At 41.7% G+C, this 144179-nt stretch overlaps 3 protein-coding genes and 1 long non-coding RNA gene across 5 annotated transcripts; 2 read left to right on the forward strand and 2 right to left on the reverse strand.

The window, feature by feature from the left end:
* The first annotated feature begins 41493 nt into the window (after positions 1-41493).
* LOC142107945 (uncharacterized) lies at positions 41494-52979 on the forward strand. Of its 2 annotated transcripts, none has more exons than XR_012680051.1 (3): positions 41494-41745; positions 46407-46479; positions 47304-47348. It is a non-coding gene; the product is annotated as an uncharacterized LOC142107945 (long non-coding RNA). The 2 variants fall into 2 exon arrangements; XR_012680050.1 differs by lacking the exon at positions 47304-47348 and adding an exon at positions 52749-52979 and having other exon boundaries at positions 41497-41745.
* Positions 52980-57368: 4389 nt separating this feature from the next.
* On the reverse strand, positions 57369-64606 carry TOPORS (TOP1 binding arginine/serine rich protein, E3 ubiquitin ligase). Its single transcript, XM_075210885.1, has 2 exons — positions 64407-64606; positions 57369-60500 (listed from the first exon to the last, which is right to left on the reverse strand). The coding sequence occupies exons 1-2, from the start codon at positions 64509-64511 to the stop codon at positions 57501-57503; spliced, it is 3105 nt and encodes a 1034-aa protein (XP_075066986.1). The 5' UTR covers positions 64512-64606; the 3' UTR covers positions 57369-57500.
* Positions 64607-64641: 35 nt separating this feature from the next.
* On the forward strand, positions 64642-67362 carry SMIM27 (small integral membrane protein 27). Its single transcript, XM_075210886.1, has 2 exons — positions 64642-65011; positions 66474-67362. The coding sequence occupies exons 1-2, from the start codon at positions 64967-64969 to the stop codon at positions 66579-66581; spliced, it is 153 nt and encodes a 50-aa protein (XP_075066987.1). The 5' UTR covers positions 64642-64966; the 3' UTR covers positions 66582-67362.
* Positions 67363-85478: 18116 nt separating this feature from the next.
* Positions 85479-89257, reverse strand: NDUFB6 (NADH:ubiquinone oxidoreductase subunit B6). Its single transcript, XM_075210887.1, has 4 exons — positions 88961-89257; positions 88469-88561; positions 85903-85947; positions 85479-85587 (listed from the first exon to the last, which is right to left on the reverse strand). The coding sequence occupies exons 1-4, from the start codon at positions 89138-89140 to the stop codon at positions 85516-85518; spliced, it is 390 nt and encodes a 129-aa protein (XP_075066988.1). The 5' UTR covers positions 89141-89257; the 3' UTR covers positions 85479-85515.
* Between the last annotated feature and the right edge of the window lie 54922 nt (positions 89258-144179).

Here is a 144179-nt window from a genome sequence, read left to right on the forward strand (position 1 = left end):
TTGGAGTTGTAAACTGGAAACTGGAGATAATGTAGACACGAGGAGTGGACGTGGATCGGTGATGATAGATAGAGGAGGAGTCAGTGGTCTGCGTACAGCAAGTTGTACCACTGCTCTGATGGGAAGAATAGGATTGGTGCAGGTAGGTAGCAGGGTAGTCTGTGGTCTGCGTGCAGCAAGTTGTACCACCGCTATGGTGAGGAAACGGGTCCAGGTGTAGGTAGGGAATAGGAAAGTCAGTGGTCTGCGAGTAGCAAGTTGTACCACCGCTGTGATAGGAGGACTTGTCCAGGTGCAGGTATGTAGCAGGGAAGTCAGTGGTCTGTGTGCAGCAAGTTGTACCACTGCTGTGGAGGGAGTGAGGACTTGTCCAGGTGCAGGAGAGTGAAGTTGAAAGGCAAACTGTGGCTGTATGGGAACAGCGCGAGTAGAGCAATGTCTTAGAAGGCACAATAAATAGTCTGTATATATAGTTGGTGCCTTGCAGTGGAGAGAAGCTGATCACAGCAGATTATGCACAATGACGCCAAGTAGTAGCGTGAGTAGATAACGAGCTTGAGTGACAGCTAGTCCTAACTGGAGCAATGCGGAAACACAGTCTATATGGGTACCTGTACCCTGCGCAACAAACAACAATGGATGCAACTGGTATGTGAGTAGAATAGATAATAGTCAATAGTTAGTAACGCATACCCAGTTGTGTAGATCCGGAATCAGCTGGGAGGTGAAGCGTTGTAGCGGTATGGGAACCACCGCTGAGTTGAGCAGGGAAGCAGCGTGGAAGCTGTAACATGATCAGCAGGGTGTCAGCGTTGGAACGGTCAGAGGACCGCTGCTGAGTGGAGCCAGGAGCAGCGTGGAAGCTGTGACACGATCAGCGGGATGATAGTGTTGTAGCGGTATGGGAACCGCCGCTAAGTTGAACAAGGGAGCAGCGTGGAAGCTGTAGTAAGAACAATCTGCACACAGTTTGGAAACTGTACAACAAGTAAAGCTGGAAGCAGTTTGGGATCTGCACACACCTATAGAAGTTCACTGGGAATGAGACTTCAAGATCAGGCCCCTACCTAGGGTTGCAGGTGCCTCAAATAGGGTGAGGTGATTGATCTGTCAATCACCTCCATGGACAGATGAAGCTACTAGCGAGACCTGCGCATGCGCAGATGGCAGGATAGCGAGCGGCCACGATTCCACACAGGTGTAGGTAGAAAAGCTGGAGGACCTCGCACCAGAGTAGAGGCACTGACGGTCTGGTGAGTGACAGTACCCCCCCCCCTTTTTAAAGGTGGGCACAGAACACTTGGAACCGGGTTTGCCCGGAAATTTTAGATAGAATTTTTTAAGCATGGCTGGAGCGTTGAGGTCATCAGCACGAATCCATGAGCGTTCTTCAGGACCAAAGCCCTTCCAATGAACGAGGAATCGGAGAGTTCCTCGCAAAATTTTAGCATCCAGGATCTGAGAGATCTCGAACTCCTCTTCTTGGTGAATCTGTACTGGTTTAGGTACAGAAGGAGGAGCAGAAAAGAGATTGATCACAAGAGGTTTGAGTAGGGAGACATGGAAGGCATTGGAGATCCGGAGGTTCTTTGGTAAAAGTAGCTTGAAGCATACTGGATTTATGACTTGAGTGATCTTGTATGGCCCGATGAAGCGTGGCGCAAACTTCATGGACGGAACCTTCAAACGGATATTTTTAGTAGAAAGCTATACACGGTCTCCAAGCTTGAGTGGTGGAATGGCTCGCCTCTTTTTATCTGCGAAGAATTTGTATCTGGCTGATGCTTCCTTCAGGGATGATCTCACCTAAGTCCAGATGGTTTTAAAGTTTTGACAGAGTCTCTCCACCGCAGGGACTTGGGTGGGTGGGAGGGCAGGAAATTCTGGGAGAGACGGATGGTGACCGTAAACCACGAAAAAAGGAGTTTTTGTTGAAGACTCATGGTACATGTTATTGTGGGCAAACTCAGCCCACGGGAGTAATTCTACCCAATTATCTTGATTGGCTGAGGAAGAGATTCTTATGAAGGTTTCGAGATCTTGATTGACCCTTTCGTTCTGGCCGTTTGATTGGGGATGGTAAGACGATGATAGAGACAGTCGAATACCCAAGGTCTTGCAAAGGGCTCGCCAGAATCTGGAGACGAACTGTACCCCTCTATCGGACACAATCTCGGACGGACAGCCGTGAATCCGAAAGATCTCCTTAATAAAATGGTCAGCCAAGGTAGAAGATGGTAATCCGGTTAGCGGGACGAAGTGAACCATCTTGGAGAATCTATCCACCACTACACAGATGGTATTACATCTCTTGCTAAGAGGTAGTTCGGTGACAAAGTCCATGCTTATATGGGTCCAAGGTTTAGTAGGAATAGGTAGTGGTTGGAGCAATCCCGCTGGTGTTCTGCGGGAAGACTTAAATTGAGAGCAGATCTCGCAAGCGGCCACGAACTCTGACATCCTTTCTGATAGAAGGCCACCAATAACTCCGGGAAAGGATCTCAAAAGTCTTTCGTTCACCAGAATGTCCAGAGAACCGTGAAGAATGATACCATGATAATATTTTCTTGCGTAGAGATGGAGGAACAAGAGTTCTCCCAAACGGTAGCATATTGGTGGATGAAGTGGCCAAAGTCACACATTTGGGATCCAGTATAGGGTGATCGGAAGAATCCAAGGTGTCAGAAGGAGGGGCAAATGCTCGGGATAAAGCATCTGCTTTCCTGTTCTTTGCAGCAGGTTTGAACGTTATAATGAGTTCGAAGCGAGAAAAGAAAAGTTACCACCTCGCCTGTCGAGGGTTTAGACATTGGGCTGACTGTAAATAGAGGAGATTTTTGTGGTCGGTGAAGATGGTTACAGGAAAATGAGCCCCCTCCAGTAAATATCTCCACTCCTCCAATGCGACTTTTATTGCCAACAGTTCTTTGTCACCGATGGTGTAGTTCTTCTCCGCGGGTAGCAGGCCCCGGGAGTAGAAGGCACAGGGATGGAACTTCTGTTGCTCAGATCTTTGGGAGAGAATAGCTCCTAGACCGACATTGGAGGCGTCCACCTCGAGAAAGAAAAGAAGGTTTACATCAGGCTGCCGAAGAACAGGAGCGGTAGAAAATGCTTCATTAAGGCTTTGGAAAGCTTGAAGGGCCTCAGAGGACCAGTGTTTAGTATTGGCGCCCTTCTTGGTCAGGGCCACAATAGGAGAAGCAATAGCTGAGAAATTTAAAAGCAAACGTCTATAATAATTGGCAAAGCCTAGGAAGCGTTGTATAGCCCTGAGAGTAGTTGGCTGGGGCCAAAGTAGAATGGCATTAACTTTATCCGGATCCATCTCCAGTCCTACTCCGGATACGATGTATCCCAAGAATGGAATTTGGGATAAGTCAAAGGAGCATTTCTCTAATTTACAGAATAGTAGGTTCTACCGTAGCCTGGAGAGAACCTCTGCCACATGTTGATGGTGGGAGGACAGATCTTGAGAGAAGATTAAAATGTCGTCCAGATAGACTACAACGCATACGTATAATAGGTCCCGGAAGATCTCGTTCACGAATCCTTGAAAGACAGCAGGGGCATTACACAGTCCAAAAGGCATCACCAGATATTCGTAATGTCCATCCCTGGTATTAAACGCTGTCTTCCATTCATCACCTGACTTGATCCGGATTAGATTGTAAGCGCCACAGAGATCAAGTTTGGTGAATATCCGGGCACCCTTGATACGGTTGAAGAGTTCAGTGATAAGTGGAATCGGGTATCGGTTTTTAACGGTAAGGGCATTGAGTCCCCGATAGTCAATGCAAGGTCTTAATGTACCATCTTTCTTTTTAACGAAAAAGAACCCCGCTCCAGCGGGAGAGCTGGAAGGACGGATGAATCCGCGATGTAGATTGTCCTTGATGTATTCAGACATAGCCTGAGTCTCTGGCAAAGAGAGAGGATATACACGTCCCCTAGGAGGGTTTTTGCCAGGTAGCAGGTCTATGGGACAATCCCATGCCCGATGAGGTGGCAGACGTTCAGACCGAGCCTTATCGAACACGTCAGTGAACGGGGCGTACTGTGGAGGAAGGCCTGGAGGGCCAGGTGTTAAGGAAGATTTGTTGATCTTAAGTGGAACCACTCAGGTTAGACATCTGTGATGACAATCCGCACCCCAGGATGTGACTTGGGGAGTATTCCAATAAATTTGTGGTGAGTGAAGCTGAAGCCATGGAAGGCCAAGGACGATGGGACTGGTAGTAACAGGAAGAATCAGAAAAGAGATTTTCTCTTGGTGTAGCACTCCAACTTGGAGGATCAACGGAGACGTACAGTGAGTGATAAGTCCATTGACAATGTGAGAACCGTCTATAGCGGTGACAGCTATGGCGGTTTTTAAGGGGACCACTGGTAAGGACCACTGGTTGACTAGAGCACTGGAGATGAAGTTGCCGGCAGCGCCGGAGTCCAGGAGTGCTTGGGAACTAAAGGATTTGGAGGAAAACAGAATGGTCACATCAAATGCACACACCTTGACATCCATAGAAGATAGAGAGGAATCCAGGGCCCCTAACCTTACCTCTCCAGAACAGGTTAGGGCCTGGCATTTCCCGACTTCTTGGGGCATGAGTTCAAGCTGTGAGACGGTTCAGCACAATAGATGCAGAGTCCATGGGTTCCACTGGAGGCGGAGGCTGACGAATTGGAGGTGATTGAGTAGAGGACCCTTTGGAGGTGCTGGTTCTTTCAGACTCTCTCACGGAATCTCATATCTACCCTATGACATAGCGAAATTAGGTCGTCCAAGGATGATGGTAACTCTTGTGTGGTCAGAGCGTCCTTGATCTTGTCTGCTAGACCCTGCCAGAAGGCAGCTATAAGGGCCTCGGTGTTCCACTGCAGTTCAGAGGCAAGTATTCAAAACTGAATAACGTACTGGGCCACAGAGCGAGATCCTTGGCGAAGTCGGAGGATGCTAGAAGCCGCTGAAACAACGCGGCCAGGTTCGTCGAAGATTTTTCGAAAAGTAGAGATGAAGAGTTAACTATCCTCCAATAAGGGGTCATTTCTCTCCCACAGGGGAGAAGCCCACGCCAGAGCCTGTCCGGAAAACAGGGAAATGAGGTAGGCCACTTTGGCACGATGAGTGGAAAAATGATGAGGTTGAAGTTCGAAATGGAGAGAGCATTGATTAAGGAAACCTCTACAAGTTTTTGGGTCTCCGTCATATTTTGAGGGAGTAGGCAGGTGTAGCATGGAAGCTGTAGACACCTGGGATGGCACTGGGGGAGAAGATGGTGCTGGAGGTTCAACAGTCGCTGAAACATTTTGTGGAGGGACTGCTCGGGTGGCCAGCGTTTGGAAACACTGAAACAGATGTTGCTGCCGGGTATCCTGTTGTTCTACCCGAGTAATCAAATGCTGCAGCATCTCCTTAGTTGTTGGTTCCAATCCTGGGTCTGTCATGGCCTGATCTTACTGTCACGGGCACTAGGAGTTGCTACCCGAGTTTCACTAGATGGTACTCTTCTGGAGAGGCGGGGATATGGCACGCACCTCAAAGCAGGCAGGTGAATGATTGAAGCGAGACAACAGCAGGAGAGTAGAGATAGTCTGAGGCAATCAATGACTTGGAGTTGTAAACTGAAAACTGGAGATAATGTAGACACGAGGAGTGGACGTGGATCGGTGATGATAGATAGAGGAGGAGTCAGTGGTCTGCGTACAGCAAGTTGTACCGCTGCTCTGATGGGAAGAATAGGATTGGTGCAGGTAGGTAGCAGGGTAGTCGGTGGTCTGCGTGCAGCAAGTTGTACCACCGCTATGGTGAGGAAACGGGTCCAGGTGTAGGTAGGGAATAGGAAAGTCAGTGGTCTGCGAGTAGCAAGTTGTACCACCGCTGTATTAAAGTAATTCTATCGTTTTAAAATAAGCATTGCCCAATCAATTGTATGTGTGTCCAAAGCACATGGTGGTTTATTTTAGCAGATGTAAATAGTCAACAATTCAATACATTATTATATTATGATACAGTACAGTACAGCACAGCCAATACCAAAAGTTACATACATACATACCGCTGCAATCGCTGCGCTTCCATGGGTCCCAATGGAACAGTGTATCTGTTAGATAACTGGTCAGAGTAGACTGAGACCCTGGTGGGGGATGCAGCTAATATATACAGTCAATGTTTCATTGTGAACAATAGAGATGACGTAGATTGTTTCTATAGGTCCAGACGTTGGGTGGGTCCAGGCCAGACAGGTAATAGGTTGATTCAATCTAAGGAATCCAAAGGTGGGGGTCTTCTGTCCAGGGGGTCTGCTCCTTTTCATAGCCAGTATCATACAAAGGTTTACTCTATAATATCAATAACTAAAGTATGCAATGTGCGATCTCTTCGCCGACTGCACCGCCGGACAGCTGCTGATGATTAGGGCTTCAATATGATATCAGGCATGACACCTTTCCTATTACCTAAACCTTTAATAACACTACAATGTACATATAATCACTATATATATATATATATATATATATATATATATATATATATATATACATAAATATATATATATATAGACTAATAATAAACCGAATACTATCTGCTCCTGAATTACAGTGTAACAGAACCAATATGAAATTATATAAATAACTAACTGTTGTAATGCGAGTGTGTGCGTGCGTATTTTACCGTGCGAACGCACCACGCCACGTAACACATGGCGTACGCTTCGCAATACGCACGGCAAACCAATATTAAACCAATATACTTTCGTTCATCCAATTATACGACTTCAACAGTCCACCCTTTGATAGTACAATAAACTATCACCTTAAAGATGTTATAAGCAGGATCTCAGTACCACGTTTCATTGTTATGTAATACAAATCCCCTTTGGTGTATGTCCACACTGTTTGTAGATCTAAACAAGTTATCATAAGAGAGAGTCTTAATCCTCTAAACGACTTCTTCTTTTAATATAAACCGTACACTTCTGGAGCTTGGAGATAACTTTTTGTATGCCCTTCAAGGGTGCAATAAAACACTTAATACATTATTTGGAAAGGTACATGGTACAGTAGAACGTGTATCAGCTATACAGAATTCTCTACTACAGTTCTTCAAGTTTAACAGGTTCTTCTGTCCAACGCATGTCTTTAAGCTCAGAATACATTTAAACACTTCATGTTCATCAATAGCATCATCCTATGTCTATCAATAATGTCATATGCAATCTCCTTCAGCTTGCGTTAATATACACACATCTAATAATGTCACCAGTTCTTTTCATCAACACTTGTGGGCGGGCTATTGTCTGTTTGTTCTTCCCAGTCTCCCAATACTCAGATTTAACAGTGATCGGCTTGTAAAGCATTGGGAGACTTCAGACTGAGGGACCTAGGTGTCCTACTTTTTCCCCTAGTGACCTCCCACCCATAGTTCGGGTACCTCAAGAATATTTAGTGAAAAGAGAACTAATCCTACTTGATATAATCACTGAGGCACGCGTGAGCACGCCCAGCACTTTGTTTGGTCTAAAACCTTACCCTCCCAAGAATGATAATCATTCTCAAGGATGCCTGCTCGAGTCCGGATATTACTGGACTGGCATCGCTGGGTGTATCTCTTTTTTTAACTATGGGGTCGCCGTACTTACGGACGTAATGCTACTCAGACAATAGCCCCTCGCACTTTCTCCAAGCTCCAAGGTTTCTAAATTTTCCTTTACCCCTGAATTGAATAGAGTAATTGACTGGACTGATTATGCTACTAACTTCTTCCTCCCCAATACCTCCTTATCACTACCTGAACCAGTCTCTGTCACCTGCTAATAATCGAAAGAATTAACCGCCCTGAGAAGAAAATGAAATGAGAGAACACGAAACAGGAAAAACTACAACTTCATGCTGGACAACAGTCTTAGCCTTTGGCTCAGGTGCTACTAACTGCATTCGAGGCCTTCCAGTACAGACTCATGAGTGCCCTTGGACCCTTCTCTGAGTGTTGGCCCCTCTGCAGTGGGTGGTATGGGCACCAGTGTGTCTCTGCTACCCTTAAAGCCGTGAGGCTGGTAGCCTACACCTGGTACCTGTCTGGCAAATAACCTAAGCTTAAGAAATTTCTGCTCCACAACTTACTCTCCCGATCCAACATCCTGACAGTTAGTGTGACCTTTCAGGAAACAGTGTTTTGGACGTTCTTGGTTACTGTCTCGCTATTTACCTTCTCTCAAGGTCTTACCTAGCCTCCCAGTTACAATCTCATCTCACGAGGGGTCAAGAACATTTCAAAAACTGACAGGTTAGGAGTCTGCCCAGGGGTGATCTCTTGGTAGCGGGAAAGGACTAGTGGCACTTCAATCAAGTTCCAACTCTTATTCTATTCAATTCATTCTACCGAGTACCACTACTTTATGTTCACACTGGTTTATGGCTAATTGAAAGTATGTGATTTGTTACCACTACTCATACATTATACATCTATTATCAATAACATGAATACCCTATCATCTATTATAACTCTAGGACTATCGCATTGAATAACAAAAGCTTTGAGTATGATACAGTAATACATTAGACACATTTCAATACACCTCTACCCAGACATTTTTCATTGGTACACCTGTGTATACTTGAGGATCCTGCATGGTGGTAATTGGATGACGTGTATTTGTTTTACCTGGAGGAAAACCCATCAGCAGGAGGGATATGGGATGGCTCTATTGGTCTACCTTGTCCATCTCTCCAGAGTCCACCAGACTCCTCACCACATCTCTTCACCTTCCAGACAGTTTATCCCTCGGGTAACACAAATCTTCCTATATTAACCAATATGTGTATGCGTGCATGTGTGTGTGTGTTCACCTTTTTAAAACTAAATCAATACAACGAAAAACAAAACAAAACATAGATTTGTTAGCTGTCACATAAAACCCTGCTGTCTATTTGACAGCTATGTTCTCCCTGGTGTGACAGCCATGTATGGTTGTGCGTGTAAGTGTGGACCTTACTAGCAGCTACTTCCATTGGTAACTGTGTCCCTGTATAAAGTCCTCTATGTAGTGTCCTAATCATGTGCTGGTATTGCTATAAAACGATTTCTCAGTCACCTCAACATCGCCCTCTAGACTAGAAAAATGCTAAAGACCAATGTATATCAATCGATTTTCCCTCTGCCAACTCACATGTCATTCTCAGTACCTCATATTCAGCTACTTGACTAAGTGGGAAAAGGCAAAGGGGTCTCTTTCTATAACACTTTCTTCAAATATAACAGTATCCAGTACATGCCTGTCTAACAGTGAAAATTATAAAACCTGAAAATTCTACATTTTCTAGGGTTTCACATTGTCGTATCTTGTGGTAAAAATCCTACTCCAATGTTCTACACAGAGATGCATATCTGTATGCCTATCCTCTAGCAATCTCCTGTCTCCACCCTTTGTGCATCCATAAAAAGGCACATTTTTGTACAGGAGGCACGAGCCAAAACAAAAAACAAAACAGATATGCAATCTATAACACATGAATCGTATTTCCACAACAGAACCTTTCTGCTTAAAATCAGCAGTTTCTATACACATGAAAACAAAACCCCTGACTGTTTCTGTAACTTATGTCAATCTAGTGTGTGTATCTCTAAATTTGTCTTATGTAAAAACATAAAAATATGTTTTAGCCCCATTGTTGAGACTGTGTCTGATTTTATCTCTACCAGAGCAGAGAGAGCGAGAGAGAGAGAGAGAGGTAGAGAGAGAGAGAGGTAGAGAGAGAGAGGGGGAGAGAGGGAGAGAGAGAGGGAGCGGGAGAGAGAGAGGTAGAGAGAGAGAGAGAGGGGGAGAGGGAGAGAGAGAGAGAGAGAGAGAGAGACTAGCGTTTGTGTAAAGAATGAGAAATAGGAAAGCAATTAATGATGGGAATACAAAGGTTTGAATACAAACATACATGTAGAAAGGGAGATTTTTACAACAAAATGACAGCTGGATTGGACTCTGACTCTATGGGGAAATGGCTGTATTCATTCCACTGTTCCCCTTAGCTATTTGCTAACTATGACCTCTCCCCATACTTGACTAGGGGTTCTTAACAGTGCAATCCAGTGTCGTCCGTCATTTGTTCATTAAGAACTCGGTATCTCATTGACTACATACCTTTTCAACGGACTTTTCTAACTTATAATAGAGAAATGTAAAAATGTACTCTTAGTGACTCATATTTTCTCTGAAATACATAAAACGATATTTTGGAGCAAAGTATGTACATACTTCATTGTTGGATAATGATTCTCAGCCAAACAAATTATCATGAGTCACTGCAGCCTAAAACAAAAGAGTGTTCCAATTGTCTATTGTTAATTAGTCTTTCAAGAGTAATTCTTCTATTTCTCTATCTCACCCCTTTTAAACACTTGGCTATACTTCTTTTGTGTCCCCTTTATCTGTGAAAAGAAAAACAAGATAGTTATCTTAAAACAGCAAACAAAACAAACATTTCTATTCTTTGCCGTCGGCTAGTGATTTAGGAAAACAAACATGTGACAACATAAAACGAACAAACAAAATCAACAAAGATTACTTTAAAAAAAAATAAGTTTCTTTCTACATTTTGCACCTTAATGCTCACCACAGATTAACTCTAGAGTCGGCTATATTTCTCCCCCAGAATATTAGTTGTTACAGAGTGTGCAATCAATTAAAGGGGAACCTCTGAGAGAAGTGTACGCCTCCTTTGTGGATGTCTATGTGATTTCCAACCCAGGTATTCATTCTTCTCTCTACACAGTTCCTACTCATGTGTCCCTTCTTATGGCAGTAGAAGCACGTCCCTGTCATGTCTGCACAATGTTTTGCTAGGTGTCCTATTTTATTGCCTTGAAAACACTTCCTCAACTCGTGTTGTTTCTCTTCCTTTTTACAATCTTTCCTAATGTGTCCTTCTTCTCTGCAATTGTAACATCTCACTATTCTGGGTTTCCTGTTATGTGGGTTGTATTCTGGTGGTCGTGTGTGCAGTCCCTCTAGTGCTGGGATACTTATCATCATTAACCTATCACTTAGTGTCTCTTTCTGTTTGTTTATACTTTTATCATGTTCTATAGCTGACTCCCTGAGAGCACTTACAGTGGTTCCTTTCCAGTATGGTAATGAAGTTTGCACCCTTCTTTTCAAGTTTTCCCTGAGGCCATCCATTAGAACTTTAACAGCAACCTCTCTGTAATATAGATTATCTTTTTATGTCTGGTACCCCAGTATATTTGCCCATTGCTATCAAGGCTCTGCAAAAATAGTCTGCTGCATTTTCACTATCTTTTTGCTGGATACTAAAAATTTTACTCCAGTCCACTATCACTGGGAAATATGTGGCCAACTGTGTGATTATATGTCTAATATTGTCCTGATTATCATCCTCGGTTAAGGATTCATCCTCCTTCAACATACAATCCTTAATGAACTTTTGTATGTCAGTATTGAGAGGAAGACAGGTCTTCAATAATACTCGCCAATCGTTATTAGTTGGCTCATACACATTACCATAATATCTAATAAACTGCTGACATTTGGTCAAATCTTTCCTAGGATCAGGGAAATCAGACAAAATTGAAAATGTTTCAGACCTAGTGCATGGATCATGCTTTGCTACATGTTTTAAGGGAACATCACTATTCTTGTCTGCTTTCCCATTGGGAACTGCTGCTATGCAGACAGGATGTAAGTCTACCAAATCACTGAAACTAGTTGCTGAAATTGCTGCTGCAGTACAATGGATGTCTCCCCCTGTGTTAACCATTTCATTATTCTCACCACTTTCAGCAGCTGCCCCTGCTGGTGGGACCGTTCCTCTTCTTTGTCCTGAAACATTACTTTTAACGTTACTTAAAACAACATACAACTTACTAGTTACAGTTTTTACATTTTTGGTATTGGCTGTACTTCCCGCCCCGACCGAATTTATCGGGGGCGTGTTTGCGCTCAGTTTGCCACGCTTTGCAACGCACACTTCCGGAATGCTTGTTTCCGGTACGCTTACTTCCGCTGAACACGTGTTTTTCCTTACACTCACTTCCGCTGTGCGTTCGCTGCTCTGCCACGTGTTACCTTCCATTTGCCACGATTTTAAACAATGATTATGTGCATTTCTCACTTTCGTTGACTTAATCAACCGTACTTTATCTTTTACGGTATTTAGCACCTCTGCATTAAAACTCCCTGTTGTTAGGAAAGGCCTATCACAATCTTTGGTCATTTCGACCCACGTGTCACAATACACAGTTGCGTATGCACCATATTTTGCACACATGAGAAATCTCGCTGACTCAATAAGACCTTCCTTAGGCAGTAAATTGGCAATCTCTAGCATATGCCTAGCACCCATGTTGCACAATATACTTTCTACCCGGAACACAGACACACCGCAATGCTCTGTTCCTTCCGGCCAAATGTGAAACACAGACACACCGCAATGCTCTGTTCTTTCCACTAAATAATTTCAACTCTGTTGCTATACTCACCGCTAGAGATCTATTATGCTCGGTGAACGTATTTCCTTTAGCCGCGCTCACTCGCTTTTCTCGCCCCTGGCGAGGTTCCCTAATACAGAAATATCACTGTGGGCCCCGAGGGCTATCAGCTCCTCGATACCCTGGCTCAACCACAAAAATCTGCTGAGTTTATTATCGCTGGGAGTGCAAGTTAATACAATCAACCTGCCTTTCCAGTATAATTCCTTCTAGCTGCTTCACCAATTCGCACTAACGGTGCGATCGGATCGCACTGCCTACCAATACTAATTATTAGCAAACCTTGCGATCTATTGGTAGCGCTTTGCGAAAACCCGGTTTTCGCATTCGGTATACCTGCCCTGTATACCGTCCTTCAGTTGGGCAATCCGCCTCGTCAGACAGCAACTGAGCACCTCAACAATAAACAGTGTATCTACGTTACAAAATCGCACACTATACACCTTTTCTGCGCAGAAAATTGAAAGTTCCCAACAACCGTAATAATGTCTCAGAGGCTTTCACAAGTAATTATACTATGCATATAATAACTATCAAAACAATTGTTCAACCACGTGGCAAATCTACTGGAAGTTTGCGTACGCACAGCAGGAAGTACACATACGCACAGCAATGCAATACACTTTAAACCATTAAAACGACAATAAAAAGAAACATTTTTTTCTTTCTTGTCCCTAGATTCTAATTAGCGTTCCTTCAGTCTATGCAACAACGGACATTCGGATTCGCAACACACAGTGAACCACAGGTATTAGACGCATAACGTTCTTTCCTGCTTTATGCGACGCGTCCGTCAATCCACCCTTTGTTGAGGAACCGAATATCGTAAGCGTTGCATACCTGCCGGTAACGTAACTCCTAACTCAAGAGCCCCCAAATTATTAAAGTAATTCTATCGTTTTAAAATAAGCATTGCCCAATCAATTGTATGTGTGTCCAAAGCACATGGTGGTTTATTTTAGCAGATGTAAATAGTCAACAATTCAATACATTATTATATTATGATACAGTACAGTACAGCACAGCCAATACCAAAAGTTACATACATACATACCGCTGCAATCGCTGCGCTTCCATGGGTCCCAATGGAACAGTGTATCTGTTAGATAACTGGTCAGAGTAGACTGAGACCCTGGTGGGGGATGCAGCTAATATATACAGTCAATGTTTCATTGTGAACAATAGAGATGACGTAGATTGTTTCTATAGGTCCAGACGTTGGGTGGCTCCAGGCCAGACAGGTAATAGGTTGATTCAATCTAAGGAATCCAAAGGTGGGGGTCTTCTGTCCAGGGGGTCTGCTCCTTTTCATAGCCAGTATCATACAAAGGTTTACTCTATAATATCAATAACTAAAGTATGCAATGTGCGATCTCTTCGCCGACTGCACCGCCGGACAGCTGCTGATGATTAGGGCTTCAATATGATATCAGGCATGACACCTTTCCTACTACCTAAACCTTTAATAACACTACAATGTACATATAATCACTATATATATATATATATATATATATATATATATATATACATATATATATATATAGACTAATAATAAACCGAATACTATCTGCTCCTGAATTACAGTGTAACAGAACCAATATGAAATTATATAAATAACTAACTGTTGTAATGCGAGTGTGTGCGTGCGTATTTTACCGTGCGAACGCACCACGCCACGTAACACATGGCGTACGCTTCGCAATACGCACGGCAAACCAATATTAAACCAATATACTTTCGTTCATCCAATTATACGACTTCAACAGCTGTGATAGGAGGACTTGTCCAGGTGCGGGTATGTAGCAGGGAAGTCAGTGGTCTGCGTGCAGCAAGTTGTACCACTGCTGTGGAGGGAGTGAGGACTTGTCCAGGTGCAGGAGAGTGAAGTTGAAAGGCAAACTGTGGCTGTATGGGAACAGCGCGAGTAGAGCAATGTCTTGGAAGGCACAATGAATAGTCTGTATATATAGTTGGTGCCTTGCAGTGGAGAGAAGCTGATCACAGCAGATTATGCACAATGACGCCAAGTAGTAGCGTGAGTAGATAACGAGCTTGAGTGACAGCTAGTCCTAACTGGAGCAATGCGGAAACACAGTCTATATGGGTACCTGTACCCTGCGCAACAAACAACAATGGATGCAACTGGTATGTGAGTAGAATAGATAATAGTCAATAGTTAGTAACGCATACCCAGTTGTGTAGATCCGGAATCAGCTGGAAGGTGAAGCGTTGTAGCGGTATGGGAACCGCCGCTGAGTTGAGCAGGGAAGCAGCGTGGAAGCTGTAACACGATCAGCAGGGTGTCAGCGTTGGAACGGTCAGAGAACCACTGCTGAGTGGAGCCAGGAGCAGCGTGGAAGCTGTGACACGATCAGTGGGATGATAGTGTTGTAGCGGTATGGGAACCGCCGCTGAGTTGAACAAGGGAGCAGCGTGGAAGCTGTGACACGATCAGTGGGATGATAGTGTTGTAGCGGTATGGGAACCGCCGCTGAGTTGAACAAGGGAGCAGCGTGGAAGCTGTAGTAAGAACAATCTGCACACAGTTTGGAAACTGTACAACAAGTAAAGCTGGAAGCAGTTTGGGATCTGCACACACCTATAGAAGTTCACTGGGAATGAGACTTCAAGATCAGGCCCCTACCTAGGGTTGCAGGTGCCTCAAATAGGGTGAGGTGATTGATCTGTCAATCACCTCCATGGACAGGTGAAGCTACTAGCAAGACCTGCGCATGCGCAGATGGCAGGATAGCGAGCGGCCACGATTCCACACAGGTGTAGGTAGAAAAGCTGGAGGACCTTGCACCAGAGTAGAGGCACTCACAGTCCGGTGAGTGACAGTGTCCATATGTGCCTATTTGGCAGACTAGAGGAGGGAGAGAAGAAACCAGGTGGGATATGCTGATGAGGACATTGTCAGCATATAGGCAGGGCCGGATTAAGGGAATGGAGGCCCCTGGGCTAAGGAGCCCTCCATTCCCCGCGAGGCCCCCAATGTGAGCCGTCCGCCGCCCCCCACCCCCCGCGAGGACCCCCCCAAGCACTTACCTGTCAGTGCAGTCCCGGCGCGCTGTAAGCTCCTTACTGAGGAGATCTCGCGAGAGTTCATGAACTCTCGCGAGATATCCTCAGTAAGCAGACTACAGCGCGCCGGGACGGAGGACTGCACTGACAGTACTCAGCAGCATCGATCGGGCCGGGGGCGCCCCCGCCCCCGACCGATCAATAATGCGGCTGAGGAGTTTGAAGGGCCCCCTGGATGCCCGAGGCCCCTGGGCTATAGCCCAGTTAGACCTCGGGTTAATCCGGCCCTGCATATAGGGCGATCTTTTTCTCAGTGGATGCAACCCGAATGCCTGATATGTCGTGATTGGCCAGTGTTCTGGCAGCTAGCGGTTCAAATATGAGGGCAAAGATTAGTGGGGAGAGGGGGCATCCCTGACAAGTTCCGTTGGTAATTGTAAATGGTGTAGAGGTAAGGCCATTGGCCAAGACAGTTGCGGAGGGAGACCGGTAAAGGGCCAGAACCCCTGTCAAAAATCTGCCTGAGAAGCCCATCAATCCTAGTATACCACACATGAATGGCCAAGAGATGCGGTCCTACGTCTTTTCAGCGTCCAGCACTGTTATTAATTTGAATAGTTTGCCGCCATGAATGGAGTAGATCAGATTGATGGTCCTCCTTGTATTGTCCGGAGCCTGTCTCCCTGGCATAAATCCGACTTGGTCAGGGTGGATCAGGGTAGGAAGGAGCGGGTTGAGTCTGGTGGCTAGAATCTTAGCGTAGAGTTTAAGGTCCACATTGAGAAGGGAAATTGGTCTGTAGCCCGAACAATGTAGGTGATCTTTGCCAGGCTTCAGGAGAACAGCAATACTAGCGAGAGTGGTGGCAGGATTAAAGGATGCGCCCTTGAGGATTTGATTATAAAAGGGCGGTAAGATGTGGGGTGAGGACTGCTGCAAATTTCTTATAGTATTGGGTCGAAAAGCCATCCGGACCAGGGGACGAGGAGGGCTTGAGGGCTTTTATTGTTGCAATTGCTTCGTATTGAGGTGATGTCCACATTTAGGCAGGAAAATTTAGACGGGATGAGGTGAGGAAGAGGAGAGCTAGCTAGACACGACTTCAAGAAGGTTGACAGTAGATTCCCCTGGGGATGGGAATCCGGGAAATTATAGAGAGAGAGGCATAAAAATGCCTAAATTCATTAACAATGGCTAGGGGATCGTATGGCGCAGAATCAGAGGATTGTTTGTAAATTTTGTCTATGAGCACTCAGGTACGCTTCTGACGAAGCTTTCGTGCAAGTAGAGTGTCCACCTTATCATAAAACACTGTTGAAGTTCTTGTAGAAGGGAGTTGTCGAAGTCAGTAAATTGGATAGAGTCATTTCAATTAAAGTCTAGCAAACTTGGTTGTCTTTGTTTGAAAAGATGCGTACGGTACGCATCGACGTACAAGGGCACGCAACGGCGTGAAAGGACGTACGCATCCACTACACGTGGCAGCAACAGTAATTGGTCTTTTACCATACATTCGCACAAACACGCATACTTATAAAATAGTACACATTAATGGTAGTTGCAACACATAGTCAGTTATGTCGAAATATAGTAGTATTTATATGTCATATCAGAGTTACATGCATATTAGTGAAATACACGGAACAGGTTAAAGGAATAACATCATGAGTGGTATCATAATGAACCTTGTTACATATCCTACTGTTTGGTTCACTCTGCGAGGGAATCGCAGAGTGCATACGCAAGTTATGAATGATAGGGAATTATGAACTACTTAAGACTAAGGAATCCTGGCGGGAAGAGCAGAGCATACCCCCTGCAGAGATGACCCCCTCCTTTGGATTCCTTAGGATGAACCAGCCAATGATTGACGACCCCTTGGACATTCCTGAGACCCGGACCAATAGATACAAGCCATACCATCTTCATTGTATTACTGTATTTGATTGTGTATATAAGCAGCAGCTTGTGATCCAGAGTGCAGACATCTTGTCCCCAGACTTCAGGATTGAATGACTGCACTGGATCCAGAGCGCCTGCGATAAGTAACGGCTGTATTTACTATTACTTCGCTTGAGCATATTATTCCTCTTATTGCGAATAAATCTTTGTGCTTTGGAAACACAAATCGAGGTTCGACAATCGTTATTGGTTAGCGACAATACGCACATAACAATTTGGGGGCTCGTGAGCTTTGGAGGTTTCGTTGCCGATGATACGCAAGACCAACGGATTTCGGTTCCTCAACAAAGGGTGGAGACGCGTCATAAACGGGTAAGAACGCATGGTGTTCAAAACCTGAATTTTACTCTGTGTTGCGAAACCGAATGTCCGTTTTGCATTATCTAGGGCACGCTAACTAGAACCTAGGGACAAAAGAGAAAACTGTTTCTTTTTTCTGTCATTGTGCATTTTAACTGTATTGCATTGTTTAGCGTATGTGTACTTCCTGCTGTGCGTACGCGAACTTCCGGTAAACTTGCCACGTGGTTAAACAATCGTTTTGATAGTTATTATACATGCATAGTATAATTACTTGTGAAAGCCTCTGAGACATTATTACTATTGTTGGGAACTTTTGATTTTCTGCGCAGAAAAGGTGTATAGTGTGTGATGTTGTAACGTAGATACACTGTTTTATTGTTGAGGTGCTCAGTTGCTGTCTGACGAGGCGGATTGCCCAACTGAAGGACGGTATACAGGGCAGGTATACCGAATGCGAAAACCGGGTTTTCGCAAAGCGCTACCAATAGATCGCAAGGTTTGCTAATAATTAGTATTGGTAGGCAGTGCGATCCGATTGCACCGTTAGTGCGAATTGGTGAAGCAGCTAGGAGGAATTATACTGGAAAGGCAGGTTGATTGTATTAACTTGCGCTCCCAGCGATAATAAACTCAGCAGATTTTTGTGGTTGAGCCAGAGTATCGAGGAGCTGATAGCCCTTGGGGCCCACAGTGATATTTCTGTATTAGGGATCCTCGCCAGGGGCGAGAAAAGCGAGTGAACGCGGCTAAAGGAAATACATTCACCGAGCATTATAGATCTCTAGCGGTGAGTATAGCAACAGAGTTGAAATTATTAGGTGGAAAGAACAGAGCATTGCGGTGTGTCTGTATTTCACATTTGGCCGGAAGGAACAGAGCATTGCGGTGTGTCTGTGTTCCGGGTAGAAGGTATATTGTTCAACATGGGTGCTAAGCATACGCTAGAGATGGTCAGTGTACTGCCTAAGGAAGGCCCTATTGGTTCAGCGAGGTTTCTCATGTGTAAGAAATATGGTGCATACGCAACTGTGTATTGTGACACGTGGGTCGAGATGACCAAAGCTTGTGATAGGCCTTTCCCAACAATAGGAAGTTTTAATGCAGAGGTACTAAATACTGTAAAAAATAAAGTATGGTTGATCAAGTCAACGAAAAAGAGAAATAGACATAATGATTGTTTAAAATTGTGGCAAATGGAAGGTAACACGTGGCAGAGCAGCGAATGCAAACCGGAAGTAGGCGTGGCGAAAAGCGCGCGCAAGGCGGATGTAACAGTTGAGAAGCGTGGCGAACTCAGCGCAAGCGCGCCCCCGCCACCTTATGTGGCGGGAGGGGTAAGTACAGCCGTTGTTAAAACTGAAAATAGAAAAATTACTAAGTTGTATCCTGTTTTAAATCAGTTTCAATCAAGTGTATCTGAAAATGAAGATGAACCCACTGTGATTTCGGCCATTGCCCATGCTGTTAATGTACTAGAGGCTCAGCGCAAGTATGAGAAAATGGCTGAGATAGGTGAGAGTAGCGTGATCACTAGGAGTGAAAGTGTTCTAAATCTAGGGCCTGTAAATCCTGTAGCGTCCCGTGAAGTTAGTGTACCAGAGGGTGTGTTCCCGGTCCGCACAATATCGGTTCCCAATGGGAAACCAGATAAGGATGGTGTAGTTCCTTTAAGAAATGTTACAATGCATTGTCCCTGGACTAGATCAGAATTACGTTCCATTATGACTGAATTCCCGGACCCTAGAAAAGAGTTAGCTAAATGTCAGAAATTTGTTAAAGACTTAGGGAATGCTCACGAACCAACCAGTAAGGATTGGCGGGTAGTGTTGAGGGCGTGTCTTCCTCCCAATACTAACATACAAAAATTTATTGGAGATTGTTTGTTGGAGGAAGATGACACCTTGACTGATGAGATTAACCAACGGAATATAGAACAAATTGTCAAACACTTAGCCATCTGTTTTCCAGTAGTAGTAAATTGGAGTAAGATTTTCACCATTAAACAAAAGGATAGTGAAACTGCCTCAGATTAGTTTGCTAGAGCTATAACAGCGGTCGCACGATTTACTGGGATATCCAACATAAGTGAGGACCCACATCACAGAGAGGTAGCTGTAGGGGTACTGATGGATGGCCTTAGAGAAAATTTAAAGACGAGAGTACAAACCACATTACCTAATTGGAGGGGCGTCACGGTAGACTCTCTTAGGGAGTCTGCTGTGGAGCATGACAAGAACCTTTTTAGAAAAAGGGAAGAGAAAAGTGATAAGTTAATGACGGTAAGTATACAGGCTCTAGAAGGGGTGCACACACGACCACCAGCATATAACCCATATAACAGGAAACCTAAAGTGATCAGGTGTTTCAACTGTAACGAGGAAGGACATTACGCTAGAGAGTGTAAAAAGGAAAGACTCAATACACAGAAAGGTGGGTCACATAGATAACCTCCAAGGAGGGATTCACATAGACTAGAAGACTCACATCTACCCGCGCATATTACGGCAGCAAATGCTGCGCGGGAAATCAATAGTCAGCGGTAGCGGTCAGGTCATACCTGTAGTCTACAGCCAGTGAGGTTAACTGAGGGTCAGAGTGAAGAACCAACAATGATAGTTGACATAGCTGGTAGGAAACAAACTTTTCTTGTAGATACAGGGGCGGCCCGATCTGTGATAACCTCTCCTTTCAATCTACAGGTGACCAGTAAAACTATTCCAGCTATGGGGGTAACGGGAAAAGTGTTACATTATCCTCTAACTAAACCCGCCGAAGTTACTATCGGGCCTCTGCATACTAAGCATTCGTTTCTCTTGGCTGCAGCGGCTCCTACTAACTTGCTAGGGAGAGACTTGTTATGTAAAATGGGATGTGTCATATACTGTACTTCAGATGGTGTGTTCCTAGATATACCCGAGAAGGTTGCACATGAGGTACAGGACATATTGGACACCCCTTTAAAGGTTAATGTTACACTCTCCTGTTATAGAACAAAGTCCATCTCAAGTAAAGGGGATGTTGCTGGAAATACCAGGTTCCCTATGGACCAGAGATGGACAGGACACTGGACTGATGGCAAACGTAGCCCCTGTCATGGTCAATCTAAAAAGTGGTAGGATAGCTCCAAAAATCCCACAGTATCCATTAAAACCGGAGGTGGAACTAGGGGTATATCCTGTTATTGAGAGGATGTTACAACAAGGGATTTTAATTCGTACAGCCAGTACAGCAAATAGTCCCATTTTCCCTGTGAAGAAGAGTGGGGGGAGGGGCTATAGATTAGTCCAGGACTTAAGGGGAATTAACAAAGTTGTTGAGAGCCAATTCCCCGTAGTGCCGAATCCAGCTGTCATCCTCATGCAGATTCCACCGTCTGCCAGTCATTTTACTGTCATTAATCTATGTTCTGCTTTCTTTTCAGTCCCTCTTCACCCTGACTGCCAATACCTTTTTGCATTCTCCTACAGGGGAGTGCAATACACATGGACCAGACTACCCCAGGGGTTCATTGACAGCCCCAGTATTTTCTCCCAAGCCTTACATGACTGTTTGCAATCCTTTCAACCCCACAATGGGTCTGTTCTAATTCAATATGTGGACGATTTGTTGTTGTGCTCTGATTCTTTTATGTCATGTTTACATGATACTAAATTGTTGTTGCTTCATCTTTCACAAACAGGGCACAAGGTGGCAAAGGATAAATTACAGCCATGTCAGACTAAGGTCAAATACTTAGGACACTGCCTCACTAAGGGGCTAAGACACCTGACAACCGACAGAATTGAGGCCATACAACACATGACCCTGCCGCAGAGCCAGAAGCAGATTCGTACTTTCTTGGGGATGTGTGGATACTGTAGGTCCTGGATCCCAGGTTTTTCTATTCTGGCATTACCATTGCAGGAGCTAGTCTCTTCCTCAAAACCAGAACGCACAGAAGAGTCAGAGCAAGCATTCTTTAATCTTAAAGATAGTCTGACAAGAGCACCTGCATTGGGAATACCTGATTATGAAAAGCCTTTTGAGCTATTTTGTACAGAAGCTGATGGCTGTGCAGCAGGTGTCCTCGCACAGAAACATGGTGACGCTAGCAGACCGGTAGCATACTACAGTGCACAATTAGACAATGTGGCAAGATCACTCCCAACATGTCTCAGAAGTGTAGCAGCAACGGCTCTTCTGGTGAGTAAGAGCGAGGACGTAGTATTAGGACATAATTCAACCATCTATACACCCCATGCTGTATCAGCTCTGTTAAATTCAGCCCAAACCAGACATGTTTCTTCAGCTAGATTCACAAAATGGGAACTAGCCCTGATGGCACCCTCAAACATCACCATCAAACGATGTAGCACCTTAAATCCAGCTACATACCTTCCGTATGTGTCTCAAGAGACACAAAGGGTGGGAGGTGAGGAGACCCTGGTTGATGATGAGTTAGGCAAGAATACTGACACGCATGACTGTATGGAACACCTGAATCAGACCTTTACTGCAAGGCCTGACATACGTGACACCCCCTTAGAAAATGTAGATTTTACGTTTTATACAGACGGAAGTTGCCATAGACAGACAGAGACAGGAGAGCTATGTACTGGTTACGCTGTTATAGACGATCAGGATGTGGTAGAAGCTGAACCCCTTGGCCCACCTCACTCAGCCCAGGTGGCGGAACTAGTAGCACTAAGGAGAGCGTGTGAACTGGCAGAGGGTAAATCAGCCAATATATATACTGACTCTAGGTACGCCTTCGGGGTAGTGCACGATTTTGGGGCCCTTTGGCGTCTTAGAAACTTTACGATAGCAGCAGGTACACCAGTAGCACATTCACAACACATAAAAGGACTTCTGACAGTGATACAGTTACCCAGAACAGTAGCCGTCATAAAGTGCAAAGCCCATACCTTTGAAGAAGACCCAGTGTCATTGGGCAACAACAGGGCAGACGAAGCTGCTAAATGGGCAGCAGGGCAACCTATGACTGTATCGACCGAGACTATGATGGTTTTTCAGATATTAGACACGCAGAAATTAATTGAAATGCAAGATTTGTGTTCCCTGCAGGAGAAGGCGGTCTGGAAGGCGAAGGGATGTGGTCAAGAGTCCTCAGGACTCTGGAGGGATGGACAAGGTAAGCCTGTAGCTCCCCGAACATACTATCCAAGCCTGGCTGAAGCAGCACACGGCCTGACTCACCTGGGTAAAGAAGGTATGTGCAAACTGGTGAGAGCATACTGGTGTGCTCCCGGATTTTCCTCTCAAGCTGGTAAGAAAGCAATGTCATGTCTTACTTGTTTGAGGAAAAATGTTGGGAAAACTATTCCAACTGAGCCATCCCACATCCCTCCTACAGACGGACCTTTTCAGGTAATACAAATTGACTATATCCAATTACCACCGTGCAGGAATCTAAAGTATGTGTTAGTGTGTATTGATGTGTTTTCCGGTTGGGTAGAAGCATATCCGGCAGCCACTAATACTGCTGTGTTCACTGCAAAGAAAATTGTACAAGACTTTGTGTGTAGGTTCGGTATCCCTAGAATCATTGAAAGTGATAGGGGTACCCATTTTACTGGTGATATCTTCCAAAATATGTGTAAACTCATGGGAATCAGTAGCAGACTTCACACCCCTTACCGACCACAAGCCAATGGTAAGGTGGAGAGAGTAAACGGTACTATCAAGAACAAACTAGGTAAGATAATGGCTGAAACTGGGTTGGCATGGCCTGAGGCTTTGCCGTTGGTCCTCCACAGTATTCGAACCACTCCTAGACCTCCTCTTAATCTGTCCCCCTTTGAGATACTGTTCGGACGACAACCTCATTTGATCGTGAGTCCACAAGACGACTTAAAGTGTAATAATGAAGTGACTGTACAATATCTTATAAGAATGAGTAGACAGCTGAAACAACAACAACAAAAACGAAAAATGCTGTCACCTGGTATGCCAGAGACGAACTGTCATGATGTTGAACCTGGAGACTATGTTATGATCCACAATTTCTTACGTTCAGGTTGTTTAACAGACCGTTGGGAAGGCCCGTACCAAGTGCTGCTGACCAGTACTACATCACTGAAGGTTGCAGAGAGAGACACTTGGGTCCATTCCACCCACTGCAGGAGAGTCCATAATCCGGAGAAAGTGCAAGACAAGACTCAGACCGACGACATAGAGCTGTCACTTGTGAGCCTGTTCCGGGAGACCTAAAGCCTGCATTTGAGACACCTGAACCAGAGACGTTGCCTCAGAACTATCTTTCCAGCGATGGAGTGGCAGTTTTTGTTTTTCTTTTGTTCCAGGATTTTCCTTGTTTTTACTTTTTCTAGGACATTCTATTTTTGTGAAGGAGGATGGAGGACGGAGGAGAGTTCTGGGAGTGATACGGATGAAATGGAGGCCGAAGAAAAGTTAATAGGATATCCTGAGCAGCCCATTATCAAACTTGGTCCAGGGGTTATGAAAAGGTCTGCTAGCTCAGGAACTCGGAGGCAGTGTGAGGGGCTATTGTCTGATGAGTATTGTATCTGCAAGTTCTGCAACTCCCTAGTTGAAGAGAGATGCATCCAACGATGCCAGTCCCCCAGTACTCTGAATATAGGCAGGCATCCTTTGGAGGATTATCACTCCCTGGTGGGTAAGGTGCTAAACCAAACGGAGTGTTGGGTGTGCTCTCACGTGCCTCAAGGGCAGCATAACATAGGACTAGTGCCATTCCCGCTAAACATATCCGAAGTACTCGAATTAAGGGGTGGGAGGCCCATAGAAGGGAGGTACAATAACACTAGGTCCCCTAGTCTGACGCTTCGACAATACTCCATAGGCAGATCTTTGCTGTGCCTAAACATATCTCATGCAAAGCACCTGGAGAATTGGGAGGCTGACCTATCAGATCAGACAATGGCTCGCCACACTCATTTTAGAGAGAGACTCACAAGGTCACTACTAGGCAGGAATGTTGATGGAAGTCACAAGTTAGGGCGTATAACCAAACATAAGAAGGTATCTATTGGAAAAGTCTCTACAGATAAATGTGAAAATATCATTAATGCCGACACGTGTCTAGAGCAGATGGAGACACTAGGCATGGGTAGTTTTATCAAAACTCTGTGTGATATAATTCATGGGCATACTGTTCCTTATGTTCTCCCTGATGATGTGTATTTTGTTTGTGGAAGGAAAGCTTATTCCTGGGTGACTCCGAGTTCCAAGGGCTTGTGTTTCCTAGCTAAACTGGTTCCTGAAATCATGACTATTACTCATGAAGAAATGGTAGATATTCACAAGACAACATCACCACCATACATACACACACAGTATGAACATCGTGGCAAGAGAAATATGATTCCTGGTGAGGAACCCATAGCTACAAAATTGATTAGTGAAACTGCTGGTTTCCAAGTTATGGTTGCTCTAGATCTCACCAGGACCGCTCGGGGAACATTAGACTTTAAATATATCCAAGACCTAGCTAAATTAATAGATAATATCACCGAGATGTATGATGACACTTTCAGGTATACTGGAAGGGAGCTACAAGCGTACAAAAAGGAGTTGGTGCAATATAGACTGGTACTAAATTATCTCACCTCTATTACTGGTGGGTACTGTGTGACACTGGCCACCCAGTTCGGTGTCAAATGTTGCACGTACATTACTAATAATACTGATGACCCTAAAGAGGTTACAGACCGGAAGATGAATGAAATTTTGCAGCTGAAATGGGAATTTCGAAAGAGCCATAATTCTTCGTTATATGAGGTCGGGGAAAAGGTGGCGGGTTGGTTCTCATGGTTGAACCCAGCAAAATGGTTCTCCGGTCTGGGGGAGTGGGTACAGGAAATGATTGCGAGTGTAGGTAAGCTCCTTCTCCTTATACTGGGTGTCATCTTAGCAATTGGTTCAGTTGTCAAATGTGTTCCTACTGTGTTGAAGTGTGGAAAACGGTCTCATGGGAGTAACACCGAGAGACTGAACGGGTGGTACCAGATACCGAGATAATGGTCTGTGGAGAAGTATTGTACAATCCTGAACTTGAAACGGTGATTGGGTGATAGTTTATTACACTATCAAAGGGTGGAACTGTCGAAGTCAGTAAATTGGATAGAGTCATTTCAATTAAAGTCTAGCAAACTTGGTTGTCTTTGTTTGAAAAGATGCGTACGGTACGCATCGACGTACAAGGGCACGCAACGGCGTGAAAGGACGTACGCATCCACTACACGTGGCAGCAACAGTAATTGGTCTTTTACCATACATTCGCACAAACACGCATACTTATAAAATAGTACACATTAATGGTAGTTGCAACACATAGTCAGTTATGTCGAAATATAGTAGTATTTATATGTCATATCAGAGTTACATGCATATTAGTGAAATACACGGAACAGGTTAAAGGAATAACATCATGAGTGGTATCATAATGAACCTTGTTACATATCCTACTGTTTGGTTCACTCTGCGAGGGAATCGCAGAGTGCATACGCAAGTTATGAATGATAGGGAATTATGAACTACTTAAGACTAAGGAATCCTGGCGGGAAGAGCAGAGCATACCCCCTGCAGAGATGACCCCCTCCTTTGGATTCCTTAGGATGAACCAGCCAATGATTGACGACCCCTTGGACATTCCTGAGACCCGGACCAATAGATACAAGCCATACCATCTTCATTGTATTACTGTATTTGATTGTGTATATAAGCAGCAGCTTGTGATCCAGAGTGCAGACATCTTGTCCCCAGACTTCAGGATTGAATGACTGCACTGGATCCAGAGCGCCTGCGATAAGTAACGGCTGTATTTACTATTACTTCGCTTGAGCATATTATTCCTCTTATTGCGAATAAATCTTTGTGCTTTGGAAACACAAATCGAGGTTCGACAATCGTTATTGGTTAGCGACAATACGCACATAACAGAGTCAGCTCTGCGGGAAAGAAGGGTGTTAAGCTGACCCTTTAAAGAGTCAATCTTTGGTAACGGAAGGGTCAGGGAATAGCTTGTGTTGTGTCAGGAGGGCAGAGATGCGTTGTTCTAGGGAGGAGGTCAGCCTTTCGCGTGACTTGAGCAGCTGCACTGATGAGCTGACCATGGATGGTGGCATTGTGAGCCTCCCAGAGGACACCCGGTGCGACCTCCTCTGAGGCATTTTTTTGAAAATAGTCAGAAATAGCTGTTTTGATTTCACAAAAAGTGGAGGAGTTCAGTAACAGGGAGTCATTCAAGCACCATCTGAAGGAACGGTACTGATGTAAGAGATCGAGATGCATGTAAACTCCCGCATGATCAGTCCAGGAAAACGGTGTGAGTGGTGTGATACTGTATGTGTAGTCATTAATGTCAGGGAGTGGGAGGCATGGATCATGTCAATGCGGGAGTATAGCTGGTGGAGTGTTGAGTAATGGGTGTAATCTTTTGCAGTGGAATTTTTGAGGCACCAGGTGTCATACCGGGAATGGTTTTAATAAGGCAGACAAGGCGGAGGAGTCCTTAGAAAGTGGGTTGGGTGGTTTGTGATGAGAGAGGGAGGATTTATCTAATGGAGGGTCTACGATGACATTGAAGTCACCTCCTAGATTTATATGACCCTGGGCAACTGGCTTAATGTCTCGGAACAGCTTAGAAAAGAACAGCCAGGTTAGGGGCATAAATTGAGGCTAGTGTGACCGGGATGGAACGCAGAATACTCAACACTAATATGAAGCGGCCCTCCAAGTCTGCATGGGGTAGGAGGCCTAAAAGGGTATTTTATTATGAATAAGAATTGCCACCCACTTTTCTTTACATTTTACTGAGGCAAAGAACATCTGGGAGAATTGCTTACATTGGAGTTGTGTGTGAGTACCTGTGAGATGCGTATCCTGGAGGAAGACTATGTCCGCTGCCTCCATCCTGTAGGCTCCCAGAACTATGGTGCATTTACGAGGGGAATTGAGGCCTTCTTCTGCAATGCTCTCCCCATAGGATTCCATGGCTAACGTCATCTCCAGATGGCTTTAGCCATCGGGCACAATACAGCAGTCCCCATAGAAACTTTTGGGGAAAACAGTGGGAAAGCAGCAGATATCGGAGCAATCTTTTAGTTATAGAGGGGATACTTAACATTGTGTTGGTCCGTTTTCATTAGATTAGAAGCTTGTTAAATAGGCCCCTTTAGCAACTGTAAAATACTTGCAAGAACTGGAACAATTCAGGGACGTATCTTATAGCGTCGCCTGCAGGTGACCAGTATAGACTGGTCTAAAAGAAGGCTTGTCTGCTCACTTGTTGCAGGAGTGGGGAGTGCTCTGTTGTCTGCCAGTACAGGGGGATAGAAAGTCTGCTTTCCTGTATAATGTATGCATTTTGTTGCACCCAATAATAAACTTCTGAATGGCAAATATGTAAAAATATGTAGTCTGGAGAGACCTGGGTGAATATATTGTTTGTGGCTGTGGAAGATCTGGAAAAGTAGGAGTATATTGGTTTATAGGAAACATACACAGCTCAGAATCCTTGTTAGTACTAATCCATGAATGCTCACTGTATATTGATTATTCTTTGTTGGAATTGTGCCTATTTAATCATCAGCATTCATCAACATTTATTTATATAGCCCCAGCAAATTCCATAGCGCTTTACAATTGGGGACAAACACAGTAATAAACAATACTGGGTAAAACAGATAATCTATAATGTCTTGCCTAACCCCAGTATGGTATTTTTCGTGTGGAAAAACCCCTATGACAGTTAATGTAGTTAAATGGCAGAGCGATTCCCTCACACATATAAACATCTCGATATCATGAATTCAATTCCTGACCATGGCCTTATCTGTGTGGAGTTTGTATGTTCTCCCAGTGTTTGCGTGGGTTTGCTCTGGGTGCTCCGGTTTCCTCCCACACTCCACTTAGCCACAGTGCTGTCATGTCCATGTTGACATGACAGCATCACACAGTTACTACACATTTATAGGCTGCACATTCATGCTGCAAATCTCCCGTTTCACCATATCCCAAAGATGCTCTATTGAATTGAGGTCTGGTGAGGCTTTTGGTGTGCTCCAAAGGCCTCCAATGAGCACACCAAAGTCATTGCTGTGTTTGTGCAACCAGCTTGAGATGATGTGTGCTTTGTTACATGGCGTGTTATCCTGCTGGAAGTAGCCATGAGAAGATGAGTAGACTCTGTTACGAAACTGTTCCACAAACCATGTCTTGCAATTATAGCCACGGAGCCAGGCATATGATGAAAAACATTGAATTGTTTATTGCAGAGAAAACAACTATCCAGGATGCCATGGACACAGACCAGATCAGAATATAATCAGAATTTCAGGAATAGCAGATAGCAGGAGTAATGCAATTGTCAGGTTACCTCCAGGAGAGATGCAGGTAATTGATTAATGCTGTAGAAGGAAACCGGAACTGGCTAAGCATGGATGTCCAGAGAAACAGAGAGAGCAGGCAGAGATCCAGAGAACAAACATAAACAGGCTCAGAAATATCAATGACCAGCAAAGGATACTGGGAAAGGCGGGCATATATAAGACACAGTGAGGTGTGGATGATTAACTAGCTGTGCTAGTTAACCCCTGGTAGTGGAAAAGGCAGAAGAGCAGCACCCCTGGAGGATCAAAGGTACTGAAGGGTAATAAACACTAGAGACACAAGACAGATTATAACAGACTGTGGTCAATAACAATAGTAGTAACTAAATAATTTGTCAGACCAGATGGGTAGACTGTGTTTAATAATACAGTATAGTATAACAATAATAACTAAATCATTTGTCAGACCAGGTGTTTTTTCGTATCTTCAACTGTCCAGTTTTGGTGTGCCTCTGCCCACTGTAGACTCGGTTTCCTGTTTTTAACTAACAGGAGTGGAACTTGATGTAGTCTGCTGCTGAGGTCAATCCAGTTCAAGGTTTAACGTGATGTTCCTTCCAAGATACTCTTCTACATACCATTGCAGTAATGCATGGTTATCTGAGTTACTGTCGCCTTCCTGTCAGCGTGAGCCAGTCTGGTCATTCTCCTCTGACCTCTCTCATTAACAAAGCATCTTCGCCCCCAGAACTACTACTCACTGGACGTTATTTGTTTTGCGCACCATTCACTGAAAATTTTACATATTGTTCTACGTGAAAATCACAGGAGATCTACAGTTTCTGAGATGCTCAACGCATTCCCTCTGGCACCAACAGTCATTCCATGGTCAAAATCACCTAGATTGTTTATCATTCTGGCGTTTGGTGTGAACAACAACCTCTGAACCTCTTGACAATGCATACTTGCTTTTATGCATTGACTGGCTGCCAATTGATTGACTGCAGAGATGTTTGCATTAATGAGCAGGCGTACATAATAAAGTGGCCACTGATTTTGTGTGTGTGTATATATATATATATTATATATTATATATATATATATTATATATATATATACACATATATATATATATATATATATATATATATATATATATTATATATATATATTATATATATATATACACATATATGTACATATATGTACATTTGTGTGTATTTCTGTATGCAGCTATCTGCTCCTGTGAAGCTTACTTGCCAACTTTCCAACCACACCCTCAAGTGCAGAGGGAGTGGTGTCGCAAATCGCATCATCTTGGCCCAGCGGTGAAATGCCACAATCATGTTAATGAGGTGGTGGTGCAAAAATTTACGTGATTCACTGTGAATCATGTCATCAAGTACCCCATCCTACCAACTTTACTAAGAATTGGACAGGATCAGAGAGAAAGACTTGCTCTCTCAGAGTCTGAAATTCGTGAGTCTCCGGCCATTCCAAGAGAATAGGCAAATATGCTGTAAAGGTGTGTCAAGTGCACCTGCTTATTTGTATTGATATCATCGTGTGTGTAAGCATAATTATGCCTATCATTGTACAAGTTTTTACCCAAGTGTGCATATTGTACCATAGATGGTAAGCTTGCGAGCCGGGCCCTCTTACCCCTCTGTCTGTATTACTCAGTTTTGTATTATTACAGTGTTTGTTCTCAAATGTGAAGCGCTATGGAATATGCTGCCGCTATATAAATGATGATGATGATTCATAACAGCATTGCTACATGCAATGCACAATGCACTATCCCCGCTACATAGAACCCATCGTCAGCCACATAGTCAGAACTTAATGCAGACACCCATCTTGCACTGATCTTATTGCCAACCACCCACTGTAGCATGGCTTAGCAGGCTGTCCAAAAGGCATAATAATTAGTGGACCATTTAGCAGTGTAAAGAAAGGGGTGGGGGGGGGGGGTAAAAGGTATGTTTAAATAATGTATATAAAGCACAATTAAATAGATAAGTTCAATATGAGCTATAGGATATGGAAGTTAACTAACTCTACAGGTGCTGTGCAAGAAACCAGCAGTGCACTTACTATTAATGTAATGCATATTGAGCTCATTGTGAACGATTAGCTACCGCATCTCATTAACGGTCTCCTTAGTAATACATTGTTTTTGGCTGTCCCCCAAGCAGTTTCACTAGCTCACACTGCTCTGTATAAAGTTTAGGATGGGAGAAAGATAAACACAATGACACATAAAATAGATATTATTTCTTCAGCGCAATTTACGACTTAAAACAATGTACAAAATGTGGCATGTAAAAAACACGAAGACATATAAAATAATCCAAGGCTGCGTCCACCTGCTCTCATTTCAATTTCACCTTTTCCCGTGTCCCTCCAATTATCCCTGATGTCTCATAGTGTCACTTCATCTCCCCAAGAGCTTGCATATTTCTTACGTATTTCCCTTGTCACTCTGACTTCTGGCCCTAACCCAGGAAAAGCCATAAGTGCTATTATGTTCTGGCAGCCACAGTTATATCAAGTATTGCAACTCCTTCCAATATACAACTTAAAATTATTTAAATTAAAAGCAAATATACATATGACCCATTTAGTCGGCAGATACAAGTGGTGTTTCTTTACCTTTGAAGTTTAAAGTTCCTTGATGACGAACTTCTTAGCTGACCGTGTCTTGCTGTTTGCAAAACTAGATATAGGGAAGGCTTTAATGGCATGATGTCAAGCAGCCACTGGAGAGATGAGCAGATTTTTCTCCTCAGTGGCTGGGAGGTAGAAATAGATCAAGAAGAGGAGGTAGACTCCCCTGCAATATGATATCTGTGCTGAATTAATGGGATGTTTTGCCTGTCTCCCGCCTCTACCCTCTTCTCTCCCACAAGATATACAATAGACATGGGGTAGGCAACCTGCGGCTCTCCAGGTGTTGTGAAACTACAAGTCCCAGCATGCTTTGCCAATAGATAACCAGCAGATAGGTGGCAAGGCATGCTGGGATTTGCAGTTTCCCAACACCTGGAGAGCCGCAGGTTGCCTACCCCTGCAATAGACAATGTGCTTACTACAAACAAGGATATATAAGCAAACTTGCCGACAGTTTAACCCATAGTCAAAATAAAACACTTACCACTACCAGCTAGCCACTACATGATCATTCACAGCGCTATGTGCTCCACTGTGGAACAAGTCATGCTTCTGGGTAGGGATGTTTTAATGTATTAAACATATTGCCCTGAGTACCTGATTGGTGCAGTGTAGAGGAACTGGGGAACTAGGGGTGGATCACCATTGAGATAGCTCACTGCTCGGATGTCACAATACAGGAGATGGCAGTACGGAGTCCATTCGCCGTCATTTTTTGTCCATGGCATCCCACACAAATAAAGCAATGGTGAGAAGTGCCTGTATGGCATACCACCATATACTGACTCACTACAACTCTCAACCGTGCAAGGGTGAACTTGTAAAGGCTGATGAGCTAAAGATGTGGAGAAATTTTTTCTGCAACAGGGCACCTAAGTGAAGCCCTGCACCGCCATGTGAGTAGGGGCACGTGTCGCACGTTTTAAAAGTTTATGCATGGGGACTTGGGATACCCCTTTTTGCAGCAATTATCCTTTATCTAACTTTCTATTAATGGCGCAATGTACCATGTGAAATTATTGTAAATGTAGAAAGTGTATTAAGGTATTGGCTTTTCAGAGGCAGGATGCCCAGAGTATATTTGTGTAATGCTGTGATAAATACTGCATGTTAATTAAGCATTTGGTCTGAACCAAGGTAGGGGGGAGTTGTTGGGTATGAAATGTCTACATTCATAATGTCGACATTCAAAATGCCTACACCATAATGTCAACAGTGAGTGATAATACTTACATTGTCGACCAACAAAATGTCTACATTTTCTTACTGTCTACACACATAAAATGTCTACACATTCAAGCACTGAGCACAAGCCTTGGGAAATCCCCATGTTATATACTGTATATGACTGATCCACCGGTAAGAGCTCATTTGCAGCGGGAGCTCTTGGGAGCTAGTATTGTGTCACGTATGAGGGTTTTTATTTTGCCAAGCCAAGGATCCCTGGATTTATTACAGATAAAGAGCCTGGATCGAGGTGAGAAATTAAGGGTGAATGAGGGATAATTTAAGGTGTTTTTATTTTAATTAAAATCATTTTTACATGTGTATCTGTGTTTTACTTGCATTTGTCCTTGGTGCACTACAGGTCCCAGCAGGCCCTGGGTGCCAGGACATGCCGTCACTTGTGGTTCCCCAAGTGTCAGCATGCTCTGGCACCATGGGTATTCTGGTACTTGTAGTACTCACCGCCCCAGGGCTGTGGGAAGAGCCTTAGTGCCATCAGCACGTGGAACCTAGGGGGGAGGCATTTTTTTTGTAGACCTGATCTCCCTGGGAAATCCAACCCTGTGCTGACCAGTCTCATTTGGCATTATGGCAAGGGGACCCCATGCTGTGTGTTTTCTTGCTACAGTTCCACCAGCCTAGTGCTGGTAATAGTTTTTTACATTTATTGCCTTTTTTTTGTTTACATCTGTTTATGTTGACATTTTGAATGTCATTTATTGTTGCAAACTCTCCTGTTGAGGAGAGGTCTGTCCTCACAACTATCCAGGGGAGTGTTAGTAACTTTTCATTTTTGCACTTTATTATATTAGCAATATATGTATATAGTTGGCTTAGTGGTTAGCACTTATGCCTCACAGCACTGGGATCATTTGTTTGATTCCAAACCATAACCTTATCTGTGAGAAGTTTGTATGTTCTTACTGTGATTGCTCTGGTTTACTTCGGGTGCTCCGGTTTCCTCCCACATGTTAATTGGCTGCTATTAAATTCACCTTAGTCTCTCTCAGTTTTTGCGTATGTTAGGGAATTTAGACTGTAAGCTCCATTGGAGAAGGGACTGATGTGAATGAGTTCTCTGTACAGCGCTGCTGAATTAGTGGGCTATACAAATAAATGATGATGATTGTTGTATATTTTGTAATTCAGTCTCTCTGTATCCTCCTTTGAGGGGAGACTAGGGATATTGGGGGTATAGAGTAGGGACAGGGTGAACTGGCACTTTATAACTTCTGTAAACTAGCCCTAGCTCGTCCCTATCTATACCCCACTTCCCGTTTAGCTTCAGTCTAGTTTAAGTACCAGGCGTAACAGACTGTATTGTGTTGCGCTGCAGCCCTGTTTAATTTACTTTTATTGTTTAAATCGGAGGCTTCTGTGTTCTGTTATGTGACAACCGCATAGACAGCTCACAGAGCTGCATTTGCAGATGTCAATCAGGGAGGCCCAAGCCAGCTCCTATACAGTGACAGCGCACAGCATAGAAGGCTGGAGAGGGGAATCTGCGGTGCCATGAAGATACCTCTGCTGCCACTTTCCCTGCCAACACTGATTTACCCTCCTAAGAGCCAGGCACAGTTGCCACAGGCTGTGCCCGTCCTCCATTGCTGCATCTGCACACAGGCAGCCGCAGCCAACTGCATTACAGAGTGGTTCTGACTCGCAAGAGTCCATCCGGGTTCGGTCCCTGTCCAATACAGTGGCTGAACTTGCCCAATTGATGCGGTCTTACTTTCTGGGCGGTCCTTCTCCTAATCCCCCTGTCTCGGTGGCGAGTATTGTGAAATCTGTTCCTAGTTTGCTAAGACAGGGTCTGGCTGGACCAATGGCGGTGGCTTCTGATGAACCGGCCTGGGTACGTGGGCTTGCGTCTTCAGTACAGGATTTGGTTTCTGTCACCTCCTCAGAGAGAATGTTGCAATCTGCCCTACCATCCTCCTCTTGTAAAGGCAAGTGGGTGGCTGTACCCCTGCAGGCAAATTCTGACTGCTCTTCCCAAGAGGAGTGCAAATTAATGTTTGATTCTCATTTGGTCGCTTCTTCTGTTGTGGATGAAGCCCATCCTGACAGTCAGACTGTGGAGAAATACGTGCGGTGCATCAAGTACTTTAGCTTTCTGAGGCAGCTGTCCCTGTCGCTGCGGATCCCTCTCTCTTAGTGCAACGAACAAAGCAATCTTTGCCTTTCCTAGCTTCTTCACAATTAAAAAATATGCTGGGTGAGCCTTGGTTTTCACCGGATCGTAAGTTCCAGGTGTCTCATCAGCTGCAGTCGTATTATCCCTTTCCCCCTGAGGTTCTTGTAAAATGGGAGGCGCCTCCTCGTGTTGACGCTCCAGTTGCAAGGCTGGCTAAGGTTACTACCATCCCTCTTCACCACGCAGCCAATCTTCAGGACATACAGACCATAAGGTTGAGGTCGTCCTTAAGACAATTTTCATGGCAGCGAGTGCTTCTTTGCTGCCCACCTTGACATCAGCGTGGGACAACAAAGCTGTAGCGCTGGTCAGATCAACTGTCTGAGGGTTTGTTGGCCAGGAGACCATCTTCTGAACTGCTTCCTTTGGTCAAGTAGATTGAGAAAGCCACAGATTTTTTTAGGCGAGGTGGCCCTGGATGTGGGACTGATATTGAGCCTAATAAGGCTCTTATAATGCTTCCTTTTTCAGAGGGTGTTTTGTTTGAGCCTCAGCCTGTCGCTATTATCAGTCAAGCAACAGGGGGGGGGGGGGGGGGGAAGTACTTTTCTTCCTATCAATGCTCAGAAAAGAACAGATGTCCAGGTTCCGGTCCTTTCAATCTTCAGGCAGGTCTCAAGGTCAATACTCCTTGATTCAGTCCTCCAGATGTCAGTCGTCCACCCGCAGGAGTGGTCTGCAGCGTGGGTATCAGGCCTGGTCTGCTCGGTGTGTGGCAGAAAAGCATTCGGCATGACGGGTATTCTGCCTCTTTATGGTTGATCATGGTGGGAGCCCATCATCTCCTATTCAGGGATCAGTAGTTTCAGTCTACCACGGGTGCCTGGGTCTGGGGAGACATCCTTGGTCATTCTCCCAAATGGTTCTTTACCACAGGCCTTCCTGCATGTACACGAAAGCGCCTGGCTCTGCGAGAGACCATCCACTCCTTGATTTCTTCCAGAGTAGTTATTCCAGTTCAGGAATCACAAAAAGGTTTGGGATTTTATTCCAACCTTTTTCTTGTTCCAAAACCTGAAGGCTCTTTCAGACCAATTCTGATTCTGAGATCTTTGAAGACTCAAGTCAGGGTGCCAAGATTCAAGTCTTTGCGGCCGGTGATTCACAGCATGGAACAGGGGGAGTTCAAGGTGGCTTTAGACATCAAGGATGCCTATCTGCATGTTCCATTCTGGGAGGGTCAGCAGTGCTCAGGTTTGCGGTTCAGTCAGAGCACAACCAATTTCGGGTTCTTCCTTTTGGTCTGGCCACAGCCCCACGCGTCTTCACCAAGATCATGGCTGCACTTCTGAGGTCAAAGGGGATTACGATCATCCCTTACTTGTACAATATTCTTTTGAAGGCAGAGTCTCTGGTGATACTCCTGCCTTATATCCAGGTAGTGATTCAGACTCTGGTATCCCACAGTTGGATTCTCAACTTCAAAAAGTCCAAGTTGACCCCAACCCAACGGATGACCTTTTTGAGGCTTTTGACACCCAACAACAATTGGTGTTTTTACCTCCGGACACGTTTCTGGCCTTGCAGAAGATGGTAAGATCTCTGTTGGCTGCCAAACAGTTTTCTGTGCATTTTGGCATGAGAGTTCTCGGCAAGATGTTATCGACTTTCAATGTAGTCCAATTTGCTCAGTTTCATGCATGTGATATTGTTATGACGAAGGTGCTATAAAAACTGACCCCTTGGCTCACCTCATTTAGCCAAGTAGCTAACCTTGTGGGATTTAGAGTGGCATGTGAGTTGGCAGAGTGTAAATCAGTTAATATACACTGATTTTAAGTATGTGGGTGACATTGAGGCGACACAGGAACTTTTATGACAATATCAGGACATGAGTACCGCATTCACATTACATAACGAACACAGTTACCAAATGAAGTAGCTGTTATTTAATGTAAAGCCTACACACATGAATAGGATCCAATATCACTTGACAATAGCAGGGCGAACATGGCTGCCAAGTGTGCAGCAGATGACAAAATAATGTTTTTTTGAAATAATAAGCATACAAGCATTAATTAAAATGTAAGATTTGCGTTCCCTACAGGAAAAGGCAGTCTGGAAGGTGAAGAAATGTAGTCAGGAGTCCTCTGGATTCTGGCAAGATGTACGAGGTAGGCCTGTGTTTCCCAGAGTGTATCTTCCAGGCCTAGCTGAGGCAGCACATGGTCTGACTCATCTGGGTAAAGAAGGTATGTGCAAGCTGGTAAAAGCATACTGGTGTGCACCACACTATTCTTCTTAAGCTAGTAGGAAGTCAATGTCCTGTCTTACTTGATTTAGGAAAAATATTGGAAAGATAATACCAATAGAACCATCCCTTACCCCTCCTACAGATGGACTTTTTCCAAGTAAGACAAATAAACTTTATCCAATTGTCACCTTGCAGGAATCTAAAGTATGTATTGGTGTGTACTTATGTATTTATAACTGGGTAGATACACTTCCAGCTGTCACCAATACTGTTGTTTCATACCCAGGAACATGTATGCAAATATTGTATCCGTAGAGTTATAAAAAGTGATGGGGCACTCATTTTACTGTTAATAACTTTCAGGTCATGTGTAAAACTTATGGGCATTTTATAGTAATTTACATACTCTCTATAGGACACAAGCCAGTGGAGAATTAGAGAGGGTAAATGGTACTATCGAGAACGACTTGAATAGAGTGATAGTTGAAACTAGATTGGAGTGGCTGGAAGCTTTTGCCACTAGTCCTCCCCACTATCAGAACCACTCCTAAACTGCCTCTTAACTTGTCACCTTTTGAAATACTTTTGACAAGCAACCTCACTTGATGGTAGATTTCCAAACTGAGTTAAAATGTAATGAATGAAGAGACTTTTGAAAATATTATAAACAGAAGCAAATAGTTAGACAGCAACAAAAGACATTCAAAAACACTGTCTCCTGATGTTATATACACTAATTGTCATGATATTGGACTGTGAGAGCATGTTATGGACTGTAATTTCCTGTGCTCCAGTTGTTTAACAGACAGGTGAGAAGACCTGTACCAAGTGTTGACGACCAGCACACCTCTGGAAGTAGTAGAAAGAGACACTTGGACCCATTCCAACCACTGCAGAGGAGTCAACAACCCAGAGAAGGTTGAAATTATAGGTTGGATGACAGTCGTGAATCTGTGCTGGGAGTCCTAAAATCGCAGTTAACACCTAAGCGAAGGACTTTGCAAAGACTGTTAGCCCATCATGGAGCAGCAGTTTTTCTGTTTATCCCTTTCTAGTGTTTCTCTCATCGTTATTCTTTTTCCAGGACATTCAATTCTCGCAGTGGTGATCAGGTGATGGAGACTGGTTCAAGTAGTGATAATGAGGATGTGGGGATGAAGGGAAATTGTTAACACAATAGGTCCAGCCAATTACACTATTCAATTCAAGGATAAAGTAAAGGTCGAGCTCGGAGACAGTGTGAGGGGCTATTGTCTGAAAAATATTGTGTCTGTAAGTACTATGACCCCATGTTATGCTCAAGAGTGTCCTCTCAGTCTAGATTTACATAGGCCTAGCCACCTGGTCTTCTCCAAGAACCACTGCCAGTTGGGATGGATTTAGCGTCAGAGCCTCTCTTTTATGCAGGAAGGAATTTCAAACTCCCCGCCGCTGGATCATGTGACCATCCCTGCCGCGAACCCGGAAGTGCCAAGCGACAGACAAAAAAGGAGCGCGGAGAAGATAAGAATCCTCACAGTAACCCCCCTTCCCCCTTAGGGGTGGACCGTGACCACCCTAAAAGTTTTGTCAGGAAATTTTCGGTGAAAACATTTGAGGAGATCAGGAGCATGGAGATCTCGAATCGACACCCAGGAGCCCTTTCAATCAACTAAGAATTGAAGGGTTCCTCTGGAGATACGAGAATTGATAATCTCATTAACCTCAAATTCCGGATCTTACACCGAAACACCAGGGGGATCTCTGATGCAGGGAGAAAATTTATTAATGACCACCGGTTTGAGCAAGGAAACATGGAACACGTTAGGAATGTTCAAAGTGAAGGGGAGTTCCAGTCTAAAGGCTACGGGATGTATGATTTCTAAGATCATCATCATCAATTTATATGGCTTATTACAATAAAAAGTAATTGATCTGATGTGGCGCTCCACTCAGTGTGCAGCCTGATGTATGTAGAGGAGTATCCACTGTTCTCCACAAATAAAGCACAGACATAAAATATAGTTAACATACACTTAGCGCGCACCTTTTCAAATCTCTCGGGAGATAGGAACTCCTATACTCCCTTCACTGGATAGCTGACCCTTATCTCTCTCCTCGATTGGAGTTCCTATAGTCTGGGAATCAGACTCATGGAAATATAAAATAAATGGAGAAATAATAGTGCAGAATGTCTAAAAATGAGCATATAAAAGTCCACAAAGTTCCCGGAAAGAGAGTATATTCTTCAACCTCGTGATGAAACGAAGGAATACCACCGTAATTCTTGTGACTTTTTACACCATCTCCCCCAAAGGTATATGCTTACAAGATGTTGGCTTTAACAGAGCATCTCAAGTAATCCTTCCTGTGTATCGCTTTCAAATTCCTCCACAGAGTAGTAACATGGTGTGCCAGATAAAAAGAAATAAAAACCAATCTAGTGCATTATCATAAAACACCATTTAATAAAAATACATTATCTCCAAACAGAGACCTGTACATATAAAACATAACATCAAGAATATCCCAAAATGGTAATGTGTATAGTCATACCAGATAAATTCAGGATATTCGCAGTATCAGTCCACAATGTGACGAAATCCCGCTCACACTTATCCTCCCAACACGTTTCGACTCTAAGTAAGAGTCTTTTTCAAGAGGGAGAATGTAACACCCCTTCCAGGGGCAAACGCAGGATTTGAGGAGGGGGGGTTTCCACGCCACGATACAAGTGGGCGTATCCAGTATGTGTAGGGGCGTGGCTACAAACACATACCGTGTCAAACACACAGATATGTAAGCTGTCACATACACACACATACATAAACACACAGGATCAAGCACACAGATATGTAAGCTGTCACATACACACACATACATAAACACACACATACATAAACACACAGGATCAAGCACACAGATATGTAAGCTGTCACATACACACACATACATAAACACACACATACATAAACACACAGGATCAAGCACACAGATATGTAAGCTGTCACATACACACACATACATAAACACACACATACATAAACACACAGGATCAAGCACACAGATATGTAAGCTGTCACATACACACACATACATAAACACACACACAAACACACAGGCTCAAGCACACAGATATGTAAGCTGTCAGAATACACACACATACATAAACACACAGGATCAAGCACACAGATATGTAAGCTGTCAGAATACACACACATACATAAACACACACATACATAAACACACAGGACCAAGCACACAGAAATGTAAGCTGTCAGAATACACACACATACATAAACACACACATACATAAACACACAGGCTCAAGCACACAGATATGTAAGCTGTCAGAATACACACACATACATAAACACACACATAAACACACAGGATCAAGTACACAGAAATGTAAGCTGTCAGAATACACACACATACATAAACACACACATACATAAACACACAGGATCAAGCACACAGATATGTAAGCTGTCAGAATACACACACATACATAAACACACACATACATAAACACACAGGATCAAGCACACAGATATGTAAGCTGTCACATACACACACATACATAAACACACACATACATAAACACACAGGATCAAGCACACAGATATGTAAGCTGTCACATACACACACATACATAAACACACAGGATCAAGCACACAGATATGTAAGCTGTCACATACACACACATACATAAACACACACATACATAAACACACAGGATCAAGCACACAGATATGTAAGCTGTCACATACACACACATACATAAACACACAGGATCAAACCAGAGCCGTAACTTAGAATTCTAGTGCCCTGGGCGAGAAAGACAAATGCCGCCCCCCTATCCCTCAATTTTAACCAAATTAACCTAAAATATTCCTAAATTGTGCCCCCCTTCAGCGTTGCGCCCTGGGCGGTCGCCCCTGTCGCACAGCCCTAGTTACGGCCCTGGATCAAACACACAGACATCCAAGCTGTCATATGCACAGACAAACACAGACTCACACACATACACACATTCTTACCTTCTGCTGCTTCCTCCTGCATAACACCATGCTGGCCGTGTGGGAGGAAGGGGCGGGGCCAAACTGCCGGCAGAGACCTGTGCTCACACAGCAGGGGACAGACTGAGAGACGATCCCAAGCTACAAGCAGTAGTGGCTGGTCCCGGGAGAGGTGCCAGCCACTGTAAGCATAAGGCACCCCAGGTAGGACAGGGGTTTCTGGGGACTAGGAAACCCCCCCTGGGTGCGCCCCTGCCTTCTAGTGTTATTGTTCACACCCCCTACTGAATGTGTAGCCCGGCACTAGGACCCAAAGGAGACACAGCAGGAATGTTGCTTAGCAACATCAGGTGCGTATAAGGGGATCAGAACTTGTGTGGAAAGGGACAGCCATGGACCCAGGACAGAGAGGAGGTAGTCCTGGGACCCCCCTTCCCCCATGTAATCTGGGGAGCTGGTCCACCGCCTGCTGCCACTAGGGGCTAAAGTACAACATCACTGACATAATACTAGTGACATGGGACAGATTTCAGAGATAAATTACCTCAGAAAGTGACAGGATGATAGAAAGGCAGCAGCTATTGAACGGGTTGAGAGATAATACCACCACAAAGGAGGGGTGAGATATATTATCCCTGCAGAGGAGGGGTGAGTGAACATTGCTGTGAGAGGGAAACGTAAACTCATTTTAAATGTGAATGCCCATTAATATTCTGTCCATGTATCCAGTGCAGGAGTAGGAACTGTACATATTTATTTCAGCACTGCAACCATTTAAGAATGTTCTGGAATGAAGAAGGTGTGTAAATAAACAGGTTATTTTGAAATATAGAGACGTCTGGCACCCAATTTTTGAGACATCTGATTGCACTGCACCACCAAGTTACATCACCTGTGTCCCAACACCTTCACAGAGACGCTGTAAAAATAACCTGCATGTGCAGGGACCCCCTGTTCATCTACATCCACATCATGTACTAATCAGGGCTGAGCAAGCACTACACACAGTGACAGCGGGTTACACATATCAATGATGAACAGTAACTTAAACTGTCCAGAGCAGTCAAATATATTCCTTATTATTTAGTTTTTTTTTCCGAGTGAACCTGTCATTAAGACCTCTATACCCATCTATGTGTTCACTTATATGTTTCTTCAAAGTTACATTATACTTTATCACACAATTCTTTTAACTGGGACTATTCACATCCACTCTTTAATTACCTCGACTGAGTTATTATTTCCATTAGAATATATCTACAATCTCTTACTTCTAAATTATTACATGTTAGATCCGCTAATATTTTCAAAATATCCAATATTCTATAGCTTAAAAGAAATAGCAAAACTCTTTACATATGAATCAAACCATATACACAAATAGCAGTGCTGCGAGTCAACTTATAAAAATATGAACACATGCAAAAATGTAATATATCGTTTGTGGGTATTTATATTTTCATTTTCTTCTAAATTTATACTCTAATGCAATATTATATACACCAGTTATTGGGGTTAAGTAAAAGTATCTTATTCAATATAAACATTTGTATTTAATATTGTACATACCCGATAGAGTCATCTTATATCCGTTATGCCGCCAACCAATTATACTTTTCTGGGGAATGACCACAACTTACATAAATGATACTCACCAGATATTAAGTCTTGTCACACTTGTCATATCTTTTGCATACCGAAAGTAGAGAAAAGTAAGAAAGCTTGTTATCTTATTAAAACGTTTACAGAACGCTCAGTATCAATTTTAGGATTCTCTGTCAAGGGTAGTGAACTAAAAAGGGAATTATAAAAATATAAGGAAGATTAAAAAAAAAAGAAATTAGCCAGGACTTGGATTGGCTTGATAGTCTATTATTCTTCTTTGCTTGGTTCATCTTCAATCTCCTGTAACAAATTCTGGAACTTTGGGAGTACTTCTTCGTAGTACTTCTTCCTTTATTTACTTGTAAAAGTCCTTCTTAGTACTCTTGTAAAACAATCTAGAACGTTATAAGTTTTTCTTCTTTTGTCATTATTTATTGTTCGTATTGTCCTGTGGGCTTAAAAGGGTTTTCTAAAATAACAAGTTTAAAAGAGAATCTGGAAATTATTCTGATAATATTTGAGGCCAACATAATTGCCTCTGCCTATATGCAGCTTGTCACTTCACATTCGTTTGCTCAATTCATATGAACTTCTAGCCTAATAAAATTATCAAATACGGAGTGCAAATTCTACTATGCATATCATAATTATCTGCAAAATTAAATATTTCTATAGACTTACATGTCTATTATTTTCTCAATTTACTTAGATTTCTCATTGCTACAAACTCTTGCACTAAAGAAAAATAAAGAGAACATTTTGCATAGTAATATAATTTACTAGTTTCTACATATTTTCTATGCAATCGACCTGTTTTTCCTGAAATGGATCCCTTAGCAAAAATCTTGATGCCTTCTCTGTGGGAAACATAACTTGTGATATATTGATTAGAAACATATATTAATTGTTAACACTTTGCAATTTTGAGCTTGCATGTAAATAGGTCTGTACATGAGACATTAGGTACTGTAATTTAACAAGAATTTCTTAATAATTAAGGGTGAAGGTAACTCACCGTTATTACTAACAGCAATGGTCTCTGTGAATTTAAATCTGCACATGCATATTACACTGTAAACAACTGTAAAATGGGAATTTACCTATGAGCCAGTTCATTAAATTTATCCATGAGTCAGCTCATTAAACATATTCACAGAAAAAAAACCACACACCAATAGAGCACACCGATTTGTATCTATAAATAATTATTAAATATACTAAATATTTACAATGAACCATGATTTTCCAAGTTAAAATTTCCAACTGTTCTGGGAAGGGATCTTGCTAGTTTATTATAATGTATTATGCAGTGGTCGAAGTGGAAATTTAGAGGTGGGGTATGGAAAATATAAGTGGAGTATGAAGGCTTGAATTTTTTTTTTTTTTAAACACCTGTCCACTCTGGGCATTCTCATCCTTCAACACTACTTGTGTTTTATACTGGCTGCCTACCTGACGTACCCATTCTTATGCTGTCTTTTCTTTTACCTATGCCCCTGTACCATCTTCTCCGTCTCTCTCACATATCCCCCTGCACCATCTTCTCCTATGTCCCTCTGACATATCCCCCTGCACAATGTTCTCCTATGTCCCTCTGACATATCCCCCTGCACAATGTTCTATGTCAATCTGACATATCCCCCTGCACCATCTTCCACACATGACTCTCTGCACCATCTCCTCCCACGTCTCCCTGAACCATCCTTCTTCCCTGTCTCTCTCTCATGTCTCCCTGAACCATCCTTCTTCCCTGTCTCTCTCTCACGTCTGCCTGCACCATCTTCTTCCCTGTGTCTTTCACGTCTGCCTGCACCATCTTCTTCCCTGTGTCTTTCTCACGTCTCCCTGCACAATCTTCTCCCGTCTCTCTCACGTCTCCCAGCACCACCTTCTCCCCTGCCTTCTCCCCAATCATGTTTTTGTTTTGTTTTATTTCTGTGCCCATACTGTATTCTCCCCCATCACCCATCCGCTGTACATTCATGATGTGCATATGATTGAAATGTGGCAGGATTCAATGTATTGCACCTCTTAGCTGACCACACATTTTTTATGTGGGACAGATAGTCTAGACCAGTGGATCCCAAACTTTTTCAGTTCGAGGCACCCTGAAGGTCTCCATAATATTTTCAAGGCACCCCTAACCCAAAAAGTGTTCTTACTTTTTAAAAAATATGATAATCCATCCTCTTAGCAGACTGAAGTCTGTTATTCACTAGTGGTGAGAGGAGACCGGACTTGCCCCCTTTTATTGAAGTGGAAAAATATTTGATTGTCCGATCCAGCTTCTTAAAGGGAAAATAAATACATTTGTTTAATAGAATATGAGTTTAAGATTGAATTACGCAGCGTAGCCTACATGTTAGCGTGGAGTTTCATTACTGAACCCTCTGACCATAGTCAGTAAGAGGGAGGTTAACACTTATTTTATTATTAAGTTATTGAACATTAATTCCAGTCTATATGAGAATGTTAGTCAGGACTTGGGGCCTGATTCATTAAGGAAAGTATAGCAAAAAAATTGAGTAACTTTTCACCTGGGCAAAACCATGTTGCATTGGAGGGGGAGAGAATTTTAAAATGTGTGGACACATTTCTAATTGGGGTAGGACATGTCTTAGATCAAATTCAAATGTCAGTGTAAAAAACAGGAGAAAACTTATTTTTTTTGCCTTACTTTCCCTAATGAATTAGGCCCTTGGTTCCCAGTTAGAAATTAATTTCCACACCTAGGTGTTTATGTATGACTTGTGAATACAACAAAAGGCTGTGTTTATACTAACTATATGTGCAATCCAAGTTTTTACCTATATATTAAGAATCACAATTTCACATGAGACTCTAATTAACAATCAAAGTATCTAGTGAATGAAATGTATTTTATTCAAATAGGATTCTTAGTTTTTTTTATCTTGCTTAGTAAAGACAAATAAAGCCTAATGGTAAAAATACAATGACCTGATAATTAATGATAAAATCAATATGATTGTATTAAAAATGATACTTTAACAGCATTAAAGGCGAGACCTTTGATACAAAATGCAAATTATGCTTACTATTAATTAGTTTTCTTCAAAATACTTCATGGCAGCCATTACAATCAGTAATCCTTTGCCAATTTAGGCAGAGACAGGTTATAAAAATCCCCCCAGATGGCATGAAAAGCAGCACTTTCTATTCTCTGAATGACGTCCCATGTTTTCTCTGGAAAATATAAACATTACAAGCATCAGTGAGAAACTGGGCTGCACTGGAGAATCGAGAGGAAAAGCATAATTCACTTTTTTTTTTTCAATCCTCCACGGCAGCAATTACAATAGGATGTATTCAAACAATACAGTAGGTAGGGCCACAAAATGCAAACTAACCACATTTGCTAAAAAATTATAAATTCATTTATTTGCAGAACTCCGAATAGGTCTCTTAAACTGAGAATCAATGGAGGATATGACAGGATATCCAGATGATGACAAGCAAAGGTATGGATAGATGTCCATTCTGCTGCTGTCACTGCTATAACAGCCTGTCTTGCCTAAAATATTGCTACTGCCAAGTCTCTAAGTACCACCTTATCTGCATAGACATTCTGTAAGGGCACCTTACACCATAGTGCTTGTAATTCTCCAACTCTGTAGGCAGAAATGATTGCCACTAAGAAGCCACACCATTAGATACATTTCTTCCAAATTATGTAATAGATTATTGGAGACTTGTTCTTTCTTGCCTGTAGCCATGTGCTGTTTACTTGCTCTGAGAATCCCTTACTACACAGCAGTTCCAACATATTTACATGAAGTATTTTTTGACACAAAAGGTGGGCCTCCCAGCCTGTGAGATTGGTGTCTATCTTGAACAATATTCATTCCAATACCAAAAGGGACAGTCTTGGTATTTAACTTCGGGCTTAGCCAACACCCGAGACACTGCCTGGTGGCTATTGCCAGGGTAATGGCATGATTCAGAAAAGTCTCCTTGTGATCCTAAAGTGTTCGCACTGGAGATTCTGCATTTGTCATCTTGCCCAAGGAATGATCCATATGGTGGAGGAAAACTTTCCCAGCAACTGATGTCCCTTTCTTACTGGCATTTGATGACGAGTCTGCAGTTGACTTGCTAGGGACTGGATCTTGATACACCTCTCTTCTGTCAGTATGATGTTTCTCTGGACCCGCAGACACTTTATTTATTGTGAAATTACCGTCAAAAAATGAGTTTGATGTCCTCTTAAACCAGCCTGTCCCTCGTTTCTCAGAAAATTTGAAGCAGAATATGTACTTTTTATAGCCTGGTTTATATTCCCCAGCTTACCAGACTACATCTGCATCTGAGGGAAGTCCATGGGTCTTAGTTACCTGGCTTTTTTGACTTGCATAATCTAACTCATTAAGCTAGTGGGGTAAGGGACAGAATGTGGTAAACCTGCCTGGGATTTAGTTACTGCTTGTTTATAACAGGAGTCTGGGAACTTTTTTACCGTTTACCCCACATATATTTAGATACGCCGATGTTACCCCCTTGATTTGAAAGGAAGGAAAATAATATATTAATTATTGAAATTCAAAATTTTCTTTGAAAGCTTCAAACTTCAATACTTCGGGTTTTGGAGAAATGATGTTGCTACATTTTTGATACGAGAGCATCAATATTGGGGCATTTTGATGTCAGAGCAATTTGGATACAGTCTTCAGCGTCCAATCGATTTCTCTGCTTTGTTTTTATGTTCGTTAGAGTGGAAAATCCTTGTTCGCAAAGGTAGGTTGTTGCAAAAGGCAGCAACTTTTTGACTGCCTCCTCGTGTGCAATTTTGAATGGCTTTGCAGCTGTTGACATCAAAAAAATGACAGATCTGTTTTGTTATCAAATGCAATACGTGCTTCATTATTACATCGAAGCTCAAAAAGTGCCTCGGCCAACCTTTGAGGCTTTTCTGGTACAACAGCAATTGCACATTTAAAAGGGTCTACAATCCAACTGACAGCATGTGAATCTGCAGCATTAGCCCCAGGAATTTCATTTTTACCCCGTTTGGGGTAATTTACCCCTGTTCCCTGACCACTGGTTTATAATATTCTAGTAATTGTTTTTATTACAATAAATGTATTGTTTTACTTTCTAACTGCATTTGCCTGAGTGACTATAGATGTATAGACTCTAGAATGTACCGAGTAGGTTTCCCTGGCATAGTAAGGCATTCCTTGGTTGCCAGCCAGCGTGAAGTGGGTAGAATCGGGCCAGATAAACCCGGTATCCGCACAATAACATTTTCCCACAAACTAGCCATGTTCTTATAGAAAGGCTATCCCCTGAGCTGTTCTGTAGTTGACAATGCATTCTGAACTCATTACCAAGACTGTCGTTCAGTTAGGGATATATTATATATACTTGTTTCCTCAATTCCACAACCATAGTAACTGGCACCTTCGTAAAAGTTGTGAGATATTGCCAGAATGAAGAGCAAACAGGTGAACTGAAACTACTGGCCCTAGATGGAGGACCCAGGAAATTTCAAGTGATGAACAGCAAAATGCATGTGAATATAAGCATCCTGAAGGTCTATGGGCATAATCTTCCTTGTTGATGGCTGTGAGGACCAAATTCACAGACTCCATGCAAAAATGTCAGATGTGAACAAACTCTTCAGACCCAGCACCGTGCAAGATTCCTGATGACTTTCTGACGAGGAAGAGTCTAGGATAGAAATCTTCGTCTTTTTAACATGCAGGAACAAGACATATTGCATGAGCCTCTAAAGAATTTTCAGACTGTTTTGTAAGGCTATGGGATTGGTGTGAGATACTGATGAAGTTCTATTTGATACCAGTTTCTTAAATTGTCCAACAACCATTTTTCTGTGATACTGTAGGTCCATATTATGGAGTCTTCTGCTTTGACCGCCTTCTTTAGGGCTGAATGCTTGAAAGAGCGGTTTGGATGCAGTAGGCATATTCTGCCTGCCGTACTATCTCCCTGATTTATAACTTCTCACCTCTTTGAAGTGCTGACGAGCAGAAGAAGAGTGCTTACAATTTATATTCTGTAGCAAGTGATTAGCTTTACTCCCAGCAAACTTCTGTAGGAGTGTCCGATCTGTCCCAAAAGAGCAGAGGCCTTTTAGCTTGGCTAGACTATCCTTTGACTGAGTTTCTGCTGCCGAAGGGCACGACCAGAAAGCTCTCCTAGTCACAGCTGCTGATGGCATTGTGCTTGCTGAGAAAGCATTAGTGTCCAAAGATGCTTCACACAGAAAATCAATGGTGGTTTTTCATAACCTCAATGCTTTTCAACATGTACTCTAAGCCCTTTTTCCCCACAATCTAAGTTCCCTGGCCACTGAAGCCATTGCCACACTGCTTTCAAAGTGGTGCAAGATTAAATATGAAGCTTTTTAAAACAACTGTACGACACTCAAAGCTGCTCCTGTGAGGATTTGTTTTGAGTGTGCTTTGGTTTGTCAGACATTTTGTAGTAATACAGATATAGCAAAGATTGTGAAATTTGACAAGGGCAAGCTGAAGACAGAATCGTAATAGAAAACTCCCACTGCCTTCTAAAAAAAAAACAATTGAGCAAAAGAAGCGTCTGATTCCTAATGAAACCACTCACCCCAATATGCACTGTATATTACACAAGCATTTACTGTGCTACCCTGTTTAACCAACAGAAAATTTAAAGAACAACTGAACACTGAATGAAGGCACTGCCTGTCTGGCTGGTTTTGGTAGCATGAGCGACCTTACATATTGAAAGGAGAATTTGAGTGGACTTACAGAAATTGAGTAACGTGATGAGCTGAAAGGTAAATTGCATCAACGTCCGCTGAGCTGTAAACTGCAGGCAAATTGAATGCCATTTAAGTTGTTCAAAATTATTTTAATTGTTGGAATGCACCATTTTATTTTTTTTACATATTGAAAAAAAAAAGTATAAAACATCAGCACCTGATGTAGAGGGAAAACTCGATATCATGCGATCTTCAAACAGGGATTTATGAGTCTCTATGGCAGTTGCTTCCTTCTCCATACCCAGAGATTTGTATACATGTTTAAGTAAAATCTCCATTTCATCCAAATCATACATCCTGTTTCCTTAATATCTCCAGATTCATTACTAGAGGTATCTTCCAAATTCTCAGGAGAATCACATTCTGACTGCAAGTATTCCTCCTCTAATTCAATACTTGTCAGACTTTGCTGTTTACAACACCTGTATAGAATACAAATCTTCCTTAATCACAAAAGATTCTTTCATCTAGGACTTAAGCCCCTTAACTTGCTCAGGGGGCTGAGGTTATTCTCTTGGGTTTAGAGCTATATGGTGTACAAAAGACTACTTCACAAACTCTACGCTGATGCTGCTTTCAGTCCTCCTTCCCTTCCACAGGCTGTACAAGAGTACTGAAAGGAGAGGCCATTACTAATTAAAGTAATCATATAATAAAGAATCAACCACCCCTAACATGGGGGCTTATCGAAAGCAGGATCCTTTGGTTGTTTCGAGTTTGACACAAGCTCCATTCCACTGTCAGCTCTGGTTACTGTAAACCAAAACTAAAGTAGCAAAATGTTCCCCCCAAGGCAGGGAACGCTCCAGATCAAGAAACAAAAGCAAGGGTGATGAGTGCAGCGAAGGGTCTTGCAAACAGTACAAAATAATGTAGTCCTGGGGATGGCAGAATGCTATAAAGAAGAACCTTTGAACTTTGGTTAAAAAAACAACACCTGTGATTATGGAAGGCACAACTGAAGAGACACAAAACTATTTTCTAGTCGTCCAGTTATTCCACATCTCTAAAGGGCGTAGAAATCAAGACTGCAACCTTTTGGTACCAATGGAACAATTTGACATGTCTTCTAGAATACAGCTCTGTGCCCTTCCTCATATCTTGATCTGGTAAATAGATGCTACTTATAGATAAGTCAATGATCCTTGGATGTTGTGCTCGATTCCCCTTATCTATAAAAAATCCTGATATCCCCCTAACAATACCACCTAAAGGTTAGATAATGGTCAAAAAGGGAACAATCCGCATTGGCTGATAACATAAACACAAGACCTTTTCTCACCTATTATGACAATTTAATACACACTGAAATGTGTATTACATGATCCTTAGAGACATTACTACTTTAGAACTTAGGAGCTCAAACCCTTTAAGAAGATATTTGATTCTGTACTCTACCTGTGGAATTGACCAAGAGTCTTTTGAAACTAGCCAGGCCCGGGGAGATAAGCATCTCGGAGGAGTATGAAGCACCAAAGTTGTAAACCATCTAGCCACTTAAGCAGAGCAGAGAGATGCCCTGAGGTGCCAACATATATCTTAGTGATAGATAATTTACTTCAAAAGCGTGGTGTTATTTTGGGAATCAATCTGACCTAATTGAAAATGTAATTCCTAAGGAGGAGGTGAAGAGCCTGTAAGAAGGGTTTAAAATCTTCTGCTTTACACATTACGTTGTGCATTTTCATGAGGGACTGAAATTTCCCATTTTTCTCAATTGTGTTTCCTCACACACGCCAAGTCTTTTCTAGTAAGTAGTGACTCTGGTTTTATTTCCTATTTTATTTTGTGAAACTAATTTTTGCAACTTATTGTATGTCTTGTTTTTAGCCATGGACACATTTTTCAGATTAAATAAATTTAGTCTAGTGTATGCTGTGATTCTTTGTGAACGTACGAAGCCCAGGGAGGCTCATGCTACATGTGTATGTAATTTAAGTGTGAAACATTAATAAGTGGTTTTGGTGAACATAAGGACACCATAATAAATCCTGCGTGGTGGCAGAAAAGGTGTATTCATTGGTAAGTGACTAAGGTGACGCCAGTCACGGCCAGCTTTTCAGATTACTGTATCTGGGACAGGCTGGGCGTTCATGACAGGTCTGTGGGGTCAAATAAGACTATTTCTGTATTTTGTGCCTTATTGTTGCCCCCGGTGTCTCCTGGAGGACTAGATCCGCTCACAATAAAATAGGAGGCCGATCTGGGGGTTCTCTCTGACGAAAAGTGGAATATGGTGGTAGGAAGTACTAGACATACCACCTCTTGTCTTAGGTTTCAGCAGATCCATTTTTACATGGTACACAGAGTATACTTAACACCAACCAGGATACACTCGATGAGACTGCACACCTCTGCGGAGTGGCCCAAGGGTGGTGACTCTGAGGGCACTTTTTGGCATCTGTTATGGTCATTCCCAGTTGTCCAATCCTTCTGGGGCCCAATATGGAACTGAATTCTCTTCCACACTACCTGTGACCCCTTCCTTATGCCCTAAGATCATTCTGTTTGGCACTACGCTAGAAAAGAATTTGAGTAACCCACTCTTCAAATATATATGTACCTTAGCATCCCTGGATAAGGTTATTATAGCTAGGGGGTGGATGGCAACTGAACCATCTAAATGTAACTCACTGGATCAATCTAGGTACTGAAGTCTGGAGGCATGAGAGGTTCATGTATGAAAGTAATGCATAAATACCATAAGATATGGCACAAGTGATATGAATCAAGTTATGTTATCCACCTTCATCAGGATGATATGGTAATTTTGGGGAATGACTGGATGGGTAGTTAACGCTCAGCCCTGTGCAGCTTCAATAGACTTATAAGTTATTAAATATTAAAATAAATATCTGACTGTATAATGCAAAATAATAAACTAAATGTACTTCTTGCATTGCAACATGGTTTGTCCAGGAGCAAATTTACTCTTCCTTGTTTTTTGCTTTCCTTTGTTTTCCTTAGTGAATCAGGCCCAAAGTGCCAAGTGACAGCTGGGCAAAGACAAAAGACTGCAACTGGTGTTATTTTGTCACAATCCGCAAGTTGTGCTGCAATACAGCAAACAAAAAATAAATGCCTCAAACTGTGCTTCCATTCTATGTTTGAAGTAGAACCACTTCTCATATGAGTATGTACACTTAAGGGTATATTGACTAAACTGTGGGTTTGAAGAAGTGGAGATGTTGCCTATAGCAACCAGATTCTAGCTGCCATTTTGTAGAATGCACTAAATAAATGAAGAAGTGGAGATGTTGCCTATAGCAACCAATCAGATTCTAGCTTTCATTTATTTAGTGCATTCTACAAAATGGCAGCTAGAATCTGGTTGCTATAGGCAACATCTCCACTTCTTCAAACCCACAGTTTGGTAAATATACCCCCTAATGTGCTCCACCAGTTCAAGATAAGCAAGTACAGTTAGATGCCACATAAGTCATCCATTAAAAACAAATAAGGTATATGCTGATTAATTTATTCATATCAAACTGATCATATTATGCAGCACTGAATAGAAAATATGTAACCATCCATATCAGTTCTTGGCAGTAGATTTAACATCAATCTTCTGTACTAGGAGACTGGGTAAATGCAGAAAAGTCCTTGAAATGGGGAAATCTATTTTGAGAACAAAATGTTTGCAAATGTTCTTATTACATTATGAGAGGAAAACTGAAAAAGCACAATAAATATATGTAGCTCAAACCGGATTGCTTTTCTTTGAATGGCTAGTTCTGTGAATGTCCATCTTTTGCATTCAAGGTCATGTATTTGGAGGATTTAAAAAAAAATAAAAATAAATAAATAAAAGAAATAAGAAGATTCGAAGGTAGTTAGGATACTGGGTGGCATAACTACATCGAGGTGGGAAGAAGATAAATCATAGTAAGTATTATATATGCAAATCTGATAAACGCTTAGGGCAAAAGTTTTCTTCAGTGAAATTATAGGCTCTTGCCTTTTCTTAGAAAAACCCCTATTTACTCACAAATCCATTTAGGAAGTTACTCATTGCGCGCTTCCTGAGGTCTATGAAAGTCCATCATGCTTCTAAACTCACTGCTTTCAAGAAATGAAAATCTCTCGTTTGTTGCATATAAATCCTAACAATTTACTAGAAGCTATTGAAACAACTATCCACATTAGCAGTATAGTGTGTGACATAAGAGAAACTTTTAGGTTTGCAAACCTTTTAGGTCTGTAAACAATCACAAGTACTACAACGTTTTTTTAAAATCTAATAAACTTTGTTAGGATTGCATAAAACGGACAGAGGTTGGACTTGCATTTCTTCGTAAAGCAAGCATAGTGTTTGAAGTTTTACAATTTACAAAGCACTGTAATTGTATGTCCATAAAGCCAAATATCTATTTAAAACAAAACAAACAAAGCTATAAAATATAAATTTTCATGTTGCAGTTTTTTCCTCTAAAAACTATTTTAAAAACAAAATAACAAAAAAATGGATTGAAGTTGTGAGCCCTGAGCATATCAAAACAGCAATGGGTAGATTAAAAAAAAATAATCTCAGTAAATAAAATTTACAATAAAAAGGTCATTTACCCAAAGCAAAGTTTCTGAATTCCAGTCCTCAAGTACTCCAACAGGTTATGATTTAATTTCCTTACTCATGCACCAGTGAAATCAGCTACTTGTGTGGTTTATGGATTGTCTCAATTGTTCCCATAGAAGGAAATAAAAATAGGATTTGTTAAATGCACTCAAAGTATTGGGTTTGACAAGTCAGAATGCCCATTATTAGAAGACGTATTGGTCCTCTGCGCTCACCATGAACACATAAACAGATACTCTGCACTCATATAATACACAATACTGTACTAACTGCTTTACTATATTAAAAACAGTGAATGTTAGTTCTACATATTGCATTATATGTTAAGCTGACTGCTTATTAGTCGAGTGTATCTGTTTCTTTGTTTATACAATGTGGGCAATCCCCTTCCCTTGCACACTAATCTGTACATGACGATTGCAGAGGACCAATGTCTACTTGTTTATATAATGTATGTCTCACTTCTTGTGCACCCAATTTCGAATTGTTTGCATAAACACAACTTGCCATTAAAAGCTGTGTACAGGCAAGCTTTAACCCGGAGCAAGGATAGCACCATGAAGAGGAAGTACTGAATATTTAATATGCTCATTTACCAATATTGCAAATAGGTGCAAAATTGTAACTAAACTACAGAACCCAGACACTTGCTTTCACTAGACAGCTAAAAGTAAATTACCAATTGTTGTTGCGGTTCAGTGCACACTGCACTTAAATGCAATGTTAGTAAATGTGCCTTACAGATACAAGGGGTACACTGACTAAAACGAGTGCACGGAAATAGGTGCTGTAACCCAAAGTACTAAGATTCTAGCGGTCTGGATTCTAAGACAGTTTTGAAAATGTAAGCAAACATCTCAGTGGTTTCCTTATTATATGTACACATTTTATACATGAAATACTAATAGGAAAGGGAGGAAACAGGTAAAAGTAAATATTTGCAGCACTCGACATTTCTGGAAAAAACAGCAAGTACTGTTGTTTGTTTTTTATACCCACATCTACAAAAAGGTAAACATGTGCTTTAAACAGAAAAATGAAAACTCCATGCAAGCCAGTTTTTCATTTAATGTCGGCTTACAAACACTACACAAATTCCTTTCATAGTCATCTTTTTTATATGACAACATAAAGGCATAGCAGCAGGAACAGTGCTGGGCAGGTATAAAGTATTAAAACTACATTACCAACTAAGCTGGCAGACCCTTTAAGGTCACCACTTTAAAATGGATGCCGAGGGGTAAGAACCAATCAGAAGTTGGAATTTCTGCCACTCTCACACCTCTTCTGCATTCCACAACCCTGGTTTTTTGCCTGGACTGTGAGACGAACCACAAAGTCCTGGGAAAATAGTCTACATGGAGCATCCTAAGTGGCAGCTTTTTTTGAAAAGAGCACATTAGTAACATTTAACAAAAAGTGGTAATGCAGCTGTATAGTGAGAGCATAATTATCCATTATGTATAAAGCATCGACATATTACTCAACGCTTTCATTGAGGGTATTGTGTAACAACATATTGTCACATTCAGAGTAAGACATATTGCTCGCACGCTACGAAACCTGCAACTATCACATGAGTGGGGTATACAATTCAATGCCGCCCAACTACCTTTACCAGTTTACATTTTGTTTTACAACTCAGTTTTTACTTAACTTTTCAGACACTAGGAATTTATGCTATCCAGTGGACCTCTTATTCACTTTTGGAAAATAAAACATTAATAATACAGAGTGAGTAAAATCTCAATTGCGTACTCCCGGGCCATATCCTGACCGCAGCCAGATGCTTAATAGCCAGGAAATGGAAGCAATCAGAGAGCCCTTCTGTTTCGGAACTAATTCAAAGTGTTTGACATATTCATAACCTAGAGCACATGACTAGTGTAGTTAATGATCGACCTTACAAATTTCTCTCCACATGGCATAGGTGGCAAGAGTACTTCTCTGCTACACATTCCTCTGCTTGAAAAATGTAAATAACGATACTTCAGTAATTGTTTGAGCTGAGTCTCGCTAGGCTCTATTTCCACTACCTTCTTCTCCCCCCCCCCCTACAATCTGCCCCCTCTCTGCTTTCTACTTTTTTTTTTTCCTCTTCCTCCCCCTTTCTCCATCTTCCCTTCATGGTACTCCGGTTATCTCATAGCCACAATTCTTTTGAATCTCGTTTTACCCGTATTTTATTAATCTCGAGGACCACTCCGTTTCTGGTGGTTCTGAGTTCCTTATTTCACCTGTATTATAAACTATCGCTGTTAGTACTGTTATGAGTTGTATGATCATAGCATATGCTGTACCGTTTATTCTTGACAAAAATCTGAATAAAAATATATTTCCCCAAAAAAATAAATCTCAATTGCGATGTGAAGTTATCAATACACCTATAAGCTATAAATCTGTGGCACTCCTTTTGGTACAATCTGCAATAGAGTCTTTGGCATTCTTGAATTTAGCTGGTTGGGAGGGCTGAAGATCCTGTGACACTGGTCTTCCTTAAGCTTTGCAAGATACTCACGAGCCAGTCTTGAAAACTGGAAGCTTTCTATAATTTAGTAATATTGCAGAACGCTTCTTGAGGGCACAGTGAATATGCAGTCATCGGTAAATGGCTGTTCACGCATTGATACATTGAAAACACATAAATATATATATATATATACTTGCTGATAAGATTATTAACTTCACACGGACATGCAAAAAGGTGAATACAGAAAAAACCTTAACGCATGTAATATACAGTAAATGTAACATGTGTTTATATGTTGTTTGCTCAGATTTCTGTTAAATATATAATCTAAAGTATCACATTACCATACAAAGTACTGTACGGCCCTAACAGACAATAGGAGATCATATAGAAATGAGGACAGACAACACTTCTCAATAAAGTGGAATGTAGAGCCAAGAAACTTCCCATTAGACAGAATATAACCATTTGCATTAGGTAAAAATCCCCATGTATACACTGTATAGAGTGAAATAAATAACAAAACACAGACACATAGAAATTATCATTATTTACAAGGTTTATATTGTATTAAAATTTTGAGGTGAAAGCTGCACTTTGAGTAATTACTTAAGCCTGAGGAGAAAAAAAAAGAAAAAAAAAAGGCTCCAAATTGTTGGCACTAGGTGCTCAGTCATATTTCCAAAGCATCAGTGATCGTCTGAGCAAATGTATCTTGGGAGCTCTCTGCAAAAGATTCTTGAGAGTCTGTTATTACAATAGGTATTGTGGAAGTCAGACTTGAAGTCTGTGCATGACAGTGTGATGCAGGCATTTCAGCCATGGCAGCTTCCTCACTACTAGACTCTACTTTAGGTGAACTGCTTGTTGTGGGGAGGGCTGGCTCATCAGAACTATCATCAAAATGTAAGCCGTCCAGTATTCCTGTGGCAGCATCCAAGTGCCCATAGCTTGAAAATAAATCATAGCCTTTGGAATAAGGACCTGACTCTTCTACATTAACTGGCTTTGTGGTGCTTACTGTAGCAGAGGTAGCTGGTGATTGGCTGGGCACAGCCATGGTAGTGTCCAAACTAGGATTCTCATCAGGCAGAATAGTACTGCTGTCATTGCAAAAGGAATCCTCTAGCATTGTCGTGTCACTGTCACTATCAATTGTAATGATAATTGGAGAAGCAGCTGGATAACTGGCTGGCTGTTCACGGCGATCACGTTTACGTTTTTTCTTGTGCTTCTTTTTTTTTTTATGGTGTTTTCCACCCTGCACAGACTTCCCTTCATACACTATTTCCACACTTGGGCTTCGTGTCTTCTTCTTCCACTTTTGCTTTGGCTCATTTGAAGATGTTTCAATTAAATCATCCTTGTAGCCTCCCGAGTTTCTGGCTGTGGAGCTCATGCTTGCCTGCATACATTTCTCCTTCCCATTGTCGACTTCCACTTGACGATTGCTCTCTTTTTTTTCCTGAGTCTCTAGATGACGAGTTTTGTACTTTCTCTTACCACTAGGTTTGTCAGATTGAATGTGTTGTGCACCAGATGTATTCATTCGGCTGCTTGAACGACTTCTTGATCGGTATCGGTGGTGTGCTTTGCCAGTAGTAACACCTTTTTGCCTTTTTGAATCTTTCCTTTCAGAATAAGACTGCATGCTATATTCTGGGCTGGCAGAGCGTCTAGAGTAACGACCTCTACTACATGCACGTGTCCTATAGTATTGCTCATAACCATCCCTGTCCCGGTTTCGGCTATAATAAGTGTATTCCCATTGATATGTACTCCGATAATTGTCTGCTGGAAAGTAATTGTCACTATCACGGCTCCGGGATCTTCCTCTGCTGCGGTTTTTACTTATAGAACTGGCTCCACCTCTTTCTCTTGAGCTTTCACTTGTCAGAGACACAGTCTGGCTTCGCCAGGACAAGCTTCTGTCTCTACTTTTGGATCTCCTCTTTTCCCACCAATTCTTGTGCCTACTCTTCTCCAAGGTTTTGCTACTTAGGCTGTTCTTGCTGTGCCGTCTGCTGCGATTCTCATAGGCCCTATTGCGAGAAGAACGAGAACAGCAATCTGAGCTCTGTGATCGTGCCCTCCGTCTTGACTTTTCCTTGTTGTGTGACTGCCCTTTATATTTTCTGGATTCATGAACATTTTTTGATAACATATCTTTCGCCATTCGTTCTTTTTGTTTTTTGGAATGCTTTTTTTCACGAGATGTATCCAGTTTATGTTCAATTGTGCGTGCATGTTTATCACTTGATGCAGATGATGAAAGAGAGGAAGAACTCCTTGACTCACTACTATCAAGTAACGCAAATGGCTTAAGTTGAGGCTTACTGGTCTGCTCAATCGGCACCTCACAAAGGGAACCTTCCGAATCAGAAGAGAGTTCAACAAGTTCTGGTGTTCTTTCTGCCAGTGGTTTAACATAACCAACTATGACACACTCATCAGAGGGAAGGACCTGGTCCTGCATGCCTTCACTGGACTTATTTTGTACATTCTTGGTAGCTAGTCTACTGCTAGAAGGCTCTTCATCTGAACTGTCTACTGTAGTTAAAATACTAGTAGTTGCCTGATCCAGTGTGAAGTAAGAAGGCCCTGGGGTTTCATCATCCCAGGGAGCTTGTCCAACTGCAAGAGAAGATGAAGGCACATCCGGTTCCCTACTATTCGCTTCATCTGGTGAAATAGTAATAACAGAGGACTCTGATTGGCTTCCCTCTTCATAAGAAGGAGCAGGACAATCATAATTGGCATGCTGATCAAATGCTTCAATATTATAGGGGCAGCGGGCAAAGTTGATAAACTCATGTAGAAAATGGTTTATACGATGAAGCAAAAAAGGCTGCAATTCCTCTGCAAAAGCTTGACTTTCCATATCATAGCGTGTCACATTGCTCATAACGATATGCTGTACAATATTGACAAGGGAACCATGTGTGCCAAATAACACAGTTAACTCCCGTTTTAGCCAGGGCACTAGCCGATGAAGGCAAGCAGGATTTCTGCGGAAAAATTCAGCAGATATATCCCTATAGCGTCCTCCATCCTGGATGTTCCTGACACGTATTCCAGATCGATAAAGTGCCCTCCTGAAGTTGATGAGTTCCTGCTCTTGAATCTGTCTCATTGCCCGGCCCTCTGCACTAGCTTGTCGCCTGGATGCCAGTTTTCGCATCATCTGATGAATATCGCTACCCCTTTGCTGAGATGGTAGATTAGAAATCCCTTCAAACAAAATGCCATTGTCTGGAAGTGAACATGTTCTTTGAGTGGAGGATCTTAATGATCGCAAGGGTAATGGATTATCATTTGTCCTGGTGGTGCGGTAGCGAAATCTAGGTCCTACAGGAGAGCCATTTAATGTGGGCCTCAAAACATACTCTTTGAAATCATCTTCTGCTTGAACACTATGAAAGATGGAATTAAATGGCTGTTTGCAGAGGGGACAAACAGCTTTGTTTTTTGCCCATTCCTTGATGCACTTAAAGCAAAACCTGTGAAGACACTGGTTTAAATGGGCCACATTATCAAACTTATCCAGGCATATGGGACACTTTGAGTCAGGAGAAGCATCTGCAGGGGCTCCACGAATCTGCAATCTACTTGTACCAGCCGTTGGTGAAAAGTTATCATCCACTGTGAAGTTATCTGGTGTCGATGACATCATCTGTAAAAAGTAAATTATATGTAAGAATATGGACTTTAAAAATTATCCATTGTGGATTTTAAACTATATATAGTCCATATATGACTTAAAATGTATAGAATTTAATTTATATAAATAAAAACACAGGTGCCCCTATAGTGTTTGGGTTGTTGATAAATACAAATTTAGAACATGTACATTAAAAATCATATATTTTAGATGATCTGTATGTCCTTAAACTATTGTGCCTGTCCAAATCATAAAGCCTGTTTTTTACTTAGATTCTACAATTCAGAAAGTTAAAACGCAAAGCAAAGATGATCGCAACCTTGATTATAAAAAACTTTTAATTCATAGTATTTTACCAGGTGAAAAGTGACTTTAAATACACAATCTGTATAGAACAACTGTATCAAGTTTAATTAATCAAGATTATTCTTTAGGTTACTAGAATGTAACCAACATAAACAAACATTTCATGCAGATTACAATAATTGCATTTGCTTCAAAAAAAAAAATAATCTACTTATTTCTATATGGTATATATGTTCAATTGCACCATTAAATGACTAACTAGTATTTAAAACACAGAGAAAACTAATGTCACTAGTGAAAAAACAAAAAAAACAAAAAAAAAAAAGTCTACAATTTCACAAGTTGACTGTATGCAGATTGATACTGTTCAGGTAAATTTAAAACTGCTTATGCAATCTTTCTGCCACAAGGTGGCAGACCTCTCCTCTTTAATACAACCTAGAGAAATTCCTATGTGAAGGACTCATACCTAGAAAACACAAATAACTCAGGTTTTCCCAGTTGAAGTAATGATGACAAGGCATATCTGAGTAATACTTAAAAAAATGTCAGGTTCCCTGCCTGTGCCACGGTCCAAGAGAGGATCATCTCTCCTGTTTAAGCAGGCATTGTCCTGCTCACCATAGCGGACGGACGGTCACAATAGTGGATGGGGGATGCCACAACTTTCCTATTCTTCAAAAAGAATCTGCTGCTCAAACAGTTGGACACGTCAGGGGAATTTCATTTTGGTGTAATGATAGGTGACACTTACTTTCCTCAATTGCCTAAAACAGTGTATCCCAAACTTTCTCAGTTCAAGGCACCCTTAAGGTCTCCATAATGTTTTCAAGGCACCCCTAACTCAAAATAATTACCAAGTAGTCCCCCGCCTTGCTTGCCATTGGCCCTGGCACCCCTGTTAGACTGCCACGGCGCACAGTTTGGGAAACACTGGCCTAAAAGCTAAAGCATAGGAGGAGGCTCTAGGAGTCAACTGGGGAAACGGATGAGATACATGATATCTATTAAGATAAAGATAAACAGTATACAACTAAATGTCTACAAATATGTGTGTTTATTTACAGTCCATGCTCTTTAAATTAGTTTATGGTTCCAATGCACTGAATGAGAAAAAGATATCAATAGCATTTTACCATTTACTGTAATCTGTCATATCGGAATGCAGCCATCTTTAATATAAGCAAAGTTTGGTTCTCAAGTAATTGTATAAGGCCGCTTAAAAAATGGTAGCTAAAAAATAGTTGTGGGGAGACATCTTCTTTACTATAGACATGAGTTTGACACCACAAACTTCCTAAATGAGCTTCACTGGAGCCTCACATAACTACTCTGTACTTTTGGAGGACCCCATTCTTCCAATATCAAACTCTCAGTTTGTCCTTTGTATCTCATCTCCATAACCCTCTGTACATCATAACACTGATTCCCACAGGATTTGCACACTTATCTCCTGAAATAATATGTGCTGCTGTGAGCCAATATAGGAACTTTCATTGTTTAGAGACTGTATTACCCTATTAGTAGAAGCACCTTGACAGGGTGGGCGATTAATCATAAATTTGTAAATGTGTGTAACGGAGATTTCTGCATTTTACATACAAGTAGAAGAGCAGCAATTTTACTGGTTCACAGCAGTTTGCTGTGTGGATTTTTCTCTATATTTGTGCCTTTCAGGATAACCCCACCCTTTCAAGCAACTGCTGTGAACTATTAATTGATTTAGCAACTTCCATTTCTGTACTGGTGTGAACATTACATTTATTTTATTGGCTATAACCCTAGTCAAACACACTTTAGGTCTGGGAAACAAGGCGAAACCTAAAATAAATGTGGAGAAAAACCATCAATTCAAACATATTAAATGGCACTGACTAAAGCCTCAATTACTTGTATATAAAACGTGGGGATCTTTTTGAGATTGGTGGCCAGTGGGCCACAGTAATATTAATTTTGTATCGCTGCATAGCGTAGGGATACAAAATGTCCTGCTACTTGAATTTATCAAGCCAGGGCTCATTGGCGAACCCCGCTCCCCCATCTAAACAAACATCTCCTTCACCAGCAGCCTAACATTGTCGGCGAATGGAGGATCAGACTCTAGTGGCTACTGCGCACACACGGCTAAGATCACACATGCCCTTTGCGATGGAATCCCAGGTGCAGGACACAGGCATTTTCCTGGGCGGTGATGATTAAAAGGGTAAGCCAACGAAATCTTGACATGACGTTAGGTTTTTTTTTTTTTTAAAGGCTGGCGCTGTAAAGCAAAGCTTTTCCTTGCTTGTTAAATTGAGTCACATCACAATACCATCTATCGTTGACTGCCATAACCAGCATTAAACAGGTTAAGGCAGGAGACATCTCTGATTTATCCTGCTTTAACCCCTTCATAAACTAAAAGAAAAGCTGCACGGGACATTCTCTGGAGAAAACAGATGTTTTCTACTGATTTTTGACTCATCACAGCTTTGTAAACAGACCCCTTAAATTAATTTTGTAAGATATAGTAACGGATGACAGCTGTCCGATTCATGTATACATCTCAGAGTTTAAACTACAGCACCTGGCAAGTATTACCTTCTTAATATTGATAACCATTTTTTCATTTCAAGCAAAAACAAGCATTCCTGAGAGACTCTCCACAATGTTCACCAAGTACAGAGACATTATGTAGAAATAGTACCTGGGGGTAAATGTATCAAGCTGAGAGTTTTCCGGCGGGTTTGAAAAGTGGAGATGTTGCCTATAGCAACCAATCAGATTCAAGCTGTCATTTTTTTAGAATGTACTAAATAAATGATAGCTAGAATCTGATTGGTTTTTCAAACCCACCAGAAAACTCTCAGCTTGATACATTTACCCCCTGGTGTTGCTTAGACCCAATGAAGGGAGAAGCTTCTGAAAGCACACCCATAAAAATAAGTAACAATACTTCAGAGTTCAAGTGTGTACATTATTACAAATGAGGAAACGCTTCTATAGGAAAAGGGTTCCATAAAACGGGTAGGGTACTTAATGCTGACAGTGAAGATGTGGGCACTTAACCTGCCGAAATGAACATTGTGAATGTCGCCAACCACACTATGGACGTTCTCAGCCTGTCAGCACAATGCAAGTGTCAGGCATATGTCAGCAGGTTAAATGGCCACATTTCCAGTGTTGGCATTATGATCGCCACTGCATAAAGCATACATGCCCTTCAGGGGCTGGCTGGCTGGCTGGCAGGAGGGCATCTGCCCCCTGTCACATAGTAGGGTGCAATAGACTGCGGCACTGGGCTACCTGCATGCTCTTCCCTTTACAATGTTCCTAACAAGCTGCTGAGCCAGTCTCAGGGCTCAGATATATCAGCCTGTCCATGAGGCCCTTATTGGGTCACTCACAATCGCTCACTCTCTATAGGGTAAGAGGGGAACAGCCGCTGTCACTTCCTGCCAGGCAACCCGGAGACTTGCCGTAGTACATCAGACCCGCTCCTCTGTGCCCAGACACCTATCCAGTGTACTATATATGATATATCCAGTATACTATATATGCGCTGAGTGCCCCCCAGTAGACAGATGTTCTACATTCGGGGCAATAGATAATGACATGTAATAATACACATACCATCCCCAATGCCTCCTCTCTCCAGCCCGCTCTCCGGCGCTTACTCCTCTTCTCCCTCATTGTGGAGCTTTGGTGTCCGGGTGTCAGATCATTTCCCCTCAACATATCTGTTACACAACCATTCGCCGCTCCCCGCCTCCTCTAAGGGAACCGGGGATGCTGGGAGTCTGCCATAGAGCACCGAGAGACACAGGAGGCGACCGAACCCTGCGCTCACCGCCCCCTGCAGGTGAAGAGGTCCAACTAATAAATGTAGAGCGTCTATAGAGAAGACTAGTTGCAGAGTCATGGCTGTATTCCCTGACCACATGCAGTAAGCTAACAGGCGATTTGGGTCTTGTAACGTGTTCCGTTCCCACAACGCCTGTGATGTTCGGGGTTAGTTAGTACATTATATATATTTGTTAGTGTGTAAGGGCTTTCCAGTCTTAAAAATGTCCGCGAGTCGCTACTTTCAACCCAACTGACTTAATGCCTGGGCGATTGTCATTGGAGCGTTGCTATAGAGCGCAGATGCCAAACCGAACAGCTAAGTGGTCCTGAACAGCAAAACACGTCTCATGATTCTCCTCAGCCGTAGAGCCCTAGAGCGGGTCCACTCCCTGGTAAGTCCCCGATACTCCAATGGCCCAGCATTGCGGCGCAATATGACAAATATTCCTCTTCAGTATCACCAATATACATCCTTCGCCATCTAAAGCCACCAATAAAATCTTTATGCGTTCCCACACCCGTATCAAACGTTTACTACTGCAGTCTCCTCCTTTATGCCCAACAGTATATGCCAAACTCTACCCCAAAAGTCCTTAACAGTTCCAACTTTAGTCACAGTGCTTTTATGTCTTGTCATTACGTATACATTATTGTTGTCTTTTTCTTTGAGTAAATGTATTGTTTTAATGTATTACTAAAATGCAGGATAGTCCGCTGCCCTTTTGAAGGCTAGACCCTAAGGGGCATATTCAATTGTCCGTGGGATTGCCAAAAATCCTGTGGTCCGCCCAGGATTACAGTTATTACGGGAATCCTGCGCGGAAAAAACGTTAATACAGTAATTTACTCACTGGATTTCAGCTCGGAGCTCTGGGAGCTGCGAGCTGAAATCCAGCAAGAGATTACCGTATTAACGGTAACAGTTTTTCCGCGCTCAAACCCGTGGACAATTGAATACCCCCCTAAGTGTATCATCATCATCATATATTTATATAGCACCACCAATTCTGCAGTGCTGTACAGAGAATATTTCTCATTTGGCAGTGTCAGAGGAAATTGGAGTCAGGCTGCACATTACTGATTTGGATTCTCCTTGAAAGCAATCCATCCAACTACAAATTCCTAAAAATCTTCCTTTATTTTCCCATAGGCTCATTCTGCATTCCCTCTCAAACGGTCTTCTTTTTACCCCATCCACTATTGCTGTTCTTCCTCTCTGACTTATTTCTATCCCTGGTACTTGCCTCTTTAATCTGTGCCAAACCTAATTTGAGCACGGTTTCTAAGATCAAGCATGGCTGTATGCTACCCTTCTGTCAGCACCTTTAAATGATTAGCTACACATTTATATGTGAAGTGTTCACCTAGCAAATCAGATAACTAAATCTTTGGGACAATAACCCTTTCCTGTTGTATTGGATCTTCATGTTACTTCAAATTTGTTAGTCATATTTTGTAGATTAAATTATTTATTTCCAAATGCAGATCCCATGTCTATCTTGCTTAGTTTTTTTTTTTTACAAAAGAAAAACACTCCCAAACACCTTAGTGATTTTTGTTTTCTTTTTAGAACACACAAGGTACAGGCAATAAAATTAGGTTTGACCCATTTAAAAAGAGAAATAAATGTTGCTTTGGATGCCCTTTGAGGTACATTTTTTTGTGCTGCAATAGTTGCATGAAGGTGACCCGGGTGGCTATGCTCTACATATAGGTATAGGTATCTAGATAAAGGTTTATCTGTAATTTGGAGAACTATGCCTATAATACACTTTATTACATTTACATATTACTGTCTTACCCCACACTCTCCCTGGAATCCTTATTAAATTGTTTTATCATTCTATCTTTTAGATTCTCTTCTGTATTGTGGTAATCTCCTGGGGCTACGTCCTGTACGCAGCAAGAGTTGCAGCAATATGGCAGTTGCAGAGAAAATATCCAAATCAAATGTTAAACTGACAATATTGGCACTCTTACAGTTAATTAAGGAGAAACAACTCTTTCCATGACAACCAGACGGAGAATTTCCAAATCCAAATCACGGACTGTTTTTTTTTTTTTATGGTGCTAAACTTCTCTTCGGTTTTAAATTTATAAACAGTCTAAATATTCTGGGAATATGAGATTGCTTTTTTTAAAGTTAGTTTGAACCATGATAAAGTGTTCTACATAATGTTTGTAAGTGGAAAAACATGATACACAGACAATATCTGTTTTTACATAAATTTGTTTTTCCTATAAAATACATGTCCTTGAGTTATTAGGGCTTGTGGGGGTATTTTGCGTCAAGTGGGGGCCTGATGGCGTGTGGACTATTTGGGCTCCAGCTGAAAAATAAGAAAACTGGAGGAGGTGTGAGAGGTATGTAGGGAGGTCTGGGTGGCACGTGGTGGAATTTCAGAGTAAGTGATTTTAGGGGCACATTAGGGGAGTGATGTGGGTGTGTAAAAGTCATTTTTGAGCTGTTTTTTTCCGTACTAACGGTAAAAAGACACAGCCGCGATGTTCTCAAATCTTCCCCTTAGAATGTAAAGACAAAGAATCACTAGTAACAAAAAGACTGTTTCCAGCTAACATTCACTTGTACATACAAAATGAGTAAAAAAATATTGTATTACTTAACTCTTTCAGTGCCTTCACCATAGTTTCTACTGCTGCTTGCCCACTCCTACAAGGCCAGGTTTGTGAAATTCATATTACCGGATTCTATTACATACTTTTTTCTTTTCCATCTATCTCCCAGCCCCTGGTGGTATTCTAACAGTCACCTGGCTTTTCAATTATCTTGTGATTCTTGCTGTTTAGAAGTGACTTGGGGAATTTAATTCTCCACGATGTCCCTCTAGAATGGTTGCAAAATCACAGATTTTGCCTCACACCCCATACAGGTGCTCAGGAAAATCTGCGATGTTACATACCATAGTAACTTAGAATCCCGGTGATATTCGGCGGCTGATTGTATTGAATTAAATTGTCCCGGGTGTCCGTAAAACAATTCATTCCATTTACTAAAATAGGACTTGTGCCCCAAATCAAAGATATTTTATTAAAAACTGCTACGCCTTAGCAACATCTGTAACCATGGAAACAAACGAGTGCTATGTTTATTTCCATATTTGCTGATGTTATCTTCTCAGATAAAAGCTTTTTGCTGATTGTTTAATATGGGTTGCTGCACATTTGCATCTTGGAGCAAAATAAATAACAATAAGGGTCTGTAAAACAAACTAAAGATACTGTATTTATTTTCTTGAAGTTTTCATTTTAGCTTGATGTGTAACTTTCATGCATTTTCCCAGTCAGTTTTTTGTGCCTTAATCGTTTATGTTCCATTTAAGGCCATGTATGGGTAGTGGACAAAATATCTAGAAATTAGTAAACAAGAAATCTTCCCAAGCACTCCAAATTAGTGATGCCTTATACAGTATACACTGTAGGTGCCACCCCTCCATAAAACAAATGCATCTTGAAATAGTATACATTTGCGGCACTCCCTTACAAGCACATTATTATATTATAACAAGATAATAATATTACCTTATATTAGACACTTATAAATGATAATACATGACCAAATGTTATCACCTTATACTCAACTCTTTATAATCCCCATCAATGAAAACATACTCTGACATGAATAGTGAATTTGTTTTTCAAAAAGACCAGATTCTGAGTAAATCATCTATGTGATTGTACTCAGTTGACTGATATTTATAATCTCCTTTTTTGTATAGATAGTGCTTGTAGATCTCATATCATCTACATCCAGTAGAGGATAAAAACTTTGCATTGTGTTCCAACAGCAACAAAAAAACAAAACAGTTTATCTCAAATGAAAATGGAGAAACAGGACAACCAATCCTGGCATATTACTCTTTATAAAATAATGTATTATTCCCAAAGGTCCTACAGTACCATAAATAAAAAAAACTATATACATGAATAGGTATCCTTGGACTCCAAGAACTTAATTTCACCTATAGTGTGACAGGATGGACCGCCTATGCCACCCTGTCTGTTGTTGCTGGGAACCGACTGGGCTCACTTTGTTACCGTTCCCTTTCGTTATCCCAAATGCACCCTGTAACTGAAATAGGAAGGGCTTACAAATGCTGCCACCACTGGACTCCTTACAGGCATCCAGTACCGGGTTTCATCTGGGTAACTGACGCTGCTAGTGTACCGCGTTACTGGTGTACCCGGGCTGGTACCCCTGATCTCTTTCTATGGATCAGGGTTGCTGTGGATGGGTCCCCCTTGGCCTATCACACTGGCTAGAGCTGCTGGGTAGCAGGAAGGGCGGTGGTACCGGAAAACTGGGTCCAAACCTCAGAAACAGCCGGGAATGGATTAGAGTTGGGTCTCATCTGTAGGTCACAGGGATAGACAAGTTTCCAAGCAGGTCTTTGAAGCAAGTGATGTTTATTTGCTCACACTGGTTGAAGGTACCAGTGAGCAGGTCAGATGAAACAAGAAGAACAATTTACAATACAAAACAGTGCTTTTATTTTTATACAGTTTTGGACAGAGCCTCACAGGGTAAGCCAGCCCCTGAGGTCTGAGCTATTTTTAGAATCATAATGCAATATATTTGTCCAAACATGGATTTACATGCAATGCAAAGCTAACAATATTTACACTTATCTGTGATATCCTAAAACTTGCTGTGATTTCCTGCATCCTGTTTTATACATAGAGGCAAGTCTAATTAAACCTTTCTGTGCCTCCAGGTGTGTTTGGACCCTCACAAATGAAAAGGTCTAATTAACATGAGATAAACATGGGTCCTTTCTTCAGACAGTTGCAGAATACACATTCCCTCCACTTGAGAATTCTCAAAGAAAAGTTACAAAACCCCAAACAAGTCATTTCCCCACACCAAAATACACAAAAGACTTCCTCAACAAATGATTTTTGCATCAGGTATATACCTCAGAATTAACGCATTTCCTCTAGCAAAGTTAAAACAAAAAAAGCATTTCCTTCCCTGGTCTCAGAAATAAAGCTATTTCCTTTACCAAAATACACATAATATCAAAAATAAGTACATTGGCAATTATATAAATAAGCGCCCTGCACTATTTCCTTTAAATAAATTTATACCATAAGTGATTTATAAATAGTCCAGTGACATATAGTTTTACAATATTTTGTAGTAACACTTGCTACACTCCAGAGGAGGAGTATCTGATGCCTGGTAGATTGTGGTAGAAAATGCTGTCTCAATCGTCGGTACAGTATATCCCAGAAATGTTTCATTGGGTTCAAAACTGACGATTGGTGTTTGATGAGCATTAATGTCCTGCTCATCAAACAACTGGGCAATCACACATACTCTGAGGATAGGGACATCATCATCCTGCAAGACTCCCCTCCTGTCAGGAAATTGTCACAAATCGGGATCTTAGCCGCACTTACCTCATCCGCCGCTGTCATATCACGGCTACCTGGGTCCCTTCTGGTCATCTGCAGCATTCCCGTTCTCCACACCTTCATTTGTAAACAAACACATACTGTCTGTCCTGCTGCATGGGCGCGGCCATCTTGGATGCAGTCAGATGATCAGTCCAAACCAACCAGATTCAGAAGCTGTGATCACATGAACTGATCAGCCAATAGTTGTTTGGGACATCCTATTTAAACCTGCTGCTGTGATCTGTTTATTGCCAGAACAACACACTTCTCTCCAGAGGATAGTTCTTGGCTCCAGTGTTCCTGACTGCATTACAAGTGCAGTGTTCCTGACTGCATTACAAGTGCAGTGTTCCTGACTGCATTACAAGTGCAGTGTTCCTGACTGCATTTCCAGACTGCTAATTCCCCTGCTATATTCTACAATCAGCACGAACATGAGCAAGAAGTTCATCCAGGCTGCTAAGTTCTGTTTCACTCCTGCTCCAGCTAGTCCCAAGGGTCCCGAATCGGATCAAGAAATTCAGACGACCGTGACAGTTTGTTCTGGCCTAATGGATCCGCTAGGGGAACATACCCCGAGGGAGGACTCTGTCCAAATATTAGCTGAACGCATTGAGAGACAAGAAACTAACCAGGGGAAAATTTTGAGATTGCTGCAGGATGTTTCTACACGTATGGATACCTTGCAGTTATTCCGCAGTCAACCATCCCATACTCCGCCTGAGCCAGTAATACCTGCTTCACTACTTACTTCATCCAGACTCCATCTTCCCACGCCAGCTAAATACAATGGCGATCCGAAGAATTGCCGCGGGTTTCTCAACCAGTGTAGTATACACTTTGAATTACAACCCGGAAATTTCCCCACTGCACGTACCAAAACTGCTTATATTGTTTCGCTACTATCAGGGCAAGCTCTGGCATGGGCATCACCGCTCTGGGAAAAATCTGACCCAATTTTATTTGACATTGATAGCTTCCTGTCTACCAGAATATTCGACGAGTCTGGAAGAACAACGTCAGCCGCTTTAGATATTCTGCGCCTTCGGCAAGGGCAGCAGTCTGTGGGCCAATATGCCGTTCAATTTCAAACACTTTCCTCTGAACTATCTTGGAATAATGATGCTCTTGTTACGGTCTTCTGGCAGGGCCTGTCTGACCACATTAAGGATGTATTAGCGTCTCGGGACTTACCTACAACGCTAGACCAATTGATTACCACCTGCAATCGGGTTGATCTTCGGTTCAGAGAAAGAGCTCTAGAAAAGAGGAAGCTGAAACACCCCAAGTTCCACCCTATTCAATGGGTCCGTGTACCGTCTCCTTTCCCTGAAGGACCCATGCAATTAGGCAAAGCACGTCTTTTACCCACCGAGCGAGAACGGCGAGTTAGAGAGAAACTTTGCTTATACTGTGCCAGTTCCGGACATCTGTTACATCATTGTCCTCGTAAGCCGGGTAAACACAACCTCCTAGCTGACGATGAGGAAGTGAGTCTAGGAGTGGCTCTTCGCTCCCCACAAGGCAAGGACTGTATTATCCCAGTCACTCTGAAACACGCTCAAGGCTCCCAATACATTTCAGCCCTGCTGGATTCTGGAGCAGCTGGGAATTTCATGTCTGCCAGATTAGCTGCTGAACTAGCCATTCCACTAGAGAAAATTCCGGTGACCATCTTTCTCTCTGCGGTTGACGGTAGCCGTATTCCAGGGGGTACCATTACGCATCAGACTTCTCCAGTGACGCTCCAAATAGGAGTTCTGCATTCCGAGTCTCTTACCTTTTTGGTCATCCCAGAAGCCACTAGCCCTGTGGTTCTCGGGTTTCCATGGCTTCAAACGCATAACCCCCATATTGACTGGTCGACTCCACAAATCCTGGCGTGGGCTCCAACTTGTTTCGGGTCCTGTTTACAACGTGTTCTTCCACATTGCTCCACCTCTGATAAGGAAGTTTTGCCAGTTCCTTCTGCCTACCAAGAGTTCACAGACGTTTTCAGTAAGCAGGCCGCTGAAACTCTACCACCTCATCGGGATTGGGACTGTCCCATTGATCTTGTTCCGGGTAAAACCCCACCGCGTGGCAGAGTCTACCCTCTTTCTATCCCTGAGACAAAATCTATGTCTGAATATGTAAAAGAGAACTTGGAAAGGGGCTTTATTCGCCCATCCTCTTCACCGGCAGGAGCCGGGTTCTTTTTTGTAAAAAAAAAAGATGGTGGATTACGTCCCTGCATCGATTACCGAGGTCTCAACGACATTACCATCAAGAACCGGTATCCTCTGCCCCTCATCACAGAGTTATTTGACAGAGTCAAAGGTGCGCAAATATTTACGAAGTTGGATCTCCGCGGGGCCTACAATTTGATCCGTATCAGGCGTGGCGATGAATGGAAAACCGCCTTTCACACCAGGGATGGGCACTACGAATATCTTGTCATGCCATTCGGTCTAAGCAATGCCCCAGCGGTTTTTCAGAATTTCATAAACGAAATCTTTTGGGACTTACTGTACCATACTATTGTGGTATATTTGGACGATATCCTCGTTTTCTCCTCTGATATCCAGTCCCATCGCAGACATGTTAAAGAGGTCGTCAGCCGTCTCAGAAGGAATAAACTGTATTGCAAGCTTGAAAAATGCACCTTCGAAGTTGAATCCATTCCATTCTTGGGGTATATCATCTCGGGCACCGGTCTCCGTATGGACCCAGAGAAGGTGCAAGCTATTCTTAACTGGCCTCAACCATCTACACTAAAGGCAGTACAGCGATTTCTGGGATTTGCTAACTACTATCGAAAATTTATTCGTGGCTACTCTACTGTAGTAGCACCACTCACCGCCCTCACCAAAAAAGGAGCTAATCCTGCCAAGTGGTCTGAAGAAGCCCAATCTGCTTTTCAACTTCTGAAACAAGCATTTATTTCTGCTCCCATACTGAGGCAACCAGATTTAACCAGTCCATTCTACTTGGAAGTTGATGCCTCATCTGTCGGAGTAGGGGCAGTTCTCTCCCAAAAACCAGCTGATGAGCAATGGCATCCCTGCGGGTTCTTCTCCCGAAAATTTTTACCAGCTGAACGAAATTATGCCATAGGGGACAAAGAGCTGCTTGCCATCAAATTGGCGCTTGAAGAGTGGAGACATTTACTTGAGGGAGCTCGTTATCCTGTCACAATATACACGGATCACAAGAATCTGCTCTACCTTAAAACTGCACAGTGCATGAATCCACGTCAGGCCCGATGGGCACTATTCTTTTCTCGATTTGATATCCATGTCACCTTCCGTCCCGGTTCCAAAAATCGCAAGGCCGATGCTCTGTCACATTCTATGGTAAAAGAAGAAGATTCCATCATTGTGGATCCACGGCCTATTATCAGCCCACTCAGCATCGCAGTCAGTAGACCCGACAATACACCTCCCCAGGGGAAAACTTTTGTTCCTGAGAATCTGCGTAAAAAATTGCTCCAATGGGCACATTGTTCCAGATTTGCCGGTCATGCTGGCATCCGCAAAACTCAATCTTTCATATTGAGAAGCTACTGGTGGCCTACGCTTCATCAGGATGTTCAGCAATTTGTTTCCGCATGTGGCAGCTGTGCCCAACATAAAAGTTCAAGACAATCTTCAGCTGGTCAACTTTTGCCTCTGCCTATTCCCACCAAACCCTGGACCCATATTTCTATGGACTTTGTTTCCGATTTGCCCAATTCTAATAATTTCAATACCATCTGGGTCATCGTTGACCGATTCTCTAAAATGGCGCATTTTGTTCCTCTCCGTGGACTCCCATCAGCACGTATCCTGGCTCAGCAATTTATAAAGGAGATCTTCCGTTTGCATGGGTGTCCTGAAGAAATCGTCTCAGATAGAGGAGTTCAGTTTGTGGCGAAATTCTGGAGATCCTTGTGCCAAGCACTACAGATCAAACTAAACTTCTCTTCGGCCTATCATCCCCAATCCAACGGGCAAACGGAAAGAGTTAATCAAGACCTAGAAACATTCTCCGTTTGTACATATCCTCTTCTCAAGACGACTGGGTAGATCTGCTTCCTTGGGCAGAATTTGCTCATAATAATCATTATCACGAATCCTCTGCTTCCACTCCAGTTCATACGGTCTATGGCCTACACCCCAGGGTACCCTTGTTTACTCCACTTCCTACAGCCTCAGTACCTGCCTCTGAAGTTTTCCTAAAGAATTTTTCAGGCCACTGGCGCCAGGTACGGGAATCTCTACTTAAAGCGTCCCAACGCTACAAAATTCAGGCCGACAAAAAGCGACGAGCCATTCCAAGCTTGAAACCCGGAGACAGAGTCTGGCTGTCTACTCGCAATCTACGCCTCAGAGTTCCATCTATGAAATTCGCTCCTCGCTTTATTGGACCGTTTAACATCTCCCGAGTCATCAATCCAGTGTCCTACAAATTACATCTACCATCTTACCTCAGGGTACCCAACACCTTCCATATCTCTCTCTTGAAACCACTGGTGCTAAATCGGTTTTATACACCCAAACTGGTTTCTCCTGAAGTGCAGACTGAACATGGTGACGAATATGAAATTAAAGAGATCTTGGACTCTCGGTTTCGACATAAAACCTTACAATATCTAGTCGACTGGAAAGGCTATGGTCCAGAAGAGAGGGCCTGGATCAAAGCTTCTGATGTTCACGCTCCATCTCTCATCAAAAAATTTCACCGCAAGTTACCAACTAAGCCCCAATCTAAGTGTCCAGTGGCCACTCGTAAGGGAGGGGGTACTGTCACAAATCGGGATATTAGCCGCACTTACCTCATCCGCCGCTGTCATATCACAGCTACCTGGGTCCCTTCTGGTCATCTGCAGCATTCCCGTTCTCCACACCTTCATTTGTAAACAAACACATACTGTCTGTCCTGCTGCATGGGCGCGGCCATCTTGGATGCAGTCAGGTGATCAGTCCAAACCAACCAGATTCAGAAGCTGTGATCACATGAACTGATCAGCCAATAGTTGTTTGGGACATCCTATTTAAACCTGCTGCTGTGATCTGTTCATTGCCAGAACAACACACTTCTCTCCAGAGGATAGTTCTTGGCTCCAGTGTTCCTGACTGCATTACAAGTGCAGTAATCCTGTCTGCACTCCTAAGTGCAGTGTTCCTGACTGCATTACAAGTGCAGTAATCCTGTCTGCACTCCTAAGTGCAGTGTTCCTGACTGCATTACAAGTGCAGTGTTCCTGACTGCATTACAAGTGCAGTGTTCCTGTCTACATTTCCAGACTGCTAATTCCCCTGCTATATTCTACAATCAGCACGAACATGAGCAAGAAGTTCATCCAGGCTGCTAAGTTCTGTTTCACTCCTGCTCCAGCTAGTCCCAAGGGTCCCGAATCGGATCAAGAAATTCAGACGACCGTGACAGAAATAAATGTTGCAACATGGGTCGAAGATGATTTCTCTGTGACTTAAAGTTTTGATTAGCAGTGATATTGCCTTTCATGGGAATGACTGCATCAAAACCTCACTGACATCACCTTAGACACCACTGGCCATGAAACAATAGTTGCTGTAATTTAAACTGTCTTGGTCACAGATGCTCCCTCTAAATGTGCCCCAACAATCACTCACTTTCAATGTCACTGAGGTTTACACTTGCAGCCTGCTAGCCATAATTATCGCCAACCTGAACAGACCAGCCGTTTTATACACGACCCTGACAATGTTACCTGTATAAAATTTGCATGAGCTACACTTGCATGCAGGGCCGGACTGGGACTAAAAATCAGCCCTGGCATTTAAAGCACACAGGCCCACCTCAGATCCAGATGATAATAATATTACAGTACTTTTTGCAAAGGTCATTCTTATACAGTGTCCCGTGAGATACAAATATATTATACGCAGCTTGACTCTCTATTTGCAGCATAGGGCTTACCAGTATCAGATAATGGTATGTACAGGACAGGAAGAGAAATTTGGGGCCTGGTTACAGTGAACTTTTGGGACTCCCCTCCTTAGACGAGTAGCAAAGAAACTGTGTGCCGCACATACACACTATATTATCGTACTGCGGCCACACACACACACACACTATATTATCAAACTGCGGCCACACACACACACTATATTAACAAACTGCGGCCACACACACACACACTATATTAACATACTGCGGCCACACACACACACACTATATTAACATACTGCGGCCACACACACACACACTATATTAACATACTGCGCGCCACACACACACTATATTAACATACTGCGGACACATACACACACACACACACACACACACATAATATTAACATACTGCTGCTCGGAAAAATGACAATTTTTACTGCTGGTCTTCCAGAGATAAAGTTCATAATAGCAGTGAAACTGCGATAAGCGGTGATATAAAAAAATGGTAATTATCATAAAAATAGATCACTTTATCTGATCACTAAGTTTTACCCACATTGCATGATCATTAATAAATAATATACATACACAGTGCTCATTTACTTGCTTACCAATAGTCAGACAATGCATGTTTAATCTTTACTAACATCCATCCAATGTTTCTCTAGGCTCACTAATGTTCTTACACTGCTCCATGGCAGATTATAATACAGAGGCACAGAGCTGACACATGAAATATTATTTGTACACTAACCTCACCTTATTTTCCTGCTCACAGCACAGGGCACAGTTAGCATGGTGTGTGTGTGAGGTGTAACTGACTGCTCTGCTGTCTGCTTGCTAATACACATACACCCGAAGTCCACGCTGCAGCTGCCACTCCCCCCACTCAGACCATGTGATTACAGCCAACCAACCAAGCCAGGGAGGGGTGCATATGTTATGAGTCAAACCATATGACTCCTAACAAGAACGCCGGGGAGTGACTGGTCCTGTCTGCAGGTCCATTGGGCTGCCGTGCGGGGGAGGTTCCACATCGAAATAGTCACCAGCGGAGTGAGCGCTGTGACTGCTGGAAAAAAAAGAAGAAGATGCGGACAGCTGATCGGCCCATCTAGCCATCGGCCCTTCTGGCATTTGCCAGAAGTGCCAGATGGCCAGTCCGGCCCTGCTTGCATGGAACACTTTGATTCGAATATACTTGCTATTCCTCATTTACCCAGGCATTTCCACTTGTTTGATTAATGTGCAGCAGTTGGTATTACCACTTTCAACATTTAGAAGTCTTTAATGTACTAGCCTATACATGAATTCCTACAACTATTACAATATGCATTGTCATACCACCCAACATTGTCCCCAAAGTGTGCACACAAAAAGGTTTGTGTGCATTCCACTTGACCGACGGTGTGCCCAGCTCTTCTGAAAAGTTAGCCTGCCCCCAACACCCCTCCCATAAAGACACTCCTGAATTGCCACCTCTAGTGCACTTGACTGCTACTCACCAATGTAAGCAGGGACATACCTCCCAACTTCCCACGAGTCAGGACACGAGCCAACTCATGCCGTCTAAATTGGGACTGTTGGGAGATAAAACTGCTTATGTATGTTTAAAAGACCTAGGGGTAAATGTATCAAGCTCAGGGGCAGGCTGGGCTGGGGGCCATTCACCCCCGGGCTGGTCCCATAGTGGGCTACCTTGGGCTGGGTCACCTGCATTTTTTTCCATTGAAAATAGGCTACTGAGTCGAGTCTTGCCCCCCCGAGCTAAAGTTTGCCAGCCCTCCCCTGATCAAGCTGTGATTTTCCGGCGGGTTTGAAAAGTGGAGATGTTTCCTTTAGCAACCAATCAGATTATAGTTATTTATTTAGTACATTCTACAAAATGAAAGCTACAATCTGATTGGTTCCTATAGCCAACATCTCCACTTTTCAAATCTGCCAGAAACATGCACCTTGATACATTTACCCCCTAGTGTGTTATTTTTTTTTCACAAAACCCTGTTCTGTCCCCATGAATACAACTGGATTCAGAGAGCAACATTGTGTCATATGCTAGGGCAGCAAATATACAGTCCATCCTTTTACTAAAACCGTAACTTATGATCAAAAATATTCTAGGAAGAAAAGTGCAGAGAGCAATTCTAATGGTATATCTTTGTTATAGGAATCTAATACAACTGCTCATCCTACTGCCTTCATCATAAAACTGTCAATATCTATTGACTTACATTTTCCATGCTGCCAATTCGACCATTGGTTTATGATACATTATTTTTTATTTTTTTTATAAATTCTTTATTTATTAGAAAGAGAAAGTACATCAATGCATATTATCAATGAAGCATGATAGATATGCATATTGTTACATTTAATACAATAATATAATATGTTAAGAGAGCAATATGCAAAGTATATATGATTGAAGTCTATCTGTCGACAATTACAATAAAGCAAGCAAACAACTGTTTCTTCTTTCTCTTATTTTTTTTTTTTAAGGAATCAAAATGAACAGAATTTGACACAGGAAAACAAGAGAAAAAGAAGGGGGGCTAACACGAGGTAAGAATAGGGGAAAAACAAGAGGAAAGAAGGAAGGGGTAGGAGGAAGGGGGAGAGTATGAGAAACTCTTCATACTATTTTCAAATATTCACGTGGTGAATGGAGGTGACTGTCAAATCATATACCTGAGTATGTGGAGGGTAAACCAATTTAAATTACCTTATATAAGAATTAAAAGGATAAATTTTTGAATGTGTAGCCCTCAATCGATCGAGGTTAAAATGCAAAGAAGGGTCTTAAATTCTACTGTTTCCTTAAACTCCAACCAGCTAAACCAGGTGGCCGTGAAGTCTGAGTATTTATCTTTTACAGAAAGAATAATATCATCCATTGACATATAAAATTCCACTCTGGTGAACCAATCCTTGACTAAAGGGGGGGATCGAGATCGCCAATGCATTGGAATAACTGCTCTGGCTGCATTGTTTAAGTGTTTTAAAAGTGATTTCTTGTATTTAGATGAGGGAATATTGGAAAGAGATAAATGCCAAAAACCCGGGGTCTTCAGGAACCTCATGACCAACAATGGTCTTAGAGAGCCTGATAACTTCATCCCAAAAGGGAGTAATACGAGGACATTCCCACCATATATGCACCAAAGAGCCAAAGGCTCCATTACATCTCCAACATAATGAGGACATCTGAGGATGATATTTATGTAGTGTGGAGGGGCATCTATACCATCTTGTCAGAAGTTTATAATGAGTTTCCACAACCGAGGCACTCACAGAGCAACTATATGTGTTTTGATAGATCTTGGGCCATGAGGACTGTGATATATAAGGTGCTAAATCTCGCTCCCATGGACCTGTATAAGATGGAGCTGCTTGAAATATATCATTCATTAGGATTTTGTAAATACCTGAAATGGTATGGGAGGGAGTGTTTTTAGATATACACAGAGCCTCAAAGGGAGTAGGTTCCCTAGCCAGGGATCTGCAGCCTCTCACTGACTTAACATAATGCATCACCTGAAAATATCTCCAGTACTCGTTTGAGGGTAGCAAGTAAGTAGACTGGAGCTCCTGAAAAGAACAGAGTTTCCCTTTGACCACCAGCTGGCCGAGGCTGACAATCCCAGCTCTAGACCACTTCTCAAATGAACTTCTGGACAAGCCAGGAGGAAAATCTGGATTGCACACGATAGGGTTCAAAGGGGAGGGGAATGACGCCACACTACTCCAGGTGCGAAGTTTATTCCACACCTTCAGAGTGGGCCCGATTGTAGGGTGATTTATCTTAGGGACCCTAGACAACCATGGAAGAGTACTTAGATGATTTCCACTGAAATTACCCTCCAACTCTACCCATTGCTTATCCTCTCCTCCTCTGGTCCACTCTAGGATTCTATTTAAATATACTGCCTGGAGATAGCTTTGAAACATGGGCAACTGAACTCCTCCTTGGTGCTTTCGTCTATATAAAATAGAGTGCTTAAATCTGGGTTTTCTCCCTCCCCAGACAAATCCACTAATGAGTTTTTGGAGATTATCAATAAATACCTTCGGTATCTGAATCGGTAGTGCTTGCATAATATATAATACCTTGGGTAATATATTCATTCTTACGATACCCATTCTGCCAAACCAAGAAAACTTCGGAAGAGACCATGATCCTAATTCTTTTTTAACTTTAGACAGTAATGGAGAGTAATTCAGACGGAAGAGATGTTCATTATTTTTTGCAATGGAAACTCCTAGGTAACGTATATGTGACGCTTGCCATTTGAATGGGAACGCCCCCTTAAGACCTGCAATCGTATGTTCTGGAGCGGAAATGTTGAGCGCGGTAGATTTGAAATAATTAATTTTAAAGTTAGAGAGATGGCCAAACCTTAAAAATTCAGACATTAAATTAGGGAGAGAGATGACTGGATTGGTGACTATTGCCAGTATATCATCAGCAAATAGAGCTAAACGATATTCCTTTTTTCCTATCTGCAGACCCGAAATATCAGGGTTACACCTAATAGCCCTCGCCAAAGCCTCCATGCATAATACAAATATCAGAGGTGATAATGGGCAGCCCTGACGAGTTCCATTAGAAATAGAAAAGGAGTCTGATAAAATACCGTTTATTCTGACTTTAGCTGAGGGACAGCTGTATAAGGCTAGAATTTTACTTAGACAGGAGGGGCCTAATCCCATATGTCCTAAAATCCCTCTCATAAAACACCAATCCACCCTGTCAAATGCTTTTTCGGCATCTGTTGACAGGAGGACCGTGGGGACTGAGGAGACGGAAACTGCGTGTATGAGATCAATTATTTTGGTTGTATTGTCTCTTGCCTCTCTTCCAGGGATAAATCCCACCTGATCGTTAGAGATCAAATTAGGTAGTAGCACTTTTAACCGGTTAGAGATTAATTTGGCAAATAGTTTGACATCAATATTTAATAAAGAAATCGGGCGATAACTGGGGCATAAAGCGGGATCCTTCCCCTCCTTAGGGATGACCGTAATGTGAGCTTCTAAAGACTAGGGTTGAAAAACCATTTACACTGGAAACATCGTTAAAAGCATTTAGAAGAATGGGGCCAAGTTTTTCCATGAAAGCTTTATAGTATGAAATTGAAAAGCCATCTGGGCCAGGACTTTTCCCTGATGGGGAAGATTTAATGGCCTCTGACAATTCTTCAAGAGTGAAAGGAGAATCGAGCATGTCCCTAGTTTCTTGGGAGATCCTGGGGAAACTAATATCTCGCAGATATTTGTTTATCTCCTGTAGCCTAGAGTCCTCATCATTACTTGAAGGGGAGGACCTGATGTTATATAAATGAGAATATTTCCGAAAGGCTCCCGCTATATTATTGTCTGTGTGTTTCAGGGCTTCCTTATTATCTTGGATCGAATGAATGTAAGTAAGGGATCTTTGGGCTCGTAAAGCTCTTGCCAAAAGAAGTCCTGGTTTATCACCCCATTGGAAATATTTTCTGCATTTTCTCCAGGCCAATTTCATTCTATCATTCAACAATTTATTTAGAGTAGATCGTTTTCTTTTGTAACTCCACTAAAATCTCGGGGGAGAGAGACTGTTTGTGATCCGTCTCTAATTTTTTAATGTCTAAAAGGAGGGCATCTCTAACCTCTGCTTTCTGTTTTTTGAGAAAATTACCCAGCTGTATACACTTACCCCGGATAAAACATTTGTGAGCCTCCCACACTACCAATTTCGAAGTCTCCCCATTTTCATTTATAGAGATATATTCATCAAGAGAAGACTCTAATTGGGCTTTACAATAGTTGTTTTGTAAAAGTAATTCGTTAAACTTCCACATCCATTGTCTGGGAGGGGGAACAGCCATATTGATAATCATATAGACCGGAGCGTGGTCGAAATCTGTCATTTGCCCTATCCAAGAGTTTTCAACCAAGTCAAGAAACTTGTGATTAATAAAAAGATAATCAATCCGGAAGTATGAGTGAGGATGTGAGAAGGTATAATCCCTGTCGGAAGGATGGAAAATACGCCAAGCATCAGCCAGCTGGTGGTCATGGAACTCCCCTCTGACCCTACGAGCATCTCTCAAAGACGTCCTAGGGGCACCAGTGGACGAATCTATTTGAGGAGTCAAAGCCCAATTCAAATCTCCACCCAACACCACCACACCCTCAAGTTGATCCCCAATTCGAGACAAGGTTCTAGTTATGATGGAGGCCTGAGAACTATTTGGTGCATATATGTTGACAAAGGTAAATAATTGGTTGGAAATCTTAACTTTAACCATTAATACTCTACCTTCCTCTAGAATGGTCTTAGAGAGTTCTGTTAGTCGGAGGCGTTTAGCAAATAGTATCGCTACTTCTCTCGTCTTACTGGAAGAATAATTACTAAAAACACCTGCTGGATAATGGTGATTACCAAATTTAGGGGCTAAGTCTTTCTTAAAATGGGTTTCTTGTATAAAAGCTACATCCACCCTGTCTATATGAAGTGTGTGTAGTAGGCTGGATCTCTTTTGCGGAACATTTAAACCCCTAGCATTCATGGAAATCATTTTTAACTTATCCATTGTCAAATCTTTTCAGAGAGAAGAACGTTGATTCAGGCTTTTCAGGATTCTGGTAGATGAATTCACTGGGTGGCGACCATTTTTCCTCAGAGTATATCTGAAATAGAGCTTCAATAGGTTGAGGAGAGAGGGAGAGGGAAGGGAGGGAAAAAGACAGACAAAAAAGACATAAAAAAAGCAAGGAAATTATCACAATTACAATTTAGTACACAGAATCTGTAATGATTGAATTTGGAGACAACCGTCACATATACCAGAGGAGTAAGAAATCCAACCCTCTGGACAAATTTTACAGGACGGAGATGATACATTATTTTTACTGCAGAGCTCTCTATTCAAGACAGATGCTGTTGTCTTCTCTTCCAATATGTTCTCCAAGTGTTATTGAGGTGTGATAATTCTCTCAGAATACAGTATCTTGGTGGTGTGATATAGTGGCTAGGGACTGTGGGTATGGTCAGCTGCAGAAATGACCAATATTATTACACAGAGCAGGCAAAGAAAGAGGTGGCATATCTCCCCCAAGTTTTTTGTCATTCGCTTTAATGGGGGATTATCATAAAACAGTCCTTCGTGCTAGTCACTAATAAGAAAAGAAAATTTGGAATAAGTGTTTCTTTAAAATCTATTTCCAGTACATGTCACTCATTATGCCAATTTTGGCAGTATGAACAGGGAGCACTCTGTGGCTAAAAAGAACAGGATCTAGAAATAAAAAAGCAATGTAATTAGAAGAGTATGCAGAAGCCAATAAAACAGAGCTATCAGTTAGAAAAGCAGATGCAACTGATCAACTTCTAAAAAAAATGGCTGACTGCACCAAAAAATATATAAGAGATAATAATGAGGCCCTCAATCTGCCAGTTACATGTGCACACATCTCTATACATTATCTTATCAAATCTACAAGTGCAACAAATTAAGTAACTACTCTTGCTCCATATACATAATTAATAAAATGCAATACAAATAAACAGTATCAAAGTGCCAGTTCACACAGTAATCTAAGCGTGATAAAACTAATATTCTAATACAGGAAAAGGTTTATTAAAAATCCAATAGAGCAAACTCTGTATATAGGGCCGTAAGGTACATTCTTAATTCCTTACCACCCAACAGAACTGCTCTCCAGGAAATCCAGTGTATTGCGTGTTTAAATGTAATGTGCTTGAGCAGGGAAACTAGCGCTCATTCCCAATAGTTTCAATGTACAGGAACAAAAAACGCTGTTTAAAGAGGTTGAGTCTGCAGTATCAAGAGAGAGGTACAAAGTTTTACACAGGTGGCTTCACGTTAATATGGTAGGTTCTCGTGCCATTTGATAATGTGACACCAGATGAATGTATATTGCATCTGGTGTATGCAATATATACAAAAGCATCATCATTTATTTATATAGCGCCACTGATTCCGCAGAGCTGTACAGAGAACTCATTCACATCAGTCCCTGCCCCATTGGGCAGGGACTGATGTGAACGAGTCCCTTCTCTAACATACACAGAGAGAGAGCGCGAGAGAGAGAGAGAGAGAGAGAGAGAGAGACTAGGGTCAATTTCGATGGCAGCCAATTAACCTACTAATATGTTTTTGGAGTGTGGGAGGAAACCAGAGCACCTGGGGGAAACCCAGGCAAATACAGGGAAAACATGGTCGGGAATTGAACTCATGACCCCAGCGCTGTGAGGCAGAAGTGCTAACCACTTAGCCACCATGCTAATGCATATACACACATATACAAAGTATACACATTGAGTATCCAGTATTTGGAAAACTTATTAAACCTTGTTCTGATTTTACCCTATATAAAGCGTTGAGACTAAATGTGTATAGAGGGTAACAAATTACCCTGAAAACTTTGGCGCCCTATTCGGGTCATTACATTAGGGATTATATATATATATATATATATATATATATATACACCTTATGTCTTTTGCTAAAGTCTCTCAAATCATCCTATGTTAAAAACAAGACAGTGATTCTCCAACTAAGTCTATTTTAAGTTTTGAATACAAATACAGATAAATGTTATACATAATATATTACTTTCTATCATCATATCCTAATGGAACTTAAACGACTAACACAATAGAAGGCTATAAATAAGAGCGATTACAAATCCTATAGAATATAAGCATGCGAGCAGGACCTACTTACCTCTCTGTCTGCATTACCCACTATTGTTTTATTATTGTGTTTGTTCCCAACTGTAAAGCGCTACAAAATATGCTGGCACTATACAAATAAATGATGAATATAGTGGTTGGAAGGAGCACAGGTGGTGGTTGGAGATATTAAAAATGCCTTAAATTAAGAGAACACATCAAAGTCTATTGTCTCATTGAGGCCATCTGGATGCAAAGTATGTAACCTAAACACCCATAAGGAGGAAGTTACCATTATCTCTAATTTGACAGCTGCCTTTTCTGGTGCAATTCTCTCCCCCTGAAGCGATATTCTGTACATTTATAGAAGTCAATTACTTTGGCGCCTGACTCTACGTTTCTTTCTCATTGAACTATATGACAAGTCTTGATTAGTGACAACTCCTGAGTACCTATAAAAAAAATATACAAACAAAATGCAGTTTGTTCATATGGGCGAAATTCAAGGCACACAAATGCACCCAGCAAGCACTTAGCTAGGAACACCTAAATCTGCCCGAATTTCCATCTCTGAAATGTAACATTTTGCACCTCCAGCAGATGCTGCCATTTTCACAGACAGGTCATGCACATTGTATGAAAACAGATTGATTTGCACAAAACAGGCGTGAGGTCATAAAAGTCATATGCTCTGTAGAGGTGAATTTTTGCACTTTCATAAATGACCCTTACAGTTGTGTATGTCACTTTAATACTTGGATACTTTTAAAAGAAAACAAACCTAAGAGTATGTATTTCTTTTATTGTTTTATTTTTTTTGATTATATTAGACTTCTGGCTACTTATTTATTTTTGTTTAAAAAAAAAAAACAAAAAACAGTACAATTGCTACAACTGTTGTTTAGTGGTGATGTCCACTGCTTGGCTCCTCAAGTGGTGGAATAACTTCTCCGGTCTCAAGAATGACATCGCCCTAAAGTGAAAAACAAACAAGGGTGTAACCTAAAACAGCACAAATGTTATAATGTGGTACCTCCTTACTCACTCCTCCAGATTCTTAGCTTAGGCTGGTGACTTCATGTATCGAACCCACCATGCAACAAACCATGATTTTGATAGTGGGTCAACTCTGGACATCATTATTTTTTTTAATAATTTTTTAAGCACTGGAATTGTTCTCTAATTTGCATTCTCTGCATATGTACATGTATATCAATATACACTTTCTGGAAGTAGACCTATTAACAAATTTAACTTGAAAACCATTAGAAATTCTTACAATACTTACTGGGTACAGACGAATTTTTTGATAAACAATGGCATAGGGAGTTGTCTGAAATAAAACAGAATAACTTAATTATTTCAATCCACTTGATCCACACACACAACATATTTTTATTGTTTCTGAATCAATTACTGCATTCCTCTATAATAAAATACATATACAGGTATTAGAAGCCAATTGGTTTTAATAAAAAAAAAAAAAAAAAGGAGCACCTGCTTCACGCAAATTTTTTGATGTGAACTGATTGAGCAAAATATATTTTTCTGTGTGTAATGCACAGTTGTAGGACTGTTAGAGGAAAAGTAGATGTGTTGCCCATAGCAACCAATCAGATTTTAACTAGGGAGGAATACAATTAGTGCAAAATGTCTCGCAACCATTTCGGAGACACTTTCCGCAGATATTTTTACAGAAATATGGTTCTTTTTTCCCTCGCACCTCTATGGGGTCAGAGGAAAAATGACCGGATATTTATGCCATAGTAACAGTACAAATGTGCAGCAGCGAAGTTCTGATGAACATTGCAGCTAATTGAATTCCCCCTAACCATCATTTATCTAGTACAGTCTAGAAAATGATAGCTAGAATTCGATCAACTGCTATGGGCAACACCTTTCACTTCTCCTTTCTAGAAGGTATGATAAATCTACCCCTTAGACTTTAATTGGATGATCATCAATACACACTTCAGATTTATTCTATCATTTTTAGTTGATATTTTTTATTACAAACAATTGGATTATCAATGGATTTGTCCATTTACTTATGATCACACACACGTCATTCTTTCATTTGATTGCTTGTTTTTGGACATTCCCATTAAAGTATGGGCTGTCATCACACTCTTTAGATTTCCTCCTTCAGATAAAGTCACAGTCTGTCTGGATTTACCAGCAGTCCAGGCCCACATCAACTTCAAAGATCTTTTTGGGTCCAATTTAAAACTTCCTCACTGGCCACCTTTACACTTTGGCTGTCTTCCAATCCACTTCATACATTGGTAACAAAATTACCGTTCTGCCTCTGCTCTCGCCTATGCAAATCTCAGGTAACCATTTCTGGCGGACCTATTAAATATTCACCTACACCACCAATGGTGTCCTGCATTAATTGTATTTAGCACTTAATTTTACTTTATTTTGTTCATGTGGCCTCTTGCAGTAGAAAAGTGAGCACCATTTTGAAAGTGTTGATCTTATTGAAAAATTCTGCTACCAATCAATGGTTAAAAATGTTACACCCACAAAGATTTCCTTCCCCCAGCTAACAATTTATAATGCAATATGTGATACCAGAGAAAGCTTTGTCTGCAGATGTCAAATGCAGTCACTTACTGGACTGCTATATGTGATGGACTTCCAAGAGCAGTTTGGGATTTGGAATTTTACTAGCTATCCTGCATGTAATCAGATGAGGAGAGGCAGGCAAGTTGGTTTGTAGATTTAACTGCAGAATATAAATACAATGTATCAAAAGTCATTCCCTACAAAGTATTTAAAAGGATATTTAAAAATTACCAATTCACCTTATGTCAACAGAGACCAACTTTTCTCTAAAGGGGAGAGACCCATGACAAAATAGCTAAAACTGCTCTATTTTATACCGCCTTTTTTGTTAATCTTTATCATGAGTTGCAATGGAGCTTTATACTAAAAAAAAATGTTTTTTTTTAATGATAATTAATATACCAAAAAGAAGCAAAAAACTTCATTTAATTTGGTGTTTAGCATTTCTCAATTTCCTCAATCCAGGATAGGAGAAAGCACCAAGGGTCATGATTTCCAGGGTGGGAATCTCAGGGGAGATATGACACAAAGCTGCTTTCTTGATACAGTTATATCTCAATGCATTTGCTTAAATTTTCTAGCAGAATCTGCATGGTTTCTATGGATAACAGTATCAGTTAACGTAAATGCCACCCACCTCAATGTATTCATAAGCAAACAGATATGGGAATTCTTGAACCCATACAAGCATTTGCATTGTGGTTCATTTTTTTGGATGCTGCCTGCTCCATTTACTTGCGTCCACTGCAAGTGAACGCATACAGGTCAATGGAATACCTGCTCAATTGAATGCAAGTACTCACAACCATGAATGTGTTTGACATAAGGTGTCATTGGCATTTAAGCAACTCTATTGGGTAATGAGCCTTAGTTACACTAAATTGCTAACATTATGTACCCGATTATAGAGATACATTTGGTAATGTCAGATTTATAGGTTATACCCATGTTTCCCAAACTTGGACGTCAAGTATCACCAACAAGTCATGTTTTGAGGATTTATTTAATCATTCACAGGTGAGTAAATCTATTTGGCGGAGTAAATAATCTCCATGTTCTTTCAGACAGAAATGCACAAAATATGAGCTGTTGCCAGTAGTACTGGTGTTAGGAAACACTGGGTTATACTATATAAAACGTCATAATTCTGTAAAAGAAACTTTCAAATTAGGATATTTTTTTTCAGTATAAAACCAACCCAATTCCATAATAAGTCAATTGAACACACAGTACAAAGCAATTTTTAGAAATGCAAAGCAAGATAACATTAATAAAAACATTACCTCCAGGTGGTATTTAACAACGTAATGAACAATCCAGACTGGTATTAGAATTTTTGTTACGGCTGAAACACCAAGATTATATGTTCTGAAGGTCTGCAGATTAAAAAAAGAAAAAAGTCAACCAAAGAAATAATAAAATGTATATTTTATTAATGGAGCCTATGTTGAAAGTTTGACTCTAAATGTATGATTGCCCTAATTACACCAGTTCATAACATCAATCCTATCTTCATGCACCAAATGAACACTCTAAATCAAACAACTCATCTTTGAAATTAACCCTGCAGACTTAGGTGACATTTTTCTTACACTACAACCCTGCCATGCTCATCCTTATTCTGTCTGACAGAGCCTAATGGGGGTTGTAGTAAATCATATTTGGACCTCAAAGTTGCATGTCCGACTGGACTAAATTCCCTTCTCTGCATTACCTCTAGAAAAAAAGCCTTCCCTTCCCCAATTCTACCCCAGTTCCCAATTCTAATCACGCACATAGTTCCTCCACAGGCTGTTCTTCTGCAGGAAGTTGGTCCAGAACCTACTCATTACACCCTGTTTAGTGGAGGGCAAGACGGGCTCCCGCTGACTCAGCTCTTGATCCTTCAGCCATTTCCTACGGAGAACTCTCAGCTGCTGCTGCCGCAGCTTCTCATCAACAGGGCTCACCGACATGTCTATGCTACCTCAGTACCCAAACCCACAGCCCTCCTTGGATGTGACACCTCTGTGCCTTGAGAGCTTGCAGAGGGCACTCAGCGGCTTCAGCGCACAGTGATGACGTCACACATACGGGTACGATAGCTCCCTCTACTGTTTGTTTTCCACGATTACCGTATTTAAAATATATGCGGTAATGGAATCCACTTAATTTAGATGCAATGAACGTCTAATAAAATATATGATTCTCATATGAATGGTTTGTAGGTCGGTGCTGCTTAAATACATGTGAAGATGGCTGATTGGGATCACAAAATAAATGAGATAAGAAACGGGGCTGTGATATGATTTATATACAAAAAAGATGCAGGCGAAATAAAAAACAATATTGACAATAAGACATTTATAAGGGGGGTATTCAATTGTTAGCGAGATGGGTGAAAATCCCGCGCTCGAAAAAATATTACCGTTAATACGGTAATTTAGGAAGCTGCGAGCTGAAATTCAGCGAGTAATTACCGTATTAACGGTAATATTTTTAGAGCGCGGGATTTTCACCCGTCTCGCTAACAATTGAATACCCCCCTAACATGTTTCTACCCTCTCATTACTACTATTTCTGACTCTGGCTTTCAATTGGACCCAGAACTTATGGCATTATTCACTGGTTGCAACATATAGGTCTGAATGCCAAAGAACATATTTGGGAATTACTATCAGCAAATCATGAAGAATTGTTTTTCACTCATTTTTCCCATTACGGTTTGACCAAATTAAGTGTAAATTCTCTTGTCTGGCCACCAAAAGTGATTTTTATGCCTTTGCGTTCCTAAAGAAAGCATCCTCTACTTCATATTAAAACAGGCGAATGCCTCCTCAGTTGGTGTAGGAGCAGTCCTATAAAAAATGTAATACGTTATTTATTTTCTAAGAAGTTTTCAGCTACTGAAAGAATATATTCTATATGAACAAGAAACTTTTAACTGTAAATCTTTCCTTGGAGGAATGGAGATTTTCTTTTTGAAAGAGTACTTCATACTATTACAATTTTCACAATTACCGTATTGACCCATGTATAGGACGCTCCACTGTATAAGACGCACCTATATAAATCATGTGAAAAAATTGAGGATAAACATTATCCTCAATTTTTTCACAGAGTATTTGTGCAGCTTATACAGTGGAGAGACTACGCTATAGTGAATTCTGACTTACCCTAGTCAGATGCTTCCTCTGTCTGGTAAAGACTTCTGTCTTCCCCCGTCTGATCCTGATGCTGGAAACCCGATATAAGGTACTCTCTGCGATGTCCGGATGTCCTTTCAGGACCTCAAGGTCCTGAAAGAATGCCTTTCAGGACCTTGTCAAGGTCCTGAAAGGACATCCGGACATCGCAGAGAGGACCTTAATCGGGTTTCCAGCATCAGGATCAGACAGAGAGAAGACTTTACCGGACAGAGGAGTCATCTGTCAGGGTAAGTGCTACTACCCCTGTATAAGACGCACCCAGTTATTAGACCCCAAATTTTGGGGAAAAAGGTGCATCTTATACATGGGGAAATACGGTAATATAAATATCCAGTGTCTTCAGTTGGCTCAGAAGCTGGATCCTAGACCGGCCTAATGAGCACTCTTTTTCCCTCCGTTTGACTGCATTCTTAATTATTGCCACAAAAACAAGAATGTTAGATTAAATGCACTGTCATTACTTCAAACTTTTGGATGCAAGAACCATAATGTCATTGATTGCTCTAAAACAGTGGCCACAACTGACCAAACCTCTAACATTTGTCCAGTGATCTATGTCCTTGCCTTTTCACCTAGGCTCACAATTCCAAGTTTTCTGGTAATCATGGTATAAAGAAAACACTTTTTATATAGTTTCTATCAGGGGGTACAATTGGTCTCTAAAGTTTATGAGGATGTTCTGCCAGAAATTAAATATTTAACTGGACTTCTCTTCTGTATGCTGTCTCCAATCTAATTGACACATGGAGAGGGTTGAACATGTCTTCCACCATTACCTCCAGACTTATGCGTCTGCACATCTAGACGACAGAGCAGATTAATTCCCCTGGGCAGATATTGCATAGAATAATCATGTTCATGTACATCCAGACCGGGGGGTAAATGTATCATAGTACGGGTTGTACAAGTCGCCGGAAATCGGCGAGATGACAGCTTAAATTTAAAGCGGCGCTGCCTTGTAAAGGATGGATGATAATATATATATATATATATATATATATATATATATATATATGAGACGCTCAGGCTCGGTTCACACCCGAACTTAGGGGATCCGAGTACCAAGCCGAGTACTTTCGGTACTTTCGCGCTTTTTCGTAATCAAAAACGAGGCAAAACATCATTGTTACGTTGTCGGATCTCGCGACTTCTGGAATCTATAAATACCGCTGTCCACGGCGATCTAGCGCCATTTGAGAGAGGGACACAGAAAGGGTAGCACAGAGTGTAGAGCAGTCGGGCAGGCAAAGTTATAGAATTGAAAGAGGAGGGTGGTAGCAGTGTTCAACAAAGTAATCAATGACATTCAGGAGAGCTCCATTGCTAATTCTCATTGCAGAAAAATACAAATACTAGTGCTGTCAGGGTTGGTGTAATTCTGCAGTCAAATTCTACTGTGTTATACAGGTACCACACAAAAAGGAGAGCTGCGTTTCTAATTCTTATTGCAGAAAAATACAAATACTAGTGCTGTCAGGGTTGGTGTAATTCTGCAGTCAAATTCTACTGTGTTATATAGGTAACACACAAAGAGGAGTGCTCCATTGCTAAGAGTCATTGTTGAAATACAAATAGGAGGGCTAGCAAGCTTGTCTTCTAAATTTGCAGGCAAATTCTACTGTGTTATATTGGTAGCACTCAAATAGGAGTGCTCTATTGCTAAGAGTCATTGCTGAAATACAAATAGGAGGGCTAGCAGGCTTGTCTTCTGAATTTGCAGGCAAATTCTACTGTGTTATATAGGTCACACACAAAGAGGAGTGCTCCATTGCTAAGAGTCATTGCTGAAATAGAAATTATAGGGCTGGCTGTCTTGGTCTAAATCTACAGGTACATTTTACTGTACCATAGCTCACTCAGAAACGAGAGGTGGCAGGGTTTAGTGCTGAAATAGAGATTGTAATAATAGGGCTGTCAGTGTTCTTAAAAGTCTCCAGTGACATTCTACTGTGCCGTAGCTCATACAGAAACAGGATGGGTGATGTTCTTGTCACTCTCCAGTCTCAATCATGATACTAATCCCTCTACCTCATGTGCTAAAGCTTATGTTCAAATGCATAGTGGTCTTAAGTCAGGGAAACATAAATTTAAATAAAAAGCTTGTACCTTTTTAAAGAAAAAAAAACCCTCTCTAAAAAAGGTAAAAGTTTATAGTAGAAAAACATAAAATTGACAAGATACCCAAAATATTGCCAGGCATACCAGCATCAGGTAGCTCCCTTCTCTTAGCTAGATTTAAGCACCTGCAATCTATACTGTCATCATATTCACCCTCATCATTGTGTACATCTTACTCAAACAATACTAATTCATCCCCGCTGGAATCCACCATCACAGAAGTCTGTGTACTTTGATGTAATTGACGATAATGGCCTTCCTCATGGAATTTGTAGTTCATTTTATGGCAGAGCTGTCACAATTTTTGGACAATTCTTTTAGAGCAGACCAAATGTCAAAATGTTGTGCTGACTCATCTGCATCACCACTGGGTGTCTTGGGAAAGCTAAGTTTTTTCCTAGAAGCAGTTGCCAGAGAAACTGAAGGAGGAGACGTCATTACAAGATGTTGATAGCTCTTTGATCCTGCTGAAGCGAATTAAGTACTTAATCTATAATTACGATATAGTTAGCGGATTTGTTTAGTTTAATTTCCTCCTTCAATTTCTCTAGCTGCTTCTCAAAAAGTATAATTAAGGCAATCACTTGACTCTCTTCACAGGTGACTACTTCGCTGGACTAAAGTACATTCCCCCTCAAATTCTAGTCTTCTTGCAGCTGCTGCATTCTCCTACATGCTGTTGCACAATCCCGAAAAATTACCCTAAATATTTCGGGAAACAGACAGCATCTCCTGCATGTCATTGTCATTTTTTAAAAAGTTCTGTACCACCAAGTTGATTGTGTGAGCAAAACAGGAAATGTGATGGAATTTCCCCCGCTGTAATGCTCTAACAATATTGGTGGCGTTATCAGAAATCACAGGAGAGTCGAAGCAGTATAATCCATGTTGCAATGACATCCCTTAGTTTTTAAAATAGGTTGTCAGTGGTATTACCGCTGACCTGCGCCTTGTCTCGTGTCTGATAACCACCTCTCACTCTCGCCTTCAAGACTCCTCCCGTGTCTGCTCCCCACTTATCGAATTCCCTACCACGCTCAATCCGACTTTCCCACAGCTTTCAAATCTATAGATGCTCTTTGCAAGCCCATCTCTTTTTTAGAGGTGACCTTATCCTCGATAACACTATTGACACTAATATTAATATATATAATAACAATAATATGCCTCTTAGTGAAGCAGATGATACACAGAGTAGCCTGTCTCAGAAAAATGTGACATACTTGGGTACATGCTGCTGCTGTTCCTACTGGTTAAGGCGATTCACCGACCCAGTGGGCTGTCACAGTCATATAATCTTTAGTTTGCCCATTTCCACTTGTCCCCATATCTGTGGTTAAGTGTACAGTGGGTAGAATGGCATTTTGTAGCCCAATAATTACATTTTTACGAACCTTCTGGTAGAGGTGAGGAATAGCTTTTCTAGTAAAATGGTGTTGTGATGGAATTTAGTAACGGGGACACAATACCTCAAGTAATTGTCTAACACCAGCTGCATTAATAGTGGAAATTGTATGCAGATCTAATACTAGCATAGTCCCCATGGCGTCTGTGATCCGTATGCGACTGGGTGACAGCTTTCTTACTTCCTCTAGCAAAGGATTGTTTAACAGTCAATTGTTGTAAACTCCTACCTTCTGGGTTGAAGATCCACCCCCAGCAGCAGCAGCAGCGGGACTAACGCTCAATTATTCTTCAGAGGAATCATGGTTAGTGGAGGAGTCATATCTAGCCTTAGTAACTTGGATATATATATATATATATATATATATATATATATATATTAGCTTTTAATTTGATCCATAAAGTATGTTTTTGACCCTGACCAGCAGCTGCCTACCACCTTGAAAATCTATTGTTTTTCCTGCTCATTACGATGCAGGATATTATTAGAATTGATTGGTGTTAGAGAACATTGTTCATAGCCGATGAATATCCAGGATACATCCAATGGAAGATGTTTGTTGTATAACTATTGTTTAAGTCACAGGTTTTTGACCTTTGTGTTTAGAACTCCAGGAAACATTGTTAGTATTGGAAAAACAGTTTTGCAAAAGCTTTGGGCTCATTCAAGAGCTGGATCTCAGGGTATTCTGGAGTGAATGGAGAGAGATGGAGGGCCTCTATCCATTTGGCCCATTTAGGATCTTCTGTACTGCCAACCAGACAGCAGTCATATTACTAGTTGCACCTGCAAGGTGTAGTTTAAAAGGGTGCCAATTTGCTCAGTCAGTCTCTCATTACCTGGGAAAATAGCCTGGAATCCTCCATAGAAAAATTAACTTGCCAAATCTATGTTTGTGAGCTGGATAATAGGTCCATTCACACTGAAAGATTGTCTAATGCGGTGGTTCCCAAAGTGTGCGCCGCGGCTCCCAGGGGTGCCGCGGCGCTGTCACTGGGGTGCCGCGAGCCAGCTATAGGAAAAAACAAAAAGCACATAAACTTACCAATCCGCGCGCCGCCGGGACCCAGCAGACTCCTCTCTCCCGCTGCTGTCACCGAATATCGACGTCAGTGACAGCTGCGGGAAAGAGGAGTCTGCTGGGTCCCGGCGCCGTGCGGATTGGTAAGTTTATGTGCTCTTTGTTTTTTCCTATAGCTGGCTCGCGGCAGAGGAGTGAGAGGGAGCGTGACAGCGGGGCAGACAGCGGGGCAGACAGCGGGGCAAAGGAGGGTGACAGCGGGGCAAAGGAGGGTGACAGCGGGGCAGACAGAGGGGCAAAGGAGGGTGACAGCGGGGCAGACAGGGGCAAAGGAGGGTGACAGCGGGGCAGACAGAGGGGCAAAGGAGGGTGACAGAGGGGCAGACAGCGGGGCAGACAGCGGGCAGACAGGGGGGCAAAGGAGGGTGACAACGGGGCAGACAGAGGGGCAAAGGAGGGTGACAGTGGGGCAGACAGCGGGGCAAAGGAGGGTGACAGCGGGGCAGTAGAGTGTGACAGAGGGGATGAGGAGTGTGACAGAGGGGCAGACAGAGGGGCAGAGGAGTGTGACAGAGGGGCAGAGGAGTGTGACAGCGGGGCAGACAGAGGGGCAGAGGAGTGTGACAGCGGGGCAGACAGCGGGCAGACAGAGGGGCAGAGGAGTGTGACAGAGGGGCAGAGGAGTGTGACAGAGGGGCAGACAGAGGGGCAGAGGAGTGTGACAGTGGGGCAGACAGGGGCAGAGGAGTGTGATAGCGGGGCAGACAGCGGGCAGACAGAGGGGCAGAGGAGTGTGACAGAGGGGCAGACAGAGGGGCAGATGAGTGTGACAGCGGGGCAGACGGGCAGAGGAGTGTGACAGAGGGGCAGACAGCGGGCAGACAGAGGGGCAGAGGAGTGTGACAGAGGGGCAGAGGAGTGTGACAGCGGGGCAGACAGGGGACAAGGCAGAGGAGTGTGACAGAGGGGCAGACAGCGGGCAGACAGAGGGGCAAAGGAGGGTGACAGCAAGGCAGACAGCGGGGCAGAGGAGGGTGACAGCGGGGCAAAGGAGGGGGACATCGTGAGAGGGGCAGTGGAGGGGGGACATCGTGAGAGGGGCAGTGGAGGGGGAGACAGCGTGACAGGGGCAGAGGAGGAGTACAGCGTGAGAGGGGCAGTGGAGGGGGACACAGCGTGAGAGGGGCAGTGGAGGGGGACACAGCCTGAGAGGGGCAGTGGAGGAGGACACAGCCTGAGGGGGCAGTGGAGGGGGAGACAGCCTGAGAGGGGCAGTGGAGGGGGACACAGCGTGAGAGGGGCAGTAGTGTAACAGAGTGCAGAGGAGGGGGGGACATCGTGAGAGAGGGCAGAGGAGGGGGGGGCATCGTGAGAGAGGGCAGAGGAGGCGGGACATCGTGAGAGATGGCAGAGGAGGGGGGACAGCGTGACAGAGGGGGCAGTGTGTATGTATGCAAAGGGGGCAGTGTGTCTGGATGCAGAGGGGACAGAGTGCCTGAGGGCAGAGTGTCTGGATGCAGAGGGGGCAGAGTGTCTGGATGCAGAGGGGGCAGAGTGTCTGGATGCAGAGGGGGCAGAGTACCTGAGGGCAGAGTGTCTGGATGCAGAGGGGGGATTTTTGCATACAACTAAATAAGTATTTCTGTCCTGACCTAAATACTTATTACATTTTTTTGACCCAACTACTTCTAAAACAGGACTGCTCAATAATTATTTTGGAGGGGTGCCTTGAAAAAATTTGGAGACTCTAAGGGTGCCGCGAACTGCAAAAGTTTGGGAACCACTGGTCTAATGTATTTGTTAGAGCCGGACAGGATTTATTTTGTTCTATTTTTTTTTCTTTTTTTAAAAAAATGATCTGAGGCTAGTTGTACCTGCATTGGACTGCTGTGACGTTTTATGGCTGCTGTGTGATAAAGTGCCCTGTCTACTTTAGGAATTGGTGTCTGTACCCTGATTTTGTGACACTATGTATCAGATATTCATTGTTTAATTTATAAATGTGTACTCTGTTCAAACTCCTATATATGCAGAAACTTTGTGGTGCCTTATAAATAAAATATAGTAAAAAAAAAATTAAATATAAAGGTTAATTTAGTGCCAGCAGGAGTGCCATCTTTGTCAGGGTATAAGTCACCACAGTGGACCAGGACTCTAGTGAATAAGGTTGGCTAGCCTTATTTTTTAGCATAGGGGATTCTCTCCTGGTTGAAAACCAACCTCAGAATGATAGCTGCTATCTCTGTTCCCCAGGGAATTTGAATTGTATAGCAGAGTTTCTCAGACAGCCTGGGATTTAGCCAAGTATGGGAGTAAGACCCAGAGGTCTTTCTACGTATGACAAAAACATGGGGAATGCAATGTAGACCTTATGCCCGCAGGTTCCAACAGAAAGGTACAGGCCTACTGTTCCAGATTTCTGGAGAAAGAATGTCTTGTTAGTGATGTATTCTCTATAACTTGGGACCTACCCTCAGTTGCATTTTCCATTCGACCCCCAGATACCTTGAGTGCTCAGGAAATAGGTTGAAGATAGGGTACAGTGTATTATCATCCTTCCATGGAGGCCATAGTTCTCACCTCTTCTCCAGGTAGCACTACATTCTCTTTTTTTCCTAGAACCTATTAAATCAGTCAGGAGGGTCTATACATTCTAAAGTTTGATTTGCTTGTTGAGTGAAATATAAGGAATTATTTCTGATTTTCATGACACATTACAAATACGGGAAATGGCTTAAGGGGTTAAGTTAAATCTATATATTTTGGTATTTAAATATTTTATTACATTTTAGAAAAATACAAATTTGCTTATTTTATCCTAGATTCTGGTTTGTCATTCCATTTCTATAAATATATTGTAAACATGCCACAAGAGGGCAGTAGTTCCTTAACATTAACAGTGGACCACATCACTACAAGAGAACTGTGTCTGATACAATTAAATTAAATATATACATTAAAATATTGAGACTGCAATTCTTTCCTATTCATAATGTTGCAATAATATGTATTGAAATATAGTAGCTTTAGGGTAATGTACCTCTTGTTGTAAATTAAAACGATACAATAAATTGCTGAGAACATGTAGGCATTTTTTTCTCTTGTACATTTAGAGACCCTTGTAGCATAAGAGTGTGTGATGCTCTTTTAAAGAGTGGAGAGACAGGTCTGTGTTCTGAGGAATTGTGAAGGACTCGTAGACATGCAAGAATTTGGGAGTGAGTTTCAAGGAAGTGAGAGCAAGAAAAAGATGAAGGAGTGAAATCACATGTTATAGCAGAGCATGTGCAGACTTTGGGATAAAGAGACCTTAGAGTGTAGCTGTTTCTGATTTATGTGAGAGTCAGATTTCAAGAGTGTGGGTGCATGCTACGTTAGACGTCCACAGGGGAGAACTCTGGTATCCTGTTCAAATGGGTCACCCAATCCAGTGAAGTGAATGTACTGTGTCAAGCCCAAGAAGGGGAACTCAAAGCCAAGCATAAGGGATAAGAAGAGTGATACAGATATCTTAGGAGAGGATTGTCATATGCCCCCATCCACAAACATGATGTTTTCCCCTTTATAAAACTGTGGGTGGGGTAATAATGAAAGATGATACTGTGGAGAAGAATCTTTTCCAGTTGATCGTGTAGTCAGAGATTGTACTTATCTGCAATATACACTATATGGACAAAAGTATTTGGCCACATTTGTTAATTATTAAATTGAGGTATTTCAATCAAACCGGTTGCCAGATATGTATAAAATTAAGCACCTAACCATGCAGTCTCCATTTGCAAACATTTATGATACAAAATGGGTAGTTTTGAAGAGCTCAGTGTCTTTAAGCGTGGTACTGTGATTGGATGCCACCTTTGCAATAAGGCGGTTTGTAAAATGTCATCCCTGCTGGATATTCCACGGTCAATTGTAAGTAATATTGTTAGAAAGTGGAAGCATTTAGGAACAATTGCAACTCAGCCGCGTAAAATCACAGACTGTTAATGCGCATAGTGCGTAAAAGTCGCCAATGATCTGCTGATTAGATAGCTGAAGAGTTTCGAGCTTCCACTGACATTAATGTAAGCACAAAAACGGTGTGGCCGGCGCTTAATGGGTTTCCATGGCTGAGCAGCTACATGGAAGCCTCACATCACCAAGACCAATGACAATCGTCAGATGGATTGGCGTAAAGCACACCGACACTGGACTCTGGAGCAGTGGAAACATGTTCTGTGGAGTGACAAATCACGCTTCTTTGTTTGGCAGCCAGTCTGGGTTTGGCAGATGCTGGGAGAATGTTACCTGCCTGACTGCATTATGCCAACTGTGAAGTTTGGTGGTGGAGGGATAATGGTATGGGACTGCTTTTCAGGATTTGGGCTAGGCCCCTTTTCTATGGTGAAGGGCAATCTTAATGCTTCAGCATACCAAATCATTTTGGACAATGCTATGTTCCCCACTTTGTGGCAAAAGTTTGGGGAAGGCCCTTTTCTATTCCAACATGACTGTGCCCCAGTGCACAAAGCAAGGACTACAAAGACAAGGTTTGATGAGTTCGGTGTGGAAGAACTTGACTGGACCGCACAGAGCCCTGACACCAACGACATCGAACACCTATGGGATGAACTGAAATGGAGATTGCGAGCCAGGCCTTCTCGTCCAACATCAGTGCCTGATGGATCAAGAAGGAAGCAGAAGATGGCGGTGACAGGGAGGCCTTGTCAGGGCTAAGAGCGCCCCGGCTAGAAGAAGAAGCAAAGTAATCTTTCCTTATACAATTCAGAAGTTAGGCGCCCATTAAAAGTAGGCTTTTCATATCCGGTAACGTCTGTATTTTGTGAATACAGCAGTGTACTACATCCAGAAGTAGTAGTATTAGTGTTAGAGTTGCACAATGTCCAATCAAATAGTCTGTTGGAAGGATCAGGGCACTGCTTTGTTATGCTGTTATTGTTAGTGTTAGGGTGGGAGGCACATTGGAGCAGTTAGCTAGCTCTGTGAGCCACTTGTGTGTCGTGTCGCCCCTGTTTCTAGGTTCCAAGTAGCAGCGTGCAGACGGCTATCAAGAGGAGGCAACCATTTCCCTGACCGAGATGGTGTGGGAAGCGATGGTGGTAGGTCCGTGCAGACAGTAGGTGAACCAATTGTGGACAAGGTAGGACATCTGACTGCATCTGTTGCTCCCTGCAGACGTTAACATATGGTCCAGTTCTTGTGCTCACGTGCCAAAAATTATTTTTCATTGGCTGAAGCATGGAAACCACTCTGATTGGCTAATCACTTTTTGACATATCCAGGTCATTTATACTTGTCATGGAGGAGCAAGTTGCAGTGGTCTATTATGGTTTTATTAAAAAAGTTAAAATGGTAAACGAGGGCTGTGCGTCTTTTTTTTCCTTTTTTTTAAACAATCATTAAATGCATTTTCTAAGGTGTCTGTGCTTTTTTTTCTATTAGGTATTATTATGGTACTTAATTCTCTAGCGGGTCCTGTCTGCAGGTCTGCATTTTACACTATTACCCTGGCACCCACCACCCGAGGGTACCAGGATAATCCTAAGTGCTATTCAAAATAGTGATGGATGACCCTGGATAAGGTCTGTTTTTTGTGGCCTTGATTTGCCTTGGAATTTCAGCTTGGGCTGGTTTCTCATTATGACAAGCGGACCCCACACTGTGGGACTCACTGTTATAGTGTGACCAGCCAAGCCTAGCACAGCCTACATTCAGGGGACGTGCTACACTTATGTGTGTACTCCCCTACTGTACTGACCTTGCATATGCATACCCCTGATCTATTTCTCCAAAAATAAGGGACCACAAGGGCAAGTTACTTTCAAAGAAAATACGGACACATGTTCCTGCACATGTGCCTGCTGCAAGTGCAAGTTTATGCATTACTATACTTTCTACTTCCTCCAATTTTATAGAATTCCTCCCAAATATTTACTGGGAAAAATGTTGTATCCATTGTACTGTATTAGGCATATAGCTTATTTTCTCTTTTATTTCATTTAATTTAATCCATATATTCAGTGCTTTGTTCTGCAGCATCTGTTTAAACATTAAACAGCAGCGTGTACAAGAACTGCATATTTATATACCACTAATGATATGAATGCCAAGCTATCAGAGTACTTGATTGTTCTGCCTCCTGTAGTTAAGCATATCATTTGCATCCTAAATCAAAGCTTATTAAAGAACAAAGACTAAAACAGTAATTCAAGCAAAATATAAAATATTAGAACTTTATTAATTTACAAAAATGTTAGTAATGTATACAGAACATCCTTAGCCTCTAAAATATATTCACTAATTTGCATATCATAATTGTAGGTGATGTATTGGCAAGTTAAAATGTATGTGCAAAGGTATAAATCAACCAGCCCCAATGCTACACACCCTGGACTTGTTTATACTATAACAGATGGAACATGATTGTTGGGTCCTCCTGCCGTACTGAAAACCAGTGGTAGGCTGGTCAGTGCACTGTTGTTTCCTCTATGGGGAAACAAACTAACCCCAGGTTGGTTAGTTTGTCATTATGGCAGGAGGGACCCCTGCCGCGTGTCCCCCTGCTTTATTGCCACCTACCCCGGCTGGCTTGCCTAGTGCTGGTTATGTGAAAATCGGGAGGGGCCCCACGCAAATTTTTTCCCTGATTTTCATGTAACCAGCAGTAGGCTGGCAGCACTAGGGTTAATTTTACTTTTATCTATTTTTACACTTTGACAGCTGCCGGGACCTCCAGCTGTATAGACAGAACAGTGTAACAGTGATGTGTTTACTAATCACGCAGGAAACACAGGAGAGGTAGCTAAAGACGGCAGTGTTTGACATCGCAGCAAATTGCCAGAGATGAGCAGCGATTTTTAAGATCAGAGTAAAAATCGCAGTTTATTACATCTGGCAACTTTGGGACTAAAATCGCGGGTTATCACTCACGATTTGCTGTGATTTTAAAACGCTGAAAATATCGGACCTTGATACATTTACACCATGCAGTCTGTCGCACCTCTCGCAGTTCCTGCTCTAGGGCTTCCCAGCTCTTCAGGACCACAGTGCTACACTTCTCTGCAGACTACTACACCTCGGTGCCCTCCAGGCCTCCCTAACCACGTACCTGGTTATCCACGCTCCTCTCTCCTGCTGCTTACCTCTGCTGCCAAACACTCCTATGCCGCTGGCTTTAGCTTCGGGGTGCTCCGCCCAGTCTCGCTTGTCACCCACTAGAGGGCTGCGACCTGCAGTCAGGGAGCTGCGAAGTCCATATTCCTTTGTGGGGATCACTGGCGAAAACCTCCCTCTCCGTTAGACTTTGCACCTCATTGTGGGTAGTGTCCTGCCAAGCACACCCCAAGGTTCCACCTGACTCAGAATTTGTGACACCCAAACTCATTTTATTTCTTGTTAATAATCATACTTGCACCTCTAAATTTGGATGGTAAAGGTGTGGCTCATGTTACATGCCTGGGCCATGAGTTACCAATCCAAAAAGCCCATTTTATCGTTCACCACTGAACCTGCATCATCATATTCGCTGCAAACTTTATTCTTCAATTCGACTTTGTTTTCTCTCTAACCTGGACTTATTGATACATGCAATTCAATAAACATGCACCTGATCACCTGCATTTTTGTGTGTACTTTTATGGTGTATTTTTAAGTGTAACTGATACAGTCCAACATTTTCCTCCACTCTAACTCCTGCTTTCAGACAAAATTAAATAACATTTACTGTAGGGTGAAGAGATAAGATTGAAAAAAAATGCTTCATCTGTAATTATATAACATCACTGCACCAGCACATCTCTTTACGCTCTGTCTTTGCTTATGATTGATTGACTACTTGAATACATTATCATACAGTTTACAAGAATCATAATGCAACAACATCAACTTAAAACTACAATGTTGAAGTTCTTCTTGATATCTTCAAAGTAATCAGTCTAATGTCTCCACTCCTTCTCCATTTGAGCTAGAAACCTTTTATCCTTTCTTTACAACTACATTATATTGTTTGTGACAATGAAGGTTCCTGTTGCCATCCACTCAGTACAGAAGTCTGGGGTTGGTATTATATTTATGGTAGAGGCTGAGCTATAGCTATAAAATGCTGTCTTACTGATTGATTAATATAGATAAAATATAAACTCCTGCTATTCTCAACTAATCTTATGAAGTTCTAATGGACGACATAGTGGCTAGTGTGGACAGTGTGTAATAAAATATGAGCTTTAAAATATGTTTTATATTATTCCTATCAGATCCAATCCTAACAAGGCCTCGGAACAAACAAAAATAAATTTCTAGCACGGTTTAAAGACAATGGAGCAGTGTTGGTATAAATACAAATCCCATCTTCAGTCTCTCAGGTCCTCACTGAATCTGGTTAAACAATAGTTGATAGATTTATCTGTATGTCAAACAGATATTGGCCAAATTTTGCATATTTTACAACTCTCACTTTCAGGTAAACATGGTCTTGTGTTGCAACCTTTGTAGCCTAAAAACAACTATAATGACAAAAAATGATCTAAATGAAATTGTCTGTGCTGGACATATTGGTAAATTTGTTCAGAAGATGATCGCTATTGGTATGTGTATTTAGTCATTTTCTGACCGTGGTAACAGGCCCCAGTGATAATAAGACAAATAACAGCGCTGAAAACCAAACCAAGTGACCACCCAATAAGAATTCTGTGAGATAAATCATAAAAAATATAAAAATGTTTTAATCACAAAACCATGTCACATAAATAATGTTCAAATGGATATATAACAATAAGATTCCAACATAGATTCTGGAAAAAGAACTGTTAGCTAGACCCAGGAGCTGAATGGCTGAATCATGTTCAGTTTACTAAATTATGAATCTGGCCCAAATTGTACACAAATTCTGTCACTCAACATGAATGACAAATGGCAAGAATTTGTCATTTGACAGGTAGGGGAATTGAGCACGGTGGCTAAGTGGGCAGCATGGTGTCCTAGTGGTTAGCACTACTGCCTCACAGCACTGGGGTCATGAGTTCAATTCCCGACCATAGCCTTATCTGTGTGGAGTTTGTATGTTCTTCCCGTGTTTGCGTGGGTTTCCTCCAGGTGCTCCGGTTTCCTCTCACACTCCAAAAACATACTGGTAGGTTAATTGGCTGATAACAAATTGACCCTAGTCTGTATATCTGTCTGTCTGTGTGTGTTAGGGAATTTAGACTGTAAGCCCCAATGGGGCAGGGACTGATGTGAGTGAGTTCTCTGTACAGCGCTGCAGAATCAGTGGCGCTATATAAATAAATGGTGATGATGATTTATCTCTAGAACTCCTATGGGTCCCGTGGATGTGTCCCCATCAAAACAACATATGTAACATATGTCTTTTTTCCCCCCTTGTGTCTGACATGGAGGCCCTTAATTGTATTTAAACATTTAAATTCTCACACTGATGGGACTAACAGACTTGTGGAAGATTCAGCTAGGTCAGATTCAGACTATTCCTAACAAGCATAATTATTGAAGATAATAACAATCTTGCATGAGTGCATATATGGACTAATTCATACCTCCCAACATTTTAGAATCCGGCATTAAAACAGGGTGCGTGGCCACATCATGGTGGGGGTGTAGTCATGTCATGATGAGGGTATGGCCACTACCTCAATGGCTTGCCTAGTGATGTAAAACCTCGCTTCCCCTCCAATCTATGCAGCACACACCAGTAACAGATGCACGGCACCCATTCACTGCTGTTCTTCTATGCTGAGCAGCTGTGATCAGAAGATACCTCCCAACGTTCCCACTCGAGGGACAATCTTGTCCGTGTTTGGGACAGTGGGACCGAACCCTAAAATCTGGACTGTTCAGCCGAAACCTGCAATTAGTTGCTGCATATGGTGTACAGTTTAGTTTATTCCATCTGTAAAATTTTTGTCCTTTAGTCACTTCTGTTACTTCTTTGTTCATTAGGAGGCTTTCCACCAAGCACCAGCTGGTGGCATGGTAGTGAACCTCCTGAAATACTGATGTGGCCAGGAGAGACAGTGAAAAATAAATTCACTGCCCACTGCCGCACACTGGGATTTTTCTGTTTCTGTATAGTGGCACTATGGAGGTGCAGTGTTTGTCTCTGTGACACACTCTTTACCTGTACCCCTATTCCGATGCACCAATCTGACAGGAGGACCACCAAGAGAGTGGTCTTCTTCCTCAGCAGAACTGCCATCTAGTAAAAAGACCAAGAAAAGGGTGACTCTGTTTGTTCTCTTGAGTTTCTGGTAGCTTTGAAATTTACCCTACATTAGGCATTTATACTCATATTTGGTGGAAGTGTGCTAAAAATCCCATATTGGCAAGATATAATCGAAATTTCAATAGGTATAATGGGCTGAGAGGTGCTGGCTGACTCTGGTTTTTGGCTTTAAAAATCTCACGAATATTCTCCAAATTTTGAAAAAACCCATTAATAAAATATCTAAAAAAGCAGCTAAAGCAGTCATCCTGGTCCACCGGATTTCCCCTAATGTACCATCTAGTCAAGATTGGTGTAAAAGAATTGACTTGTATGTGAAAATGGAGGACATTTTGCTAGCTGCTCTAGACTGCCATGCTGAATTTATTTCAATATGATTTTACTGGCTGGAATTTAATAATACTGAAAAATGTAGGTTCTTCATACAAACCCCTTCTTAAAGTCCTCCTTTGCTTGACTTATCCCTAAGCTGTTAGGGATGCACTATCTGCAATGAGATTTTTACTTTTTCAAGCAGATATCTTTTCTAACTCTAGCAATATAAAACGTCTGGTGAACCATGGGGTATATCCATTCACATTGCTCCATTTTCCCACCCCTTCCATAGGACCCATAGACTGTTAACCATTTATTTGTTGTTTATTTATTCTAGCTCTCTTTCTTTCTTTGTATTCCTTTGTGACACCTTAAATAATATTATTGCACACAGATCGTTTTAAAAGAGACTTACCATTTGATATCTGTTTACCCCAATCATAGATGGCTCCTGAAGTTTTAGTGGAGAGATCATCTGTTTCAATGGACTGTATTGGTGGTTGGCATGTCCATTGCTCCCTATACTTTCAAGCTGTCATGTTGCAGAAGTGTCAACAGAGTGTCCATTGCATAATTTGACAGCCCTGCTTTTCTCACAAGTCTGGGTTAAAAAAAAAATGTCCAATTCAGTTTTGATCCCAATGTGTTCTCTTACATTTTTGGAGTTCAAATTAGGTACCCATTTATTTTCTCTGGAAGTACCTCAAGGAACAAGGCTAGAAGTGCAACAATTTGTACAGAGAAGCTTCCAAAATACAGGATTTCCCTTCAGTGTCTGGCAAGATAAGTTTTCTGCATGTGCATCTCCTATGCAGAAAGTCACAGTCTCCTAGGGTTTTGATTAGAGCCTTTTATGCTTGGAGAGCCAGTATTATACTGAAAATGTCTACAAATCTGTCAGGAAGGCTGGGGCTGTATTCACACTATTTTATTTATTTTCTCTCACTTTTTTGTCACTTTTTCCCTTTGATTAGAGGGTGTGTGGTTAACCCTTATGCACTCTAGTGTGGTTCCAGTGGCACCCATCTTCCTGAGGTCTCCATTTTTGGGGAAGCTGAAGATCCAGTTGCTGGGTGAAGTCTCCATGGATCCCAAGGGGAAGGACCCCCCACACACACCTCCTGCAACACCTAAATATAAGTCTTTGGTTGGGGTATAAGGTTTTATGTAGTCTTTGATTAAATCATATTTATCTATGATGCCTCCAGGGGTTCTGAATTAAATAGCGAATACGTTTTTTTTCTCTATCTCTCAAAGCCTATTTTACCTAAATTCTCCAATATTGATCCTTTTTTACTATTTCTCAGCTATCAAGTAAATTAGCTTCTCTGTTAGTTTTGGCCTTTGTAGCTAGTAGTGCAGTACAGACCCCTTGTTAATGCAGTTTTCAAGGGATTACCTTGGGCACACTAAAACATCCTTTTTGTATTTGTTTATTGTTGAATTCGATCTGGTCCAAAATATTGTAGATCCTAGTCTGTATGTGGTGTTTTGCCTGTAAAACGATTAACATTACACGGCTTGTGGATGATTCTGAAAGTAATGTTATAAGTAAGAAAAAGGGTGCAAAGAAAATACATTGAAATATATATAAGTAGAGTCTGCCGGCTTAAATCCAAAAATGCTTAGTAAAAGCATATAGAAGGTAACTAACATCACATCACATCTTTGCACCATATCATCACAATCCCTGACCATACAGATTTCTGGGCCCTACGCAGGTTTGCTGGCAATTTGGTAATGATACAGGTGAGCATATAGCCGTTTCAGTGATTTCATTCCCCCAGCACTCCTATTTGTATAGCACCACTGGAGATTCTGTAATGGTCCCTTAAGGTCTGAATTAAATTTGTAGACTTGGAGTGAAGATATTTTATTGCCCTGATCTACACACCTGGTAGTGGTGTAATAACCTTTCATATTTTAATGATTGTTATTAAATCGAGGTATCCATGACAACACATTTGAGATCAAGGGTTTCAAGCTATCTTCATGAGGACGTTCAAAGGATGCAGCTGTTTGTTCTTGTTTACTCAGTTGAATTAATTAATCATATCATTAAATAAAATCTCTATTATGCTAATGACAAGTAGGAAATGAATCACTTTGCAAATAGATAAAAGTCCAAAATTGTCTATTTGTTGTTAATAATAAAACAAAAAGCTTGTTTTCTTTGCTTTCTGTTCTGCTCTTGGGCTCCAGAATGTGAGGATAAGGAAGGGTGTTGTGACGAAACAGGGTGCTACTGGACTGAGAACTTTTTCACCCGTTTATCACAGTTTAATGTACTTTTTAATACTTGGCCCAGTCTAAGTATATGAGCATCAGTGCATTATGTGTATTATTATTTCATATTATTAGGTACATTTTGCCCTTGCTGTTACCTGCAATATTGTATGTTTTCAGAAATAGAAAGAATATTGCCATATTGTGTGAAAATAACAGGACAGCAGAGGTCATTTGGCTTGTGTTAGCTAAGGTAATTACCATTTGTCTCAGATGTCCATTGTTATGAGGTGTGACTTAGATCAGGGGGTAAATGTATCAATCTGCGGGTTCTTCAACACTCGCGTGTTCAGCCTCTTCCGCAATTAAATTTCAAGCGGCGCTGCATTGTAAAGGGTTAACTTCCCTTTACAATGCAGCGCCGCTTGAAATTTAATCGCGGAAGAGGCTAAACACGCGGGTGTTGAAGAACCCGCAGATTGATACATTTACCCTCTGGTTTGTAATCAGAACAATGTCTGAGTGACTTGACATAGCTAGCTGGCAGCCCATGTTAATTAGCTAGGTCAACAGGTAATTTGAGCAGTAATTATGTCCAAATGTGCTACAACAGCAGGTGTACTGCATAAAGGTACTAAAGACTGCTGCCCAACTGACTTAAAAAATGTGTCTGTATATTTTGGATACAAGAGAAATGACAAATCTTTTGCTTCGGTATGTGTTTCTTCATAGTAGCTTTGTTAGCAATAGCACCAGCACTAGGCAGCTGAACAAGACATTATTCTGGAATGTGTTTATCAGTTTTCAGAAATTGTGAAGTCTGTAGAACCTGCACGACAATGCCTAACTCAAAATGCTCCACTAAACCCAATAGCACAAGCAAGTGGTCCAAATTTGGCAAGTTTCATCAAACAGTTTAGGGAAGAGCAAAACAATTTACTGAAATTCCATTAAGATTATGAGTGGAATCCAAAGGCAGCTGACTAAAGGGATAAAACATTTATATAACATTCATCAGAACCAACTGCGACTGTGTACTAGTCCTGAACGGAGTGATACTAGCCTGGTGCACATGAATACAGCTATTATTAGTCTGACTGGGGCAGTAAGAGAACTGTATGTAATGACCTGCCTTCCGTCAACATCATCATCATCAGGTGACAGGAGCCAGAATACCACACAAAATACATTCACGCCACCTACTCCACAATGTACTAGTGTGTGTATCAGGAGAGGAAGACGGCCATCAACCAGCTGTTTCAACAATCCAGAGCCCGCACCTAAAAAAAAAAGATAGTCATGTATTTTCTTTAGGTAATTAGGTTTATTTTAAAATACATGCACATACTCTTTAATTATTGGCAGTGGTTGAAGTCACATAGTCCTGTGCTTATGTTAAAGAATCTACAAGAATATATACAAAACATTAAATACTGTATAATGCAAAGTAATACAATTTTCCCATTAATGATAAACTATACTCAGCAGAAAAAAACTCTCTCTATTAGCCTTTCTCTGACCTGCCCTCCCCTTCCCCCCTGTGTTCTCCACATCAGCTGAAGGTATGAGCTCCCCTCATTCATCACTGTCTACTGGTGGTGGTAGGGGTATATTTTGGTTAATTGCCAAATTATGCAGCATACGGCACGAAAAAACGATATCAGCCACCTTACCTGGGGCATAGAGAAGCACACTACCAGATTTATCAAAGCACCTGAATCTGGTCTTCAATAGGCCAAAGGTACATTCTATCACCCTGTAGTTGATGTGTGCGTCTCATTATATTTGTGTTATGCAGTCTGTGGAATCAACAGAGTTGTCATTGAACAGTATTGACACCCATATCCTGAGTCACCTGAAATGAGACATAAATACAAACAATGTATTAAAACCCCAACATGTAAAAAAAAGCATGAATATTGCATGAAACTGCATAATTATTATATCACATACCCATTAGCCATCCCTCCAGCATTTCACCATTCTGAAATTTCCATAAGAGGGCTGACTGGTGCAATATACAAGCATCATAACAAGAGTCAGGATAACCTGCATCTACACTGATAATTTTCATGTTTGTATTACACACCACCTGCACATTCATAGAGTAAGAATGGTATATGTTGGTATTGACTTCTGTCTTGTGACAAGGTGGTCTCAGCCCAATGTCCTTTAGGATGTAAGCTCTTATGAGCAGGGCCGTCTTCCCTCCTGTCTCTATACCTTTTCTTCTGATCTAACCTCACTACAATAGCCTTGCCTGGAGTTTCTTAAGTTTTGGTATTTTTCGTTTTATTGTTCTGTACTTTATCACCCTGTATAGTCTACTAATTATATTGTGTATGGCGCTGCAGAAACCTTGTGGCGCCTAATAAGGGATAATAATGTGTGCAATCTATGGTCCCCAAGACATTAGGTAATCCTGAAAGCCTATAGAAAGCTTCCTTTATCTCATGCCCTTTAGAATCCTGGTGGGGGGAAGCAGATATATGTCGGCACCAGTTTATTAAGAGCACTTAACACTAATGTTGAGTATCTGGAGACTGTTGCCTGTGTGAGCCCTACAACCTGTGAGCACACAGACTGGAATGAGGCAGAAAATGAAGAGATAACAATATTTTTTTGCATCCCGGTTAAAGCATTGGAGAGACATGTTAATGTCTTCAAATCTTCTCTCAAATGAGCATACAGCTGCTGGAGGTTTGCTTTGTTAAGCCTAAACATCTTAATAACCTCCTGCTCTGAGAGGGAGTCCAGGGTCAAATGTGTTCTAAAATCATGTGGTCTGCGCAGCCTACGTGGACCCTGATGTTGGTGATGGTCCTCTCTCCTTCTCTGTGCAGTCTCCAAAAGCTAATTTTCCTCCAAAATGCCCAACAATAAATTTCCTAGTCACTTCATATTCATACACCCTCAGATTAATAAAGTTTTGGGGCCCTTTCTATAGGCATCATTAGCCTGCATAGACCAATGGCTGATGTGGTTTCCAGTATCACTAAATCAAAGTAGCATGTTGATTCTGTCGTTTCTCACAGCGACATCACGGCAATTTGCTAAATCGCCAGCTTCATACAGATTGCGTCTTGTATTGTTAGAATGGACAAAAGTCGGGACGGCATTTGTAGCGTGTCAATTTTGGTTACATCAGTTTACTGCCGATTTACTATCAACTTGCACTTTCATATATCAGCGGGTTCAAACTCATCTGAAAAAAATCACTAATAAAAATGCAAATCACAGCTTGATAGATTTACCCCCATGAGGAAATTGTACTTAAGATGTGGGAGAAGCCTTACGCATATATTAAAGAGAACATGCAAATGATCCAGTTGTTGTTAATCATAGCTTCCTTCTATTCATGAAGTTTATGTAGTTAATTATAAGTAGATAGTCTAATTTCACAAAAAGAGTGCAACATGAAAACATTTGTTCTTTCCAATTGTAATGCCACAAGTCACCATTGTACAGCTAGCCATTGTATTGTTGATGTGTAAAAAATGAATAAAACATTTGACCTAGTTTCCTACAAAATCATTTAATTAATCAATTAATTAACCTTTTAAAAATTGTATTTTTCTTAATAAAAGCAAATGAGCTGCAAAAAGTGTTGCATGCTTTAGTGTCGTATGTATGGATTTGTTATCTAACTCAGTGCAGACAAACACATGCTGAGCTATTGACAGATCTTTTCAGCCTTTATACCACAGCTAGTGAATACAAACTTCACACAGGTTTCAGGTCAACAGTAAAATTACACCATGTTGCCATTATATACAGGTTACTCCTGTGATGAGCAACCTGTAAGACACTACAAATTAAAGAACAAGTTTGGGAGCCAACATTAACCTAGTGAACAAGGGAGGGGTGAGAGGAGAAAAAAATGAAAAGTCTACCTAAATTTGAAAGGAACAGTGGATAATTACTAATACCCTAAAAGAGCTAACAATTACAGGGAATGAATGAATGAAGACACAAGGTAAACAGCAAGCAGTGAACAAAGCGACTAGACCCCAGAGGCCTTCACCTGTATATGGCTGCTCAGAGTAAATGTTTGGGCAGATGTTTCATTGTTTAAAAAAAAAAGCAAAAGTATGTCATTAAAGATAGGTAATTATTGTAAGTGCAACTTTCATTATATTTTTTTAAATATGATGATGTCACGGAAACTAGACAAAACAAACGTTCCCTACTATGGAAAATATATTATGCAGCTGTGTTCCTTTTCTCATATGGACCTATGAGTACAGTCTACTTTCTGATTTTCTAGGTATACATGACTACTCAAAATGATATATTGGATGGTATCACAATTTGGGTCATTTATTAAAGGTACCACAAGCCAATATGTATGCAAATAAATGTAATTGGACATGATTAGAGTCAAACAATTGAGTCAAGTTCTGTATTCATCCAATTTGGGATCCTGTGGGGGTTCTAAACACATGTTATTATGTATCAAGGTCTCAAGCAAACTTCTGTTTAAGTATAAAAGCTTTTAATAAAATATTACTTATGGAATTTAACGCAGCAGGGTTAGATTTATTTGTAAATTTGTTATCAACCCTGCATGATAAGTCACCCCAGGTCTAGTGTAATACTACTAATAGGTATGCAGCAGAAAGTCACACATCACCATTTTTCTGGATGTCAGTTACTGCTACACATGTCCACCAGTTTTGTTTTCTGCTTCCGGTTTTATTGCACCAATGGAAGCAGCTGCTCTGTAGTATAAAATTTCAGCCCTGGAGTTTTTCAAATATGTTTAATTGTGTTACATTATCTTCATAATTTGTACATTTTGTGCATTTTTACTGCTCACGTGGCACTTCAAGAAAGAATAAGGCTATCTATTGAAATTTGCTTACTAGTATACAGATCTGATGAGTCCCGATTTTCATTTTTTTCCTCCAGGAAAATGTAGCAACAGACTATTGTAATTAAGCAAGACTTTTGATGTCAATAAGCTTTTAGACTCAGCAACCATATATCTTACAACTACTTCTCTTATGGCATTATATGAGTGTTACAGTAATGTCAAAAAACTGTAAGTTTTTTTTCTAGAGGTCATCCCTCCTGCTTTGCTTTTTTAATGGGTGAATAATGGTTTTTGATATGATGATCAGTCTTCCCTTGCTTCAGCGGCAGTACAAACTGTTTTCAAGGGGAAGTTTCTAAAATGTGCCCCCCAACCTCCTGAGTGATCTCCCTGTACCATTCCCACCATTCCCATCTAGACTTTAGCCACCTGTATCCTCACACACTAGACCCATCATTGACTCCTAATTTTAAGCTATATCATACCAGAACAATGATCCCGCTCAATATAGCTGCACAATGACCAAAGAACCCATTCCCGTAAAGAGCATACAATACAGACATTTTTCTTTGGTGGCTACTGCACTATACAGAACCCACTGTGTGATGACTAATATACATACAGAACTCATTGCCTGGTGGCTAGGAAGCAACACAAAACTCATTGTCAGGTTGCTAGTGTACATTGCAAAGCCCTCTGCATGGCTACTATGCTAAAATATAAAGCCCATTCCCAGTATACAATAGAACATAATGCTTGTTGGCCAGTATACAATGCTAGACATTCCCTGATGGCAAATATCTACTTACTTTCTTCAATGCTGTTTCTGGGTCTCTGAGCCTGAGTTGCTGTCAGTCTCTCTTTAACTGACCAATAGTTCCATATCTTCTCCTCTAGTGCTGAACAGCATTCCATTGTTTGGTCCTGCCAAGGGCTGTTGTTCGGAAGTAGTTAAGTCATGGCAAAACCAAGCTGGTGTTCCATCAGCTTAAAAAATAAAGCCATTAAACATCAATCTAAAATTATTAACTACCGTCATAATAATAATGTTGGTGCATGGTCTTCTCTGACATAGGTCAAGGCAAAAGCCTTTTGGTCCTAAATCTAAATGTGGCCATGATCCCCTATTTTGTGTATACACTTCACAAAGGGCTCCCACATAGTTTAGTCATCCCATAGTTTTTGTTTATAATTTAGAATGGTTATTTTCCTAGACTAACACATGTACTTGGCTTAAAATGATTAGTTATATTAGGATCCCTAAAGAGTATAGCTGAATTTGTAACATAACAAGGAACTATCATGTAGTCTATGTACTAATCAAACACCATACCTGTGTTATATTGACTTGTCTGTCTGTTGTCTACTTACTAGGGTTTATGTACAAGTTCTTGGGGAGCATAGGAGCACTGGTGAGCATAGGAGCTCTAACACATCTGTCTGTTATGGGTATTATACATTGTAGAAGATTATACTTAACACTTTACTACACTGACAATTTTGTAAATCCTATGTGCAGTAACAGACATTGTTATTATTTATTTGTACTGTAATATGTTACTGTCATCCTTTACAGGTTTATATCAAATTCTATTGTTTGTCAATAAACGGAATGAAGACATCTTGCTTCAGTAAGGATTCAGAGGACAGAGGAGACCATTAGATCAGTGAAGCTTACTGCTGTGTGAGGAGTGTGGCAGGTTCATTTGCATGTCTACAGAAGCGTGAATGCCGTTGACAGCTTGTATTGAAAAACTCACACACAGCATTTTGTACCTAAACTTCATGAGCCAATATAGGGCAGATCAAGTGAGCCATAGCACAAAGTGTACATGAGTAACTTTGATTTAAATTCCAATTCATTGAATGAACCTTTAAAATATGGTGTGCTTTTCAAAAATGAATATATATATATATATATATATATATATATATATATATATATATATATATGTGTGGGAATACTGATAGCTAATATCATATTTGATACATTTAGAGGGCATTTCACCTGTACCACATGCAGCAGTAGCTCCTCAGCACCCTACTTTAAACTATCATATATTGTGCAAATTGACACATATCTGTTTGTATCAATGTTATTAAAATATGATGCCAGCCCCTATTTTTTTCTACCTTGCTCATTGATTGCGCTGGGGAGCACAGTATGCCACTGATTTCCCTCTTGCTGTAATTTCATTAGCAGTGCAGCGACGGGTAGGGTGAGTACAATAGTAGTGGGTCCCAGAGCTCCTAATGTAATGACTGCATGAAGAAGCACTGGAGATTTTATTCTTACTGTGCTTCCTCATGAAATCCATTCTGCTGGAATCTTGCCAAATTGGGGAAGATAATGGGGTTGTAAATGCTGTTTCATGAAAGCCGTATTTGTGGTATAAATTAAACAGAAGACAATGATAATTTCAAAACTAATAATCAAAACAGTCATGGAAAGACTTGTGAAAAAAGTAAATATAACATGATGTAATATCACAAAGGGCTTACATTCCATTTAAATCTCTCCTTAAGAATAACCGCCAGGAGAGCAGATTATAAAGACAATCTTCCCATACAAAACAAATAGTGATTTCAGAGATGTCAACTGCGGACAGAATCTGTATCTATTGACAGTGTAGTGCATAATGCTACAGCAGAACATTACGGGCCTGATTCATTAAGTACTGACTGTTTTTTCATGTAGCACACAAATATCAACTTTATATTTCAGTGTACAAATAAGCTATCAAGTATTTGTGTGCTACATGAAAAAACAGTCAGTACTTAACTTATGTTCAAAACAGAATACTAATTTGCACCCCTTGCATTGTAACATTGTTTTGTCCAGGAGACTGAAATAAGAAGTTTCTCAAGTTAAGATCCTTAATGAATCAGGCCCTACATTACTAACTTCATTGTGCAAGGTCTTTCAGTTAATTTTAGCTACTTAGTATCAACTCAGTTTGCATAAATGTGGGTGGCTTCCACGAAATGGCAGTTTCAGACAACAATAGGTATGGCAGCTCTAACTCATCCAAACACAATCACAAAATGTGGAGAGGGAATTTTATTATAAACTTTTAGCTCTATCCTTGAAGTATGCTTTGCTATACATTTAGCTTGTGTGGAAAATTTAGTTTAATTTAGTTCTTTGCTAGTTCTCTATAAAATATCCCAAACCCTTATAATCACTAAATGAAATATTTTGGTGAAGATGCTGAAATACATTTTCTGTATAAATTGTTTAGTTTCGGAAGCATAAAAAAAAAGCTATCTCACACAACGTATTTATATAGAAGAATCAAACTGGTTCTTTTAGGACCAGCAGAAGCTAAATGTGCCCTTTTTTCAGAATGTAATTAAGTGTAATGTGCTAAAACAATTAAGGGTATATTTATTAAACTGCAGGTTTATAAAAGGGGAGATGTTGCCTATAGCAACCAATCGAATTCTTGCTTTCATTTATTTAGTGCATTCTACAAAATGACAGCTAGAATCTGATTTTTGCTAGAGGCATCACCTCCACTTTATCAAACCCAGTTTAATAAATATACCCCAAAGAGTTCTTGATCGTCTTCACACACATTGTACCAATAGCTTCATTCATTCCTCAGACATGCTACAAAAAGGGCAACATTATTTGCCAGTTCTCCAAAATATATATTTTTACAACAGTAAATTACACACAATAAGTTATAATATTTGTTTTCCGTGTGAATGCGATTAGTACGCCACGTGTAATGACGCAATCGCATGGATAATAGCACACACATTTACATTCGCACTTAAACTTGTAAATAGTACACATTTATTAAGGTTCCAATCCACATTTATTTATTAGTAAAAATGTATTAGAGATTATTTATACATAGATAATACTACAGTAAAGGTAATTATGGTTCAGGTCCACAGAAATGTGTGGAGTTTGGTCTCATATTAATCTATATTTTACTAGCAGAATTTCAGTATCAATATGGAAGCGTTCGCATATTGCGATCGCAAGTTATGAATGTTATGAGATTAATACTAAAAAGCACTTTGTTTATGGGACAGTTTAAACTTGTTATTCAGCAGGAAGATACGTAGGCAACAGTTGGAGTAATTTGCCCCCTCGTTTGTGAAGAGATCAAATGAACTGACCTATGACCAGCAGTCTTCTGGAACATCGTTAATCCTGGAACAATGAAGACCTCTCTTAGGGTTATATGTGTATATTCGTAACATCATCACTGTTTATGTTAATTCAAACTGCATATAAGCAAGTTCCTGGGCCATTGTTAAATCTCTCTTCCTGAGTGCAGACTATAAGGCTGAACATGGACCTGGACCTGGGCCCAGGACGCGCTTGCGTAATGTAATGTATTCGTTTTATAGTTTCCAGTTTATTGTTATAACTTTTATGCGTCATGATGGCTTGCTGTAAATCCTGCTATCTTTTGTTATTAAATCTCTTTGTGCATTGGAACCACAATAATCGCATTGAACAATGTTTATTTGTAGCGATAAGATAAACATTACATATGCAGTGCCAGTAACCCAATAGGGTGTAGAGTCAGAGAACACTAAACTATTCATAGCCGTTACTGGGTGAGGGGCTGCCTGGGGGCCCTAGCCTGCCTGTGTAGTAGGAGAGGCACCACCCCTTTCTGTGGCTACAGAAAGGACCGCAAGAAGTTGCTGTACCGGGACCCAAAATTTCTCTAGGCAGCTCTGGAGAGGAGTACTTGGGTGTTCTTGGCTGTCCAGGTGTAAGAGAGCTAGCAGCCTTGTGCCAGCTCCTTTGTTCATTTGTGTCTGTGGGAGGAGCTCCATGCAGGAAGTGGTCTGAATGACTGCCCAGTGCCACAGTCACAGATGAACAAAAAGGAGTAGAAGAGGCCTGTTGCTCACACCCTCATTACACAGTAAGAAGCGGGGAGGAGGGCTTGGGGGGCACAGTTCTTGAGGGAGGTGGGTACCAGAGCTGTGAGGCCCCAAGGAGGTTGACCATTGGCACTTGGCCAATGACCCTAACTATGATACCCAGAGATGTAAGTTACTTCTACTTCATGCTCTATCCCTATTACAGCCAAGGAGTATAGCACCAGCCTGAATGGGACAGAAGCTAATGGTCACATGTGATATGTATACACATCCTAAAAGTACTTGCACAACTATTTTTTTACAGTTATTTCTTTATTAAATGCAACATACTAGAATATTAGAAACCTTCATCATGTTGACCAATAAAGACAGTCAAATTGAATCCAAAAATTGTAATTTTACCCAATGGTAGTTGTATGACAGCAAGACTATACATAATGATAGGTAAATTTAGTACATAAAATGACAATGGCTGAAATTATGTGTATGCTGTTGGTGATAGACAAAGATCGTTATACAGAGAAAGCTTTTTTCAAAAAGGTCATATATGTAACCATTTAAGAGGCTTGATTTAAAAATATACTTTTTAGTTGATGATGTTTTCCAAAAACAATGTTTTTTAACATGTTTTTCCATATTGTCACAACTTTTCTAGAAAGTATGAATGTTATATTCCTCTATGCACAAACTCATAATGAGTGCACATTAAAAGTACACAGACAGACAGACCTTGGGTTTAAACATTATTAGAAAGAAGAGAACCTGACAAGATGTCGAAAGGATCAAAACAAAATATTTAGTACAGTGCAGTCTGGTAAGTAAGGTTTATTTGGGTAGTCATATAAGGGAGGCGTGGAGTGATTGTAGGCAGAGGCAAGTGCCAAGGGATTACAGGTGCCTGGAATCTGCCCTCTAGAACAGACTTGCTAAAATATTTTCAACAACTGTTGCTCTTTTATTTATAGAGTTACACAAGCATGTCTGACTCCTTTTTACAGGGCAGTTTGAGATATAGGCTTTTCCAGGGCATAATGATTAAAATGTTGATATATATGCTCTATCTATCTATCTATCTTGTAAACTCTTGTACTTGTGTGTAGGCACTTCATATAACTTCAGTGAGGAGAGTGTCCTTGCTCATTTCTTACTTAACACTAAGGATAATCAGATTCCAGTCCATGCTTAGTTAGATTATTGCCACTGCCCTTGTTTATGGTGATTAGAGATTTTACATTGATTTCTTATTGTTTATTTTATATAACGCATACAATTTTATGCAGCACTTTACACACCTCCCATACAGCTGGAGATAAGTCCAACTGTGGGCCGACAAAACTTATGTTTTGTCGCAACGCGTATTTGCAGTATAAAGTGCCCGTAAAGCGCATTGGAGACAGGGATATACAAGTAGAGTGCTGTAGTGATTAAAACCCTCTAGTTAGGCCTTATTTCCAAGACCTATTTTGGCTCCCTTACCATTAGTGTAAAGATATGTGTCGATATTGTGACAGCATCAACACCTGATCCTCCCAGATATTCTGTAACAGCCTCAAGAACAGGAATGGAGTAGGGAATGATTAAAGTTTCCATAGCCTTGACCACGAGAACAATAAAGAGTTCATCCTCAAACTCCTGACGACACAAACCTCTGTTCTTATCTGTTGGTTACAGATGTATATAAATAGCTGCTGCTGATGATGATGATAATGTATAAAGCTCTATCTCTGGTTGCCCAAAATCCTGTACCATTGTTTGGAAAAGTGCAGCTTTGAAGATGAGAGTGCTCAGGGAAATCTTCTGTAAATCTTTGGATATTAAATATCTTAAGGACTTTCCTTAAGACAAAGCTAATTGCACAACTATATTTAATCACATGGAGCAATTTCTGACAAGGAAAAACACCTTGGGATGCTTGTCACTCACCGGACGGTTAGTGCCTCTGGTCTGGTACGTGGCTCTCTCACATTCCTGCCGGCGCCTGTCCTAAGTCGCGGCCGTCCGCCATCTTGACTGGATTGCGCATGTGCAGGACTCTTGAACTTAAAACCTTGCTTTTAATCCTATTGGTGAATCAATCACCACTCACTATTTAAGGCACCTGTGTCCTTAGTATCGTTGCCTGTTCTTGGTTCTCATTCCCTTGAGACTCCTAGGTGTTTCCTGTGTTCTGCTCGTGTGATCGGTTTTGCTGTGGACAAGTCCTCTCTGCTCATCCGTGCTAAACTTGCCCGCTACAGACTACCTCTACTCCGCTGCATGCCTACACCTGGACAAGCCTCATCTGCTCTTCTGTGGAAAACGTACCTGCTATAGACTGCCATTCCGCTGCATACCTGCACCTGGACAAGCCTGCTCTGCTCATCAGTGGTAACGTAACCGCCACAGACTATTTGCTATTCAGCTGCTTGCCTGCATTTGGACAAGTCTCCCTTGCTCATCAGTGGTATACTTTCCGATACAGACTACCCGCTATTCCGCCACCTACCTGCACCTGGACAAGTCTTCCCATCACCGCAGTGGTACAACTTGCTATCCGCAGACCACTGACGCTCCCGTTCCTACCTGCACCTGGACAACTCTTCCCATCACAGCAGTGGTACAACTTACTATCCGCAGACCACTGACGCTCCCGCTCCTACCTGCACCTGGACAACTCTTCCCATCACAGCCGTGGTACAACTTGCTATCCGCAGACCACTGACTCTCCCCGCTACCCACCTGCACTGGCACGAGTCTTTACTGCACATCAGTTGTTATACCTACCTCCGCATTATAGTTTCAAGTCGCTGACTCTCCTGCTGCATAGTTGCAAGTCGCTGACTCTCCTGCTGCATAGCTGCAAATCGCTGACTCTCCTGCTGCATAGTTGCAAGTCGCTGACTCTCCTGCTGCATAGCTGCAAGTCGCTGACTCTCCATTGACATTCCTTATCCTAAGTTGTTGTACTGTTCCAACCATTCACCATACTGCCCAGAGGATCGCTGTGATAAACTCCGCCCCTCTGGTAAGCATAATCACACCTGGTGAATCCTGGGTAGAAACTCCTAGTGCCCGTGACAATGCTTTTGAAAAGAAGACTGAGATCTGGTTTCAGCAAGGCCTAGATGACCCCAGCCATCCAAGGGTACCACCACTATTATAGTGATGCAGTGAACCCACTGTATTAAAAGATAGAATGCAGGACTGTGTTTCATTTTCCACATTCTGCTTTAAATGGTATGTCTGCAATGCTTAAACCCTTTACAGAGCTTATGATGGTCATTTAAGGGAATAAGTTCCTTTCTATCATGAGAATTTTTAGGGTATGCAGGTCACAGCTAGACAATCATTTGGTTGACATTCAGAAAGCTGACAATATTATGTCAACAATTCAAATGGCAACAGTATTATTAGGTTGACAATTCACATGGTCGACAGTATTGATAAATCGACAATTTGAATGTAGACAGTATTATTAGGTTCATAGTTTGAATGTAAACAGCATTATTAGGTTCGACAAATGCAATGTAGATATATGGTTAAAGCAACGGTTAGGTTTAGGGATAGAGTTAAGGATAGGGATAGGGTTAAGGTTAAGGATATTATTATTGACCTAATAATACTGTCTACATTTCAATTATCATCCTAACAATACTGTTGATGTTATTATTGTCGACTTTCCAACCCTGTTTATATTATGGTGTCTATCATATAAATGTCGATAATGTAACTGTCAAACATATGTATCAAACCCAATTTTAGGATGCCTGCTATGGTCTGACTTTTAATGGCTGCTACAAGGTTTTTCATGATATCTGCTATAGCGGCGGTTCCCAAACTGTGCGCAATGGTGTGGTCACAGGGGTACTGCGAGCCTGCGGTGATTGGGGTGGGCAAAGTGGGGGTGCGCCATGCACTCCCCTCTGACTGTCACCATCTCCCCGCTTGGTCGCTGGACAAGAAAAAACAAAAACTCCTCCCTGCTCTGTTGCACTGCATGTTGGGCGTGGCGTCATCACGCCCGACATGCAGAAGTGAAGAACAGTGCAGCGAGGAGCAACACCGGAAGGAGACAGAACAGAAGAAGACAAGAAGACAGAACAGAAGAAAGAAGGGCAAGTTAAAGTTAAGAAAATAAACGGAGGTAGAAAGAGGAAGAACAAAACAAGGAGAACTGATTCTCCTTGGGGCAGAGAGGTCACAGAGGGCACAGAGGTCCAGACATAAAGGGGCACAGAGGTCCACAGGTAAAGGGACAGAGGGCACAGAGGTCCACAGATAAACGGGCACAGAGGTCCACAGGTAAATGGGCACAGAGGTCCACAGGTAAATGGGCACAGAGGTCCACAGATAAAGGGGCACAGAGGTCCACAGATAAAGGGGCACAGGTCACAGGGGCACAGAGGTCCACAGATAAAGGGTCACAGAGGTCCACAGATAAAGGGGCACAGAGGTTCACAGATAAAGGGGCACAGGGCACAGAGGTCCACAGATAAAGGGGGAGAGAGGTCCATTGATAAAAGGGGCACAGAGGTCCAAAGATAAAAGGGGCACAAAGGTCCACAGATATAGGGGCACAGAGGTCCACAAATAAAGGGGCACAGAGGTCCACAGGTAAAGGGACAGAGGTCCACAGATAAAGAGGCACAGGTCACAGAGGGCACAGAGGTCCACAGATAAATGGCACAGAGGTCCACAGATAAAAGGGGCACAGAGGTCCACAGTTAAAAGGGGCACAGAGGTCCAAAGATAAAAGGGGCACAGAGGTCCAAAGATAAAAGGGGCACAGAGGTCCACAGATAAAAGGGGTACAGAGGTCCACAGATAAAGGGGCATATGGTGAAAGTTTAAAGGGCTGAAGGGCTGCACACAGAGTGTGAGGGTGAAGGGGGGGACACAGAGTGTGAGGGTGAATGGGGCACACAGTGTGAGGGTGAAGGGGCAGAGTGTGATGATTTTTGTACATGCTGTTGTTTTATTTTGTTTGATTGTATTCCTCTTAATATCAGCTGTAAATTATTCTTTGACAGAAATATAATTGAAAAAAATACATAAAAATATTCTTTTTCTTTGGATTTACGTGTACTATTTTTGCAAACAACTTACAAATTATTTCTGTCCTGATCTAAATACTTATTACGCTATTTTAACCCAACTACTAAAACGAGACAGCTTGGTAATTATTTTGGAGGGGTGCCTTGAAAAAATTATGGAGACTCTAAGGGTGCCGTGAAATGAAAAAGTTTGGGAACCACTGTGCTATAGGTATTGACAGACTGCAAGATCTAAGCAGAACCAGGGAAATTAAAGCAATGACTTGAACAAGCCTCCCTAGTGCAATGTGATTTAACCTCATTTACATCTATTTTACCTTTCTCTTTGACTCTTGAACAGGAGGAAGAGAATTATGTGATGAGAGCAGAGTGCCTGGCTAGGAAACATAAAGGTTTAAGCCTTCTCACCTATACTTAATTATGTTTCAATATTGTACATTATACTGATATATATGTTGTATATTGCACAGTTCTTAAATGGCACTAGGTGAGTTTTCAAGGCACCACTAGAGTTACTAACAGATCCTCTAAAGGTTCTATTGTCACTTAAGGTCACCTAGGTACTCATCTGATCAGAGGCATCAAGACTGTTAGCTGACCACTAGCATAGAACTTTATGGGGCTTCACTAATTAGCAGTCATCCATAATGTGCCAGAAGTGTTGGTTGGTCCAGGGCAGGAAATCATGGAAAAAGACTAAATATGGTTAAATTGGGGCATGGTTAAAAATGCCCAGGGACTAATGTGATTATGCTCCCTTTGTCTGGTTAAGTGGGTGCCCATTGTTCAACTTCATATCCAGCTAGACTGCCTGGAGACACTCACTGCACATTGCATTTTACTACCAGAGGACTTGGAGAGGCTAAATGCCTGAATCTCTGATATGCATGTTTTAATCCAGCACAGATTGGTGAACTAAGGCCTGCCCTGCTGAAGTCAGACCATTGTGGGAACCAGACTGAGAATAAAAAGAGGCATTGCCACACAAACAGGAGTCTTCTTCTTGAACAGTTCTGTCTAGTGGTTACGGCTGGACTGCTTGTGATTCAGTGAATATTTCCTGTTACTTGATTGTGAAAGCCTTCATAATTTTTGTCTTTTTATGAGCCTGCCCAAAGTAGGGAGACACTGGACTTGGTTTATACATAGATGTTAGAACACTGGATAATTGTGGCCCACTAGCTGGGATAGTGCCATCAAAGGATAGTGACTATAAGCATTTTTTAGATAAGATTGTGCATAGGCTTTTTATGCAGTGAATCCCTTGGTACTTGTTCCTAAAAGAATTGTATATTGTGTGTTGTGGTTTTGACAATAAAGTACCTTTATCTACTCTTCACCTAGGTGATCAGCTTGTGCGGCAAAAATCTAAACATTAACCCATTTTCCTCACAAGGTATTTCACATCCTCAATAACATTTTTCTTAAGGTAAGGAGTACAGCATCCTTCTGAATGGCTTCCATCTATTTTTCATTTCAAAATACATAATATCCTCATTTATAGCAGAGAATGCTATTCTTTTATTATGTTTTACTGTATGTTTAATTGCTGATTGGATGAAGTCAGATGCTACTGCCAAGATTGTGTCCTCCATCCTCAAACACTAATTGAAAATCTGAGGTGGGCACATAGAAGGTAAGAGTTGGCAAAAGAAGAGCTGATATTGGTTCTTGCTTTTGCAGGTCAGAGACGGATTAACATGATCTAGAACCTTGGCCTATGCATATGCAATGAGACCACACAAAACATGTAAGTCTTGATTGCATGGGAAACATGTAATATGTGAAACACAATGCATTGCAGGTGTGTGGTATGCTGCATAGCGTGCATTTCACATGAAGTGGAGACTCGTGTGGCCTGCTGCATGCACCTCTTTCCTGATCTTGGTTCACATTATTCCCCCACCGTATATTCCCTTGACACACATGCCCTCCTCCTTTCTCCTGATCATATATACTGCCCCACTGTCCTATCCCTGGTCACATATGAAATCCACCCAGCCTCTGCTTGTAACATATTATATTTGACAATGGTAGGGAGGGCTTGGAGAACACATGACAAGGGGAGAATTATGGGTGAGCATGTGCTGGAAGTGAGAGTAGGGAGGGCATATGTGATGTATACCCTCCCCACTCTCCCCTTGTCACATATGCTCCAGCCACTGCTGATGTCATTGACAATCTGCACAGACAGCCTATATCATGGAGCAGCAGTGTGTGCACCACTTTCAGATGCACATGGCTTCACCTTCAGAAGAAGATCAGCATGAGGCAGAATATACCTATCGAATGTCTTGACTGCTTTCACAAAAGCTGGGATTTGGTACCCTTAAGATCTGCTTGGCTTGGTGCTACTCTTCCCAGGGATGCAGAATCTGACAATGCAGATGGTATGTGCCAGGGACCCTCGCAAGGAGGTATGGACTTGGCGGCCTCTGCCCTGCAGGTCGCGGTTCCCTTAGAGACTGCTAGGTGAAACCTGTAGGAAGAACCTATATGTCTTGAGGATAGGCTTGGAGAATTGCTGAGTAGGAAGCCGATGAAGGTAGACATGTAGCAATCCCAGAGGAGCAGCGGAGCAGGGTAGGACACTGATATAGTCTGCAGACAGAGGAATAACCACAGTGCACATTGGAGCTGGATACAATGGTGTGATAAACTGCGGAGAGATGGTTACCACTGTGGAGAGTGGAGCAGGACACTAGAATGTGATAGTCTACAGACAGGTAGTAACCACTACGGACAGTGGAGCTGGATACAATGGTGCAATAATCTGCAGAGAGATGACTACCACTGCGAGCAGTGGAGCAGGATCCCCCAATTTTAATACTACCAACACTAGGCTTGCCAGCCTTAGCTGGTGGCACTATAGCAGGGGAACCCACAGTGTGGGGTCCCGTGTCATAATTCCAAACCAGCCTCTAGATGATCGGCAGAGAGCTGGATTACCTAGAGAGATTGAGTCTGCAAACAAGTAAGCCACCCAGGTATTCCCAGCCCTGTGCTGATAACACCCACCAGGGCTGCTCTTCCCACATAATCGCACATGGGAGAATAATAATGATTTTATAGTAAAAATAAGCATTTAGTCCCTGGTGCACTAAAGGCCTAGACTGCCATTAAGACTTTGGGCATGCTGATGCTTGAGGAAAGAGAAGTGCCAGCATGCCATGGGACCTATAGTGTACCGAGAAAAAATTTAAATAAAACACACAAATAATACATTAATACCCTACGACCACTGAGTCTTACGCCTGTGTCTGCTGAAATATGGAGGGATAGGGGATGAGCAGAAGAGAAGGGGACATCAACCATGCCCCCACTCTCCATTTATCTGGTGGTTGTGTAGTTGTCCTATCTGCAGAGCACCTACACACAGCTGCATGAGAACAATTTTTTTTCTTGACTATTCAACAAAGCTGATTTTGAAGGCTTGCCTTCCAAAGAACAAAGTGCTATTGTTGGGTGTTTGTCACTGGTTGATTTGGTGTAGATTCTGTCACAAGAGTCCTGCAGGTGGATTGTCAGTTAATCCTTGCAACAGTTGATTCCTATGAATTAACACAAAGGCAGGGGCAGATCTAGAATTTTATTTTACAGGGGGCGATTTAGGGGGGGGGGTGATTTAGTCCCCGCCCCCCTTTGACAGTTAAGGCTGCCTGCGGCTGCACACCATGTGCAGGTCTGTTCGGCAGACACAGGCAGGGAGAGTGTGCTGCCCGGCCACTCTAATTGTGTTTACGGACCTGCACATAGTGTGCAGCCACCGGCAGTAAGCCTCTGCTAGGGAGGGGGGGAGGGCGATCGGGGCGACTGCACAAAGGGGTAAATGTATCAAGCTGCAAGTTTTTCGTTGGGCTTGAAAAGTGATGTTGTCTATAGTAATCAATCAGATTTTAGCTTTCATTTTGTAGAATGTACTAAATAAATGATAACTAGAATCTAATTGATTGCTATAGACAATATCTTCACTTTTCATACCCACTGGAAATGCGCAGCTTGATATATTTACCCCCAGATGTTGCTGTAGTTGACGTTATTTCGCGCCTGACAAGCGGCTTGTTTGATACTTCCCTATGTCTGTAGTGTCTGATCTACTTCAAGAGTTTGCATTTAGCATTAGAATATATATTGGCAGCGGAGTTGTGGGTCTTCGATTGAGGTTGAGGGTCTCTTTGTTGGGCCTCTTAGAATTTTTTTTTAACATCCAAAAGAGCCAAGATGAGGTGTGGAAAAATTCTAGCTTCTCTGATATTTATTGTAATTTAGACGGTGGCATAAAAGTACTACTTGGTTATATTATGTCATGATCCTTACTTTCTCACCAGTGTCGCTTGCACCCGCTCTGATAGCGGACACCTGATACTACCGGATTTCGGCCGGTAAAATGACCGACTCAAGGTGCTGGTAATTCAAATTCTGGCTATATTTAAACTTTGCTCTGACACTGGCTCCCCAGTGACCTTTCCTGTGTTTTGGAATATATGCATATTAACCCCTTGTGTACCAGTTCCCGGCTTGACTTCTGACCTTCTTTTTGGACTCCGATTCTGAACTGCAATTGCCCACCTGTGTGCTAGTTCCCTGCTTGCCTACTGACCTTCCTTTGGACTCCGATTCTGTACAGCAATTGCCCATCTCTGTAGCAGTCCCTGGCTTACTACCTGCTCTAGGTACTTCTTCTGCTTAATCCCAGCATAAATGCTCCTACCTCGGCTCTACCAACATCTCTACCATTTCCGTGTTACGCCTTGGGGAAGACCGGAGGTTCGCGACCTGCAAGTTCCCGGCAGCAAAGTCCATCCTGCCTTGCGGTGGTTCTTGATGAAAACTGGAGGGCTCGTTTGGCCAACCAACATCAATCTTGGTTAAAACTAGGAGTTCAAACTGCCTTAGAGCGATTGTTACTTATTAACATCATAACCATGGGAAGCACGGTGGCTAAGTGGCTAGCACTTCTGCCTTACAGCATTTGTTCAATTCCTGACCATGGCCTTAACTGGGAGGAGTTTGTATGTTCTCCCAGTGTTTGCGTGGGTTTCCTCCGGGTGCTCCGGTTTCCTCCCACACTCCAAAAACATACTGGTAGGTTAATTTGCTGCTAACAAATTGACCCTAGTCTGTGTGTGTTAGGGAATTTAGACTGTAAACTCCAATGGTGCAGGGACCGATGTGAGTGAGTTCAGTGGCACTATATAAATAAATAATGATGATGATGATAACCATGCATGCATGCGGGCTTCTGCTCTTCCTGGGTGGGAATGCAAACAATTATCTCCATATTTGCTTTAATGCATAGAGTGACCCACTATTTTCTGGGAATCATATGAAATTCATATTTTCAATAAGTTAAAACTTAAATGTTTGGGAATACAAATATTTGCACTGGTCCATAGGAGTTTTGCTGATCTGGTGTTTCACTTGCTGGGTACAGATTAGGTGAATGAATGTGGCAACCTTTGTAGCAACATGCAAAAATAAAATTTTGATTTGCGGTAAGAGTTTATTTAAATGTGAGAAAGAGGTGGAGAGTTCCTATCTTCAGTGATGATCCATTCAGTGTGCATGGACATGCAGGCTGTCCCCCCATAAACAAAGACTTTACCGGCATCTCTATACTTTTAATGAGACACTTTTCACATTTTCCAGTAGCACTTATGTGGAAAAGCACATTACTAAGTGCACACTATTATAAAAAACATAAAACACCTAAAAGTGACTCATATAACACCACCTGCAGAGCTCTTGTACAGTCCTGATGTACAATGTAATAAAAAGTTTCAAAAACAAACACTGCCAGGCAGGGTCGGACTGGGACTGTGCGGCGGCACCGAAAAGGGCGTGACCACATTGTGTTGTGGGTGTGACCAACATGGGGCAATGATACATACATTGAAATAAAACATTACATTTATAACGCCATCCCCCTGAGGCACATTATGACACTCCCAGCCCACTGTACTTATTTATGCTTCTGTTGCTGCTGACATCCATCAGGGTGGGAACTTTCTGTAGAGTGAGCAGGGAAGATCTTAGTCTTATGAGATTACCAAATCTTGTGAGACTTAGAGCTCCTCGGCTTGCTTTGCTGGCTGTGTCCTGTCCGGGGACCGGGAGCAGCTATCCACTCCGTCCTGCTAACCATCTTAAATTGCTAGGCCCCAATATTAAATTAACCCACATCACCCCACAAATAAAATAGCACCAATTAAATAATTACCCCCCACCTAAACTCCACCATTAAATTAATAGCCTACTTCCCACATTATATTAACATTCTCCTCCTTCCCTCATGCCCCCAATTGATATTATGCAACAGTAGTGCCCACAAATCATATTATACCACACAGTAGTGCCCCAAAATCATATTATGCGACATAGTAGTGCCCCAAAATCATTATGCCGCACTGTAGTGCCCCAAAATCATATTATGCCACACAGTAGTGCCCCAAATCATATTATACCACACAGTAGTGGCCCAAGTTGATATTATGCCAAAATAGTGTCCCCAGTTGATATTATGCCACTGATCTGGTACGAGCAACTACTTTCGTTTTTTGTATGTGACAATTTTATGGGTTTTAATTTATTGTAGAATAAATACAAGTGATTTTATCAAACATATTGCACTAGAAACTCTTTCCTTATTTGCATATTATCGGGGAATGTGAGAGGTGCAGATTCCATTTGGAAGATCAAGTTTCTCGGACGGAGTTTACAAGAACCCACTACGTGAGCCCAGACAGAATTTATTCTGTGGGGCATATTCAATTGTTAGCGAGATGGGTGAAAGTCCCGCGCTCGGCGAAAAAATAAATCCTGCGCTCGTTTTTTCCTGTTAGAGCGCTCGTTTTTTTAAAAAAAACAAAAACGCTCAATTCAATTGTTAACATTGCATCCACCCCCTCGCGCTCTACTATTGGTCCTAGCGAGTTTGAAATGAGGAGTGGCTAAGGAAGTCATTTTAGTATAAAAATGTAATGCAAATTAATGCAATCAAGAAGGGCCCCAGCACTGCAAATGAGATTGGGCCCGTACACTGCAATCAAGAAGGGCCCCAGCACTGCAAATGAGATTGGGCCCGTACACTGCAATCAAGAAGGGCCCCAGCACTGCAAGCAACAATGCCCCCCCATGACAGCAGATTTAAAGATTTTACAAGCAGTAAAAAAAATTTTAATTTACAAACATTTCTTGAACACTGGCCAAGCATAGACATTGAAGGTACAAATATTTGTGGGACAGTGGGCAAGCCGGACATTTGGAAGGTACAAATATTTTTTGGGACTTGCGTAAATGAGTGTGTGTAGGTAAAGCATCAGAAAACTGAGGATTTCGTCCATGGTGAGTATTTTGTTTTTTTTTGTTTTTAATAAAAATCTATGGTGTACATGGGGGTGTTTACTATATTTCTTGTGGTTTTATTATTTTTAATAAAGATTTGTGGTTGGAATGAGGGTGTTGTGCTTTTATTTAACATTTTGCTTTGTGGAACTACAGATCACAGCCAGACGTGGGTGTAAGAGCATGTTGGCACTTGTGGTTCTACAAGTGCCAACATGCCCTGGGTGCCATGGGTACGCTGATGCTTGTAGTTAGACAAGTAGCAGCATGCCCACACTATTTAGGCCAGCATGGCTGGCTGGGACATGTAGTTCCACAAATCAAAATAGTTTTTTTTTTGTTTGTTTTTTCATACAAAATCCCCATTTATTACCCTACTACCCACAGCCATGGGGTAGTAGGAAGAGCCCTAGTGCTATCGGCACTGGGCTGGGTGTCCCTAGGGGGGGTGGCCTGCTTACATTTTTCAGCGGACCACACTCCCTAGGGAATCCAGGCCAGCGCTGAACAGTCTGTGGGTGTTTAGTCATTATGGCCGTGGGACCCAAACTGCGTTCCCCCCTCCCTGCTATAGTGCCTATCACCTCGGCTGGTTTGCCTAGCGCTGGTTCAATTAAAATAGGGGGAACCCTACGCAAAAATTTTCAAAGATTTTAACACACACAGCAATAGCCTGCCAGCACTAGGGTTAAGACTAAATAGAGTGGGGAGCAAACGCTTTTGGTTTTAAAAAATAAATAAATAACATGCTACTTTTCACAATTTTGAGAGCTGACTGAGGTCCCCCCCAAAAAATAAATAAAGTTTAAATACATAGGACTGCACCACTAATGGATTTTTTTAAAGGGGGGACTTTGAAAAAATTATTAATTATTACACTGTTATTTTTTTTAAAAAATAGTACTTTTCAGTTTTCAGGTTATTTTAATGAACTTTTACACCTATTTTTTCAGTTTAATTTCTATTTTTCTTAACTTAAAAAATTATTTTTTTCTTCGAGCATACCAAGGAGGTGCGAGATGAAACAGCAGATTTGCCTGTTTCACCCACAGCATTAAAAAACAATTGAATAGCTTTTTCCGCTGAGGGTTCGCATCCAGCCTATACTTTAACATTGACAAACGTTTGGAGCGCGTTTCGGTAAAAAAAAAAAAAAAGATTTGAATTGCGGGAGAAATTTCCGCACTCGAAAAAAAAAAAAAAAAAAAAGACTTAACTCGCTAACAATTGAATACCCCCCTGTAGTTTTATTACTTTGGGGGAAATATTTGCCCACAAGGAAAGAGATTTTATTGCCCTATATCCTCAGATGATATGTTTATATAATAGTACTTGTTACTTTGATTCGTATGTTTGAATAACACTTTGATACAGGGTATTTATATTTATTTTTGAGGGGCCAATAGCGCTAGGTTGAATCCCTATACTATTTATTTGTAGGTATCTTAAAATACCTACAACTCTGTATGCTCCGTAATATGCTTATTTTTTTGTACACAATGTATGTCTGTGTTTTGGCAGAAAATTGTGTCCAACTCAGCATCAGGCTCTCTATTGTTCCATATTGAGTTTCCTGGTCATAGGAAACACATCTTGTGTTTCCCTAATGATATTCATATCTCATCTCTAGTAACAACTAGAGAAATGAGGCCATTGGTTCTATTTTTAGCAATGTTATATTACTAGTTCAAACAGCAAAGTAATTTAAAATAAATGTTTTAATGGTTTATAAATTTTTAAAGTAAGTTTGCTCAATTTGTTAAAATGTTTAATATTTGGAAACATTTAAAACAATTTCATAAAAATTGCATTTTAAAAAACAATTTTCTTTGGAATGCAGATTGTTTTCGGTCTGACCTTCATGAGTTGGCAGGCCTTGTGTCACTGCCATATGAAGAGCCTCACACTTTGCACAATTGTTTATTTCATCTCTATTTGTACTTACTTTTTTCACGTTATTATATTATTTTATTGTTGTATTCAATACTATTAATTAATTTTTTCATAATAAAAGCATTTGTTATTATTTCTACCCAGTCTATATCCATCACGCCTGAGGATCTGTCTGTACCGGGACTGGGTTGTGTCTCTGGAGCTGGACTGGTGACTACATGGACAAAGCTGGGTGGCCTGATAATGTCCATCTGCATATAGTGAATGGACTGGTGCAGATGGTGGTTACACTAGCAGGGGGGAGCAAACAGGAACTGAATTGCTGGACCGGACTGGAACCGGAATGCTAGACCGGACTGTAAACGGAATGCTGTAACCGGAATGCTGAAAGAGGTTTGCTATAACCGGAATGCTGGAAAAGGATTGCTGTAACCGGAATGCTGGAAGAGGATTGCTGTAACTGAAATGCTGTAAGGAACCAGCATGGATGGAACCAGAATGCAGAGCTGGGCTAGTAGCAAGACTGTAGCAAAATACTGAGACTGCAAACTGCTGGGAACCAGGTTGGCATCTGGAATACAACGTTGCACTGGCAACAGGTAAGGGCTCCAGGAAGTCCTTTATAGTTGTTGTTGATTGCTGATTGGAGACTGCAATCAGCTGGGCACTCTGAGTTGCTGAAATGGATCAGGTGACTATATGCAAGATGACAGCTCCCATGAACTGGTTTTGGAAGGAATCTGAAATGAAGGCTGTTATCACCTGATTGGCTGAGAGGAATCATGTGACAGAATCCAAGATGGCCACGCCCATACTCTGATTCTGGAGTGGATAGAGACTGGACAGCATCTTACAGAGAGGTCTGAAATCAGCAGTGCCTGAGAACCGCAGGGACAACTTAGAAAGGCAGCGAAGAGGTGACAGAACCTGAGAGTCTGGTGTGTGACAATATCATGGCACAAACATTAAAATGTCTATATTTACTACTATTGTGCACTATATTTTACTATCTCAGCTACACAATAACATTGTTGTTAATTAATTACACTTGATTTGTTGTCCTTTTATTGTTTTTGTACATATGACAAAGAACAATGTTGAAAAGGAGACTTGAGGGAACATGTTCAGAACATAAAAGAAAACTTTACCAATACAAATACATACACAAACAAACCTGTGGAGCTGCAACTAGACATTTTAGTGCCCTGGGCAAAAGAAAACACTCCCATACGGCTTCTTGGTTGGAGTAGATGTAGTTTCTCAGCAGCAGTGCACCATCAGAGGAGGCGTAGTTATATATCTTTACAAGTGCAAGACCTTTCTCCAATCTTGCGATCTCTCTCCTACCTGTTCTTATAGCTTTGAATACCTGGTGCTTCTGCTGATTTCTAAAGCTCAGTTGCTGCTTTGCTTGATCCTGGAAAGTTGGGTCCCTGTTTGGAAAATAAATAATTACTATTCACTTCCCGGATAGCTGAGCAATGATTAAACAATCTAAGCCTCCTTCTTCCCAAACCAGGCAGACATTCAGGTCTGACTGAAATCAGTAAAGGGAGCATGGGACATGAACATAGTTCTTACAGTATTCAAATCCAAGTGGATTTCAAGATGCATTTAGATTTGAATCTGGGTGTAAGTAAGCTCTGTCTAAACAATACTTGCTTGTTTTGATGGTGCAAATGATCCCTCTAAAAACAAATGTACTTAAGAGATACCCAGGACTTAAATTGGCCACATCTGTGTTGGCACGCCCTTACTGTACATTGCCTATGTTCACCTACCCCTTCACACCCCCATTCCGCCATTCAAGTCGTAGGCTGTCCAAAGATACAACACCAAAACAGATTACGTCTGAACATGAATCAAGCCCCTTTTTTTTGTAAAATAGACCTCCTTCTACTCAATCACCCCAGAATTTAATTTAATTAATAGCATTCACATTTAATAAATATGCCTAAATTCCCCCATACAGCCCTGACATTAAATTAATAGCACCTACATTTAATAATTAGGCAGCTTCCCCCCCACCAGCCCAAACATTAAATTAATAACATTCCCATTTAATAAATAGATTTCTCCCTACCAGCCTTGATTTTAAATAATATTGCTATTTCATTAAAAGGCATATTTCATCCACCAGCCCCAAAATCGAATTAACAGCTTACAAATTTCCCCCACATTTAATAGAGGCTATTATTGCTAATAAAAGCACTTTTTAATTTATTACTGGTTTATTTTTAAGATTATATTTGATTTCTGATAATGTTTTACAGTATTTATGTACTATATAGTGATGTAAGGTAAAGAAGATCCCCCATTCTCTTCAACCCTAAGTTCTCTGTATCTCTAACTCTTCCTGTTGTCCGCACCAGCCGTGTCGCCCTCATTACAACCCTGCAAACTTGTACCTTACATCTGTGTCTATTTGATTGAGACTGTCATAGATAAAAATGGAGATGATTTGAGCTTTATGAATCGTCTCCAGTGTCTGATCTATAATCAGTCATGGCCATACTGGCTGTTTTACATTCAGGGATTCTGACATTGCCTTGTAGATTATAAATGAGGGAACAGTGATTGGTACAAAATCAATGTGGGGAACGGGTTGGTACACAATTAATGAGGCACCCACTGGCTGGTAGACAATGAAGGGCACAGTGGCTGCTATACAATCAATGGGAGTCCTTGAGGCTGGTGTAATCAATTAAGGGGACAGTACTGATATGTAATCAATAGGGCCTCTAGTGTCTAAAATATAGCATCTTAAAGTCAGAGTGATTGTTAAATATTTAGGGATTATCCCATTGCCTGGTAAATAAGAAATGATGGGCACAGTGGCTTGTATACAATAAATGTAGGGCATAGTGGCTGGTAGACAATGACGGGCACATTGGCTGGTACAAAATCATTAAGGTTAACAGTGGATTGAGTACAAAACATGTTTATTCTCTAGTGGCATAATGCAGCTAATTAACTCTAAGGGCTAGATTTACTATCAGGCGTGATGCATGGCGGCTTCAAACCGCCATGCATCGCGGCGGTTTTCCGGCGTGTTTGCATTGCAAACAGCTGGATTTACTAATGGGCGCATTTCAGCTTCAATTTGAAGCCGCCGGCGATGTAACGGCGGGATGTAATGCTCAAAGCCGCCGGCGGCTTTGAATAGAACATGGCGCTTTTGCTTTAAATGACGGCGCTTTTGTGTAAAGGCGGTTTTTTTGAAAATTACACCTGTCTCCTGGCCTGTTACTATTGGCTATTTTCAAACTCAGGAGATTTGACATCACAAGCCCTATATAAACCACTGGCCTGACACTTTTTTCTCTGATAGGGTTTAGAGGAGTTTTGTGAGAGGAGTTTGGAGGATAGTGGTTTGCTGAGAGTTGGTGTTTGGTGGATTGGTGGAGCGATATCTGATTGAAGTGTGAGTAGTCCTGTGGTTTTTTCCTGTTTTGTACATTTATTTTCTCATTTATTTTCTGTCTTGTATTTTTTGTATTTGACTTGTCCTCTGTCTGTGTTACTTGTGTGTGACTGTGTGGAGAGTGTGTCTGTAGGTAGTGTAGTTTGTTCTTTGTGTTTGTAAGTCCTTCAGTGTTTTGTGTTTTTCTGTCTTCTGGGTAAAAATGTCCAGAGATAGGAGGGGAGCAGAGGCTGAGGAGAGGGAGATGGAGGTTGAGGGGTCAGAGGAGGGAGAGGGAGAGGTTGAGGAGACAGGACAGAGCAGGAAGACCAAGACAGGGAGGAATGTGCGCTTCTCACATGATGAGAATTGTGTGTTGGTGCACAATATCATTCCCTGCTACGAGGTGATCTTGGGGAACCTGGCAGCCCGGACTCCGCTAAGGCGGCGCCACCAATTGTGGGGGAGAGTGTGCGACGCTGTTAACGCGGTGGGCCCACTAAAGAGGACAGTGGCGCACTGCCGCAAGAGATTTTCGGACATTAAGAGGAGGTTGAAGGAAAAAATGGCCCAGGAAAGGAGGTCCACAAGGCGCACGGGTGGTGGCCCCCCACTTCGTATGGAGTACACCACGTACGAGGAGGAGCTGCGCCAGATAATGCCGGCAGAAATTGTAGAGGGCATAAATGTCCAGGACACCGACTCGCCCTCTTTTGGCCAAGTAGTTGGTGAGTTATTTGTTTTTTTTACCCTAACAGTATTTTAACTGCTTTTCTCTTTTTAAAACTGCTTTTCTCTTTTTAAAACTGCTTTTCTCTTTTTAAAACTGCTTTTCTCTTTTTAAAACTGCTTTTCTCTTTTTAAAACTGCTTTTCTCTTTGCAAACGTTTTTTTTTTTATTTTTTGTTTTCTTTTTCAAAGTGTATATTTGCCTCTAATAGTTTGTAAAGGTTTTTTTTTCTCATAGAAAAAAAAAAAAACTGTAAACACATTTGTGCAATAAACAGTATATTTTGATTATTTTTTTTTTCTGGAAATACATTGTATGCTTTTTCTAATATATCCAGAATCGCCAGGACCGCAGTTCAGTCCCAGTGCCAGACCTACACCTCCACCTTCAGCGAGAGATTCGGGCACAGACGAGCAAGCAGGTGCGTGATTTCTGTTTAGGAGAGAAATAATGGAGTTACTTGATTTTCTGTGCAAATGTTGCTGTCAATGTTGTTTTTTTTTTCTTTTTATTGTTTGCAATGAGAAGTTAGGGCTACATTTTACTCAACTGATATGTTGCCTATAGAAACCCATCAGAATATACCTTTACTTTATTTATTGCATTCAACAAAATGACAGCTAAAATCTGATTGGTTGCTATAGGCAACATCTCCACTTTTGATAGCATGCACTTTAGTCAAAATAACCCAGCATGTACTACACAGTCCTAATGATAATGGGTATTAAAAGGATAATAAGTGCATCCGTAAGCAGGTAGCATAGGACTAGAAATCAGGAATGCAAACATTGTGAAAGAATCTGTAGTTGCTAAAGATTATTCTTTCCTATCCAGTGTTCAGAATGCAATATACAAACATATTATATACTATATACTTACCGTCATTTTTCATACACAGGGCCCTCTTCATACCAGCCACCTCAGGCGGAGTCCCTGGAAATGTCCCCTGAGCCAGAGGATCTAACAACCATCACCCTGGTAACAGTGGATGCCCCTGTGTCTGGCCTCCAGGAAGTTTCACCTGGCCCTGCTGAACCATCACACCAGCAACCTGCACCTGCACCTATGGACCCAGCCAGAGAAATGGCGCTGTCTATTGGCGCATTCCAGCAGCAACAGACATTATTCATGGACAGGCAAACTGGGCACATGTCACAAATTGCGGCCCAGTTGAGGCGAATACACCGCTCCACGAGCCAAATCCCTGCTGCAATAAACCGGCTGGCGAGCGCTTTGGAGCAGACAAATGTGCAGCTGGCCCAAATGTCTGGGTCTGTGGACGCCATGCATTCCTCCATTCGCGAGGGGAATGCCAACGTTATCCGGCTGGCAGGCCAACTCCAGCAGGAACTGATTGCCCGCTTGCCGGCCCCTTTTTCATCGGCCTCCACCAGTGCCGCTAGCACGCCTACCACATCTCTACAGAGTACTCCTCCAAGGAGAGGTGCTCGCACCAGGGGTGGGCGAGGGAGGGGAGAGAGTGCCACCAAGCATAGCGATATGCCTGCAAAAAGACATCGCTAGCACAATGTTTGTTATTTATTAATGTTTTGTCAAGTTTCTATAACGATTATACGTTTTTATTTATTGTGTTCTGCAATAAATGCAGTTAAATTTCTATTGTGTCAGTCTTTCTTTTCTGCACATTAAACAAGAGTATTCTGATTTTTTAACAACTATGCACTAATTTCATGTAAACATTGACCTCTGACTGTCACATTCCAGGGATGTTCATATTTACCACATGAGGAGTACACACTATCCTGTTTTTAAAGGTTCCAATGTACAAAAAATTTACAATAAAATACTAAAATTGCACTCACATAAAACACATTTTTGAGCAAAAAATGTTTTTCATACTATGTACTTACACGTAAAGTAGTTTGTAATTAGACGGTCTCTAATCTCCCTTCCGCCCTCTGTGCTCTGCACATCACCAGATGTGACACGTACCCCTTCTTCTTTACTGTCTACTGCAATAATCGGTGGGGTAAGTTGATGTAAAGCCAGGTTATGCAGCAGACAGCAAGCCAGGACAATCTCAGATACCTTTTCAGGTGCATACATAAGCACCCCACCAGATTTATCAAGGCACCTGAACCTGGTTTTCAAGAGTCCAAACGTACGTTCTATGATACCTCTAGTGGTTATGTGTGCCTCATTGTATTGGTGCTGTGCAGGAGTCTGAGGATGCAGCAGAGGAGTCATGAGCCAGGAGCGACACCCATATCCTGAATCTCCTGCAATAAAAGTAAAATGTTAGCTCCCATTTACTTTGAGCATGTTGTACAGCAGTTAGCATATGTGAGTCCATTTGAGCAAGGATAAGGGATATATAAAACATGCAAAGTACATACCCAAAAGCCATCCCTCCGGCATTTCACCACTTTCAAATTTGGCATAAAGGGTAGACTGTCTCAGGATAAAGGCATCATGACATGACCCAGGATAGCCTGCAACAACACTCAATATACGCTGGTTAGCATCGCAGACAACCTGCACATTCAGGGAGTGGTAATGATGGCGATTAACAAAAACCTCTGCCCTGTGGTGAGGTGGTCTCAGGGCAATATGAGTGCAATCTATTGCACCCATTACATTAGGGATACCTGCGACCCTATAGAAAGCTCCCTTGAGCTCATGCCACTGTGACTCCTGGCTGGGGAAGCTGATATAGCTAGGGCACACTCTTTTAAGGGCACCTAAAACCTGTCCAAAATGCCTTGAAAATGTCGGCTGCGTTATGCCAATCACTCTGGAGGACACAGATTGAAAGGAACCTGTTGCCAAAAAGTGAACTGCACACAGTAGTTTGTGTAGTCCTGACACTGCATTAGAGCGGCTGGTTGTAGGCTCCAAATCATCCTTCACTTGCTCATACAGTGCCATGAGGTTAGTACGATTGAGGCGAAACATTTGTACTACCTCCACATCAGCCAAAGACTCCAGATTCAAACGCACTGAAAATGCACGTGGAGTGCGGGGTCTTTGCAGGCTCCGCGGAACAGATGCCAACTGCTGTTCATCCTCCTCCTCCTGGCGCCTTTCTGCCTCCATCAGGTAAAAAGCTGCAAACATACACTGGCAAGAATGCACCACATTACCTGCAAAAGCCATTCTCCAACAAACCCACACCTGCCAAATAATGAGGGGCCCTTTTTGTAAGCATCATGATTAACTGCTGGGCAATAGACGGTGATTGTCTGTGATTGCTTCAGGCAGAAAAAACATTTTTCACATGTGGATTGCATTAGCATTAAAATAAGGGTTAACTATGTAATGCAACAATTCCCATCCTAGTTTCTTTGAGGCAACAGTATTCTAGTGGTTTTTTGGAAAGTACAAAACAACTAGAAAAGGAAAGGTGAAATGAGATTTTACTATGCAATCATACTGGGTGAAAAAATAATGGAAAAAAAAAAAACAGTAGCCTGAAATTTCATGACACTTTGCCCATTTTCTATACACAGTCCTAATGGAGCAATCATTGGACATGAAATAGGCCTTTCTCTTATGGTCTGATTGGCAAAATACCTGAAACAGCACACTGTTTGAACCATCACGCCGCTCACAAGCAGCGCTTTCATTTTGGTCTTTTGAATGGCGGTTTTCCGGCGGCTTTATAAACCCCCTAATAGTAAATCCGGCTGTTTGTATGTTGAACATTGTTGAAACCGTCATGGCGATGTATACAGAGGCGGGTTTGGAAACATCATTTTTGCCCGTTTGGACGGCGGGTTTAGCCTTAGTAAATCCGGCGATGGCTAAACCGCCGCCAAATCCGCCGAAAGTCGGCGGATTTACAAACACGCCTGATAGTAAATCTAGCCCTAAGACTTCCACTTTTCTCCAGATCACCACCGCTGTTGTCTACAGAAGCCCTCCCCCAATCTGTCTAGATCCCCCTTTGCTCCAGACCTCCCCCCTTCACTCCAGACCCCCACCTCTTCTCTAAAAAAAAAAACCAGCACCTCTGTCCACACCCTCACCCCCATATGTTTTCTGTGGAATTATTTAATTACCTTCACAGTTACCTTCACAGTTTCTCTTCTTCTTTATGCTTTTTCTTTCTTGTTGTCTTCTTCTCTTTATATTCTTGTGTCTGCTTATGCTTGCTATTCTGCTTTTTCTTACTGACTTTTTCTTTTCCTGGCACTTCTGGTCTCCTCTATACTGACATTGTCTTCACATCAACGACGCTGCAGGGAGCCGGACACCCTTTCATATGTGCAGGTGCTGATCTGCTGCATTCATTTGTTTCTGGGGTGCTTGCCACTGAAACTTGGGCAAATAGCAGGCAGCCATTGCTCCCCCTCTAAGGCTTGCAGCCTTGGTGCTCACACCACCTCCAACACCCACATTACGGTCCTACAAACCTGTACCTTCCAACTGTGCCAATTTAGGAGGGACAATCTCAATTTGAGGGGACTGTCCTAGTGTCCCACCAATCGGGGAGGAATGGTTGGGGGACGGCCTAGCATTTTAGAAGCACATGGATACCCCAACTCCCTGGACGTAGCACGCATCAGTCTATTTCTCAGATTACCTCTGGGACAATGTTGGAACAGATGTAACAGAGACGGCCACTTTTATAAGATAGCACTCACCTTGTGAGTGAGCACAATGTTGACACAAATGAGTAGATAACATAAATAAAGATAGTATCAGGAATGGGCGCTAGTGTATTCCTCAAAGCCGCCTAAAGTACCTAAGAAAGACCACAAACTTTCAATGAACATACAAATAGAGAACAAGTAATATACCTTCCAGCGCTAAGTGGATCAACATAGATAGAGTTCATCATGAACTCTACTGATGAACTCTATCTATGTTGATCCACTTACCGCTGGAAGGTATATTACTTGTTCTCTAACAAATGAGTAGATAGAAGAATTGTATTGCACGATTGCTATAGGAAGCCTAAAATTCAAGTTGACAAGTATTAAAGAGCTAATGACATTCACAAATATGTAAATGTTTGAGGACCTTATCAGAAATGAAGGTGTCTATTATAAAGTTTTGAGGGGAGATTTATTTCCTACACACAGTAGACTTGTTGTCAGTAATCCCATTGAATGTTTCCCCTCAGCCTGCCATACCTGATAACAGAGAATGCTAGCTTGTACTCAGCTGCAAAGCAAATGTAAATACAATGTCAAATATCTCTAATTACATATATATTGTGAATGCTATTTGGAAATAACGTAAAAATAAGGATTTATTTTAGGATGCTGTTCATAGTGCACAACTTTATACCTGACTTTGTTTTAGATTAATTTTTGCTAGTTGTATGTATATGAACTGATTCATCAAAGCATTGCAATGGACTTCCTGACACGAGGTGTTAGATATAAATAAGAGGCATGGAATTTCTCACTCATCGTCACCAGACACCTAGGGTGAAATGACATACTTGGTTTAACTGGCTGCCATGAAATCCTGTCTCATCAAACTTACAGAAACAGGAAATGTCAGAGCCCAGGGTCAGGGGGTCACTTAGTAACATGCTTTGCTAAGCACTGTGGATTGACACTTCAAGTACATTATACAACTTTAAACAAATGTGGCTAGATAGATACACATGCATTTAGCTGCCAAGAAGACACAACTATAGCCCGACTATCCCTTTTATCTTCATATACTCAGAAAATATTTGAGTGATTTTTAAAGATTTTCCCAAAATATGTGCCATTGAGAAACATGTTAAAAAAACCTCACTTTTAGAAGGGTTTTTAACGCTGCGGGACTTAACGATACTTTAAAACATATTCCTGGATACTCACTGTTTAAAAAAACTACATGTAATATTCTTAGAACATTGTGATCTCCAATAAAAATGCTTGCTACATCTAAAGAACCCTGTTGAAATCACATGTAAGACATTTAAGCACATTTATAATTGCACAAATGTGCAGGACAAATACTGTTTATGGCATGTCACTGCACATATTTGCACGGATAAGCCCATTGACTTGAGGCCAAGTTGATGGCTGTGGGCATGTGCAAAAGTTTGCACAATCTTATGCGTGGAGATGGGCGGATCGTGGATGTGTCTTGCTGATAAGTGCACCTACGTTTGTACCCAAAAAACAAATATGGTAATTCTATGCAAAGAAAATCGCTTGGAGATGGTTGGACAGGGTGAAAGAGTGTATTTATATTGCAATAGCTTTGATTTTACTGCAGTTTATTTAGAGATCAGTCTGCTAGAATTGTTTGCTGAAAACAAGGAGTTAAAGAGAGGTAGACAGAATAGTTTGCCTCTGAAATCTACAGATCCAGATTGTAGAAGGTAAGAGTGGTAAGAGACGGGCTCTTACTGTAGAAGGGGTGGAGGCTGGCAATTAATTTATTGGTAAGAGTGGGTGATCATCATTTAATAGTAAGTGGGATATATTAATTAATATGTGGTTTGCAATTTTTTGATGATGGGGACTATTTCATTTTATAGTGGGTCATAGTAATGAGTAATAGTTTAAGGTGGTGTGATGGCATTATTTAATTAATGCTAGGGTGGTTAGGGACTATTTGTTTAATGTGGTTCTGAGTTTAGGGAGAAGAAGGTCTTTTTATTAATTGTGAATGCTAATTATTTAATATTGGATTAACTTGTGGTGAAATACGTTTAATATTTAAAGGGTATACCAATTATTTAACATTGGGGCTGTTCAGGGGGAAATAGGTGTATTTTTTAAATGTGAGTACCATTCATTTAATGTCAATGCATGTTGGGGGGTAGTAGGTTTGTATATTAATTTTGAATGCTATTAATTTAATGTTGGTGCTAATTGGGGGGGAAACAGGTCTATTTGTTAAATGTAAATGTTATTTAATATCAGAGCTGGTAGGGTGGCAATAGGTCTATTAATTAAATATGAATGTCATTCATTTAATGTGAGCACTGGTTTTATGTAAGGCCTAATTATTAAACGTAGATGCTATCAATTTAATGTTGGGGCTGGTTGGGGCAAAGAGGACTAAATGGTTCACTCACTGACAGTCTTTCCATTTTTTTTGTACCTATCCCTTTTTTCCAAACAGCGCACAAACATTCCAGGATCCAGACAAGCAGCAACTCAGCTTAAGATACAGTTAACAATGAGTAGTGGAAGTTTCAACAAAGGTAGGCCTCAGTTCTATACTTACCTTTGTGTGACCTTCTTTCTTCAGTCTTCTTCTCTTTCTCTTCTTTTCTTCTGTGTTCTGTGTTTCTGGCTCCTCTCTGCTCCATGCTCCATTCTCATTGACTATCGGGCGTGACGTCATCATGTCCCGACAGTCAATGAGAATTTAGCAGAGAACAGAGAGGAGCCGGGAGCCGCCACATGATGCAGCACAAGTGGGGTAAGCAGGCGGAGCGGAGCGCCTCTCAGACATTGTGCTCTCCCTCCTTGCCTGCTCACCGCCGGCAATGTCATCGCAGAAGTAGGGTGGAGAAATGTTGGGATGTCACACCGGCACATATCATCATCATCATCATCATCACCATTTATTTATATAGCGCCACTGATTCCGCAGCGCTGTACAGAGAACTCATTCACATCAGTCCCTGCTACATTGGAGCTTACAGTCTAAATTTCCTAACATACACACACAGACAGACAGAGAGACTAGGGTCAATTTTGATAGCAGCCTATTAACCTACTAGTATGTTTTTGGAGTGTGAGAGGAAACCGGAGCACCCGGAGGAAACCCACGCAAACACGGGGAAAACACACAAACTCCACACAGATAAGTTGTCAATGAGTTGGATGTAGCTTAGCATCTCTTCCAACACAATATCATTCAAATCCATCCACTGTAAGGCCCAGAACAGGCTCCCCGGGTCAAAGTTCTGCCTAGCGTACACCAATGGGAGGTTCAACTGGGATCCTGACCCCTTAAAAACCTGTCCAGGATCCAACTGGAGCACCTCACATTGGTTTTATCACAATCGGTGCGGGGGAAATTCATCCAGTGGAAGACCCAGACACCAACGGGAGGTCCGAACGGGACCTCAATTCCCTAGTATGTCTTCTGGGATCCAATGCTACCAGTCTGTGAAGTTTTCATCCAAATCAATCCAGTGGAAGGCTCAGAAAAGGCTTCCCGGATCAAAGTTCTGCCCAGCATACACCAACGGGAGGTCCAAACGGGACTCTAACCTCCCTAAAACCTGGCCAGGACCCAAGTAGACCACCTCGAGTTGGCTTTATCCCAATGAGTGCATGAGTGTCCGAATGCATAACGGGACGGACAAACAAACCAAATCCATCTAGTGGAAAGCCCAGAACAGGCTCCTCAGGTCAAAGTTCTGCCCAGTGTACAACAAAAGGGACCCTTACCCCCCTAAAATTTGGCCAGGATCTATCTGGACCACCTCACATTGGTTTCATCCCAATCGGCACAGTGGAGTACTGTCGAGGATATTC

Source organism: Mixophyes fleayi, chromosome 1, assembly GCF_038048845.1.
Source record: "Mixophyes fleayi isolate aMixFle1 chromosome 1, aMixFle1.hap1, whole genome shotgun sequence".
Lineage (NCBI taxonomy): Eukaryota > Metazoa > Chordata > Amphibia > Anura > Limnodynastidae > Mixophyes > Mixophyes fleayi.

What these genes read in the sequence shown, in the direction of transcription:
- TOPORS (XM_075210885.1), bottom strand. Translation starts at nt 64,511, where the DNA reads ATGTTGAGGGGAAATGATCTGACACCCGGACACCAAAGCTCCACAATG. An exon ending in GAGAGGAGGCATTGGGGATG is followed by an intron (nt 60,501 to 64,406) that starts GTATGTGTATTA and finishes TACTTTTTACAG; the next exon opens with ATGATGTCATCGACACCAGA.
- SMIM27 (XM_075210886.1), top strand. Translation starts at nt 64,967, where the DNA reads ATGATTCTCCTCAGCCGTAGAGCCCTAGAGCGGGTCCACTCCCTG. An exon ending in TAGAGCGGGTCCACTCCCTG is followed by an intron (nt 65,012 to 66,473) that starts GTAAGTCCCCGA and finishes TCTATCTTTTAG; the next exon opens with ATTCTCTTCTGTATTGTGGT.
- NDUFB6 (XM_075210887.1), bottom strand. Translation starts at nt 89,140, where the DNA reads ATGTCGGTGAGCCCTGTTGATGAGAAGCTGCGGCAGCAGCAGCTGAGA. An exon ending in TTGTTAAATACCACCTGGAG is followed by an intron (nt 85,948 to 88,468) that starts GTAATGTTTTTA and finishes GTTTTATTTCAG; the next exon opens with ACAACTCCCTATGCCATTGT. An exon ending in AAAAAATTCGTCTGTACCCA is followed by an intron (nt 85,588 to 85,902) that starts GTAAGTATTGTA and finishes TTTTCACTTTAG; the next exon opens with GGCGATGTCATTCTTGAGAC.